This window comes from Salmo salar, chromosome 19, assembly GCF_965601325.2.
Source record: "Salmo salar chromosome 19, fSalSal1, whole genome shotgun sequence".
Lineage (NCBI taxonomy): Eukaryota > Metazoa > Chordata > Actinopteri > Salmoniformes > Salmonidae > Salmo > Salmo salar.
In genome coordinates, this window is record NC_138309.1 from 3,843,056 (window position 1) to 3,987,234 (window position 144,179).

Sequence of the window (144,179 nt, forward strand, 5' to 3'; positions counted from 1 at the left end):
GCCAAAGACACCCACTCGGTGTGCTCCGCTTGCCTTGGGCTGCAACATGCCCAGGAAGCCTCCCCTGGCTCCTGTCAACACTATGCTCTCTTCACTGTGAAGAGCCTCCGTCGCAGGCTAGCACGCCAAGCTAGCCTGAGTCAACAGGACGCTAACATGGGGGCCGATGTCACAGATGGCTCACCAGAGGCGATGGATATCCCCACAGGGAATCGTGGAGTGATGGCTAGCACTAGCTGGGGCAACCAGCTTGATGCCATTTCCCTGCCGTTGGAGGACTCCAGCAACGACCTCGTAGCCTCCCTGCCGGGTTTCCTGATTGGAGACGATAACGACTCCACAGGGTTTTCCGACAGCTTCCTTTCGGAATCATCGGATAGAAGCAAAGACTCCTTCATCCCCTCAGGCCATGTCACCAAGCCTCCTGCCAGGGGAATCCGACACCAGACACGAAGGCGGGGTGGCCATCCCCACCAGTTCTCGTGTGGACCTGCAGTACGTGTGCAAACGCACTGCGAATAAACTGGTGATTCCCTGGCCCAATGCAGTAGCAGAGACCACCACGTCCTGCTACAAGGGTAAGAGGCTACCCAAAACCAAACGGGCAGCCAGGCAATTACTACCAGTCTTCCCAGAATGCATGTACACCTTTGTACAGCCAAAAGAGAAGAGACAATGTTCAGGTGGATGCTCCTACAAGGGCAACAGAGAACCTTGGACCCTAAACGCCCCTGGTCTAAGAAGCCATTCACACCCATGGCACCAAGGAGCCAGCCTGCCCTTACCCCATCCAGGGGATAAGGAGGAAGAAGAGGATGGCCTTGTAGGGGGGGGGGGGGGGCTCGGGATTGGTGGAGGAGATATAACTGTACTTGGGGAAGGCCGTTCTCGCCTGTCTGGCGATGGGGACATCGCTAGGCCATCCGCTTCTTCCTCCTTATCCCCTGGATGGGGTAAGGGCAGGCTGGCTCCTTGGTGCCATGGGGGGGAATGGCTTCTTAGACCAGGGGCGTTTAGGGTCCAAGGTTCTCTGTTGCTCTTGTAGGAGCATCCACCTGAACATTGTCTCTTCTCTTTGGGCTGTACTCTGTGACCACTGACTTGGGCCCGGTACGCCGGAAAGAACACTGAGGTGGTGATAGGCCACATAAGTGCTCTCCCGCTACGAGCCAGCCGGACATGCGCAGTGCGTCGCGGCCTGTCGTACACCCTTCCACCAACAGAGGGTGCTGCTGCACTGTCTATGGTGGGAAGCCCGGTCAGCCCTCTCTCAGAGTCGGAGAGAGAACTGGCGAACATGCGCAGTGTCAAACTGGGTACAGGGCACGATAGACAGGGGATACAGACTACAATTCCCTGTCACCCCACCTCAATTCAAGGGAATCATATACACTCAGGCTCAGGAGGAATCGGCGTGTGTCCTCCGGGAGGAAATCACATCACTAATAGGGAAAAGGGCAATAAGAATTGTTCCTCCTGACTGCCCGTTTTGTTTTGGGTAGCCTCTTACCCTTGTAGCAGGACGTGGTGGTCTCTGCTACTGCATTGGGCCAGGGAATCACCAGTTTATTCGCAGTGCGTTTGCACACGTACTGCAGGTCCACACGAGAACTGGTGGGGATGGCCACCCCGCCTTCGTGTCTGGTGTCGCTGTGGTTTTTACTGTGGTTTTTACTCAAGATATTTCCTGGTACCAAAAAAGGGGGGCGGCATACGCCCAATTCTAGGCATATGCGCCCAGGCGATTGGTTCATATCTGTCGACCTGAAGGATGCTTACTTTCACATCTTAATATACCCCCTTCACAGGAAATTTCTCAGATTCGCTTTTCAAGGAGTAATCTACGAATGTCTGGTACTCCCTTTCGGCCTCTCACTGTCACCTTGTGTTTTTACGAAATGTACCGAGGCAGCCATAGCCCCACGCAGAGAGAGGGGCATTCGGCTGATGATGTACATAGACAATTGGCTGCTGTGCACGCAATCAAGACAAGAGGTCTTCGAACACAGTCAGCTTTTATTGGAAAACCTGACATTTCTAGGTTTCAGAATAAACACAGTAAAGAGTGTTCTGATTCACACGCAGACAATCTCTTTCCTAGGTTTAATCCTAGATTCGGTTTCATTCAAACTCACCTTTCAGTGGAACGTATAAGAACATTCCAAGATTGCCAAGCATTGTTTCGCAAATGGAACCTGGTCTCTTTCAAAACATGCCTGATGCTGCTAGGTTTGATGGCATCGGCTTTAGTAGTCTTCCCATTAGGACATTTGAATATGAGAGGGTTTCAATGCTAGGTCTCTTCCCTAGGTCTGAGCCAAATACGTCACAAAAATCACTGTGTATAGATCTCCATAGACTACATGGTAGCACTGCACTCCTGGAGACACCGGAAATTTCTGTCACAGGGTGCCCAGATGTTTTATCCAGAAAAGTAGTCACGACAGACGCAGCTCTCTCACGTTGGGGTGCGACCTACGAAGGCAGAACAGTCAACGGGGTGTGGGGATCCCATCTCCGTTCTACTCACTTAGAATGCCTGGAACTCCTTGCAGTGTCCCTAGAATTAAAGTCGTTCCTCACATTTCTGGAGGGTCGTCAGACAATACCACTGTTGTGGCTTACAAACAGACAAGGGGGACTGCGATACCCTCACTTACACACTGGCACACAGACTGATTATGTGGCGCAGTGTGCATCTCCTGACACTGAGATCTGCTCATGTACCGGGAGTACTGAATCTGGGGGCAGATTTACTTTCCAGAGGGAACCCTCTATACGGAGAGTGAAAGCTCCACCCAGCGGTAGCTAATCATGTTTAGATGCACTTCGGCATGCCAGCGGTGGATCTTTACGCATCAATGGAGAATACTCAGTGTCCACTGTTCTTTTCCCTGAGGGATCGGGATGCACAAATGGGAGTTGACGTGTTGGTGCACGAGTGGCCACGCGTGTTCCTGTATGCATTCTCCCCACTGACCCTGATTTTCCCCCACCCAAGCCAGGGTATATATCTCTTACTAGTGGCACCACATTGGCCAGAGAAACACTGGCTAGCAGAGATCACTCACATACTATGCGGTGATCCGTGACCCCTCCCCCTACGTCAGGACCTACTGTGCCAGGTGGGAGGGGAGATTTTCCATCCTCACCCGGAACAGTTGTCATTCTGGGCCTGGCCCGTGAATGGTTCAACTTCAACACTGCCTGGTTTACCCAAAATGTAATTTAGACTAATCAGAGTGCTAGAGCCTCATCCACCAGGTCCCTTTATAATTGTAAATGGCGGGTGATTGAGGAATGGAGCTCTAAATCACAGACAGTGCCATTCCAGTAGTCTGTCCTGCTAATCCTGTCCTGGTAATCCTGTCATTTCTACAGGAATTATTAGAACAAAGAAAGGCTTTTTCTACTGTTAAGGTATATCTAGCAGCTATTTCGGCTTGTCATGTGGGTTTTGGGAGCACGACAGTGGGGCAACACTCCCTTATCGCCTGTTTTATGAAGGGAGCACGTCGTTTCCGTCCGGCGTCTAAACAGCTTGCCTCGTCATGTTTTGTATGCTCTATGCCAGGTATTCCCCAAACTGGGGTACGCCAAATAAAAATGTGATTCACATTCAAAAAATATATATATATTTACAAAAATAAATATATACATATATTTCTTCACATTTTCAAACAGTCCATTTAGTATGGCCCGCTTCCATAGAGACACATACCAGATCTACTGGTAGTACTGCTACTACCAGCAGTACTACACCTACACCTGTCGACGACACAAGTTGTTCTGCTCCACGAGCACATCCAATGCTAGCATCAGTAATTTTTCGTTTGTTGTTAGCCCAGCTAGCATGGACACTAACAGTTGTGAATCTGATTCAGCCGAAGAGCTACTGCCCCCTTACCCGGGAAAGCTCCGAACAGGCAGGGACGTTGGACCATCGAAAAGGCACAAATATGATGAGAACTACATTGATTTGGGGTTCACTTAAATTGGGAGTAGGGCCTTCCTCATCCACAGTGTTATATGTGCAAAAGTACTATCTCACAACTCGATGAAACCTTCACTCCAGTGGAGACATTTAGAAACAAAACATGCCAATTTGAAAAATAAGAGTTTTTTGGAGCGAGAATTAAGACAACTTTTGAGTAGTAAGACGTATTAAAGCAACAGATAACCATTAATAAGACGGGGCTAGAAGCGTCTTATATGGTGAACTACCGAGTGGCTAGGACAGGCAAGCCCCATACTATTGTGGAGGACTTAATTCTTCCTGCTGCCGCGGATATGGCTGGGACAATGCTGGGGGAAAAGGCAAAAAAACTACAGACAACTCCTTCATCAAACAACACTGTTTCACGATGCATTAGTGACATGGCAGGATATGTTTTGAAACAATTACTGCTTCGACTTCTATGTGTTACAGCTGGATGAGTCAATAGACGTAGCGGGCCTGGCACAGCTTCTGGTATATGTCCGTTACATTTATGGGGGTCAATTAAGGAAGACATCTTCTGCAAACCACTGGAAATCAGGACAAAAGGAGAGGATAGTTTTAAAGTACTGGACAGATTTGTGACATAAAATTGACTTTGGTGGTCAAGATATGTTGGTATCTGTACTGATGGCGCAAAAGCCATGACAGGAGACGTAGTGGAGTGGTAACGCGTGCAAGGAGTTAATCCCGATGCCACTTGGGTACACTGCAGCATCCACAGAGTGGCTCTTGGTGCCAAGGGAATGCCTGACAGCTTGAAAGACGTTTTGGACACCACAGTGAAAATGGTTCACTTTGTTAAAGCAAGGCCCCTGAACTCTCGTGTATTTTCTGCACTATGCAATGGTATGGGCAGTGACCATGTAACACTTTTACAACATACAGAAGTGCGCTGGTAATCAAGGGGCAATGTATTGACAAGTTTTATTTAAATTGAGAGACGTGCTTAAAGTTATCTTTACAGACCATCGTTTTCACTTGTCTGACCGCTTGCATGATGATGAGTTGCTCACATGACTGGCCTATTACATTTACATTTAAGTCATTTAGCAGACGCTCTTATCCAGAGCGACTTCCAAATTGGTGCATTCACCTTATGATATCCAGTGGAACAACCACTTTACAATAGTGCATCTAAATCTTTTAGGGGGGGGGGGGGTTAGAATGATTACTTTATCCTATCCTAGGTATTCCTTAAAGAGGTGGGGTTTCAGGTGTCTCCGGAAGGTGGTGATTGACTCCGCTGTCCTGGCGTCGTGAGGGAGCTTGTTCCACCATAGGAGTGCCAGAGCAGCAAACAGTTTTGACTGGGCTGAGCGGGAACTGTGCTTCCTCAGAGGTAGGGGGGCCAGCAGGCCAGAGGTGGATGAGCGCAGTGCCCTCGTTTGGGTGTAGGGACTGATCAGAGCCTGAAGGTACGGAGGTGCCGTTCCCCTCACGGCTCCGTAGGCAAGCACCATGGTCTTGTAGCGGATGCGAGCTTCAACTGGAAGCCAGTGGAGAGAGCGGAGGAGCGGGGTGACGTGAGAGAACTTGGGAAGGTTGAACACCAGACGGGCTGCAGCGTTCTGGATGAGTTGTAGGGGTTTAATGGCACAGGCAGGGAGCCCAGCCAACAGCGAGTTGCAGTAATCCAGACGGGAGATGACAAGTGCCTGGATTAGGACCTGCGCCGCTTCCTGTGTGAGGCAGGGTCGTACTCTGGGAATGTTGTAGAGCATGAACCTACAGGATCGGGTCACCGCCTTGATGTTAGTGGAGAACGACAGGGTGTTATCCAGGGTCACGCCAAGGTTCTTAGCACTCTGGGAGGAGGACACAATGGAGTTGTCAACCGTGTTGGCGAGATCATGGAACGGGCAGTCCTTCCCTGGGAGGAAAAGCAGCTCCGTCTTGCCGAGGTTCAGCTTGAGGTGGTGATCCGTCATTCACACTGATATGTCTGCCAGGCATGCAGAGATGCGATTCGCCACCTGGTTATCAGAAGGGGGTAAGGAGAAGATTAATTGTGTGTCGTCTGCGTAGCAATGATAGGAGAGACCATGTGAGGATATGACAGAGCCAAGTGACTTGGTGTATAGCGAGAATAGGAGAGGGCCTAGAACAGAGCCCTGGGGGACACCAGTGGTGAGAGCACGTGGTGCGGAGACAGATTGTCGCCACGCCACCTGGTAGGAGCGACCTGTCAGGTAGGACGCAATCCAAGCGTGGGCCGCGCCGGAGATGCCCAACTTGGAGAGGGTGGAGAGGAGGATCTGGTGGTTCACAGTATCAAAGGCAGCAGATAGGTCTAGAAGGATGAGAGCAGAGGAGAGAGAGTTAGCTTTAGCAGTGCGGAGAGCCTCCGTGACACAGAGAAGAGCAGTCTCAGTTGAATGACCAGTCTTGAAACCTGACTGATTTGGATCAAGAAGGTCATTCTGAGAGAGATAGCAAGAGAGCTGGCCAAGGACGGCACGTTCAAGAGTTTTGGAGAGAAAAGAAAGAAGGGATACTGGTCTGTAGTTGTTGACATCGGAGGGATCGAGTGTAGGTTTTTTCAGAAGGGGTGCAACTCTCGCACTCTTGAAGACGGAAGGGACGTAGCCACCGGTCAATGATGAGTTGATGAGCGAGGTGAGGTAAGGGAGAAGGTCTCCGGAAATGGTCTGGAGAAGAGAGGAGGGGATAGGGTCAAGCGGGCAGGTTGCTGGGCGGCCGGCCGTCACAAGACGTGAGATTTCATCTGGAGAGAGAGGGGAGAAAGAGGTCAAAGCACAGGGTAGGGCAGTGTGAGCAGGACCAGCGGTGTAGTTTGACTTAACAAACGAGGATCGAATGTCGTCGACCTTCTTTTCAAAATGGTTGACGAAGTCATCCACAGAGAGGGAGGAGGGGGGGGAGGGGGAGGAGGATTCAGGAGGGAGGAGAAGGTGGCAAAGAGCTTCCTAGGGTTAGAGGCAGATGCTTGGAATTTAGAGTGGTAGAAAGTGGCTTTAGCAGCAGAAACAGAAGAGGAAAATTTAGAGAGGAGGGAGTGAAAGGATGCCAGGTCCGCAGGGAGGCGAGTTTTCCTCCATTTCCGCTCGGCTGCCCGGAGCCTTGTTCTGTGAGCTCGCAATGAGTCGTTGAGCCACGGAGCAGGAGGGGAGGACCGAGCCGGCCTGGAGGATAGGGGACATAGAGAGTCAAAGGATGCAGAAAGGGAGGAGAGGAGGGTTGAGGAGGCAGAATCTGGAGATAGGTTGGAGAAGGTTTGAGCAGAGGGAAGAGATGATAGGATGGAAGAGGAGAGAGTAGCGGGAGAGAGAGAGCGAAGGTTGCGACGGCGCAAAACCATCCGAGTAGGGGCAGAGTGAGAAGTGTTGGAGGAGAGCGAGAGGGAAAAGGATAGCGGTAGGTAGTGGTCGGAGACTTGGAGGGGAGTTGCAATGAGATTAGTGGAAGAACAGCATCTAGTAAAGATGAGGTCAAGCGTAATGCCTGCCTTGTGAGTAGGGGGGAAGGTGAGAGGGTGAGGTCAAAAGAGGAGAGGAGTGGAAAGAAGGAGGCAGAGAGGAATGAGTCAAAGGTAGACGTGGGGAGGTTAACCTCTTACATCTAGACGTTCCGCTAGCGGAACACCTGCTCCATTATCCAATGATGGGCGTGGCGCGAAATACAAACTCCTCTAACATACAAAAACTTCCATTTTTCAAACATATGACTATTTCACAGCATTTTAAAGATAAGACTCTCCTTTATCTAACCACACTGTCCGATTTCAAAAAGGCTTTACAACGAAAGCAAAACATTAGATTATGTCAGCAGAGTACCAAGCCAGAAATAATCAGACACCCATTTTTCAAGCTAGCATATAATGTCACAAAAACCTAGAAGACAGCTAAATGCAACACTAACCTTTGATGATCTTCATCAGATGACAACCCTAGGACATTATGTTATACAATACATGCATGTTTTGTTCAATCAAGTTCATATTTATATCAAAAACCAGCTTTTTACATTAGCATGTGACGTTCAGAACTAGCATACTTCCGGGGAATTCGCTAACATTTTACTAAATTACTCACGATAAACGTTCACAAAAAGCATAACAATTATTTTAAGAATTATAGATACAGACCTCCTCTATGCACTCGATATGTCCGATTTTAAAATAGCTTTTTGGTGAAAGCACATTTTGCAATATTCTAAGTACATAGCCCAGGCATCACGGGCTAGTTATTTAGACACCCGGCAAGTTTAGCACTCACCAATATCAGCTTTACTATTATAAAAGTTTCATTACCTTTTGTTGTCTTCGTCAGAATGCACTCCCAGGACTGCTACTTCAATAACAAATGTTGGTTTGGTCCAAAATAATCCATCGTTATATCCGAATAGCGGCGTTTTGTTCGTGCGTCCCAGACACTATCTGAAATGGTAAATCAGGGTCGTGCGCATGGCGCAATTCGTGACAAAAAAAATCTAAATATTCCATTACCGTACTTCGAAGCATGTCAACCGCTGTTTAAAATCCATTTTTATGCCATTTTTCTCGTAAAAAAGCGATAATATTCCGACCAGGAATCTCCTTTTAGCTAAACTGAGGAAAGTAAACAAAGCTTTCGGTCGATGCGGGCACGAGCCTGAGTCTCACAGTACTGTAACCAGCCACTACCCAAACGCGCTACTTTGTTTCAGCCAGAGCCTGCAAAGCCACGATTCAGCTTTTTACCGCCTTCTGAGACCCTATGGCAGCCGTAGGAAGTGTCACGGGACAGCTAAGATCCTCACTCTTCAATAAACAGAGACAAGAAGAACGACACCTTGTCAGACAGGCCACTTCCTGCCTGAAACCTTGTCAGGTTTTTGCCTGCCAAATGAGTTCTGTTATACTCACAGACACCATTCAAACAGTTTTAGAAACTTTGGAGTGTTTTCTATCCATATGTAATAAGTATATGCATATTCTAGTTACTGGGTAGGAGTGGTAACCAGATTAAATCGGGTATGTTTTTTATCCAGCCGTGAAAATACTGCCCCCTAGCCATAACAGGTTAAAGTCACCCAGAACTGTGAGAGGTGAGCCATCCTCAGGAAAGGAACTTATCAAGGCGTCAAGCTCATTGATGAACTCTCCAAGGGAACCTGGAGGGCGATAAATGATAAGGATGTTAAGCTTGAAAGGGCTGGTAACTGTGACAGCATGGAATTCAAAGGAGGCAATAAACAGATGGGTCAGGGGAGAAAGAGAGAATGTCCACTTGGGAGAGATGAGGATTCCAGTGCCACCACCCCGCTGGCCAGATGCTCTCGGGGTATGCGAGAACACGTGGGCAGACGAGGAGAGAGCAGTAGGAGTAGCAGTGTTATCTGTGGTAATCCATGTTTCCGTCAGTGCCAAGAAGTCGAGGGACTGGAGGGTAGCATAGGCTGAGATGAACTCTGCCTTGTTGGCCGCAGACCGGCAGTTCCAGAGGCTGCCGGAGACCTGGAACTCCACGTGGGTCGTGCGCGCTGGGACCACCAGGTTAGAGTGGCAGCGGCCACGCGGTGTGAAGCGTTTGTATGGCCTGTGCAGAAGGGAGAGAACAGGGATAGACAGACACATAGTTGACAGGCTACAGAAGAGGCTCCGCTAATGCAAAGGAGATTGGAATGACAAGTGGACTACACGTCTCGAATGTTCAGAAAGTTAAGCTTACGTTGCAAAAATCTTATTGACTAAAATTACTAAAATGATATAGTACTACTGGCTGGAGAAGTAGGCTAGCTAGCAGTGGCTGCGTTGTTGACTTTGTTTGAAAGTGTAGCTGGCTAGGTAACCTCGATAGTTTCAGTACTACACCTTTATCATGGTACAAAGGCAACTATGTAGCTAGCTAACATAACGCTAATCAAGACGTTCCTTTGTAATGTATTTAGTTTCTACAATGCTGCTCGTCGGTAATAGTTGGCTAGGTTTGGAAAATGCCGTCGCGGGGGACGAAAATAGCTGGCTAGCTAACCTCGATAATTACTCTAAACTACACAATTATCAAACTATGACAAAGACAACTATGTAGCTAGCTAACACTACACAATCAAATCGTTCTGTTGTAATGTATTAGTTTCTACAGTGCTGCTAGTCGGTAAAGGTTGGCTAGCTAGCAGTGGGTTTGATGTTGACTAGGTGTGTTGACTAATTCTGGAGAATGGCGTTGCGTCGCGGCGGACGAAAATAGCTGGCTAGCTAACCTCGATAATTACTCTAAACTACACAATTATCTTAGATACAAAGACAGCAAAGACAACTATGTAGCTAGCTAACACTACACTAATCAAATCGTTCCATTGTAATGTATTAGTTTCTAGAGTGCTGCTAGTCGGTAGAAGTTGGCTAGCTAGCAGTGTTGACTAAGTTTTGGAGAACGGCGTCGCGGAGGACGAAAATAGCTGGCTAGCTAACCTCGATAATTACTCTAAACTACACAATTATCTTTGAAACAAAGACACCTATGTAGCTAGCTAAAAAATTGCTCAGATCAAACAAATCAAACCGTTGTAATGTAATGAAATGTAATATTACCTGCGGAGCGAAGTGCAGCACAACTACTCGCTCCAAACCCAGAAGCTGGCCTATTTGGGTGATGTTTTTTCTCACCTGAATGATCTGAATCTAGGATTACAGGGACTCTCCGCAATTATGTTCAATGTGCAGGACAAAATTGAGGCTATGATTAAGAAGCTGGAGCTCTTCTCTGTCTGCATTAACAAGGACAACACACAGGTCTTTCCATCATTGTATGATTTTTTGTGTGCAAATAACTCAAGCTTACGGGCAATGTCAAATGTGATATAGCGAAGCACCTGTGTAAATTGGGTGCACAATTACGCAAGTACTTTCCCGAAATGGATGACACGGATGAAACTCTACAGGAATGACGGAGCCCATCCAAATCATCTTGGCTCCTGGACTCTGTCCACGCATTTCAAGGCTGCGTTAAAACAATGACTGGTAAATGATCCAAAACCAGCTCAGTTAATCCCTACCATTGTGACAATGAGTCGTCATAATGCTGCATCAAATGTACATGATCTTAGGGGCATTGGCAAACACAATGTAAGTAATATAATTTATGTACCCCTAATTGCACCGAATATACCTGTTTGTCCTACAGCTATTGTAGGCAGTAATCATGAGCCTATAAACCAGAGTTACACTGTTAGCACTGAGGCGGTGTGCAATAGTAGGAATACCACTTTATGCAGCTCATCCTTGCACTATCTGCTCCAATGTAAATAACATGAGTAATTCTACCTCTGTAAAGCTTCCCAGTAAAGCATTAAAAACAATCAAGCAACCCAGAAAAGTGCTAAAAATAGCCCATATTAACATATGTAGCCTAAGAAACAAGGTCCATGAAGTCATTTGCTTGTAACAGATGACATTCATATTCTGACTATCTCTGAAACTCACCTAGATAATACCTTTGATGATATGGTGGTAGCAATACATGGTTATAACATCTACCGAAAAGACAGAAATGCCAATGGAGATGGTGTTGCGGTCTATATTCAGAACCACATTCCTGTAAAGCTTATAGACAATCTAATGTTAAATACTGTTGAAGTAATATGGCTACAGGTTCATCTGCCTCACCTAAAGCCCATTCTTGTGGGAAGCTGCTATAGACCACCAAGTGCTAACAGTCAATATCTGGATAATATGTGTGAAATGCTTGATAATGTATGTGATATCAACAGAGAAGTATATTTTCTGGGTGATTTAAATATTGACTGGCTATCATCAAGCTGCCCACTCAGGAAAAAACTTCAAACTGTAACCAGTGTCTGCAACCTGGATCAGGTTGTCAGTCAACCTGCCAGGGTAGTTACAAACAGCACAGGAATTAAATCATCAACATGTATTGATCACATTTTTACTAACGCTGCAGATATTTGCTTTAAGCAGTATCCAAATCCATAGGATGTAGTTATCACAATATAATAGCCATATCTAGGAAAACCAAAGTCCAAAGGCTGGACCTAATAGTGTATAAGAGGTCATACAAGAAGTTTTGTAGTGATTCATATGTGGATGATGGTAAGAATATTTGCTGGTCTGTGGTGTGTAATGAGGAGCAACCTGACGCTGCACATGACGCATTTATGAAACTACTTATTCCAGTTACTAATAACACACACCCATTAAGAAAATGACTGTAAAAACTGTTAAATCCCCTTGGATTGATGAGGAATTTAAAAATTGTACGGTTGAGAGGAATGAGGCAAAAGGTATGGCAATTGTCACAGGGGTCGTGGAATGGAGACCAAGACACAGCGCGGATAGTGCTCATTCTTAATTCTTTAATGAAAACACTTCAACAGCAAAACAAGAAAAAACTACCAACAACAGTCCCGTCAGGTACTTACGACTAAAACGGAAAACAACTACCCACAAACCCCCAAAGGAAAACAGGCTGCCTAAGTATGGCTTCCAATCAGAGACAACGAAAGACACCTGCCTCTGATTGGAAACCATACCCGGCCAAACATGGAAAAACAACACATAGAAATAGAAAACTAGAACACTCCCACATAGAAACAGAAAACCCAAAATACATACAAAACAAACCCCCCTGCCACGCCCTGATCATTCTACTATGGCAAATGACCTCTTTCACTGGTCAGGACGTGACAGTAATTAAGTCTGTCAGCCCAACTGATTGGCAAACGTACTGCAAATTAAGAAATCATGTGACTAAACTAAATAAAATGAAAAAGAAACTACACTATGAAACAAAGATAAATTATATAAAGAACGATAGTAAAAAGCTTTGGGGCACCTTAAATGAAATATTGGGGAAAAAAGCCAACTCGGCTCCTTCATTTATTGAATCAGATGGCTCATTCATCACAAAGCCCACTGATATTGCAAACGTCTTTAATGACTTTTTCATTGGCAAGATAAGCAAACTTAGGGATGACATGCCAGCAACAAACGCTGACGCTACACATCCAAGTATATCGGACCAAATTATGTAAGACAAGTATTGTACTTTTGAATTCCGTAAAGTCGGTGTGGAAGAGGTGAAAGAATTATTGTTGTCTATCAACAATGACAAGCCAACAGGGTCTGACAATCTAGATGGAAAATTACTGAGGATAATAGCAGACAATATTGCCACTCCTATTTGCCACATCTTCAATTTAAGCCTAGTAGATAGCGTGTGCCCTCAGGCCTCGAGGGAAGCTAAAGTCATTCCGCTACCCAAGAATAGTAAAGCCCCCTTCACTGGCTCAAACAGCCGACCATTCAGCCTGTTACCAACCCTTAGTAAACTTCTGGAAAAATGGTGTTTGACCAGATACAATGCTATTTTACAGTAAACAAACTGACAACACAATTTCAGCATGCTTATAGTGAAAAATACTCAACAAGCACAGCACTTACACAAATGACTGATTGGCTTGATTGATGATAAAATGATTGTGGGGCCTGTCTTGTTAGACTTCAGTGGAGCTTTTGACATTATTGATCATAGTCTGCTGCTGGAAAAACATATGTGTTATGTCTTTACACCCTCTGCTATAATGCGGATAAAAAGTTACTTGTCTAACAGAACACAGAGGGTGTTCTTTAATGGAAGCCTATCAAATATAATCCAGTTAGGTCAGGAATTCCCCAGGGTAGCTGTTTAGGCCCCTTGCTTTTTTCAATTGTTACTAACGACATGCCACTGACTTTGAGTAAAGCCAGAGTTTCTATGTATGTGGATGACTCAACACTATAAACGTCAGCTACTACAGCGATTGAAATGACTGCAACACTCAACAAAGAGCTGCAGTTAGTTTCAGAGTGGGTGGCAAGGAATAAGTTAGCCCTAAAGTTTTCTAAAACTAAAAGCATTGTATTTGGAACAAAACACTCACTAAACCCTAAACCTCAACTAAATCTTGTAATAAATAATGTGGAAATTGAGCAAGTTGAGATGACTAAACTGCTTGGAGTAACACTAGATTGTAACCTGTCATGGTCAAAACATTGATGCAGTAGTAGCTAAGATGGGGAGAAGTCTGTCTATAATAATGCGATAAATGCTCTGCCTTCTTAACAACACTATCAACAAGGCAGGTCCTAGTTTTGTCGCACCTTGACTACTGTTCAGTCGTGTGGTCAGTTACCACAAAAAAGGACTTAGGAAAACTGCAATTGGCTCAGAACAGGGCAGCACGGCGGGCCCTTGGATGTACCCAGAGAGCTAATATTAATAATATGCATGTCAATTTCTCCTGGCTGAAAGTGGAGGAGAGAATTTTGGTGCTTTGGCATCACTACTTTTATTTATGAGGGGTATTGACATATTGAATCCGCCGAGCTGTCTCTCTAAACTACTGGCACACAGCTCGGACACCGATGCATACCCCACAAGACATGCCACAAGAGGTCTCTTCACAGTCCCCAAGTCCAGAACAGACTATGGGAGGCACACAGTACTACATAGAGCCATGACTACATGGAACTCTATTCCACATCAAGTAACTGAACGAAAGCAGTAAAATTAGATTTTAAAAAACAGATTAAAAAAACACCTTATGGAACAGCGGGGACTGTGAAGCAACACAAACACACACACACACACACACCACACTATACATACACATGGATTTAGTACTGTAGATATGTGATAGTGGTGGAGTAGGTGCCTGAGGGCACACAGTGTGTTGTGAAATCTGTGAATGTATTGTAATGTTTTAAAACTGTATAAACTGCCTTAATGTTGCTGGAAGAGTAGCTGCTGCTTTGGCAGCAGCTAATGGGGATCCATAATAAATACAAATACAAATGCCTCCAGTCCACTTATGGATATCTGAACAAGAGAGCCTCATCGAAATTGCAACAAGCGGATCTGTGAAATTTGAATTTAATCAGAAGCCACTGCCAGATTTCTGGTTTGGGCTGCGCTCAGAGTATCCTGCCTTGGCAAATCACGCTGTTAAGACACTGATGCCCTTTGCAACCACTTACCTATGTGAGAGTGGATTCTCGGGCCCTCACTAGCATGAAAATGAAATACAGGCACAGACTGTGCATGGAAAATGATTTAAGACTGAGTCTCTCTCCAATACAACCCAACATTGCAGAGTTATGTGCATCCCTTGAAGCACACCGTTCTCATTAACCTGTGGGGAGTTATTCACCATTTTTGATGAACAAATAAGGATGTATAAAGAGCAAAATTATTGATTATTATTATTATTTGTTCCCTGGTCCTATAAGAGCTCTTTGTCACTTCCAACGAGCCGGGTTGTGTAACGTCTGCTCCCAAATCACACTCTCAAACATGTAGATTCCCTGAACGCAGCTCACTTTCCAGCTCACTCTCAAACACCTAGATCCCCTGAACGCAGCTCACTCTCCAGATCCCAATCACCTGAATTCTAATCACCTGTTCACACACTATTTAGTTCAGTTCTTTGCACCTCATCACTGTGAGGTATTGTTTGTTTTTTGACACGTCTTTCAGAGCTCTGTTTTTCCCGTGATTTACTCCTCCCGTGTATGATAGTTTTTGCCTGCCTCACTAACAACGCCTTTTGCCTATTCCCTGCCTGTACATTAGCCTATCGGATTTCCTGTTATCTACTTATTGCCTGATCTCCCGGACTATGTTACTAGCCTTTTCCCTGCCTGTACTGTTGCCCTTTTGGACCCCCTGTGTATGACCTTCTGCCTGCCCCTGGACACAACCACCCTTCTCCTCCTGTGGTCCTTTGCAATAAACACCTGCTGCGCCCCGCGCTTGAAACCAGCTCTCTGTCTCCCCTCGTGTTCATTACAGGTTGTGACAAAAACTCACACTCATTCTTATGTTTAATAAATGTATCGTATAGTGTGTGTGGCAGGCTTACAATGATGGCAAAAAACACAATTTGAGAGTGCGCTGACCCATGTGCTAGAGGGGGTACGCAGCTGGAGGTTGAATGTTTGAAGGGGTACGGGACTATAAAAAGTTTGGGAACCACTGCTCTATGCCAACAGCCTTTTGAGCCCCTGGATCAGGTAGAACTGAAGATGCTTTCATTTTAGACTGCGCTATTACTAGCATTGGCCTCCGCCAAGCGTGTAAGTGACATTCACGCACTCTGTGTATTCGTCATGTGCACAATTTGCACCCGGTAACAATAGGGTATCATTGCAACCTAACCCCGCCTTTACCCCTAATATTATTAACCCATCTTTGATGCGTCTTCCCCTTGAGCTGGTAGCTTTTTATCCCTCACCGTTTTCATCTCCGGAACATCAATGTTTGCGTATGTTGTGCCCAGTACATGCTCTGCACATCTACATGGACAGGACTAAGGGATTTAGAAAATGTGATAAGTTGTTTGTTTCCTGGGCGAAACCATCACATAGGTAAAGTGCTCACTAAACAACGCCTCTCCCACTGGACAGTGGGGGCTATCACTTTGGTCTACTCAAGTAAGGGTCTTCAGTCTTCTGCTGGCCTACGGGCTCATTCCACTAGAGAAATGGCTACATCCTGGGTTTTATTTAAGGGTATATCCATCCAAGATATTTGCTCAGCAGCGAGTTGGGCTTCACCTCATACATTTGCAAAGTTTTATAGGCTCAATGTCGCAAAGCCCATTTGTGTGATATATCGCTCAGGGCATTCGGTCGTCAGGATAAGCTTTTCTGGCAATACGGGAGTCAGCATATCCCATAAGTGAAATACCAAAACGAATACCAGACCACCCTCACCAGACCACCCTCCTTGCATGAGTGAGGACGAGGTGTTGCTTATTTTTGAATGACTCAGAGACGCTGCATTGGACCTTTAAGCGGGTTAGAGGGACACCCTTCCCCAACGCACACATCTCAAAGTCCAGCCTATCATGGCTGGTGTAGTGTAATAAAGGCTTCTGACGAATACGCTGGGGGCATATCCATAAGTGAAATACCTCACTCATACTATAAGAGAACCGGGTTAAGGTCATAACCTAAAGATATATGGAGGCTTAAATATCCTGACCTAGTGAGACATATATGGTGGAGGCTCAATCAAGCTGGTCGTCTTCTTTCTTGTGTCATTCTCGTTGGCACCAACAAATTAAAAAGTGTTGATAGGGGATAGAATGCGGTCGGACCATCAGATAATTGGCATCTACGTTACTCTTACTGAATTGCCGACTTGGGCGAGGATATTGGAAATGTAATCAAAGACTATTGGATGATAAGTTGTTTTTAACTAGGACAGAGGAATTTATAACTGAATTTTTTCAACATAACATAGGTACATCAAATCCCCTTATTGTATGGGAGACTTTTAAATGTGCCTTGCAATTCAGTATTCATCTCTAAAACAAAAGCGATTTAGGTCAATAAGTCCTTTCTAACAAAGGAAATAGAAGGTCTAACAGAACAGATAGATGGCAATAAAAACTGCACCATAGAGTCTCAGAATAAGTTAGAGAAAAAACAAAAATAAATGGAGGAACATATTCAAGAAAGATAAAAGATAAAAGTAAAATATTATACAAATAAAGTAAACTGGATGGAATATGGGGAAAAATGAACCAAATATTTTTTTTTATCTTCAACATAGAAATGCTACCAATTTTTTTTTTTACTGAAACTTACAAATGACAGAGTCAACCATTATTCACCAAATTATATTTTGAAAGATGTTTTCATTTCAGTCTCCTCCATCTCCTCTAACCGAAGCTAATTGTATGGATTTTGTTTTTCTATTAATTATGTAAAATTAACAGCCGTACAGAAAGACTCATGTGAAGGCGAAATTACAGAGGAGGAACATCTTTATGTAATTAAAGCCTTTTAAGACCTGTAAAACTCCAGGGCTGGATAGCTTACCAGTTGAGGTATACCAAACCTTTTTTGATATACTCAGAGGACCATTATTAGCACGTTTTAACCACTCCTATGTAAATGGTAGATTATCCGACACTCATCAAGAAGGTCTGATTTCATTATTACTGAAACAGGACATATGGGAAATGTAAAGATCCAGTCCATTTAAAAAATTGGAGGCCCCTTATACTTCACGTGCTTGCCTGCATGCAAGCACACATTTTTGCTAAATGTATAGTGCATAGAATTAAAAAGCTATTGTCGGACATTATTCATTCTAATCAGACAGTTTTCTTTTACATGGACAATACATTGGAGATAATATAAGGCAAATACTGGAAACAATAGAACACTATTATCATGTTTCAGGTAAGACCCAGGTGCAGACAGTGTTGAAGTAACAAACAGTTTATTAATCGAACAGGGGCAGGCAAAAAGCAGGTCAAGGGCAGGCAGGGGTCAGTAATCCAGAAAGGTGGGGCAAAGGTACAGGAGGGCAGGCAGGCTCAGGGCAGGCAGAATGGTAAACACCGGGAAAACTGGGAAACAGGAACAATCGAGAGACAGGAGCAGAGGGAAAAACGCTGGTAGGCTTGACAAAACAAAGCAAAATAGCCCCAGACAAACAGAGAACACAGGTATAAATACACAGGGGATGGTGGAGAAGATGGGCGACACCTGGAGGGGGGCGGGGACAAGCACAAAGACAGGTGAAACAGATCCGGGCATGACAACTAGGAAACATCTGGGAAACCAGGCCTGCTATTCAAAGCTGACTTTGAAAAGACTTTTGATAAAGTACAACTTCAGTTTATATAAATGCCTGGAACATTTAAATGTGGAATATCTCTTATAAAATGTGTTAAAATCATGTATAGTAACCCTAGGTGTAAGATAGTAAATAATGTCTACTTCTCAGAAAGTCTTGAACTGTCAAGAGGAGTAAAAGAAGGTTGTCCACTATCGGCATATCTGTTTATGGCCATTGAAATGTTAGCTATAAAAATTTGATCCAACAATAATATCAAGGGATTAGAAATCCAGGGCTTAAAAACAAAGGTGTTACTGTAAGCTGATGATTCATGTTTTCTTTTAAATCGACAACTTGGATCATCCACAGCATCATAGAGGATCTAGATAATTTTTCTAACCTCTCTGGATTACAACCAAATTATGATAGGTGTACTACAGTATATTACATATTGGATCACAAAAAAATACAACTTTTACATTACCGTGTAGTTTACGAATAAAATGGTCTGGTGGTGATGTGGATATACACGGTATACATATCCCGAAAGAAATAAAGGATCTCACTCCAATACATTTTTATAGAAAGTTAGCAAAAATAGACAAGATCTTGCTACCATAGAAAGGTAAATACCTGTCTATTTGTGGAAAAATCACCCTGATTAACTCTTTAGTCATATCGCAGTTTACCTATTTTCTTATGGTCTTGCCTACACCTAGCGAACAGTTTTTTTGAATTATATGACAAAAAATATTCAATTTTATTTGGAAAGGCAAGCCAGACAAAATTAAACGGGCCTATTTATATATTGAATATGAATTCAGTGTCACAACCTAATCTGTTTCACCTGTCTTTGAGCTTGCCTCCTCCTTCCTCCAGGTGTCGCCCGTCTTCCCAATTATCCCCAGTATATTTATACCTGTGTTCTCTGTTTGTCTGTTGCCAGTTCGTTTTGTTCGTCAAGCCTACCAGCGGTTTTTCCCCTTGATCCTGTCTTTTTCTAGTTCCTGTTTTCTAGTTTTCATGGTTTTGACCATTCTGCCTGCCCTGAGCCTGCCTGCCGTTCTGTACCTTGTCACACCACCCTGGATGATTGACCTCTGCCTGCCCTGACCCCGAGACTACCTGCCATCCTGTACCTTATGGACTCTGATCTGGATTACTGACCTCTGAATGTCCTTGACCTGTCATTTGCCTAAATATTAAAGCATTAGACCTCTCACTAAAGGCTTCAGTCATACAAAAGTTATACTTAAATCTGAACTGGTTCTCTAGCAAATTAATAAGAATGTCTCACCCTATGTTCAAGAATGGTCTTTTCCCCTTTATTCAGATTACAACCTCTTGCTTTCAGTTATTTGAAAAGGAAATCATCTCCCACATATCGCTATTTTTAAAACAAGCCATAGCAAGTTGGTTGCAATTTCACTTTATTCCACCAGAAAAGACAGGACAAATAATACAACAAATATTGTGGTTAAACTCAAATATATTAACTGATAAAAAAACATATTTTTAATAATAAAAATATATATATATAATCTTTGTAAATTATATCATAAATTGGACTGGTGGAGTTATGGAAATGTCTGCTCTACCCAAAATTACAACTAACTCATTGTAGCATTAACGCAAAAATGGAAGAGGAAGGTGGAAGTGGGAAAAGGTAAGGACCTTGTTTGTCGGCCATGCATTAAAGACCATAATTGGTTAAATAAACTTGTGATGAATAAAAAGGTATACCAGTTTCATTTAAGGACCAAAAATGTAACAGCCATGCAGTGGTGAAAAAAGTACCCAATTGTCATACTTGAGTAAAAGTAAAGATACCTGAATAGAAAATTGAAAAAAGTGAAAGTCACAAAGTAAAATACAATTATTTGGTTTTAAATATACTTATGTATCAAAGGTAAATGTAATTGCAAACATATACTTAGGTATCAAAAGTAAAAGTATGAATCATATAAAATTGCTTATATTAAGCAAACCAGACGGCACAATTGTATTGTAGTAAATTGCTTACGAATAGCCAGGGGCACATTCCAATACTCAGACATCATTTACAAACGAAGCGTTTGGGTTTAGTGAGTCCGCCAGATCAGAGGCAGTGGGGATGACCAGTGAGGTGCCCTTGATAAGTGCGTGAATTGGATGTATGGGAAAATTGTCAGAATGCTCAAGGAAGCAGGAGGGTTGAAGTCAGGTGCAGGAGACACAAGTCCGTGAACACTCGTTTTTAATAAACAATCCACACTTGCCAAAAACAGGTAGGGCAGGGCAAGGTAAAACAAATACCCATAAACAGCCCGAACACAGCGTAGGGACGCAGCCCAAAACACACTGCCACAAACCCCACAGGCAGAAGGGAAAAAACACCTGTTCCCCAGACGTACAACCTGACGAAAATAATCACGCACAAACACAGACATACCTTGCTAGACTAAATAACCCCCCTACTAATAACTAAACCAAAACAGGTGCATGCCTACCTAGACCTAACCAACAGAAAGTGAAACAAAAAGGATCGATGGCAGCTAGTAGGCCGGCGACGACGACCGCCGAGCGCCGCCCGGTCGAGGAGGGGCGCCACCATCCGTCGTTGTCGTGACAAAAATGTATGGAGTAAAAGGTACATTATTTTCTTTAGGAATGTAGTAAAGTAAAGTAAAAGTTGTCAAAAATATTAATGGTAAAATACAGATACACCAAAAAACTACTTATGTAGTACTTTAAAGTATTTTTACTTAAGTACTTTGCACCACTGCAGCCGTGCCATATAGATTGCAAAATAGTTGGGAAGAGATTGTTGACGTACCGATTCCATGGCACATTGTTTATGAACTGATATGCAAAACGACGCCGGATTCAGAACTTCAAATTTTTCAATTCAAATTATTATACAAAATTCTTAATTCCAATAGAATGTTATTTATATGGGGGATACAACCTTCCCAGCACTGCAGATTTTGCTGCGAAGAGGCAGAATCGTTAGATAATTTGTTTTGGTACTGTCCATGTAACGGATTCCCCAGTACTGCTGCTCATTCTGTGCACCAGTTCCGGAGGTCTACGTCACCGGGCTCTAGGCATCACTGAACTGTCTCATTACGCACCTGATTCCAATTCCCCTGATTAGTAATTGTATATATGTGCCCTCTGTTCAGCATTGTCTTGTCGGTTATTGTTCCCATGTCTGTCGGTCTGTGAGTACCTGTGCTTTGTTATTTCGGCTTCGTGCTGTGTGTATTGTGCACTTGTTATTACAGGTCTCGTCCCGTGTAGTGTATTGCGGGTCTCGTCCCGTATATTTATTAGAGGTTTGCCTTGCTTTTTTGTTTGGGTTACATTCCTATGTTATTGTATACATGTTTGTTTTGGGCTTCGTCCCCGTGCCTTTCATGGCATGTTGTATATATTTTACGAATTCCTGCGGCTGTCTCCAATCATTTATACAACAAGACAGTCCATATGTAGCTTGTTTTTGGTCACAGGTCCAGGAATGGCTGAAGAATTACATTTACCTGGAGCTAACTCTACAGATAGCACTAATGGGTTATCTGAAAAATCATAGTCAATCGATCAATAATATAATAATACTTTTAGCAACAACAAAAAAATTATATTTACAATCTGTAGAAACAATGAGAATAGAAAGGCTCAGAATGTTTGTGAAACATCATAGCACAGTTGAAAAATATATGGCAAATAGAAATCCAAAATGGATGGTGTTAAAAGATAGATGGGAGGGGTTGAATGGAGCTGAAGGTTGGGACTAACAACAAGTAATAACAACAAGATAACTAATGTAAAACAAACTGTGTCCATAAAACTAATATAGATTAAGAACTTTTGTGAAAGAGCACCGTTTGAAAGATATGGCAAATAGAAATCAAACCGGATGGACATCAGAAATAGATGGAAGAGGTTGAGGGTAGAGGAAGGACAGAAGTAAAAACAAACAAAATAGAAGTATTGTCAAATAGACTGTGTCCATAAAATGTTTATAGTATGTATAAGCTGGAAGTGGAGGCCTAAGCGTTGTTTTTCACTAGATTACTTCAATTAGGTGAGGGGTGGTAGAGTTAGAAAGTAATAAAGGAAAATATATATATATTGCTCAAAAAAAATAAAGGGAACACTTAAACAACACATCCTAGATCTGAATGAAAGAAATAATCTTATTAAATACTTTTTTCTTTACATAGTTGAATGTACTGACAACAAAATCACACAAAAATAATCAATGGAAATCCAATTTATCAACCCATGGAGGTCTGGATTTGGAGTCACACTCAAAATTAAAGTGGAAAACCATACTACAGGCTGATCCAACTTTGATGTAATGTCCTTAAAACAAGTCAAAATGAGGCTCAGTAGTGTGTGTGGCCTCCACGTGCCTGTATGACCTCCCTACAACGCCTGGGCATGCTCCTGATGAGGTGGCGGATGGTCTCCTGAGGGATCTCCTCCCAGACCTGGACTAAAGCATCCGCCAACTCTTGGACAGTCTGTGGTGCAACGTGGCGTTGGTGGATGGAGGGAGACATGATGTTCCAGATGTGCTCAATTGGATTCAGGTCTGGGGAACGGGCGGGCCAGTCTATAGCATCAATGCCTTCCTCTTGCAGGAACTGCTGACACTCCAGCCACATGAGGTCTAGCATTGTCTTGCATTAGGAGGAACCCAGGGCCAACCGCACCAGCATATGGTCTCACAAGGGGTCTGAGGATCTCATCTCGGTACCTAATGGCAGTCAGGCTACCTCTGGCGAGCACATGGAGGGCTGTGCGGCCCCCCAAAGAAATGCCACCCTACACCATGACTGACCCACCGCCAAACCGGTCATGCTGGAGGATGTTGCAGGCAGCAAAACGTTCTCCACGGCGTCTCCAGACTCTGTCACGTCTGTCACGTGCTCAGCGTGAACCTGCTTTCATCTGTGAAGAGCACAGGGCCCCAGTGGCGAATTTGCCAATCTTTGTGTTCTCTGGCAAATGCCAAACGTCCTGCACGGTGTTGGGCTGTAAGCACAACCCCCACCTGTGGACGTCGGGCCCTCATACCACCCTCATGGAGTCTGTTTCTGACCGTTTGAGCAGACACATGCACATTTGTGGCCTGCTGGAGGTCATTTTGCAGGGCTCTGGCAGTGCTTCTCCTGCTCCTCCTTGCACAAAGGCGGAGGTAGCGGTCCTGCTGCTGGGTTGTTGCCCTCCTACGGCCTCCTCCACGTCTCCTGATGTACTGGCCTGTCTCCTGGTAGCGCCTCCATGCTCTGGACACTACGCTGACAGACACAGCAAACCTTCTTGCCACAGCTCGCATTGATGTGCCATCCTGGATGAGCTGCACTACCTGAGCCACTTGTGTGGGTTGTAGACTCCGTCTCATGCTACCACTAGAGTGAAAGCACCGCCAGCATTCAAAAGTGACCAAAATATCAGCCAGGAAGCATAGGAACTGAGAAGTGGTCTGTGGTCCCCACCTGCAGAACCACTCCTTTATTGGGGGTGTCTTGCTAATTGCCTATAATTTCCACCTGTTGTCTATTCCATTTGCACAACAGCATGTGAAATTTATTGTCAATCAGTGTTGCTTCCTAGGTGGACAGTGTGATTTCACAGAAGTGTGATTGACTTGGAGTTACATTGTGTTGTTTAAGTGTTCCCTTTATTTTTTTGAGCAGTGTATATATATATCAAAAAATGCATTTATATGTACAGTACCAGTCAAAAGTTTGGACACAAGTCATTCAAGGGTTTTTCTTTATTTTTACAATTTTCTACAATGTAGAATAATAGTGAAGACATCAAAAATATGACATAACACATAGAATCATGTAGTAACCAAAAAGTGTTAAACAAATCAAAATATATTTTAAATTTGATATTCTTCAAAGTAGCCACCCTTTGCCTTGACAGCATTGCACACTCTTGGCATTCTCTCAACCAGCTTCACCTGGAATGCTTTTTCAACAGTCTTGAAGGAGTCCCACATATGCTGAGCACTTGTTGGCTGCTTTTCCTTCACTCTGCGGTCCAACTCATCCCAAACCATCTCAATTGGGTTGAGGTCGGGTGATTGTGGAGGCCAGGTCATCTGCTGCAGCACTCCATCACTCTCCGTATTGGTCAAATAGCCCTTACACAGCCTAGAGGTGTGTTAGGTCATTGTCCTGTTGAAAAACAAATGATAGTCCCACTAAGCGCAAACCAGATGGGATGGCATATCACTGCAGAATGCTGTGGTAGCCATGCTGGTTAAGTGTGCCTTGAATTCTAAATAAATCACTGACAGTGTCACCAGCAAAGCACCCCCACACGTCCTCCTCCCTGCTTCATGGTGGGAACCACATGTAACAGTGTAGGTTCCGTCCCTCTCTTCGCCCCAACCCGGGCTCGAACCAGGGACCCTTGCACACATCAACAACTGACACCCCACGAAGCATCGTTACCCATCGCGCCACAAAAGCCGCGGCCCTTGCAACGCAAGGGGCAACCCTACTTCAAGTCTCAGAGCGGGTGACGTCACCGATTGAAACGCTATTAGCGCGCACCACCGCTCACTAACTAGCCATTTCACATCGGTTACACACACATGCCGAGATCATCCGTTCAGCTACTCTGCGTCTCATCAAGACATGGCGGTTGGAGGCGAAAATCTGAAATTTGGACTCATCAGTCCAAAGCACCGATTTCCACCGGTCTAATGTCCATTGCTTGTGTTTCCTGGCCCAAGCAAGTCTCTTCTTATTATTGGTGTCCTTTAGTAGTGCTTTCTTTGCAGCAATTCAACCATGAAGGTCTGATTCACGCAGTCTCCTCTGAACAGTTGATGTTGAGATGTGTCTTTTACTTAACCTTTTCATACGTGAGTTCCAAATATCTCTAACAGTCGCACGCGATGTCAGAATGCTCTCACTGTTCCATAATGTGATTGTTACGCAACAGGACAGTTAATCTGCGCTGCCTTCAAATCAAGGCACGCTGCCTGTTTTTATTTATAGGCTGTTTCAATTTGTCAATTTCTAATTATTTTCTGACAAGTTTATATTTTCTAACAATAGTTTGAATTGAGATGTGTTCCGCCTCCTCATTAATTCACATAAAAGTAGGCCATTTCACTTTTGCGGACAATTCATTTTTTAGGCATTACTGACCCTGACAAACTTCCCCAAGCACTTCCCAATTGTTTCTGCAAATCAAGTCTACAGAAATTTGCGCATCTCCAGTCAAAACAGGACCTGCACACACGTGTTCACATTTTCCGTCTGGTGCCCGCATCAGATTCATTGTTGTTTTCACTGATGATAATAACTTTGGACATGTGTGCGTTTCTATCAAAGGAAGTGCCTTATTACGTTATAATAGTTTCTGTATGTTGTGTTATGTCGTTTCTACTGCTCACTATGTATGGAGCGTAATATAATTGTGTGTATTCCTTATATCCGCGGACACGTGAGGTAACGTTACTAATTTCATTTAACCTTCATGATGTTATATTCAATCGTGTTTATGTAGCTAGCTACATTCTTCTATTAGCTCTGTAAAACAATGCTAATTGTGTCAGAGAAGTATTAGCTTGTGTTGTCTTTTGAAGCTGGCATGACCATGGTTTGTTTTCATTTGGCCTATTTAGCATAGCTCTGTTCTGCCCTGCCCTGGAGCTCAACAGTTACTGTTTCTTACTGTTATAACTCATTTGTGATTTTGTCAATGCAATATATTATTTTTATAGCAGTGTTATTATGTTAGTTCTTTGTAATATTGTTTTATTGCTATATCCTGACACTGTATTCTTATTACTAATAATTCATCTTATTCTGTACTTTCAGAAACCAAACACACAAACAGTATTTGACAATATCATAACTGGAACTGGACATCTTTGTAGCTGCAGATTGAGGCAAGCTTTTGTATGCTAGCATACACTCCTTAACAGGTTTACTGGATGAAAACACAGCCTATATGTAATAGTTTTATTTATTTTATTCTATTTTATTGAAGTATTGGTGATGGTTTAACAACAACAGAAACTTGTTTTACTAGAGGGAGAAATATGCATAACCCATATTTCACATTCATGCAGTGATTGAACAACAACTGTATTTCCACCCCCCACCTCTAAAGGCACAGCATCATGGCAGATCACCTGTCAAGTTACCTGTCAGGGCAGTCAGTCAGTAATTTCTGCAGATGTGCTCAGTAGTGCTTGAGCATATGATACTCCTCAAAGCATGGTGAAACACAGAGGTGTGTCACAAGCTAAACACATGTACTTTGTCAACCTCCTCTGCTTCCTTCTCCTGGTGCCAGACAGGCCGACTTTGTAGTGCCTCCATGTGCGACTACCTTGAGTAGCAGTTTGAGGGACTTTGCAGGGAAAATGCCGTGCAGTGAGGCACAGGGGATTGTGAAGGACTGTCACCAGGAAGGTATACATTTCACTAATTGTGGTTGTACCTCCAAGGCATAGCGATTGGTCTCCTCTACTATGTCTCCCACCAGCTCCTCTGTCAGAAACAGTTTGAAGCACTCTGCCTCAGACGGAAATGGCAAGGGGCTTTGCACACCAGACTGGGACTCATCAAAGCAAACAGCAGGGCCAAGAGGGGTGAAATGGCTGGTGGACTTCCAGCTACCACAGAACTCCTCTACTGCATCCACTGTCGGTCTGCCTCCATCACTACCAGCATCTTCAAAGGGACCTGGGACTTTGACAGTGGACAAGGGGTCCTCAGATTTAGGGTTCTCGATGGCTACAAGGTTGGGGGGCAGCTCTACACTTTCACTGTCAGAATCTGATTCCTGACTTTCAGACTCATTGTCAGAATTGAGAAAATATCCAGAATTTCCGCATTTGTGAGTTGTCTGCTTTTGAAAGGCATTGCTAATGCTACAACTTAGCTCACTAGCTACATACATAAATAACAACACTGCATGGCTCAGAGTGGGAGTGAGGGGTAATGTGATTGACTGCCTTGACGCGCCACTTTGTATAAATAAATCTGAATGTTTTTTGCGGTAATTATTTATTTACTGTTTTATTCACGTTTTTAAGTACTGACAAACCATGCATTCCGATTCTTGCATAGATTGTAATGGACACGTTATGTGTGTAAAATACTTTTTTGAAGGTTGTACTGATTATAATGAATTAAGCTAATTCCAGCTATGTGTTGAGCCATGTTTGTTGACATACAATGCTTTCTAGACCAAAGATTTTATAACAAAATGAGATGAGGGAGGATTCACAATTTTTTTTTTGTAAACTTCCGGAAGTGAATGATGTGATGTGAACGATGGTAGATGACACACCCTCTTCAACATTCTTGTCTCCTCTTATTATCTTTGGTTGATGCAACAACAACAACAAAAACATGGCGGTGCGCACAGTCAACCCATCGTTGGTTAATTTTCGATTTCTAGAAAGTGTTTTACTCAATTATTTTGATAAATGGTGAGCTCACCCGTGATGTGATTAATTATAAATAGTAATGGCTATTAGCTAATTCATATTGTAGTTTCTGAGAGTTATAAAAATATGACCGCTTGTGTTACGTCAATCTTTCCTCAATTAGCGCTAGAACAAATGTAGCCTACATTATCCGGTGTGGATGATTGTGTTATCCTGTAGCTACTTCTGTGAATGTCTGAACATTGCATCCAAAAATAAACTGGTCACATTCTGGACATAACTTTGTAAGGACAGTGTTTGCGCAAAATGTTTCTGTGAAAAAACAGTGTGGCCAGCTCAAATGCTGATTGTTGTGTCAATCGAAACTGGACGTTCTAAATAAGCGTTCCAATCAAGCGTTCTAATCACACCAGTTTGATCGTATGTTACCATGGACCACTGTAGAATGATCACACACGTTCGTTGGTACGTGTGAAAAGGTTCAACTCTGTGAAGCATTTATTTGGGCTGCAATCTGAGGTGCAGTTAACTCTAATGAACTTATCCTTTGCAGCAGAGGTAACTCTGGGTCTTCCTGTCCTGTGGCAGTCCTCATGACAGCCAGTTTCATCATAGCGCTTGACGGTTTTTGCGCTTGCACTTGAAGAAACGTTCAAAGTTCTTGAAATTTTCCATTTTTGACTGACCTTCATGTCTTAAAGTAATGATGGACTGTCATTTCTCTTTTCTTATTTGAGCTGTTCTTGCCATGATATGGACTTGGTCTTTTACCAAATAGGGCTATCTTCTGTGTACCACCCCTACCTTGTCACTACACAACTGATTGGCTCAAACGCATTAAGAAGGAAAGAAATTCCACCAATTAACTTTTAACAAGGTACACCTGTTTATTGAAATGCATTCAAGGTTACTACCTCATGAAGCTGGTTGAGAGAATGCAAAGAGTGTGCAAAACTGTCATCAAGGCAAAGGGTGGCTACTTTGAAGAATCTCAAATATAATATATATTTTGATCATGCAGTAACTTTTTTGGTTACTGTATGATTCCATATGTGTTATTTAATAGTTCTGATGGCTTCACTATTATTCTATAATGTAGAAAATAGTAAAAATAAAGAAAAACCCTTGAATATTTTTATTTTTATTTAACTAGGCAAGTCAGTTAAGAACAAATTCTTATTTACAATGACAGCCTACCCAGGCCAAACCCTAACGACGCTGGGCCAATTGTGTGCTGCCCTATGGGACTCCCAATCACAGCTGCTTGTGATACAGCCTGGTATCAAACCAGGGTCTGTAGTGACGCCTCTAGCTCTGAGATGTAGTGGCTTAGACCGCTGCGCCACTCGGGAGTAGGTGTGTCCAAAATGTTGACTGGTAGTGTATATTTCACAGGTTTACTGACCACAATCTATTTAATTAATATGAAGAAGTGTTGATGATTTGGAGTCAGAGCACAGCGCATGGAAGAAAGCAGTGAGTTATGCATCATAGCGTTATATTTCTGCAAAATGTTCACTGCTAGCGTGTAATGCCAAGAGTGTGGGCCGCTTCATTTCGGTCGCACAGTGATCGTATCTCCATTCCCCTACGTTTAGCTAACATTAGATAGTTAATCCAGAGATTCTTACTTTTGCATTGATTTTGGCAGTCTCATCCAGATCATCATGGCATTTGTAGTTCTTTATGATAGCCACATTAGCAACTAATTAGCGTTTCATTTTTGTGGGGGTAAATAAAGGTGAATGTATTGATAAAAGTCACCTTGTTCTAGAGAGATTTACACGGTTACCAAAACGTCATGCAAGTGTAAGCCTACATGAAACAGCCCTTATTTGAAGTGTTTCTAAAATCCACTATGGGAAGAATTTATGCTGGAAAAACAATTGGAACCATTTCCCTGATGACCGCTTCTCTATTGGAACTCTATTGGAAAAACTCCCTTGTCTTTGAGGTTGAATCTGTGTTTGAAATTCACTGCTCAAATGAGGGACCTTACAATTAATTATCTGTATGTGTGGGTTACAGAGATGAGGTAGTTATTCCAAAATCATGTTAAACACGATTATTGCACACAGAGTAATTCCATACAACTTATGTGACTTGTTAAGCACATTTTTACTCCTGAACGTATTTAGGTTTGCCAATACAAAGGGGTTCAATACTTATTGACTCAAAAGATTTCAGCTTTTCATTTTTAATGACATTTTTTTTATATAATTCCCCTTTGACATTATGGGGTATAATTGTGCATATACCAGTGACAAAACAATCTCAATTTAATCAGTGTTAAATTCAGGCTGTCAAACAACAAAATGTGGAAAATTCAAGGTCTGTGAATACTTTCTGAAGGCACTGTATGTCACAACAGGTGTACATATATGGGCCATGTGTCATGATGGTTGAAGGTAAGTCAGGTGTAGGAGAGCAGAGATGGGTGATAACAGGCGCACTTTATTCATGCCCAAGGAAAACAGCGATAATGGCCAAAGTACACAAATGGTACAATAAACAAAACACATGGGTCAAACACATACCCGGCGCAAACCAGCCTGATGCGAACCACACGTAATAAACAAACAATTCCACACACAGACATGGGGGGAACAGAGGGTAATATACATTTAGTCAGATGAGGGAATGTGAACCAGGTGTGCGGAAAACCAAGACAAAACAAATGGAAAATGAAAGGTGGAGAGGCGATGGCTAGAAGACCGGTGACGTCGACCGCCGACCGAACAAGGAGAGGGACCGACTTCGGCGGAAGTCGTGACACCATGACAGTGTTATGACAATATTATGACAGGTTATGACAAGTTACATCAACTGTTATGACATATTTTGACATGGTTATGACCATGTAATAACGTGTTATGACACTGGGTACTAATCGAAGAAAGGGAGTAAAATATTTTTTATTTATTAACAAATAATTGAAAAGTATTTATAAATTCAAAATGTATGCACTCATCACTGTAAGTCGCTTTGGAAAAAAGCATCTGCTAAATGGCATATACAGTTGAAGTCGGAAGTTTACATACACTTAGGTTGGAGTCATTAAAACGCGTTTTTCAACCACTCCACAAATTTCTTGTTAACAAACTATAGTTTTGGCAAGTCGATTAAGACATCTACTTTGTGCATGACACAAGTCATTTTTCCAACAATTGTTTACAGACAGATTATTTCACTGTATCACAATTCCAGTGGGTCAGAAGTTGACATACACTAAGTTGACTGTGCCTTTAAACAGCTTGGAAAATTCCAGAAAATGTCATGGCTTTAGAAGCTTCTGATAGGCTAATTGACATAATTTGAGTCAATTGGAGGTGTATCTGCGGATGTATTTCAAGGCCTACCTTCAAACTCTGTGCATACTTGCTTGACATCAAGGGAAAATCAAAAGAAATCAGCAAGGACCTCAAAAACAAAATGTGTAGACCTCCACAAGTCTGGTTCATCCTTGGGAGCAATTTCCAAACGCCTGAAGATACCGCATTCATCTGTACAAACAATAGTATGCAAGTATAAACACCATGGGACCACGCAGCCGCTATACCGCTCTGGAAGGAGACGCGTTCTGTCTCCTAGAGATGAACGTACTTTGGTGCGAAAAGTGCAAATCAATCCCAGAACAACAGCAAAGGACCTTCTGAAGATGCTGGAGGAAACAGGTACAAAAGTATCTATATCCACAGTAAAACGAGTCCCATATCAACATAACCTGAAAGGCCGCTCAGCAAGAAAGAAGCCACTGCTCCAAAACCGCCATAAAAATACTAGACTACGGTTTGCAACTGCACATGTGGACAAAGATTGTACTTTTTGGAGGAATGTCCTCTGGTCTGATGAAACAAAAATAGAACTGTTTGGCCATAATGACCATCATTATGTTTGGAGGAAAAAGGGGGAGGCTTGCAAGCCGAAGAACACCATCCTAACTGTGAAGCACGGGGGTGGCAGCATCATGTTGTGGGGGTGCTTTGCTGCAGGACGGACTGGTGCACTTCACAAAATAGATGGCATCATGAGGAAGGAAAATTGTGTGGATACATCAGTAAGGAAGTTAAAGCTTGGTCGCAAATGGGTCTTCCAAATGGACAATGACCCCAAGCATACTTCCAAAGTTGTGGCAAAATGGCTTAAGGACAACAAAGTCAAGGTATTGGAGTGGCCATCACAAAGCCCTGACCTCAATCCCATAGAGAATTTGTGGGCAGATCTGAAAAAGCGTGTGCGAGCAAGAAGGCCTAAAAACCTGACTCAGTTACACCAGCTCTGTCAGGAGGAATGGGCCAAAATTCACCCAATTTATTGTGGGAAGCTTGTGGAAGGCTACCCGAAACGTTTGACCCAAGTTAAACAATTTAAAGGCAATGCTACCAAATACTAATTGAGTGTATGTAAACTTCTGACCCACTGGGAATGTGGTGAAAGAAATAAAACCTGAAATTTACATTTTAGCAGACGCTCTTATCCAGAGCGAATGCATACATTTCATACTTTTTTCCCCATACTGGTCCCCCGTGGGAATCGAACCCACAACCCTGGTGTTGCAAACACCATGCTCTACCAACTGAGCCAAACGGGAAATAAATCATTCGCTCTACTATTATTCTGACATTTCACATTCTTAAAATAAAGTGGTGATACTAACTGACCTAAGACAGGGAATTTTTACTAGGATTAAATGTCAGGAATTGTGAAAAACTGAGTTTTTAAATGTATTTGGCTAAGGTGTATGTAAACATTCGACATCAACTGTATCTTTGTGATAGACACAATTATTTTACAGTATATCACTGGTGAGAAGTTGTACATTGTAACATCTCAAATTGTTCATCAACAACTTGTTTATCAACATCTAACAGTTCAGTAAGCAATGACCCTTGATACCATATGTCACTCATGTGGATAATAATTGTTTTTACATTTACATTTAAGTCATTTAGCAGACGCTCTTATCCAGAGCGACTTACAAAATGGTGCATTCACCTTATGATATCCAGTGGAACAACCACTTTACAATAGTGCATCTAAATCTTTTAAGGGGGGGGGGTTAGAAGGATTACTTTATCCTATCCTAGGTATTCCTTAAAGAGGTGGGGTTTCAGGTGTCTCCGGAAGGTGGTGATTGACTCCGCTGTCCTGGCGTCGTGAGGGAGCTTGTTCCACCATTGGGGTGCCAGAGCAGCGAACAGTTTTGACTGGGCTGAGCGGGAACTGTGCTTCCTCAGAGGTAGGGGGGCCAGCAGGCCAGTGGTGGATGAACGCAGTGCCCTTGTTTGGGTGTAGGGCCTGATCAGAGCCTGAAGGTATGGAGGTGCCGTTCCCTTCACAGCTCCGTAGGCAATCACCATGGTCTTGTAGCGGATGCGAGCTTCAACTGGAAGCCAGTGGAGAGAGCGGAGGAGCGGGGTGACGTGAGAGAACTTGGGAAGGCTGAACACCAGACGGGCTGCGGCGTTCTGGATGAGTTGTAGGGGTTTAATGGCACAGGCAGGGAGCCCAGCCAACAGCGAGTTGCAGTAATCCAGACGGGAGATGACAAGTGTCTGGATTAGGACCTGCGCCGCTTCCTGTGTGAGGCAGGGTCGTACTCTGCGAATGTTGTAGAGCATGAACCTACAGGATCGGGTCACCGCCTTGATGTTAGTGGAGAACGACAGGGTGTTTTCTAGGATCACGCCAAGGTTCTTAGCACTCTCGGAGGAGGACACAAGGGAGTTGTCAACCGTGATGGCGAGATCATGGAACGGGCAGTCCTTCCCCGGGTCGAAGAGCAGCTCCGTCTTGCCGAGGTTCAGCTTGAGCTGGTGATCCGTCATCCACACTGATATGTCTGACAGACATGCAGAGATGCGATTCGCCGCCTGGTTATCAGAAGGGGGAAAGGAGAAGATTAATTGTGTGTCGTCTGCATAGCAATGATAGGAGAGACCATGTGAGGATATGACAGAGCCAAGTGACTTGGTGTATAGCGAGAATAGGAGAGGGCCTAGAACAGAGCCCTGGGGGACACCAGTGGTGAGAGCGCATGGTGCGGAGACAGATTCTCGCCACGCCACCTGGTAGGAGCGACCTGTCAGGTAGGACGCAATCCAAGCGTGGGCCGCGCCGGAGATGCCCAACTCGGAGAGGGTGGAGAGGAGGATCTGATGGTTCACAGTATCAAAGGCAGCAGATAGGTCTAGAAGGATGAGAGCAGAGGAGAGAGAGTTAGCTTTAGCAGTGAGGAGAGCCTCCGTGACACAGAGAAGAGCAGTCTCAGTTGAATGCCCAGTCTTGAAACCTGACTGATTAGGATCGAGAAGGTCATTCTGAGAGAGATAGCAGGAGAGCTGGCCAAGGATGGCACGTTCAAGAGTTTTGGAGAGAAAAGAAAGAAGGGATACTGGTCTGTAGTTGTTGACATCGGAGGGATCGAGTGTAGGTTTTTTCAGAAGGGGTGCAACTCTCGCTCTCTTGAAGACGGAAGGGACGTAGCCAGCGGTCAAGGATGAGTTGATGAGCGAGGTGAGGAAGGGGAGAAGGTCTCCGGAAATGGTCTGGAGAAGAGAGGAGGGGATAGGGTCAAGTGGGCAGGTTGTTGGGCGGCCGGCCGTCACAAGACGCGAGATTTCATCTGGAGAGAGATGGGAGAAAGAGGTCAAAGCACAGGGTAGGGCAGTGTGAGCAGGACCAGCGGTGTCGTTTGACTTAGCAAACGAGGATCGGATATCGTCAACCTTCTTTTCAAAATGGTTGACGAAGTCATCCGCAGAGAGGGAGGAGGGGGGGGAGGGGGAGGGGTTTTATTGTGTTTCTGTTACTTCTGTGATTGATAGAATATCTGCATCATGAAATTAACAAACATGCTTATATTGAGGACATATGGAGGCAAAAACAGTTGGAGCAAAATATTTGTGCCTAAGTGTGAACAACAGGAGAGTCTTTCCTCTTGACTCATCAAGATAAGTGTGGTTATTTTTCCAATTGAAGTAGATATTGTAATCACACATCTTCCGCTGCAGGAAACAGTCTAGAACAAACCCTTGTTGTAGCCTTTAGAGGGCTAACGGAAGTACTTATAGTTGTGATCCACAGTAGATTGTTCATTAACATTGTTCCACATTGTGGATGTTAATTTAATATCTGGTCTGCTGCTTTGTTATATACTGCAGGAACCTGATGCAGCATTTAAGTGGTAAAGGAGGATGGTGATGTGTGTATATTTAATGTGTCTTCAGCTTTTGTATCAACCAGTGCTGTGTTTTCTGATTTAGATGGAGGATAGTCATACATGGTGGCATTGATGGGTACAGCCATCTCGTTGTTTCTCTTTGCTTCCAGCAACAATCGCAGCAGTACTGTAATGGATTGTAATGGATTGCTGTCTCCAGATATGGCGTTCCCTCCAGAGTTAGGACGGACCATGGAGGAGAAAACAACACTGTCTGCTTGTTGAATGTAATACATATAGAACATATTATTTAAAAAAATAGAGCTACATGCATCCTTAAAATGTCTTCTTGACCTACACATTGATTACATTCTATAGTCTTCTTTACCTACACATTGATTACATTCTATAGTGAGTGATGCATGCGACTACATTTTATTTCTGTAAATCATTTTCAGAACCCAATCACATTATGCTTGACAGCTTTATTTCTTTCTCCATGCTTTTCAAATGTATAAGGCTTTAAATGACCTTTTACAGACTACTTCTACAAACGAGGCTACACTTGTGGCAGCACCTTTTTCCTGTGGCCCGCCCATGTTCTGCACCACTTCTTGTGGCCCCCCTCCACCTATACCACTTCCTGTGGCCTCCTCTCCACCATTCCCTGAGGCTTATTGCCCACCTTCACCACACTCTTCTGTTGATGTTGGTGATGACAATGAGTAAGTCATCCCTGTAAATAAGTCAATGTCTTATTACAGATGAATTGTGGGAATTATCTGAGCTTTGTTATTCTGAGGGACCTGATTGGCAAAAATGCCCTTCTTGCAACTCTCAAGGTGAGTTACACGTTAACACCAACAAACACATGTTTTTTTATGGCAATATGTATGACTTGAGTAAGACATTTGATGTTTGTATGTTATGTAATGTGTCCTCTATTTATTGTTTGTCTTCTGTGTGACAGCGCTCTATGATGGCGTATACAAGCAGGTGGGCCGCATGATTGCTGTCTGTCTGGTACATGGGGGTGTAGAGCCACAATTGTTTTCAGAGAGTCTATACAGGGAAGTGTGTGGCCGCCTGCAGCTGTTTATTTAGCACATGTTGGACCGCCTGCAAGCACATTTGCACGCGCTTATTTGACGCATATAGGCGTTAACTTAGTGCGTGAAGACGTTAACTCAACCCGTGAACGCGTTAATTTAGCACCTGCACCTGCTTACTTTACACGCGTAGCATTAGAAAGATCGCGTTTTGACCACGTGCTTTAAGACCCAATCGGCATTCCATAACTGCATTCCAATTTAGGCGTTTATCAAAACTGCAATTTTCAACCCGTATACAGGTACAAGTGTAAAGGGGTAATGTCCTTTGGACTGTTACTGGTGTCTTTTCTTCTTAACCACCAAGGGGTGCTAAAACATCCTCTCTCATAGAACACTACAGTATTTTTACTCCATAGTCTACACACGTCCTATGGGATGCTAAAGGGATCTCAATGCCACCCACAAAGCTTTGCCGGTATTTATTTGATTAAACCTTTATTTATGCATTGAGACCAATGTCTCTTTTGAAAGTAAGCCCTGCTTCACAAAGAGCAGTCAACAATACAATCTACACAATGAAGAACTAGTGAACATTTTGTTTTTGATTATATTTCTATGGGCTAGACATAGTAGATTTGACCCCTAGCTTTGGGCAGCACTATATATGAAGGGTATTTGGTAAGCACCCCTTAGATGCAGACTTTGGACTTCTGAATTTGGATTCCGTCGCTGTCAGTTTGAATAGTGCTGAACACACACATGACTAAGTCACCACACCTTTTCTTGATGACATTTGGCTCAGCATCCAAAGGGCTTTGCTCAGCTCCCTATCTAAAAGACCAAACCTCTACTTCAGCTTCTCAGTCCTTCATCCCTGGGTCTATTCCTGAATCCAGCTCATATATTAATCATTCATTTCCAGCCTGCTAAAAAGGAGAGAACCCGAAACCACCACTGTTCAGTGTGTCTTTCATACTAAAACAAACCTGAAGGGTTATAGAGCAGTTATCTTTTGGAGGGGGTTTTAGTTTACCAATATAAACTACAACCACTGCCCCCGGTGCTCGGGGTCCTCTGATGCTGTGGTTCTACATGGGGATTGGTTATGACAGGCACACCCCCGAGGTGGATACACTGGTGTCACTTTGTAGATAAGCTGGGGCCTCTGGGAGATTTCCCAAAATTAATTTCCCTCATGCACCATTATAGTATATTTGTATTTTACGCACGGTATTATTCCTTACAACACCTCTTGTCTTTGTGTAGCTTGACTTTGTGTTTCTCTGCTGACCCAATGGCCCATTGTATACTCTTTCAAAAAGGTTCTACGTAAAACGATAAAGGGTTCTTCGGCTTATCTTTTTACCCAAAAAATAATATTTTTCTAACACTTTCTTTCACCCATAGCCCTTGTCCCTGTCGAACACTCCTTTTAGACACTTTTTTTCTGACAGTGTATATTATTCTCTCTCCTCTCTCTCTCTCTATCTTTCTACCCACCTCCCTCTTTCTCCCCCACTGCTTTCTTGTCCATCCTCATCCATTCATACTATCTCCCGCTCTCTTGTTTCCCTCAAACACTACCCACACACGTCTCTCTTGCTTCTCTGATAGGAAAATACAGAATGTAGACCATTAAACACAATGACAGTCGGAGGCAGAGTGGACACTGTACTGTGACACTACACTAAAAGGGGAGGTGACTACAGTACTTTCCTCTTTCTGCAGTGCCTCCATTTCTCCTGAGGTGTCTCACCAGTACTGAGGATTATGAGGGAGAGGGAGAGGAAGAGAGAGAGAGGGTGGAGAGAGGCAGATAAATAATGAGGGAGGGTAAAGATGTAGAGAGAGAACAGCGAGAAACCTTGTGATGAGGAGACGGGTGGCCGTAAAAAAAATTCTGAACACACACATTTTTTTGAAAATGTATTAAATGAAATACAGAAATATCAAATTTACATAAGTATTCACACCCCTGAGTCAATACTTGTAGGAGGACCTTTGGAAGCGATTACAGCTGTGAGTATTTCCGGTTAACCCTCTAATAGCTTTCCACACCTGGATTGTGCAACATTTGCCCGTTATTCTTTTCAAATTTCTTCAAGGTCTGTCAGATTGGTTGTTGATCATTGCTAGACAACCATTTTCAAGACTCAAGTATTCACACCTTTTGACTTTTTCCACATTTTGTTGTGTTCCAGCCTAAATGGATTAAATTGAGATGTATTGTCACTGGCCTACACACAATACCCCATCATGTCCAAGTGGAATTATATTTTTAGACATGTTTACAAATTCATAAAAAATGATTATCTGAAATGTTTTGAGTCAATAAGTATACAACCCCTTTGTTATGGCAATGCTAAATACGTTCAGGAGTAACAATTTGCTTAACAAGTCACATAATAAGTTGCATGGACTCATTCTGTGTGCAATAATAGTGTTTCACATGATTTTTGAATGACTACCTCATCTCTGTATCACACACATACAATTAACTGCAAGGTCCCTCAGTCGAGCAGTGAATTTCAAACTCAACCACAAAGACCAGGGAGGTTTTCCAATACCTTGCAAAGAAGGGCACCTATTGGTAGATGGGTAAAAATAACAAAAGCAGATATTCAAGATCCCTTTGAGCATGGTGAAGTTATTAATTACACTTTGGATGGTGTATCAATACACCCAGTCACTACAAAGATACAGGCATCCTTCCTAACACAGTTGCCGGAGAGGAAGGAAACCACTCAGGGATTTTACCATGTTTCCAATGGTGACTTTAAAACAGTTACAGAGTTTAATGCTGTGATACGAGAAAACTGAGGATGGATCAACAACATTGTAGTTACTCCACAATACTAACGTAATTGACAGAAAAGCCTGTACAGAATGAAAATATTCCAAAACATGCATCCTGTATGCAACAAGGCACTAAAGCAATACTGAAAATAAACTGGAAAACCTTTTGTCCTGAATACAAAGTGTTATGTTTTGGGCAAATCCAATACAACTCATTATAGAGTACAACTCTCCATATTTTCAAACAAAGGGGTGTTTGCATCATGTTATGGGTATGCTATTAATATTTAAGGAATTGGGAGGTTTTCAGGATAAAAAGAAACAGAATAGAGCTAACCATAGCCAAAATCCTAGAGGAAAACCTGGTTCAGTCTGCTTTCCAACAGACACTGGGAGATTAATTCCCCTTTCAGCAGGACAATGACCTAAAACACAAAGCCACATCTATACTGGAGTTGCTTACCAAGAAGACAGTGAATGTTCCTGAGTGGCCGAGTAACAGTTTTGACCTAAATCTGCTTGAAAATATATGGCAAGACTTGAAAATATCTGTCTAGCAATGATCAACAACCATTGAATTTTATTTTTAATAATAAATGTGCAATTATTGTACAGTGTGCAAAGCTCTTAGATCTAGAAAGACTCACAGCTGTAATCACTGCCAAGGGGATTCTAACATGTATTGACTCAGGGGTGTGAATAGTTATGTAAATTAGTTATTTCTGTATTTCATTTTCAATACATTTGCTCAAAACATTTTCACTTTGTCATTATGGGGTACTGTGGGTAGATACGGGTATTGTGTGTAGATGGGTAATCAATTTAATCAGTGTTAAATTCATGCTGTAACACAACAAAATGTGGAATAAGTAAATACTAAGTGAATACTTTCTGAAGGCACTGTACATGTTCCTATGAAAATGAGCTTTAAGCTATCTCAAGTAACAATTAACTTATAATGTTTAAAGGTAGTTAATCACTTCCATAGGAAAGGTATATTGATTTGATAGTAAAGGTCTATAGGTCTTCTCTGCTTTCTATTCTGTCATTAAGTATCTATAATGGTTAGATGTCTTTAATTACAATGATAAAATCAAAATGTTCTCACCATGTGGTTGTATTGTGGAGAACCATCTTGGCTAGATAGTGTTTAGCATTTATCTGCAGTCTTAATGTTGAAGATTTGTTACTGTTCATGTAGGCTATTAATAATGACCAAATAGTGACCAGATAAACCAAAACTCTACATAAAGTAGTCGAGTACTGGGACGTTAAATAACAAAGTGGGCCCCATAAAGTAAGATAACTAATAAAAGTTCCTCATTTTGAGAAATAGGGATTGAAAGAAAAACATTGGTCTATGAAGATAGTTCAAGATTCTTTGGGTGCAAGAACTAGAACCCCTATCTCGTCCTATGCATAAACAGTGCCGCTGTCCATGGGACTGAAATATGATCCTCAACACTACTGTACATTGATCTACGCATATAGTTCAAGATTCATACTCCCTCTTGGGGTTTGGGTGCAGTAGAGCCTCTATCCCGTCCCATGCAAACGTCAGCAGTGCTACTGTCCATGGTACTGAAATCCTATCCCTCAACAAATCATTGGTCGATCTATGCAGATAGTTTAAAAATCTTTGACTTTGACTTTGAGTGCACTAGAGTTGACTGGAGCCCCTATCCAGTCCCATGCATAGGAAAACAGCAGTGTCTGCTTTCCATGGTGCTGAAATGTGATCCCTTAACAATACATTGGACTACTCACATACACTGTAGTTCAAGATTCTTTGTTTCCCATTTTGAAGTTTGGGTGCACAAGACTCGACTAAAACCTCTATCCTGTCCCGTGTATTGAAAAAAAACAGCAGTGTCTGCTGTCCATGGTTCTGAAATGTGATCCCTCAACAATACATTAATTGATCTATCTATTCCATGCGGATAGTTTAAGATTCTCTATTTTGCACCCTAGGAGTTTGGGTGCAGTAGAGACACTATCCCATATCATGCATAAGCAGTGCTGCTGTCCATGGTGCTGAAATCTGATCTCTCAACAGTACAAGCACAGATAGAACAATGAGAGATATTTCACTGGATGTATAATGTGAAGCATCCGGTTGGCGTTTCCACTCACTACCAAATATGGTAGTGAGAGGAAGTCCACTGGCGGGCAGTGGGAGTTGATGGAACAAGATGGATTTTGGCCGACATTCTGCAAATGTTCTCTTCAATTAAACATTTAATCTCAATACAGTTTTCTGTTCCGAACAGAACGGACTAAGTTTTGTAGACTTCACAATTTGCAAAAGTTTTAAAAATTGCGCTGTTTAGGAGTGCAAAGGCGAATTGAGTTATTGCACGTGTGCATCTAACAGAGTAGGTGTTCCCTAACAGAAATATGCAGATGTATAGTAGAATGCGCCAACAGGATATCGCTAGTGCGTGCTTGGCTCTGCCCACCTCTTTGCTTGTTCTGCCCACTATGACTCATTTGTGCCGATTAGACCACAACTTGACATTTCCATCTTGGTTTACTTATAAAAATGGTACAAGTGCTACTCTGCTGGAATCTCCCTCAGTTCTAAGCTGACCTTTGATTAGATCTTGTTTATGTTATAATTTTATTTTGAGGGGGACGCTTATTTATCAAAATATTTCATTTTAACTTATTTCCTTTCTCTTACTTGCTTCAAATGTCATATTTACATCATCATTTGAAATAGTTAATTTCCAACTGCAAGAAACGCAGTAAACACAGAAAAACACTTTGATATGATATTCCTAAATTCAAAGAGCTATTGGTATTTTTTTGGTGAGCAAGCAAAAGAAGTACCGCAGTGAAGACTATTGCCAAGTTTTACTTTGGCAGTCAAGACTAAGGAACCGGAATCCTGCCTTACGTACTCTATTAATCTATTACTGTACGACTATTACTTCTACCTATTAGGGGCTCCTGAGTGGCGCAGCGGTCTAAGGCACTGCTTCTCAGTGCTAGAGGCATCACTACAGACCCTGGTTCGATTGCAGGCTGTATCACAACTGGCCGTGATTGGGAGTCCCATATGGCGGCGCACAATTGGCCCAGCGTTGGCCGGGGTAGGCCGTCATTGTGAATAGCAGTTGGTCTCTAATCCTTCTAAGTAATGTTCTCAGATCTGTGTGACTGAAAAGCCTGTGTGTGAATTTGAGAAAGTAACCATAAAGGTAAAGTCAAGAAATTGACAATGTTGTTGAAGAGGGAAAAAATGCATTAAGCTAAATGTAAATGGGTGAGAAAAAGTCAAAAAAATGAACAGGGGATAAAAAAGTAAAGAGAAAAGTGAGAAAAGCTTACTTTGCAAAATAAATAAAAAATTTGGGGAAATTAGTAAAAATTGGAAAAAGGATATGAAAATAAGAGTGAGGAAAAAAGAGAACACACAAGTAAAATGCAGTAAAAAAGGAGGAAAAAATAAGAGATGGAGATGTGCTGATCTAACGAGGAGGAGAGAAAGCACATAACTCTAGCTTTTTACTGCAGTGGAATTCATTAACTTTTATAGCACACTCTCTCTCCCTCTGCCTGGCTTTCATCCTCTCTCTCCCTCTCCCCCTGCCTCAATCTCTCTCTCTCCTCTCATCCTCTCTCTGTCTCTCCCTCCATCTCAATGTCTCTGACTGCCTCTCATTCTCTCTCTTCCCCCCGCCCCCTCCATTATCGGTGCACAGCCTGTGTTGCTATCGTTCATTGCAATGTCTATAGTGGTGAGGTCGTAAACATGCTGGATTCACTCTCTCCTCCCCTCCACAGAGGAGGATTCTGTTTTCTCTCTCTCACTGTCTTTCTCTGTCTTTTCCTTTCACTCTATCTGTCCTGTCCCCAGGTCTTTGTTGAGCATCACTTGTTTTCCCCGATCTAGATTATTTCTATTCTTTCTGATTACCAACAAGCTGATTTATGATCTCTCTTACTCCCCTCCTCTCTCTCTTTCTCTCTCTCCCTCTCTCTCTTACACATTCCCCCCCCCCCCCCCCCCCACACACACACACAATACAGAAGAAGCTATAGAACAGCATGACATAACCGTGCTTTAGTTGAATGTAACTGGAGTAGAGGGATACAGGGATAGAGGGAAGCATGGTGCCTGAAGCAGACTGATTGAGGTGATCTAACATTAGTACGGGCACTGCACTCCTGTGAAGCAATAAACACACACACATGCAGACACACGAATACACACACATCGAATGCCACCTTACATCAGAAAAGCATTAGGGACGAGCGAAAGGAGATGTGAAGGAGCGAGTTGTATCCCCAATTTGTTATGCTATTCCTTTTTCCCTTTCTCTCTTGCTTTCACTCTCTCTCTCATTCTCATTCCTCAGATGCTGTCCCTCTCCCCAGTGACACACACACTCCCCTGCTCTCTCTCTCATTCTCATTCCTCAGATGCTGTCCCTCTCCCCAGTGACACACACACTCCCCTGCTCTCTCTCTCATTCTCATTCCTCAGATGCTGTCCCTCTCCCTAGTGACACACACACTCCCCTGCTCTCTCTCTCATTCTCATTCCTCAGATGCTGTCCCTCTCCCCAGTGACACACACACTCCCCTGCTCTCTCTCTCATTCTCATTCCTCAGATGCTGTCCCTCTCCCCAGTGACACACACACTCCCCCGCTCTCTCTCTCATTCTCATTCCTCAGATGCTGTCCCTCTCCCCAGTGACACACACACTCCCCCGCTCTCTCTCTCATTCTCATTCCTCAGATGCTGTCCCTCTCCCCAGTGACACACACACTCCCCCGCTCTCTCTCTCATTCTCATTCCTCAGATGCTGTCCCTCTCCCCAGTGACACACACACTCCCCTGCTCTCTCTCTCATTCTCATTCCTCAGATGCTGTCCCTCTCCCCAGTGACACACACACTCCCCTGCTCTCTCTCTCATTCTCATTCCTCAGATGCTGTCCCTCTCCCCAGTGACACACACACTCCCCCGCTCTCTCTCTCATTCTCATTCCTCAGATGCTGTCCCTCTCCCCAGTGACACACACACTCCCCTGCTCTCTCTCTCATTCTCATTCCTCAGATGCTGTCCCTCTCCCCAGTGACACACACACTCCCCCGCTCTCTCTCTCATTCTCATTCCTCAGATGCTGTCCCTCTCCCCAGTGACACACACACTCCCCTGCTCTCTCTCTCATTCTCATTCCTCAGATGCTGTCCCTCTCCCCAGTGACACACACACTCCCCCGCTCTCTCTCTCATTCTCATTCCTCAGATGCTGTCCCTCTCCCCAGTGACACACACACTCCCCCGCTCTCTCTCCTACTGGGTACCAAGGCAAGCAGATAGCAGCGGAGGGGGCGGGGGTTGGCTCTGTTGATGTCCCACTGTAGCTTACGCCAGGGTTGTGGGTTCGATTCCCACGGGGGGCCAGTATGTAAAAATGTCATAAAAATGTAAGCACTCTACTGTAAGTCGCTCTGGATAAGAGCATCTGCTAAATGACTAAAATGTAAATGTCTTATAGTGGCCTAATTAGAGATACTATTTCAATGAATTGGGAGAAATTTGAATCATTTTGGTATCATGTACACATCATCTTACAGTGACAGCAGCAGGAGGCACAACATGTAACTAGTCAAATGAGAATGACACCCGGGTGCTGAAATATTAAATGGAAGATATTTTGCTTATAGCACATTCATTACATAACATGTATTTTTAACTAAACCATTATCATCCTTGTTAAATCAAACGTGACATCCCCCACATGTCACTAATTTATTACTGTATGTTAGTAAATGAATATGAACTAGGCCTACACCTCTACAGTCTTCTGGTGAATATTGCTTTTCTGAACCGCCTTGTTAAACGAACTTTACAACCAACCTGTTTTATCTACTGAAATCATATAGTTTATGCAACTGCTGCAATGACATTTACTACACTCTATGCACCTTACATTAGGAATCATAGCATAGCTGTAGTGTAGACTATTACAATAACTTCATTGGAATTTGAATGTTCATATTTTATCCATAGATAAAATTACATTCCTTTCTCTCCCCGCAGACTCCTCCTCCCTCCTACTCCCCCGTTTTCTCTCCTCCTCTCGCTCCCTCTGTTCCTCTATGCTCAGTTCGGTCTGTGTCTCCTCTTTCAAAGGGTGCAAGAGTGGGAACAAATCGTCCAACAAAGGATGTTACACTGCAGACATGACTTGTCCGTCGGAAAGCGAGAAAATCGTGATAAACTGCGGGGGGGTGCGGCATGAAACCTATCGAAGCACACTAAAAACGTTGCCCGGTACCCGCTTATCTTGGCTTACCGAGCCAGACGCCTTTGGCAACTTCGATTACGACCACAGAAACGACGAGTTCTTCTTCGATCGCCACCCATCCGTCTTTTCATTTATCCTCAACTATTACCGCACGGGGAAGTTGCACTGTCCGAACGATGTGTGCGGTCCGCTGTTCGAAGAGGAGCTGGCATTCTGGGGCATCGATGAGACGGACGTGGAGGCGTGTTGCTGGATGAATTACCGCCAGCACAGGGACGCAGAGGAGGCGCTGGACAGTTTTGAGAATCCCGAACCGGAGTTGGCAGAGGACGACCCAGCGCTACCAGGACATGAAGGGGACATGAAAAGACTGTGGCTGCATGAGGACGGAAGGAAAAAGACTTGGTGGGAAATCTGGCGGCCCAGAATGTGGGCCCTTTTTGAAGACCCCTATTCCTCAAAATATGCCCGGGTGAGTGACTCTTTTTTCTTAATTGATTGCTTTAAATGTCATATTTGTCATTTCAACTGTGACCACTAACATCTGAGTTACAATAGGTTGTTGAAAGTTTATAACATTAGCTTTCCATGATCAACCTATATGCCTAGTTGTTATGAATAATGAATGCTATATTTTCATTCAAGCTATCATAATCGAGCAGGTAGGCCATGACTTCCATGACAGTTTGCTTGTGTTAATAAGTAGCAAGATATAGACTCACGGATACTGAATAATTCATTGTGATAGCGTAGGAAAAATGATATGGCTGCTATTTTACTTTCAGATTGTAGACTACAGGCTAGCCTACGTGTTGATACTATTTCGTTATGAGGGTGCTGCCAAATCAAATAGTTGCCATCGATATTAATCACATATTTTTTTAATTCATGATTTCATATTACTATTAGCTACATAATTTAGCCTGCTACAAGAGGTCCCATACCTGCATTCAAGGGAGATATTTTCTCAGTTTCACTCCCGTAGCCTACCTAACCTAGCCAACATTCTTCATTAGCCTATTTTAATGATGCGCCTAGGTACGCTTTATTTCATGTTGTTTATTAAGCGCTCATTTAATCCTAGCCTTTATACGTCGAAGCTTGTGACAACAATTTTGGACCCCCTTTTACATAACAACTTTTTGCTATCGTTCTTTTTTTACATCCGTTATTAGACAGTGGCAACGATGATGATTATGAACATGGTCTTTTGCCTGCTAATGCCTGCAATGCAGTGAAGAAAAGTGAAGACAACAATAACGTCTAATGTAACTGGCCCCTCTAACAGTACAACTGGCCCCAGCTTGGCACCCCCAGTTGAAATGGTCTAGAACTGCCACTGCATAAAACAAGTCCCCTTTTCGTTTTTCTCCATTTGTCCTTGGGGATTCTCATTTGTAGTTAGCTTAGGCTATGATAAATCCCCTTTATGCACTCTTTTCAGACCTATTCCCTAGAAGCTGCCTACGATTCGAATCAGTTGGATTTCAAGTTAATAATAATGAGAGCCGATGATTGGAATGTACACAGGCTTTCACTGTTTGATGAATGATTATACTTGAAAGTGCAAAAGTCACATATAGTATAATATACTGTAAGGGTAACAAGATGAATGATTTCCTATTTTCCCCATGATGCAGGGTTTTGATAAAGATTATGGATTGAATAATTGAATTGAATAGGCTATGGTTCTTTATCCACACATGCCCTTAGGAATTAACATGCATGCTATGCCTAATTAGCTGGCCATATGGTTTGCTTTGTGTATAGAGATGTTACATTCATGCATATGGTAACATACACTCCTATTTATTTTGAGTACAGTACGTTTCCTGGTTTATGACAATGCAAAACACTACTCTTTAGGCACATACACACTCTGTATGAATGTATGCAACCAGGTAGCTCATACAAACACAGGCACACAACAGACACAAAGACACCTGCAGCAAAAACATTAGAGATCAAAGTATCTGTACTGTACATGCAAACATACAGTATCAGTCAAAAGTTTGGACACACCTACTCATTCAAGGGTTCAATAGTGAAGACATCATAACTATAAAATAACATTGATTTGTTTGAAAGTGTTAAACAAATGAAAATATATTTTATATTTGAGATTCTTCAAAGTAGCAACCCTTTGCCTTGATGACAGCTTTGCACACTCTTGGCATTCTCTCAACCAGCTTCACCTGGAATGCTTTTCCAACAGTCTTGAAGGAGTTCCCACATATGCTGAGCACTTGATGCCTGCTTTTCCTTCACTCTGCGGTCCAACTCATCCCAAACCATCTGAATTGGGTATCAGGTTCCAGGTAAGACCCAGGTGCAGACTGTGTAGAAGTAACAATGTTTATTGTAACAGGGGCAGGCAAACAACAGGTCAAGGCAGGCAGGGGTCGATAATCCACAGTAGTGGGGCCAAGGTACAGGACAGCAAAAAGGCTCAGGGTCAGTGGCAGGCAGAGTGGTCAGGCAGGTGGGCTCGGAGTCAGGACAGGCAGGGGTCAAAACCAGGAGGGTGAGAAAAGAGAGACTGGAAAAAGCAGGAGAAGAGACACAAAACGCTGGTGGGCTTGAACAAACAAGACGAACTGGCACAGACAGACAGAAAACACAGGTATAAATACCCAGGGGATAAGTGGGGAAGATGGGCGACACCTGGAGGGGGGTGGAGACAAGCACAAGGACAGGTGAAACAGATCAGGGCGTGACATTAGGTTGAGGTTGGGTGATTGTGGAGGCAGGGCCATCAGATGCAGCACTCCATCACTCTCCTTCTTGGTCAAATAGCCCTTACACAGCCTGGGTCATTGGGTTGTTGAAAAACAAATGATAGTCCTACTAAGCGCAAACCAGATGGGATGGCGTATCGCTGCAGAATGCTGTGGTAGCCATGCTGGTTAAATGTGCTTTGAATTCTAAATAAATCGCTGACAGTGTCACCAGCAAAGCACCCCCACATCATCACACCTCCTCCTCCATGCTTCACGGTGGGAACCACACATGAGAAGATAATCCGCTCACCTACTCTGCGTCTCACAAAGACACGGCGGTTGGAACAAACATCTAAAATGTTGACTTATCAGACCAAAGGACAGATTTCCACCATTGCTCGTGTTTCTTGGCCCAAGCAAGTCTCTTCTTGTTGTAAGTGTCCTTTAGTAGTTGTTTCTTTGCAGCAATTTGACCATGAAGGCGTGATTCACTCATTCTCCTCTGTCTCCTCTGAACCGTTGATGTTGAGATGTGTCATTTATTTGGGCTGCAATCTGAGTTGCAGTTAATTGTTCTTGCCATAATAATATGGACTTGGTCTTTTACCAAATAGGGCTATCTTCTGTATAGCACCCCTACCTTGTCACAACACAACTGATTGGCTCAAACGCATTAAGAAGGAAAGAGATACCACAAATTAACTTTTAACAAGGCACATCTGTTCATTAAAATGCATTCCAGGTGATTACCTCATGAGGCTGGTTGAGCGAATGCCAAAAGTGTGCAAAGCTGTCATCAAGGCAAAGGGTGGCTATTTTGAAGAATCTCAAATATAAAATATATTTTAATTTGTTTAAAACTTTTTTGGTTACTACATGATTCCTTATGTGTTATTTCATAGTTTTGCTGTCTTCACTATTGTTCGACAATGTAGAAAATAGTAAAAATAAAGAAAAACCCTGGAATGAGTAGGTGTGTCCAAACTTTTGACTGGTACTATAAGTATGCAAATACACATCATTACATGCATGCTCAACAAAACATGCCAACATACAGAACCGAGTAGCACATACGCACACACACACATCCACCCCTGCACACACACACCACACACACCCCATCCTACACACACTGCATCTCTCTCTCTAGTACAGTCCAACCTGGCTATAGAAACTTTGTAGCTGTCCAGGTCCAGTATCTGGTCTCTCCACAGGAAGAGCTCCGTGTCAGGGTTAGATAGATACATAGTCTGGATTGAGTCACCTGATCTTTTCCTGTGGCCGCATTGGCTTTAATGTAGTGTAACAGGAAGTGCCTTTCTATTGGGTGCTATGGCTGATGGCAGAGACTACACGAATGGGATCTATTCCCGACCGTCACCCCTAAGTCCAGGGTTGCTTGAACCGGGATATGGGTGACATGCTTGAACTTATGGACCTACATATGTCTCATTGTATGTGTATGCGAGTGCGCGTGTGTGTGTTTGTTGGCCATGCACTGGTAGACTCAGTGGGTAGTGGATATGTGGATAGAGCTACACTGATGCACCTAGCATTTCTGACACATGGATATACAGTAACCTTAACCTTGTCTTGCAGTTGACTGTTATTATATCTATATTATATCTATGTGCCTCACATGTACATACTACCTCAATCAGCCTGACTAACCGGTGTCTGTATGTAGTCTTGCTACTTTTATAGCCTCGCTACTGTATATAGCCTGTCTTTTTACTGTTGTTTTATTTATTTACTTACCTATTGTTCACCTAACACCTTTTTTGCACTGTTGGTAGAGCCTGTAAATAAGCATTTCACTGTAAGGTCTACACCTGTTGTATTCGCCGCACGTGACAAATACACTTTGATTTGATATCCAGTTATTATACTGTAATAAGTATATTTCAGTAACTAAAACATATACATTGTATGGTACACTATTCTGTACAACACCATACATCTTTGTTTCATATGTGCATGTGTGCAACCTAACCTGCCTGCATCTCATCATTACACCCATATCCATCTCCATGGTTGTCTATATTTTACTGATGATGGTCTGTGTGTTAAAGCATGTTAATCTGTGTTATATAATTCAGAGGGTAGCTTGTTGACTGTATTCATCATACCAGCCAAGATCTATTGGTGGGCGTGAACACAGCCCCACCCAGGGCCGGCGTTAGGGCGGGCCTTAGGGGGCCTGGCCCGCCCTACCATACATCCTTGCCAGTCAAAATAAAATATTTAAATATTGATAATATATTAGACCAAGAGGCGCGCCGACAGAAAGATCCATCAATCTCAGATTAAGCATCCGAGTGAGCGAAATAGCCCCCTTTGTCTCAGTATGTGTATCCCATGTTACTGATGCTGTCTGGACAAAAAGAGTACGGCATACTCTATTTGTCCAGACAGCATCAGATACATGTGCTACGTGCAGTATAGTAAGACAGCTCACTCAGATGCTTTATCCCGTGAGACAGTTTCAGCCAGGATATAGGGATGCCGTAGCGCGGGGGAGCGGTGCAGAATACACAGAGCTGATAAAAATATTTCTGGAAAATGTATTCTGATAAATTCAAAATAAATGATTGAATTGCTACTAAAATTCCATGAAAACGATAGAGTGACAAACTAAATAAATATGTAGGCCATAGCAGCCTATAGGTATGTAAATTGTGGTTTCTTCCATGTCTTCTCTCTCTCTGGCGGGGTGCAAATGATGAATAACTGTAGGCGTGTGTACAGAGGCCCGTTAGTCAGAGGCGTGACCACTTTGAGTGGGCCAAATCCGATGTTACAAGAACAGCCACAGACAGAAAACTCTACCAAGGAGTTGCTAAAACGGCTGTCCTCAAAACAGTTTGTTATGGACTTGGGGCTCATGTACGATGCACTTGAACTCGCCCTACTGCTTAGCTTACAGAAACGTACCATCTGTATTACATATGCAGACAAACTGATCCACCGCATTAACCTTCTCATCACACCAACGAGATCTAGGATCCAAATTCACCACGTCTGCCATGATGTTGATAAAACTCCACGGACCCCCTCTTGCGCAGTTTAACCGAGAATGATATGTGACCACTTGGTTACGGTGTTGTCCTTTCAGGACCACGATTGAAAGGGTGCTCAAATCGCTTAAAATAATCCTCATCAAGTTCTGTCCTATTCATCGCTTATTATTATTATCACAAATAGAAGATGATCACTTCTCACAATGGTGCTCGTTTAGTAAAGGTAAATCAAAGCTGAATCAATGTCTCACAAGATCACAATGATTAATTAGGATTTGAGATAACAAAACCGAAGATAATAGCAAATACTGCAGAATAGTAGGTCTATAATACTGTATGTTACACCAAAACACATCCTCAGTCATTTCTTACCTGAAGCTGAATAGTTAATTGTTTTCCCTTATGCGGCCAGCACGCCACTAGGCAGGATACAGTTGAAGTCGGAAATGTACATACTCTTAGGTTGGAGTCATTAAAACTTGTTTTTCAACCACTCCACAAATTTCTTGTTAACAAACTATAGTTTTGGCAAGTCGGTTAGGACATCTACTTTGTGCATGACACAAGTCATTTTTCCAACAATTGTTTACAGACATATTATTTCACTTATTTCATTCATTGTATCACAATTCCAGTGGGTCAGAAGTTAACATACACTAAGTTGACTGTGCCTTTAAAACTCTTGGAAAATTCCAGAAATGATGTCATGGCTTTAGAAGTGTCTGATAGGCTAATTGACATCATTTGAGTCAATTGGAGGTGTACCTGTGGATGTATTTCAAGGCCTACCTTCAAACTCAGTGCCTCTTCACTTGACATCATGGGAAAATCTAAAGAAATCAGCCAAGACCTCAGAAAAAAAATTGTAGACCTCCACAAGTCTGGTTCATGCTTGGGAGCAATTTCCAAAAGCCTGAAGTTACCATGTTCATCTGTACAAACAATAGTATGCAAGTATAAACACCATGGGACCACGCAGCCGTCATACCGCTCAGGAAGGAGATTCGTTCTGTCTCCTAGAGATTAACATACTTTGGTGTGAAAACTGCAAATCAATCCCAGAACAACAGCAAAGGACCTTGTGAAGATTTTGGAGGAAACAGGTACAAAAGTATCTCTATTACCACAGTAAAATGAGTCCTATATCGACATAAGCTGAAAGGTCGCTCAGCAAGGAAGAAGCCACTGCTCCAAAACCGCCATAAAAACGCCAGAATACGGTTTGCAACTGCACATGGGGATAAAGATCGTACTTTTTGGAGAAATATACTCTGGTCTGATGAAACAAAAATAGAACTGTTTGGCCATAATGACCACCGTTATGTTGGGAGGAAAAACACCATCCCAACCGTGAAGCATGGGGGTGGCAGCATCATGTTGTGGGAGTGCTTTGCTGCAGGAGGGACTGGTGCACTTCACAAATAGATGGCATCATGAGGTAGGAAAATGATGTGGATATATTGAAGCAACATCTCAAGACATCAGTCAGGAAGTTAAAGCTTGGTCGCAAATGGGTCTTCCAAATGGACAATGACCCCAAGCATACTTCCAAAGTTGTGGCAAAATGGCTTAAGGACAACAAAGTCAAGGTATTGGAGTGGCCATCACAAAGCCCTGACCTCAATCCTGTAGAAAATTTGTGGGCAGAACTGAGAAAGCGGGTGCGAGCAAGTAGGCCTACAAACCTGACCCAGTTACACAAGCTGTGTCAGGAGGAATGGGCCAAAATTCACCCAACTTATTGTGGGAAGCTTGTGGAAGGCTACCCGAAACGTTTGACCCAAGTTAAACAATTTAAAGGCAATGCTACCAAATACTAATTGAGTGTATGTAAACTTCTGACCCACTGGGAATGTGATGAAAGAAATGAAAGCTGAAATAAATCATTCTCTCTACTATTATTCTGACATTTCACATTCTTAAAATAATGTGGTTATCCTAATTGACCTAAGACAAGGAATTTTTACTAGGATTAAATGTCAGGAATTGTGAAAAACAGAGTTTAAATGTATTTGGCTATGGTGTATGTCATCTTCCGACTTCAGCTGTACTGCATGTAATCACATCCGGACTGGTGTGATGCTTTTATCTTTTGATCTGGTGTACAGATCTACATTTTTATCATTGAGGAAATAATGCTTACTATTAATACTGTATGAGTGTTATAGTTTATACAGCTACTACTGTGGCAGGGTAAGTTTTACACCACTTTTCTAAACACGACTGATAAAAGCATAGCTTTTAGAATGTTTAAATCTCACCTTAGTTTATATGACATGTACAGTAGGGTATTACTATAAACATATACAGGTTGTTGCATTCTATGCTAACCATTGTTTGACCTTTTTTTTATGATTCAAAATGTATTAAAGGCATACATTACTACTATAGGATTTACGTATTGTAATAGACCCCATTACCTTTCAAACTATTTTAGGAATTTTATCAAACGCTGTTGGTAAAATATAGGTATTTTTTAATCTACCTCCATCTTTTCCTGTCTTCCTTGGTGTTGCATGTTGTTGTTTTTTACCACTAGCGTAATAACTAGCCTAACCTAGCCCTGGACAAATGCCTAGCATAACCTATGCTAGCTCTGGACAAATGCCTAGCCTAGCCTTCCACTAACACGTCCTGCCCGACTTAAGTAATACAGGCACGAGAGGATGTTCAGATTGTCCGGTCTTGTCCTCTGGTAACACATCCATTTATCTTTTGGTCATGTTTTTGTCCTTTGTTTTCCTCTATTCCATTTATATCCTCCTAACCCCCCTCTCATGTTCTCCTGTCATTCCCTGCATGCGGTTGTTACATCAACTGGTCCCCCCACTCACTCCCTCTTGTCTGCCCCCCTGTACAGCCTACATACATGATCAGATTTTCTACCCATTTTACTGTATTAGGCTTTTTTTGTTGGTATGTGTACCCAAGTCTACTGTGTGCATGTGTGTGTTAGAGAGAGTAGTAGAGAGAGACTGAAAGAGACAAACAAACAGAGAAGGTAAATGCCTCTCAGGTAAGGCTAGCATACCTTGATGGTCAAACCATCTACTGTTTAATGTTTTCCATACACATGAATATGATGGTGCCCCTAAAGTTCTATGACTAGCCGTACTTTGAGTAGTATTACTAACTATCATCACCATCACTACCACCACCATCATCATCTCCCAATCAGAAAAACGTTTATTGTCCTACGAGAAGAAAATCTTGCCTCCACCATCATCACTACCACCAACACCATCAAATTAACAACCACAGCTGAAACTCTCTGCTGTGCTGTGTGTATGGTCCTCAGCCAATGCATGAACGTTGTGTGCAGGTCCTGCACTGGTTCCTCCTGGTTTAATGGGATGGGGGACGGCAAGTGGAGATGATTGAGAACAAAAGCTCTCTCTCTGTGTGTGTGTGTGTGTGTGTGTGTGTGTGTGTGTGTGTGTGTGTGTGTGTGTGTGTGTGTGTGTGTGTGTGTGTGTGTGTGTGTGTGTGTGTGTGTGTGTGTGTGTGTGTGTTTATGCATGTTATAGAGGGGGAGAACACTGCAGCAATCTGAAAAAGTAGGTCAGACACAGAGTGGAGAGGAACATGGCAGAGGAGAAGAGGGAGAGAAAAGGAAGATAAGAACAGACATAAATGGGGGATGAGAAGAGAGGGGGAGAACAGAAGGTATAGAGGCCAGGACAGGGAGCATGAGAGAGAGAGAGAGAGAGAGAGAGAGAGATTTGATAGGAAAAATAGCAAAAATACAATTGTTGCTTGGGTCGTGTCGTGATTTAATTGGTGTGTTCAGTGTTACTTATACCAGACTGCTCTTACACAGGTTTTGTGAGGTTCAAGAACACCAGGAAGCCTGCATTTCAGATCCTCATTTGGACATAGAGACAATATGCTATTGTCTATCCATCCATATGGTCTGCCAATATGGTGGGCCAGCTGGGCCAATCAAAAGTCTCGATGCAGGCATATCCTTTAAGAGTATTTATGTCTTTATGTTTATTGCCACTCTGTACTGTGAGAGACTACTGCCTTTCAGCAAATCTTGACTATACAGTACATCAATCAAATTATTTTCTAAAACAGAAAGAGAAGGAGAGAGGGCTGTCGTAATAGGCGTTGGGTAGAGTGATAATGAAAAATGTACCCAACGATAAAGAAAACACATGGCCCATCCCCTCCATTTTGGTATGTTTCATGAACTGCTATCCATATACTTTATGATGTTCTAAATATACAGTTGAAGTCGGAAGTTTACATACACTTAGGTTGGAGTCATTAAAACGCGTTTTTCAACCACTCCACAAATTTCTTGTTAACAAACTATAGTTTTGGCAAGTCGGTTAGGACATCTACTTTGTGCGTGACACAAGTAATTTTACCAACAATTGTTTACAGACAGATTATTTCACTTATAATTCACTGCATCACAATTCCAGTGGGTCAGAAGTTAACATACACTAAGTTGACTGTGCCTTTAAACAGCTTGGAAAATTCCAGAAATGATGTCATGGCTTTAGAAGCTTCTGATAGGCTAATTGACATCATTTGAGTCAATTGGATGTGTACCTGTGGATGTATTTCAATGCCTTCCTTCAAACTCAGTGCCTCTTTGCTTGTCATCATGGGAAAATCAAAAGAAATCAGCCAAAACCTCAGAAAAAAAATTGTAGACCTCCACAAGTCTGGTTCATCCTTGGGAGCAATTTCCAAATGCCTGAAGGTACCATGTTCATCTGTACAAACAATAAAACGGAAGTATAAACACCATGGGACCACGCAGCCATCATACCACTCAGGGAGGAGACGTGTTCTGTCTCCTAGAGATGAACGTACTTTGGTGTGAAAAGTGCAAATCAATCCCAGAACAACAGCAAAGGACCTTGTGAAGATTTTGGAGGAAACAGGTACAAAAGTATCTATATCCACAGTAAAACGAGTCCTATATCGACATAACCTGAAAGGCCGCTCAGCAAGGAAGAAGCCACTGCTCCAAAACCGCCATAAAAAACCCAGACTATGGTTTGCAACTGCACATGGTGACAAAGATTGTACTTTTTGGAGAAATATCCTCTGGTCTGATGAAACAAAAATAGAACTGTTTGGCCATAATGACCATCGTTATGTTTGGAGGAAAAAGGGTGAGGCTTGCAAGCCGAAGAACACCATCTCAACCGCGAAGCACGGGGGTGGCCGCATCATGTTGTGGGGGTGCTTTGCTGCAGGAGGGACTGGTGCACTTCACAAAATAGATGGCTTCATGAGGTAGGAAAATTATGTGGATATATTGAAGCAACAATACAAGACATCAGTCAGGAAGTTAAAGCTTGGTTGCAAATTAGTCTTGCAAATGAACAATGACCCCAAGCATACTTCCAAAGTTGTGGCAAAATGGCTTAAGGACAACAAAGTCAAGGTATTGGAGCGGCCATCACAAAGCCCTAACCTCAATCCTATAGAAAATTTGTTGGCAGAACTGAAAAAGCATGTGCGAGCAAGGAAGCCTACAAACCTGACTCAGTTACACAAGCTGTGTCAGGAGGAATGGGCCAAAATTTACCCAACTTATTGTGGGAAGCTTATGGAAGGCTACCCGACACATTTGATCCAAGTTAAACAATTTAAAGGCAATGCTACCAAATACTAATTGAGTGTATGTAAACGTCTGACCCACTGGGAATGTGATAAAAGAAATAAAAGCTGAAATAAATCATTCTCTCTACTATTATTCTGACATTCCACATTCTTAAAATAAAGTGGTTATCCTAACTGACCTAAAACAGGGAATTTTTACTAGGATTAAATGTCAGGATTTGTGAAAAACTGAGTTTAAATGTATTTGGCTAAGGTGTATGTAAACTTCCGACTTCAACTGTTTATTATATACACTGAAAAAAATAAAAGTTCTAAAATGCTTCTTCCTCAGCTCTTACGGTTCCTTGGAGAACTCTTGCCAGATTAAGAACCTTTGAGTTAGCTGTGGGGTCCTTGACGTGGCATCTACGGATCTTCAGAATTCTTAAAGGTTCTTGAAATGTATGGAAGCCTGCAAATGTGGCCCTTTCATAGCATATAGCACATGTAAAGAGCTAAATTAACAACCAGAGTTGAACCAAAACCACACATATCTTTATCATATTTCCCAGCATGCTTTATTGCAGTTGATTTTTAGAATTGTTTGCTTCATCATCTATGTTTTTGCATGCACATTGATTGATTCATTAACCTTATGCTACTCAAATTTTTCTAAACTATTCTAATCTGTTACTTCAACTTATTGGACTCATTGCTGAAATGTTTGTTCCAGTTTAGATGAACCTGTTGGGGATACCCCTTCCCGTTCGGATCCCGTTAACAGGATTGGTTGACAAGATACAACGCGCGAAATTCAAAACAGAATAAATCGAATAATTTAAATTTTTCAAACATACAACTATCTTACACCCTTTGAAAGATAAACATCTCCTTAATCTAACCACGTTGTCCGATTTCAAAAAGGCTTTACGGCGAAAGCATAAAGTTAGATTATGTTAGGACAGTACATTGACAAAACATTACACAGAGCTATTTTCACCAAAAGCAGAAAACCAGCTAAAATGATGCACTAACCTTTGACAATCTTCATCAGATGACACTCCTAGGACATTATGTTAGACAATACATGCATTTTATGTTCTATCAAGTTCATATTTATATCCAAAAACAGCATTTTACAGTGGGGGTGAAATTCAGAAAATATTTTCCCTCAAATGCTGCCGGTGAATCAGTGCTACAGTTTACAAAATTACTATTCGAAAACATTGGTAAATTATAATATTGTCATTCAAAGAATTATAGATTAACATCTCGTGAATGCAACCGCATTGCCAGATTTCAAAATAACTTTACTGGGAAATCACACTTTGCAATAAATGAGGTACTATGCTCAGAAAAATAGGCTAGGCGATACAGGTTAGCGCCATCTTGGAACCATCTAAAATCAAATATACTATTGTAAATATTCACTTACCTTTGATTATCTTCATCAGAAGGCACTTCCAGGAATCCCAGGTCCACAACAAATGTAATTTGTTCGAAAAAGTTAATAATTTATGTCCCAATAGCTCCTTCTTATTAGCGTGTTCTGTAGGCTACTCAAAATGTACCGAAGCGCCATGAAAGAGCAAAAAAAATAATATTTACGTTCGTTCAAACATGTCAAACGTTGTATAGCATAAGTCTTTAGGGCCTTTTTCAATCAGAACTTCAATAATATTCAAGGCGGACAATTGCATTGTCTTATAAAACGTTTCGGAAAGAAAGGGTCCCCACACGCATGCGCATCATAGTAGACATGGCCATCCGCCTGTGACCTAGTTTACAGCCTTCTCGTTCGGTCAGTTTTTACAGGAGAACACTCAAACCACTTTGTAAAGACTGTTGACATCTAGTGGAAGCCTTGGGAAGTGAAAAAGGAATCCTAACTCACTGTGTGTTTCAATGGCAAAGGCTTGAAATGATTCCACACATCAGATTTCCACTTCCTGTTAGGATTTGTCTCAGGGTTTTGACTGCCATATGAGTTCTGTTATACTCACAGACATCATTCAAAGAGTTTTAGAAACTTTAGAGTGTTTTCTATCCAAATCTACTAATTATATGCATATTCTCGTTTCTGGGCAAGAGTAGTGAACAGTTTAAATCGGGTACATTTTTTATCCGGCCGTGCAAATACTGCCCCCTATCCCCATATCTTAGTCTTCCCAACGCTGGCAGTCATTCTGAATGCAATTTGCGGGTGAATAAAAATGCCAAATGTTAGATATCCCCACTCTGGCTGGATTCCAATAGGAATTACACATCACTTTGCAAACCAGCATAATGTGTCTTGCAGGTGTAATATGGAGTTTCAGGCCACTGTATTAGTTGCCCTAAAAAAAATCCTTATGAAATATTTTTGTGTTAAGAATGACATTTTAATGACAACATATTCACTTAGGATCTCACTTGGTGAAGGCCACAAGAATGAAACTGAATGAATGCATCAACTTTTTCTCCGTCACTAGCAAACACAGTCATGGGTGGTATTGGTAACTCTAAAATTCACTCGAAAGGCACTCTGGGAAATATGCAAATAAGGCATAAAACCATACAGCAGGGCTATTCAATTCCGGCCCTGGAGGGACAAAACATTTCTGGTTTGTATGGTTCTTCAAAGATCAATCACATTTATGGTTCTTCAGAGGCCCTAAAATGGTTCCCCTATGGCAGAGGTTCCCAAACGTTTTATAGTCCCGTACCCCTTCAAACATTAAACCTCCAGCTGCATACCCCCTCTAGCACCAGTGTCAGCGCACTCGCAAATGTTTTTTTTTGTCATTTGTCATCGTAAGCCTGCCCCACACACACACTATATACGATGCATTTATTAAACATAAGAAAGAGTTTGAGTTTTTGTCACAACCCGGCTCGTTGGAAGTGACAAAGACAAATAATAAATACTAAATAATAAAATAATAATCAATCATTTTGCTCTTTATTTAACCATCTTACATATAAAACCTTATTTGTTCATCGTAAATTGTGAATAACTCACCACAGGTTAATGAGAAGGGTGTGCTTGAAAGGATTAATGTTGGGTTGTATTGGAGAGTCTCAGTCTTAAATCATTTTCCACACACAGTCTGTGCCTGTATTTAGTTTTCATGCTAGTGAGGGCTGAGAATCCACTCTCACATAGGTACGTGGTTGCAAAGGGCATCAGTGTCATAGCAGCGCGATTTGCCAAGGCATGTTACTCTGAGCGCAGCCCAATCCAGAAATCTGGCAGTGGCTTCTGATTAAATTCAATTTTCACAGAACCGCTTGTTGCAATTTCGATGAGGCTCTCTTGTTCAGATATTGGTAAGTGGACTGGAGGCAGGGCATGAAAGGGATAGTGAATCCAGTTGTTTGTGTCGTCCGTTTCGGGAAAGTACCTGCGTAATTGCGCACCCAACTCACTCAGGTGCTTCACTATATCATATTTGACATTGCCCGTAAGCTTGAGTTATTTGCACACAAAAAAATCATACAATGATGGAAAGACCTGTGTGTTGTCCTTGTTAATGCAGACAGAGAAGAGCTCCAGCTTCTTAATCATAGCCTCAGTTTTGTCCTGCACATTGAACATAATTGCGGAGAGTCCCTGTAATCCTAGATTCAGATCATTCAGGTGAGAAAAAACATCACTCAGATAGGCCAGTCGTGTGAGCAACTCATCATCATGCAAGCGGTCAGACAAGTGAAAATGATGGTATGTAAAGATAACTTTAAGCTCGTCTCTCAATTTAAAAAAAACTTGTCAATACTTTGCCCCTTGATAACCAGCGCACTTCTGTATGTTGTAAAAGCGTTACATGGTCGCTGCCCATATCATTGCAGAAAATGTAGGCGAGTTCAGGGGCCTTGCTTTAACAAAGTTAACTATTTTCACTGTAGTGTTCAAAACGTCTTTCAAGCTGTCAGGCATTCCCTTGGCAGCAAGAGCCCCTCGGTGGATGCTGCAGTGTACCCAAGTGGCATCGGGAGCAACTGCTTGCACGCGCGTTACCACTCCACTACTTCACGGGTTTTGCGCATGAGTACAGATACCAACATGAGCAACAGCTACGTTTGGCTCCATACGAACCGTTAGTGGAATTCCCGCGAGAGAGTAACGGTTAATGTAATTTGATGTTAATTATTTGACTAGAGTACCTGTTTTGACATTGTGTTGTAATTTCTCTGAACACTAGATGGTTTCATTTTATTTTTGGCAGTGAAACGATGCTACTCAGGCAAGAAAAAAACCTCACCCAAATGTATAGCCCCGTTGGAAAATATAAATGGACTGTTTGAAAATGTGAAGGAAAAAAAGTAAAAAAATAAATATATATCTGTATATATATATATATATATATATATATATATATGTGTTTTAATTGTCAATCACATTTTTATTTGGCGTACCCCCGACGGCATTGCCCTATGGCATAGCTCTTAAGAAACTTACTTGGTTCCAACTTTATTTTTAAGAGTGTATGTGAACAACAGAGAATGTACACATAGGAGATACACAATACAGTGAGGGCACTCAGGCATTTGACATACAGTATATGGTGTTTACTCAAGTATGAATTTATCCCACATTTTTTTATTCCTGTCATATGTGTTTTATTATTTATATGATAATGCACAAAGTATCTATACTGGATCTATAAGTAAACTGCAGGTCGGGTAACTATAAGAATGGCATGGGAAAAGATGAGGCTAGTAGCCATGCACAAATATTATCACTCCAGTGTAATGAGCTCTTCTACACACGGTACAGTCAGACAGACAGTCAGGTAATTTACAGACTGCAATGACAGCAAATGCCAGCAAAACAAATCGCCTCGATGAGTGAGTGAGAAAAAAGGGAGCGCTGCGAAGGATGAACATCAAAGCGGAAATAAAGCAACTCCCTTTTCGAAACTGAGTCACCATCTTTTTACGAGAAACGGTCTGGGCAGGTTGCATATCTCAGCGCTGGAATGCTGTTATAACTTTGCTTGTTTTTTTTTGCTCTCTGTCCATGAAATTCGCCCGGAGAGAGAGAGTAAGTTTTGGAAAGGATTTAGTTAGGCTCAGATGCAAGACATTGTAGTATATTGACATGATGCTGTTTGTAGATGGTGCTATTCTACAGAGGCAGAGAGAAAGGGAAGCAGTGTCCAAACAGCAACTGAAGAGTACCAATGACACTCACTGTCATTTCGTCAAAATGGTCCAGAGATTGCAGCTTATTTAGGTGGTCGGCTAATGTTTAACTTCCATCCCCAAGTTGATAGACAGTATCTGCACACCACATCACCTCAGATACTGTGTATTTTAGTTGATGAATTGCATCACACACTTTCTTTTTTTAAATTTATTTCACCTTTATTTAACCTGGTAGGCCAGTTGAGAACAAGATCTCATTTACAACTGTGACCTGGCCAAGATAAAGCAAAGCAGTGCGACACAAACAACAACACAGAGTTACACATGGAATAAACAAACATACAGTCAATAACACAATAGAAAAAATCTAAATACAGTGTTTGCAAATGAGGTAAGATTAGGGAGGTAAGGCAATAATTAGGCCGTAGTGGTGAAATAATGACAATTTAGCAATTAAACACTGGAGTGATAGATGTGCAGAAGATGAATGTGCAAGTAAAGATACTTAGTGAAAAGGAAAAAAAATAACAATATGGGGATGAGATAGTTGGATGGGCTATTTACAGATGGGCTATGTACAGGTGCAATGATCTGTGAGCTGCTCTGACAGCTGATGCTTAAAGTTAGTGAGGGAGCTATGAGTCTCCAGCTTCAGTGATTTTTGCAATTCATTCCAGTCATTGGCAGCAGAGAACTGGAAGGAAAGGCGGCCAAAGGAGGAATAGGCTTTGGGGGTGACCAGTGAAATATACCTGCTGGAGCGCGTGCTACGGGTGGGCGCTGCTATGGTGACCAGTGAGCTGAGATAAGGCGGGCTTTACCTAGTAAAGACTTATAGATGACCTGGAGCCAGTGTGTTTGGCGACGAATATGAAGCGAGGGCTAGCCAATGAGAGCATACAGGTCGTAGTGGTAGGTAGTATATGGGGCTTTGGTGACAAAACAGATGGCACTGTGATAGACTGCATCCAATTTGCTGAGTAGAGTGTTGGAGGCTATTTTGTAAATGACATCACCAAAGTCAAGGATCGGTAGGAGAGTCAGTTATATGAGGGTATGTTTGGCAGCATGAGTGAAGGATGCTTTGTTGCGAAATAGGAAGCTGGTTCTAGATTTAATTTTGGATTGTAGATGCTTAATGTGAGTCTGGAAGGAGAGTTTACAGTCTAACCAGACACCTAGGTATTTGTAATTGTCCACATATTCTAAGTCAGAACCGTCCAAAGTAGTGATGCTGGACGGACGGGCAGGTGCAGGCAGCGATCGGTTGAAGAGCATGCATTTAGTTTTACTTGCGTTTAAGAGCAGTTGCAGGCCACGGAAGGAGAGTTGTATGGCATTGAAGCTCGTCTGGAGGTTAGTTAACACAGTGTCTAAAGAAGGGCCAGAAGTATACAGAATGGTGTCGTCTGCGTAGAGGTGGATCAGAGAATCACCAGCAGCGACATATATACAGAGACAAGAGTCGGCCCGAGAATTGAACCCTGTGGCACCCCCATAGAGACTGCCAGAGGTCCGGACAACAGGCCCTCCGATTTGACACACTGAACTCTGTCTGATAAGTAGTTGGTGAACCAGGCGAGGCAGTCATTTGAGAAACCAAGGCTGTTGAGTCTGCCGATATGAATGTGGTGATTGACAGAGTCGAAAGCCTTGGCCAGGTCGATGAATACGGCTGCACAGTATTGTCTTTTATCGATGGCGGTTATGATATCGTTTAGTACCTTGAGCATGGCTGAGGTGCACCCATGACCAGCTCGGAAACCAGATTGCATAGCTGAAGGCGCTGTATGTTTTAATTATCTAATGATAATATGTGCCATCTACCAGATGCTTTTATCCAACGCGAGTAACATTACAGTGGAGTGCATACATTTTTAGTTGGTGTCTGTGATCCCTGTGGGAATTGAACAAATGACCCTGGCATTGCTTACTACACAGTCTTACCAACTGAGCCACACAGGACCACTGTAACCATATATGGTTAAATTACTATTGTTATAGACTGGATGTTGTCGTTTAGTTTTAGTACATATAGGGCAACCTATAATACAGTTTGAAATGAAGTCTGCCTGTTTGGTTATCTCAAATGAACCCTTCGAGAGGGTTCATTCAGGTTGAGGTCTTGTTGGATGTCTCTGACTTATTGTACTCTTGTTGTAGTGTCTGATTTTATCAATGGTTAATAAATAAGTACCAGATTTTAGCACCCATGTCGTGCATTGTAATGCATTATGCATTGCTCAAAAGGTATAATAAATGTACTTATAAGGTATTATGAAGAGGATCTCACAGGAAGTATTGATATTTACTCAGTAACCAATCATACAATGCTTTATACAGTAGCACCATAATAGCGGTAGTGGTAGTATAAGGTGTATAAGGAGTACCTATATGGCTAATTGGAGGGTGATTGTAGGGTGTTTTAGACATTTTTGCATTTGCTCTTTAAAAGTAGGGGGTTAATTACATGACTGAATGGGGAGTATTGGCTCCCCATTACTGTTACCTTGAAATGAAGTGTTAAAATAGAGTGCTATCTCAAGCACTTTGGGCTTTAGGGATTTCCACTCTATGATTAATATAGTAGATGTGAGGGTCCAAATGATGGTCAATACATAATGTACAATAGGGCTGTCAGTCCTTTTACTTTGTGTATAATACTTTGTGTGAATTGTTATTTCAACATTACATATTTTCAAATAATCTGGCTAGTTATTGGAACATAAATTGGGACCAGAATTAATCATGCTGGGCCACAAACAGACTCAATGACACATGTTTCAGGCCTTTTATGTTGAACATTCAGTATGAAGGGGTGAGCACGTGCCCCATCCTGATTTTGAAACCCATTCAGTGCACTCTGAGATACATGGATATTTATAATTCATCAGTTTAATCCTTTTACGACTATATTTTCTGTTTCCCCGTCACTTTCTTTTGTGTCCTCTCCATCTTTCTTTTACTCCCCTTTTCTCTGTGTCCATGCTGCGCCAATTAAACAGTAGTAGTCTGTATTCTCATTCCAGCCAGGTCTCCTCCCGCTTTCCTCCATTCTGCAGGTTTATTATGTGTGGCTCCCGGTTTTCAATTTTTTCCACCGCTTTTCCTTGTGCTGTCATGCCGATGACCGTTGCAGCATTTTTTATAATTGTCAGATTGAGTATCCCTCAGTGCTCGGCCCAGTTTGACTCTGCAGTCACCCTCAAGGTCAACATTATCCCATTTAGGAGTCTAGTCCGGTTTAATAATCTGGCCTCATCTCATCTGATCGAGTAATGCCCTGCAGTGTCCTGTAGGGGCTGACAAACTGTTGACCAATACACCATCTGTTTTTCTAGCTCTGTTGTTTGTATATGACTGTAAACCTTCTCTCCTTCTTCTTTCTTTTGTCCTTTACTCTCCCTCTATCTTCAACTTTCTGTTTGCTTTATGTCTTTTTGCCTTTCCCCTGCTCTCTCTGTCCCTCCGCTCTCTGTTTTTTTTCTGTTCCTCTCCTCTAGTACTGCGCATTCCTCTCCCTTTTGTTCATCCTCATCTCCATCTCCACCTTCTGCATGGAGACGCATGAGGCCTTCAACACCATCTACAACAAGACGGAGAACGTGACGGAGGGAAACGTGACGCGCGAGGTGATCGTCTACGAGGTGGTGACCGACAGCTGGCTTACGTACGTGGAGGGCATGTGTGTCATCTGGTTCACCATTGAGGTGATGGCACGCGTGGTCTTCTGCCCGGACAAGGTCGAGTTCTTCAGGAGCACCCTCAACATCATCGATTTCATTGCCATCATGCCCTTCTACCTGGAGGTGGGGCTGAGCGGCCTGTCCTCCAAAGCCGCCAAGGACGTATTGGGGTTCCTGCGTGTAGTCCGCTTCGTCCGTATCCTGCGTATCTTCAAGCTGACCCGCCACTTCGTGGGGCTTCGCGTCCTGGGCCATACGCTCCGCGCTAGCACCAATGAGTTCCTCCTGCTCATCATCTTCCTTGCTCTCGGAGTGCTCATCTTCGCCACCATGATCTACTATGCCGAGCGCATCGGCGCAGACCCCAACGACCCTACAGCTGCCAAACACACAAACTTCAAGAACATCCCCATTGGCTTCTGGTGGGCTGTGGTCACCATGACCACTCTGGGCTATGGGGACATGTACCCCGAGACGTGGTCGGGGATGCTGGTGGGTGCGCTGTGCGCCCTGGCGGGGGTGTTGACCATCGCCATGCCTGTGCCCGTCATCGTCAACAATTTTGGCATGTACTACTCACTGGCCATGGCTAAGCAGAAGCTGCCCAAGAAAAAGGGCAAGCACATCCCCCGGCCCACCATGCCAGGCTCGCCCAACTACTGCAAGCCCGACGCCCTCGCCCTGGCCACTGCCTCGCCACATAGGATCCTGGGTAATGTACTCGGCGAGGTGATCTGGTCCAGAGGCCTCGACTGCCCCCTCGCTCAAGAGGAGATCATAGAAATCAACCGAGGTGAGACATTTCTATTTTTAATCCTCAGACCCCTATTTTAAGACACAGACTGCAAGTTAACAAACTTGCTTCGACCTTGACTCGTAAGATTGGTATGAGTTTGTAAACACAACATGGAGCTTCGCTGAGCATCTGGGCACACCACTACTGGCCTCCAACAAGGGCGTAGGACTCAAATTACCCCGGCAAAATATAATATTTTTGGCAAAGATGTTGTGAAATTGTACAGTTTAGTGTCAACAGATATCCATTCAATCAAACGTGGGACAGGGATTTTCACAGTGTGTGGGTGACTCTGGGCTGTATAAGACTTAGGAATCAGAATGTTATCTGACAGCTAGTTACAGGCACTCAGTAGTCTCAGGAATATTACAGTCCTGCAGATCCTTGGGTTGTGGTGTGTGGATTTAGAGTGCCTCTTTCCCTGATAGGGATGGGGGGGGGGGGGGTCTGATTCTGAATCTGGCCTTGAGAGAGGGGGGCTGATTCTGAATCTGCCCTTGAGAGAGGGGGGCTGATTCTGAATCTGCCCTTGAGAGGTAGCTAATCCATCAGAACTCATAGGTAATTTATGATCAACTGGTGAGTCCACATTTGCCGACAGGCCTCCATCTGTCTGCATAAAACAAACAGTACTTTAAAATCTAATTTGGATCTCTTCACAACAGCCTAATATACATACATTTGGTTCAATGGTTTGGTTTAAATGTTAGACTAAATATTTTAGAAAAACTGAATTGCAATATTTAGCACGTAATATGTGCAGTACTTCCTATTTGATTTGGCATGATTGTGTATGACCTATGAACCCAATATCCACACACGACAATATGGCACATGTTGTGTATTTTGTAGCCCTTGAGAAATCATCAGTGAGTCTGCAGTTATAGTATTTTATTGCATCAGCACCTATAGTATCCCACCACTTTCTTGCTATCTTTCACACTTTCTTTTATAAGAGTTTTGTTGAAGGTTGTCAGTAAGTTTATGAGCAGGAACTCATGTGAGATAAGATTTGACAGCTGTGTCTGAGCGTATAAGCACCAGCCACCCTGCAGCATCAACTCGCACCCCGAACCACCACTTCTATCACTACGTCCAGTGTTTAGTTTACCATGCTGTCTTGCTAAGCCAGGATAGACATGAACTTTGACACATTGGCAATTATCAATTACATATCATAGTAGAATGTATATGTCGGTGTTTTAGAAAACACAGTAGCTTAAGATGGTACTCGGCCCTGAGTTCTAGACTACATATAGCCACAGGAGGTTGGCGGCACCTTAATTGTGGAGGATGGGCTCGTGGTAATGGCTGGAGCGGAAGGTGGAATGGTATCAAATACATCAAAAACAGGGTTTCCATGTTTGATGTCATTCCATTTGCTCCATTCCAGCCATTATTATGAGCCGTTCTCCCCTCAGCAACATCATGTGCATTTAGCCTACATTTGAAACGACTGCTCTTCACTAATGCCATTTACTTTATCACACACAGTGAAAAAGATCATTTATGTTTAAGTCCTAATAAAATTGTCTATTGCATTGTGTTTTTCTTTAGTAGGACACCATAGTTTGGGATTAGATTTGGCCCAGTTGGAGGCTATTTTACTGAATCTGTCTCTGATTATGTATCTCATCTGCAGTGTTCAATTGTGATCAGTAGCTTGTAATAACACCTCCCCTCCTTATTCCTTTGACTATTTTCTTACACACTTTTTTTCCAGTGATGGGAGACTGGGGATTCATGATTTCTGTATCGGTGGGCCAAGGTGCCATGCCAAAACCTCAGATATAGCAGCCAATCAAAGCCCCTAAGCTCACAACAGCAAGCTCTCAGATTGGGTCAATTTAATCATCAAGTAAGCAACTACTCCCCTCGGGCTATGTTCCAATACCCATACTAACATACTATGTAGAATGAAGCAATGTAATGGGCATGCATCCTAAGTGGTATGCTAGTGTGGATATGGAAAGACAGCCCAGTTTGGCCTCAGTCTCCCATCACAACCTTCTTCCTCTACTATCCAGGTACCTCACTTCACTCCTACTCTCCTATTCCTTCCTTCTCCTTTACTCTCTCCTTCTCCCTTGCTCTTCCCTCCCCTCTTTCCCCATCTCCCCTTCTTTTCCAAAAGAGTCCAAGCAGAACGGCGATGCGGCCACTGCGGTCCTGGCGAACGAGGACTGCCCCACCATTGACCAGGTGCTGAGTCCGGAGCGAGAGGGTGCCCGAATAACACGAGAACGCTACCAGCAGGATCGTGCTTGCTTCCTGCTCAACACCATGGAATTCCGTGCCACAGATGGGAATGTGCGGAAAGGTATGTCGGTCCCGCAGCGGACGGAACTGTAAACACACACTACGTAGTCAACAGAGCTACACATAAGATGCCATAAGGCAGAGGCACTGATACAGACACTCCCTATATAGAAGATGCCAACAAGACACAAATACATACACACGAATTATGTATACATGATCAAATACAGCATATATGGGAACTGATTTGTGGTTAGTTAGAGAGAACACACAGGCAGACACAAGCAACGGCCAACAGCATCATGGGAAGAGACATGACTGTGTTTGTGTGACAGGGAGGTTCCAAACTCTATGTTCAGACTGGACACAAAAACGCCTACCTACACCAACACCTTTACTCTTCTGCTCTGCTCTGGTCTATGTTTCCACTTATTCACCTCCATACTGTCCTTGTTTTCATCCATCACACTTGGTGCCACCTTTTCTTTCTTCCTGTCTGTATTTTCTGTCCCTCTTTCACTGCCTCAAATTGTCATCCTCCATTTTGTCCTTGTATTTATTTCGGTCTCCTCGCCATCTCTCACTCTCATTGTTTCTCTCTTTCTCTGTTTCTTGGACTCAGACAGTTGACCATGCATTCATTTACCTTTCGTCACTTCTGTTTCATTCTCTCCCTCTCCCTCTCGTCTCCCCTCCGCCTTCTTGTTTGGCTTTGACTCCCACTTCATGCTCCTCCCCCACCCTCTCTCTTTGGCCCCCATTCTTTTCCCCCTTCCTTTCCTTTCCTCTCCAAAACACACCTTATTTACACCTGTTTACCCCATGTATACTCTTGTGCTGATTCTGAAATCCAATACCGCATTCCATTTCTTTATCGCTGCAACAAACTTTTTTTTACCACATACAACCACCACCACCAAACCTGCATCAAACACTTCCCCTTTACACTCCTCCCAAACTCTCCACATCCCTATTATTCATAATAACCTGATCTTTTTTGTTGTTAACTAAACCTCTGCCTGATGCGCCACAATTACATCATATGAAGTATAAACTCGATAACATTCTTATATTAACTGGTCATATACTGTATATACACCAACCATTTGTCCATACATGTACAAAGAGTAACAAAAGTCATGTTATGAAACGAAGATCTATATTGTGTTTTCCATATTTAATGGATAGTGTAAGATACAGCGAGTGCGTGTGTGTGTGTGAACCAGGCAGTGTATTTGAGAGACTGTGGTCAGTGTGTGTACGTGTTTGTGTGTGTGTGCGCGTATAAATGTATGTGTGTGGCAACGTGTGCCACGTGGGGCAGCTGCATTGAAGTAGCCCCATAACACTTAAAGGGTATCAGGAACATCGGGTCACATGTTGTCTAATGTGCTCTGTGTTGTTGTCTCTCTCTTCAGGTTGTATCATTTCATGCATTTGTATGTTGGCTTATTCATTCTTACACTTTACACTGTCTCTGTCCTACTCCGAATCAAATCAAATGTTTTACTGCCATCTGAGTGTTTGTGTTTGTGTTGCTGTTGTCTGTGGCTTTTTCTGTGGCTTTTACTATGTTATTTCTTTGTGTCACTGGTGCCCTCTCTACCCAGCTGACATTCACCCTGACAGACAACAAAAGACACATCGCTCTTTGGAGAAATCTCCCTTTGCATTGGCCGAAATGTTCAGTCTCAAATATTTCTATCATGGTATGACATGTACATATTCTAGCTATGCATGCATAATGGATGCTTTTGAATACGATGGTGTACAGTGGCCATCTTTCAACGGTCAAAGGTCAGTGGGGTCAGCAGAGCCTCCGAGGTCACAGGACTAGAACAACATTTTCAGTCATATTATCATATGTCTGTAGTGTAGTGACCTGAGTAGTTCAAAAGCAATACAGTAAGCTGCACCTAGTGACTGAAACACTGATTGACTCTGACATCACATTGCCAGACAGACAATATTTGTATTTATTTTATTTATTTAACCTGTATTTAACTAGGCAAGTCAGATAAGAACAAATTCTTATTTACAATGATGGCCTACCACGGCCAAACACGAACGACGCTGGGCCAATTGTGCGCTGCCCTATGGGAGTCCCAATCACGGCCGGATGTGATACAGCCTGGATTCAAATCAGGGACTGTCGTGACACCTCTTGCACTGAGATGCAGTGCCTTAGACCGCTGTGCGACTCGGGACTATGACAGTCCGATTGACAGACAACTTGCTATCTAAGGCAGTGTTTCCCAATCATGTTCCTCCAGTACCCCCAACAGTACACATTTTTGTTGAAGCTCTGGAAAAACACATCTCATTGAGGGCTTGATGATTAGTTGACAAGTTGAATCAGGTGTGCTTGTCCAGGGTTACAATACAAATGTGTACTGTTGGTGGGTACTGGAGGACCAGGGTTGGGATACACTGATCTAAGTTAAGCAAGCTTTGAGTTGTTGAACTCCTCTCTTGGAAGCCCCTGACTGCTTTGGTGTTGTATTTTTTTTATTTGTATAAAACCTACATTTAAAACCAAAAGGAGTCCATTTTAAGCAGGAAGCCGTAGAGGGTGTTCGGATGCTATTCAATGTTTACTGAATTAATCTTCTTATCACAGTACAAGGGTTTGGTTTGAGAGAAGGCTATAACACCTAGAACATTTTAGGAGTTAGTTTTTCCCCGTTACGATATTTGTGCCAATTCTATATGCCATCCTTCAGCTCTCAAAATTGCTTAAAATATTGATATCTGTAGGGTGATTCAAGGACCACAGAACTTTGACCTCCCTCTGGGTCCTCGAGTACTACTCATTCATTACTGCTGCACTGCTTGTTGTAGCGCTGAGTGGAAATAGGAAAATCGCGCATTTTATGGGTTATGAAAGCGTTGACAGTGCTGAGTAAGAACTTAAACATGAACTCACTCATAAAAACAGCAGCTATTTGCTGTATTCGTTGATAGTCACGGTTCTGAAATCTCACAGTATCAATTTTGCCGTAGCTTTCTTTGATGCCTGCTACGTTACTGCAGACTCGGTCATCTGAGCCAGCTGATTGGCCAGCGGTGGCATATTGCGCTTGAGTTTCTGCTGAAATGCATGGATTACGACAAGTCGACCGCGATCGACCGGTTGGTGACCACTGGTGGGTGTTGTTATTTTAGTACCCCTAACAACAATACTATAGCCTAACTGTACCCTTTCTTCTGAGAGTGTCGGTCCATTTAAATCACCATCACCTGACATTAGATATGTCTTTCCATGCCAGTTTACCCAACTTCTAACTAGGGTCAAACTGACAAGGAAATATGTTTCTTGTGTTATCCATACTAGTTACATTTTTAACACTACAAGTGTTACCAAAATCTTAGATTCAGTGTAAAGAAAGCTATAGTGGAAGTTCAGTTATCATTTAAAATATATATTCCTAGGTTCAGATCATCTTTTAGCAAACCCCATTAAGCAGATATTTTTGAAAGACTTCAAATTATCCTTTGAAGTCTTTCAAAAATATCTGCTTAATGGGGTTTGCTAAAAGATATTGTAACTTATGTCTGAAAAGACATGGCATAATATAGTGTTTCCATGTACAAAATGTTTTATCAGTTTATTTTAGGATCATGACAAGTTTCTCTCCTTGTCTTTCCCATGTTTATTTTTTTATTTTTTTTAACTAGGCAGGTCCGTTAAGAACAAATTCTTATTTACAATGACGGCCTGGCAAAAGACCTCCTGCGGTGACGTGGGCTGGGATTAAAAAACAACAACATATAAATATAGGACAAAACACACATCACGACAAGGGAGACAACACTACATAGAGACCTACGATAGCAACACAACTTGGTAGCAGCACAAAACACTGTACTAACATTATTGGGCACAGACAACAGCACAAAGGGCAAGAAGGCAGAGACAACAATACATCACGCAAAGCAGCCACAACTGTCAGTAAGAGTGTCCATGATTGAGTCTTTGAATGAAGAGATTGAGATAAAACTGTCCAGTTCGAGTGTTTGTTGCAGCTCGTTCTAGTCGCTAGCTGCAGCGAACTGAAAAGACGAGCAACCCAGGGATGTGTGTGCTTTGGGGACCTTTAACAGAATGTGACTTACAGAACTGGTGTTGTATGTGGAGGATGAGGGCTGCAGTAGATATCTCAGATAGGGGGGCGTGAGGCCTAAGAGAGTTTTATAAATAAGCATCAATCAGTGGGTCTTGCGACGGGTATACAGAGATGACCAGTTTACAGAGGAGTATAGAGTGCAGTGATGTGTCCTATAAGGAGCATTGGTGGCAAATCTGATGGCCGAAATGGTAAAGAACATCTAGCCACTCGAGAGCACCCTTACCTGCTGATCTATAAATTATGTCTCTGTAATCTAACATGGGTAGGATGGTCATCTGAATCAGGGTTAGTTTGGCAGCTGGGGTGAAAGAGGAGCGATTATGATAGAGGAAACCAAGTCTAGATTTAACTTTAGCCTGCAGCTTTGATATGTGCTGGGAGAAGGACAGTGCACTGTCTAGCCATACTCCTAAGTACTTGTATGAGGTGACTACCTCAAGCTCTAAACCCTCAGAGGTAGTAATCACACCTGTGCGGGAGAGGGGCTTTCTTCTTACCAAACTACATTACCTTTGTTTTGGAGGTGTTCAGAACAAGGTTAAGGGTAGAGAAAGCTTGTTGGACACTAAGAAAGCTTTATTGTAGAGCATTTAACACAAAATCCAGGGAGGGGCCAGCTGAGTATATGACTGTATCATCTGCATATAAATGGATGAGAGAGCTTCCTACTGCCTGAGCAATGTTGTTGATGTACATTGAGAAGAGCGTGGGGCTTAGGATCGAGTTTTAGGGTACCCTCTTGGTGACAGGCAGTGGCTGAGACAGCAGATGTTCTGACTTTATACACTGCACTCTTTGATAGGGGTAGTTAGCAAACCAGGCCAAAGACCCCTCAGACACCAATACTGCTTAGCCAGCCCACAAGAATGGAATGGTCTACCATATCAAAAGCTTTGGCCATGTCAATAAAAATAGCAGCACAACAATGCTTAGAATCAAGGGCATAGGTGACATCATTGAGGACCTTTAAGGTTGCAGTGACACATCCATAACCTGAGAGGAAACCAGATTGCATACCAGAGAGAATACTTTAGACATCAAGGAAGTATGTACTGCATGCTAGATGTTTTCCGCCTAGCAGTAGGAGACAATCCCAAGTATACAGTGCATTCGGAAAGTATTTAGACCTCTTGACTTTTTCAACATTTTGTTATGTTACAGCCTTATTCTAAAATTGATTAAATCATTTTTCTTTTCTCTCACAAAATGGCAAAGCAAAAACAGTTTTTTATTTTTAGAATCTAATTTGCATAAGTATTGAGACCATTTACTCAGAACTTTGTTGAAGCACCTTGGGCAGGGATTACTGCTCGAGTCTTCTTGGGAATGACGCTCTGACATGCACTGTCAACTGTGGGACCTTATATAGACAGGTGTGCCTTTCCAGATCATGTCCAATCAATTGAATTTACCACTGGTGTACTCCAATGAAGTTGTAGAAACAGCTCAAGGATGATCAATGGAAACCGGATGCACCTGAGCTCAATTTTGAATCTCATAGCAAAGCGTCTGAATACTGTAAATAAGGTATTTAAGTTGTTTTTATTTTAGCAATTTGTAAAAAAAAACATAACTCTGCCATGGGGTATTGTGTCTAGATTGGTGAGGGAAAATAATTAATTTTAGAATAAGTCTAAAAAGGAATGGGTCTGAACACTTTCAAATCAAATCAAAGTTTATATGTCACGTGCGCTGAATACAACAGGTGTAGACCTTAGAGTTAAATGCTTACTTACAGGCTCTAATCAATAGTGCAAAAAAAAAGGTGTGTGTGTGTGTAGGTAAGTAAAGAAATAGAACAACAGTAAAAAGACATTTGAAAATAAGAGTAGCAAGGCTATATATAGACACCGGTAAGTCAGGCTTATTGAGGTGGTATGTACATGTAGGTATGGTTAAAGTGACTATGCATGTATGATGAACAGAGAGTAGCAGTAGCGTAAAAAGAGGGGTTGGCAAGTGGTGGGACACAATGCAGATAGCCTGGTTAGCCAATGTGCGGGAGCACTGGTTGGTCGGGCCAATTGAGGTAGTATGTACATGAATGTATAGTTAAAGTGACTATGCATATAAGATAAACAGAGAGTAGCAGCAGCGTAAAAGAGGGGTTGGGGGGGCACACGATGCAAATAGTCCGGGTAACAGTTTTGTTACCTGTTCAGGAGTCTTATGGCTTGGGGGTAAAAACTGTTGAGAAGCCTTTTTGTCCTAGACTTGGCACTCCAGTACCGCTTTCCATGCGGTAGTAGAGAGAACAGTCTATGACTGGGGTGGCTGGGGTCTTTGACAATTTTTAGGGCCTTCCTCTGACACCGCCTGGTGTAGAGGTCCTGGATGGCAGGCAGTTTTGCCCCAGTGATGTACTTGGCCGTACGCACTACCCTCTGAAGTGCCTTGCGGTCGGAGGCCGAGCAATTGCCGTACCAGGCAGTGATGCAACCAGTCAGGATGCTTTCGATGTTGCAGCTGTAGAACCTTTTGAGGATCTCAGGACCCATGCCAAATCCTTTTAGTTTCCTGTGGGGGAATAGGCTTAGTCGTGCCCTCTTCACGACTGTCTTGGTGTGTTTGGACCATTCTAGTTTGTTGTTGATGTGGTCACCAAGGAACTTGAAGCTCTCAACCTGCTCCACTACAGGCCCGTCGATGAGAATGGGGACGTGCTCTGTGCTCTTTTTCCTGTAGTCCACAATCATCTCCTTAGTCTTGATTACGTTGAGGGATAGGTTGTTATTCTGGCACCACCCGGCCAGGCCTCTGACCTCCTCCATATAAGCTGTCTCGTCGTTTTCGGTGATCAGGCCTACCACTGTTGTGTCGTTTGCAAACTTAATGATGGTGTTGGAGTCATGCCTGGCCATGCAGTCGTGGGTGAACAGGGAGTACAGGAGGGGACTGAGCACGCACCCCTGGGGAGCTCCAGTGTTGAGGATCAGCGTGGCAGATGTGTTGCTACCTACCCTCACCACCTGGGGGAGGCCCGTCAGGAAGTCCAGGATCCAGTTGCAGAGGGAGGTGTTTAGTCCCAGGTTCCTTAGCTTCCTGATGAGCTATGAGGGTACTATGGTGTTGAACGCTGAGCTGTAGTCAATGAATAGCATTCTCACATAGATGTTCCTTTTGTCCAGGTGGGAAAGGGCAGTGTGGTGCAATAGAGATTGCATCATCTGTGGATCTGTTTGGGCAGTATGCAAATTGGAGTGCATCAAGGGTTTCTGGGATAATGGTGTTGATGTGAGCCATTACCAGCCTTTCAAAGCACTTCATGGCTACGGACGTGAGTGCTACGGGTATGTAGTCATTTAGGCAGGTTGACTTTGTGTTCTTGGGCACAGGGACTATGGTGGTCTGCTTGAAGCATGTTGGTATTACAGACTCAATCAGGGACATGTTGAAAATGTCAGTGAAGACACCTGCCAGTTGGTCAGCACATGCCCAGAGCACATGTCCTGGTAATCCGTCTGACCCCTCAGCCTTGTGTATGTTGACCTGTTTAAGCATATAATTATTGGCTTTGGATAGAAAACACCCTAAAGTTTCTAAAACTGTTTGAATGGTGTCTGTGAGTATAACAGAACTCATATGGCAGGCAAAAACCTGAGAAGATTCTGAACAGGAAGTGGCCTGTCTTACAAGTTGTTGTTCATCTTGGCTCTTTTTATTGAAGACTGAGGATCTTTGCTGTAACGTGACACTTCCTACGGCTCCCATAGGCTCTCAGAGCCCGGGAAAAAGCTGAATGATATCGAGGCAGCCCCAGGCTGAAACACATTATCGCATTTGGATAGTGGCTGGCCAGAGTACTCTGAGACTCAGGCTCGTGCACGAGGGCACGAGATGTTTTTATTTTCTCTCTCTTTGTACGTATACACGCTTTCCCGGTCGGAATATTATCGCTTTTTTACGAGAAAAATGGCATAAAAATTTATTTTAACCTCTCTGGGCTAGGCGGGACGAATTCGTCCCACCTACGTAACAGCCACTTGAAGCCTGTGGCGCGATTTTCAAAACCTTAAAAATCCTATTACTTCAATTTCTCAAACATATGACTATTTTACAGCTATTTAAAGACAAGACTCTCGTTAATCTAACCACACTGTCCGATTTCAAAAAGGCTTTACAACGAAAGCAAAACATTAGATTATGTCAGCAGAGTACCAAGCCAGAAATAATCAGACACCCATTTTTCAAGCTAGCATATAATGTCACAAAAACCAAAACCACAGCTAAATGCAGCAATAACCTTTGATGATCTTCATCAGATGACAACCCTAGGACATTATGTTATAGAATGCATGCATGTTTTGTTCAATCAAGTTCATATTTATATCAAAACCCAGCTTTTTTACATTAGCATGTGACGTTCAGAACTAGCATACCCCCCGCAAACATCCGGTGAATTTATTAAATTACTCACGATAAACGTTCACAAAAAACATAACAATTATTTTAAGAATTATAGATAGAGAACTCCTCTATGCACTCGATATGTCCGATTTTAAAATAGCTTTTCGGTGAAAGCACATTTTGCAATATTCTCAGTAGATAGCCCAGCCATCACGGCTAGCCATTTAGACACCGACCAAGTTTAGCCCTGACCAAACTCCGATTTACTATTACAAAAGTTTGATTACCTTTGATGTTCTTCGTCAGAATGCACTCCCAGGACTGCTACTTCAATAACAAATGTTGGTTTGGTTCAAAATAATCCATCGTTATATCCAAATAGCGGCGTTTTGTTCGTGCGTTCAAGACACTATCCGAAGTGTAAATAAGGGTCACGAGCATGGCGCAATTCGTGACAAAAGATTTCTAAATATTCCATTACCGTACTTCGAAGCATGTCATCCGCTGTTTAAAATCAATTTTTATGCCATTTTTCTCGTAAAAAAAGCGATAATATTCCGACCGGGAATCTGCGTTTAGGTAAACAGACGAAAGAAAACAAGGCATGGGGTCGACGCGGGCACGCGCCTGAGTCTCACAGTACTGTAACCAGCCACTACCCAAACGCGCTACTTTTTTTCAGCCAGAGCCTGCAAAGCCACGATTCAGCTTTTTGACGCCTTCTGAGAGTCCATGGGAGCCGTAGGAAGTGTCACGTAACAGCAGAGATCCTCTGTAATGGATAGAGATAATCAAGAAGGGCAAGAAATTGTCAGACAGGCCACTTCCTGCATGGAATCTTCTCAGGTTTTGGCCTGCCAAATGAGTTCTGTTATACTCACAGACACCATTCAAACAGTTTTAGAAACTTTGGAGTGTTTTCTATCCAAAGCTAATAATTATATGCATATTCTAGTTTCTGGGCAGGAGTAATAATCAGATTAAATCGGGTAATTGGCGAGTAATATTGATGGTAACGGCAGCTTTCCTACTCGCCTTCTGCGGGTCCAGACGAGGCATCCGGCTCTTCGTCCTCTGCGTCGCTTCCTTTTGTGAATAATTGGGATGTCTGCCCTGTGGGGTGTTTGGAGAATATCGTGTGAGTCCTGCTTGTTGTTGTTGAAAAAATCTTTGTCTAATCCGAGGTGAGTGATCGCTGTCCTGATTTCCAGAAGCTCTTTTCTGCCGTAAGATACGGTTGCAGAAACATTATGTACAAAATAATTTACAAATATCGCGAAAAAAAACACAATAGCACAATTGGTTAGGAGACCGCAAAACGGAGGCCATCTCCTCCGGCGCCATCTCTGAATGCACTGTACGTGCTATTGGTGTACCTCTCTATAATAGGTCTCTATACGTCCACAGTAGCAAACAGACTGTCAATGACTGATGCAGGAACCTACAGTATATTTGTCATCGTTAGTAAAAAGTAGTACACACTGGTAAAAACAAATTACCAGTAAAGCACCATCACACCACCTCCTCCATGCTTGAGGGTGGGAACCACACATACGGAGATCATCCGTTCACCCACACTGCGTCTCTCAAAGACATGGCGGTTGGAACCAAAAATCTCACATTTGTACTCATCAGACCAAAGGACAGATTTCCACCAGTCTAATGTCCATTGCTCGTGTTTCTTGGCCCAAGCAAGTCTCTTCTTCTTATTGGTGTCCTTTAGTAGTGGTTTCTTTGCAGCAATTCAACCATGAAGGCCTGCTTCACGCATTCTCCTCTGAACAGTTGATGCGTGTGTGTGTGTTACTTGAACTCTGAAGCATTTGTTTGGGCTGTAATTTCTGAGGCTGGTAACTCTAATGAATTTATCCTCTGCAGCAGAGGTAACTCTGGGTCTTCCTTTCCTGTGGCGGTCCTCATGAGAGCTAGTTTCATCATAGTGCTTGATGGTTTTTGCTACTGCACTTGAAGAAACTTTCAAAGTTCTTAAAATTTTCCGGATTGACTGACCTTCAAAGTAATGATGTAATGTCTTATCTTTGCTTATTTGAGCTTTTCTTGCCATAATATGGACTTGGTCTTTTACCAAATAGGGCTAACTTCTGTGTACTCCCCTACCTTGTCACAACACAACTGATTGTCTCAAATGCATTAAGAAGGAAATAAATTCAACAAATTAACTTTTAACAAGGCACACCTGTTAATTGAAATGCATTCCAGGTGACTACCTCATGAAGCTGGTTGAGAGAATGCCAAGACTGTGCAAAGCTGTCATCAAGGCAAAGGATGGCCACCTCGAAATATTTAAAATATATTTTCATTTGTTTCTCACTTTTTTTGTCTTTTTTTTACTACATGATTCCATACGTGTTATTTCAGTTTTGATATCTTCTGTTCTACAATGTAGAAAATAGTAAAAATAAAGAAACCCTTGAATGAGTAGGTGGTGTTCCTTTTGACTGGTACTGTAGTAAAACCAGTAATGTAACTACATTTTGTAGTAACTTGGTGTCAATTAAACTAAATAACAATCTTGGAAGTGTTTTCAGTAACTTGTTTTTGCCATGTAGCTAACTACTAGCAATACACACTACTTTTTTTGCAAAAATAAAATATGGGTTAATTAGTCAATTTCTCTGCGTCAGACCTGCCTAATTCTCTCGTGAAACCGCTTTTGTTTTAATAGGCCAAATTACAAATTCTGTTAAGGCCGAATGCAGCCTTTTATATCAAATCATTTCTGGCTAACATCGAAGTACCTTACTATAATAGATTTCCATAAAAATTGTGACTTTCCTTTAAAAAATAAATAAACTCAAGCAAGAGTTTTTCTAGGACTGTCTGAGGTGGTAGGGGAAATCTGAAAACTACCTGTTATTGTCAGAGGTTTGGGACTTTTTTATTTAACTGATGCCAGAGAAGCCAGTTGTTTGGAGGATATATTGGCATAGGGTTTTTTAGGCCCAAGTCGAGGGCCGGCAAAACGTGTCAATATCCTCAACACAGGCTTCTCTGGCAATATCACTTTTATACAACGTATTACCAACAAATTCAAATAATGATTGATGTAGTTTCATTAAAACATTTTATGAATTTATTCATACCATTTCATCCTTCCATGAGAGAGTCTCAATGTTTAGGGTTGCTACCCAAGCTGGCTGGTCTTTTGTTCTGTTGCGAGAGATGCAACCCAGTCGTTAAGTATTTTTGTTCTGTTTCTATGGAAGCGACTCAGTCGTTCATTTTAAGTGTTCTATTGCCATACTGTTCATATTCCTTGCTTGCTAGATAGCCAACTTCGGTTAACTTAGTCATGTCAAACAATGCAGCCAAAATAGATCATATCTAGATGCTTTTTACAGTGGAGTTCAAGTTTATAAATTGTTTGGCTGGGCTGATGAGACTGTGGATTGCACAGTGAGCTGGTACAGAGTAACTAGGCATTTCAACTTCATAGCTTTAGCTGGTGGTAACTTGTGGAATAGACACCGGCTGGAATGCGGTTTCAACCAATAAGATGTGTGTGGCATGTCTCAAGAAACATTATGATATAAAGAAAGTGTAGCCTATTTCAGAAGATGTATCCTTATATTCGGCCATGATCTAGCTATACCATACGACATTAACACAAGTTAATAGTTTGGGAAAAATATCCTCTTGTCACGTCCTGACCAGTAGAGGGTGTAGTTGGGTCAGGACGTGGCAGAAGAGAAGTGTGTGTTTTGATTGTTTCGTTTATTTTGGCCGTGTGACCTTCCAATCAGGCACAGCTGTAGAGGGTTGTGGCATATTGGGAGTCACACATAAGTAGCCTACTTTTCCTTTGGGGGTTGTGGGTAATTGTTCTTGTTACAGTGTTTTTGCACCTGACAGGACTGTGTTGGCTGTCAGTTTATTGTTTTTGTAATTGTATAGTGTTCCGTTTCATTAAATATATCATGAACACTAACTCCGCTGCATTTTGGTCCAGTCTCTCTAAAGGCAGTCGTTACAGAATTACCCAACAACAACTGACCAAGCAGCGGAGGAAGGAGAAGCGACAGGAGTACAGCTTGATGGACTCGTGAACATGGGAACAAATCCTGGACGGAGAGGGACCATGGACTCAGGCTGGGGATTATCGCCTCCCGCAGCGGGAGATTGAAGCGGCGAGAGCGGAGAGGCGATACTATGAGGAGAGAGAGCGCAACGAGCACGAGAAGCAGCCCCAATAACTTTTTTTGGGGGGCACACGGGACAGTCGGCGGAGCTGAGGTCGGAACCAGAGCCAGTCGGGATGACATTGGAGGTGAGCGAGGGGTACGAGGCAGAGACTGTGACGGAGTTAATGGGGAAATTAAAGGAGAGAGAGATGAGAGAGCTGCTAGTGTGGTGCATAAGGCACGGCATTCGCCCTACGGAGCGTGTCGTGGAAATGATGTCACCTGAGGCAGCTCTCCATACTCGTCCTGGTGCATGCTGGTTGTCTGGTGAAGACTGTGCCTGCGCCCAGAAACAGGCCTCCTGCATGTCTTCCCAGCCCTGCACGTCCTGTGCCTACGCCCAGAACCAGGCCTCCTGCATGTCTTCCCATCCTGGTCAAGCCCGTGCCTCCTCCACGGACCAGTCCTCCAGTGGATCTCCCTATCCTGGTCAAGCCCGTGCCTCCTCCACGGACCAGTCCTCCAGTGGGTCTCCTCATCCTGGTCAAGCCAGTGCCTCCTCCTCTGACCAGTCCTCCAGTGGGTCTTCCCATCCTGGTTCGTCCTGTGCCTCCTCCAAGGACCAGTCCTCCGGTGGATCCCTCCACCCTGGTCTCTCCTGTGCCGCCTCCTCAGACCAGGCCTCCAGCGGGTCTCCCCAGCCTGGTGAGTCCAGGGCCTGCGCCCAGAGCCAGGCCTCCCTCATGTCTCCCCAGCCTGGTGAATCCTGAGCCGGATCTGCCAGAGTGGCCCGCCTGTCCGGATCTGCCAGTGTGCCCCGCCTGTCCGGATCAGCCAGAGTTGCCCGTCTACCCGGAGCTGCCAGAGTGGCCCGTCTGCCTGGAGCTGCCAGAGTGGCCCGTCTGCCCGGAGCTGCCAGAGTGGCCCGTCTGTCCTGCGGCCCAGCCCGAGTGGCCCGTCTGTCCTGCGGCCCAGCCCGAGTGGCCCGCCTGTCCTCCGGCCCAGCCCGAGTGGCCCGCCTGTCCTCCGGCCCAGCCCGAGTGGCCCGCCTGTCCTCCGGCCCAGCCCGAGTGGCCCGCCTGTCCTCCGGCCCAGCCCGAGTGGCCCGCCTGTCCTCCGGCCCAGCCCGAGTGGCCAGCCTGTCCTCCGGCCCAGCCCGAGTGGCCCGCCTGTCCTCCGGCCCAGCAAGAGTCGCCCGCCTGTCCTCCGGCGCAGCCAGAGTCGCCCGCCAGCCGGGTGCAGCCAGAGTCGCCCGCCAGCCGGGTGCAGCCAGAGTCGCCCGCCAGCCGGGCGCAACCAGGGTCGCCCTCCAGTCCTCCGGCGCGGCCAGGGGCGCAACCTAAGTGGGCGACGCCAAGGGTACAGCGGAGGCCACGTCCCGCACCTGATCCACCTCCAGGTTAGGTGGGTTGGGGAGGGGGGGTGTAGCACAGTGCCGTTGTTGACGGCAGCCACCCTCCCTTCCCTCCCTTATTGTTTAGGGGGGGAGAATTTTTTTTGGGGGGGGGATTTTTGTTGTTGTTTCAGTGTAGGTGCATTCAGAGTGGGCATGTTTGAGGGGGGGGTACTGTCACGTCCTGACCAGTAGAGGGTGTAGTTGGGTCAGGACGTGGCAGAAGAGAAGTGTGTGTTTCGATTGTTTCGTTTATTTTGGCCGTGTGACTTCCAATCAGGCATAGCTGTAGAGGGTTGTGGCTGATTGGGAGTCACACATAAGTAGCCTACTTTTCCTTTGGGGGTTGTGGGTAATTGTTATTGTTACCGTGTTTGCACCTGACAGGACTGTGTTGGCTGTCAGTTTATTGTTTTTGTAATTGTATAGTGTTCCGTTTCATTAAATATATCATGAACACTAACTCCGCTGCATTTTGGTCCAGTCTCTCTAAAGGCAGCCGTTACACCTCTTTTGTTAATTTATGTTCAATTGTATTCTAACTATAACATAATGCCATGGGTATTATAAGCAGATCTTGTTTACAAGTTTAGTGATAATTTAAAACAGGTCCTCCTATATGCTTAATTATTTATGCAACTTTAGTTGTGATGCTAAATGTTTTGATTTCTATTACATTCTAAGGTTGCATGATGCTAATGATGATGATTTGAAAAAAGTTGCATGAAAGGCATGCGCTCTGTTCTGTTTCTTGCGCAGGCAGGACACACTTCATCAGTCGCTCAATCACAATTTGACAAGCACTTGATACTATTCTCACCCATCAGACTATTCTAAATTTTATCTGGTCTTTACATATAGCCTAGTAATATGTGTGGAATTATTTTTTATTTAAAATGGCCCACACTAAAAAACATGCCATCTGTAGCCTGCACTCCAATAGTGAATGTAGGAGGCGCTTCCTGCGGTTACTTTTTTTAATATGCCAGGTAGGCTACAGCGGTTGTAAAGCGAATTTAATGTTTCATTTTAAGAATTGAGCAATAAATATAGCTGCACGCATGAGAAAGCTGTGATCCTCTTTTAAATAGTGGCTGTTCACATGCAATTGTGCAACGACTGGGCTTTTAAGAACACGTTTCACTATGCTCTGTAGGCTATGGGCGCTCCAACCCTGTTCCAGGGGTCCTAGGCCTATACGCTATGCTTAGTTATTTGGCCACTTAAGTTGTGATACAAACCTTATCAAAACATATAGGCCTATGTGCTAGGCTACATAATGCATGCGACAATGTGCTTTTTCTTGCCTTAGACTGCACACGCTGGGCATCATTCACAAGTGATAATATTGTCACCCATCAGACTATTCTGAATCAAATGTTGTCTTTACATACACTCAATGTGTGAAATTAGTTTTTATTTAGAATGGGCCATTATTATGCACCTGTCGGAACAGAGGCAGGTGAAAAAATACATCGTATGCACTTGAATAGCGAATGGAGGACACTTTTCCTGTGGTTAATTTTCATGCCAGCCAGTATTAGGAAAGTTGAGAAATAAATATAGTAGGACTAGTCTATAGAAAGCTGATGGGATCCTACTTTAAAAAAAATTAAAAATATTAGAGGCCAACAAAACTGTCTCTCGCAATTTGCGTAGCCTATAGAAATTTAGGAACACTTATTTCAGGGCTCCTCAACTAGATTCCACTGTGAATAGATTTGTTTTCTTGAGCGGATGGTCGGGGGGCCGGGAACATAAAAAATAATTTGTAGACTGCAAATTGACCGCAAGAAGCCCAAACGGATTTAATATTTTGATTAAAATCTTATTTCAAACCTTGCTTACATTTGTATATGATCACGTATCTCTCTCTGTGGGAATAATTTAACAGATTCCCCAAATGAAAATCACGGAGCTGATGTCCTGGTGTTTTTACAGTCTTAATGCTCAACTTAGGGTGCCAAGTAAAACAACCCGCAGGCCGAATTTGGGCCGCCTGTTGGGGAACCAGGTATGAGGAGCTGGCTCTCGCTGGTGATCCTATTCCACTCAAACTCTGAATGCCAGGGCACTCATGAAGTGCATGATTTGCATTGATGTCAGAGTGATTAGAGGGACAATGGAGTGCTGAGTACCAGACCATTAGCGACTGGCCGTTAGCAAGTTTGGTAGACTATGACCATTAGCGCAGTTTTGGAAAAGCCTAGTTACATTGACTCAATGGTCACATGGAATTTGACTGCGGTCATGACTCGTGACTGCTGCTGTGGAGGTAATATGGTCACCATAACAGGCCTACTTACAACTAATGTGCCTCAGCCAGCTAGAATAATAAAATGTGGAATTGTATTTATGGACTAGTGATGTTAAATATAGAGTGGTCTTGTTGCCGAAGTGAAGTTGTTTTCCCAATGCAGCAAGGAGACACAAAGGGCATGCCAAGGAGTGTTCTTTATTCTCTATCTGTCCGTGAGGACCTATGGTTTTTGGAGTTCTGCTGCCTCCTTATAAATGAAATGGCGAGGATGTTTGCTAGCAAGCTACAGTATCAATGTATATAATATCTAACCGGTGGAGTAAGGGTGGGGGGGGGGGAATATGAAACACTGATGCGCATTCTGATGGAGACAAGTGACAGCAAACGTGTCTGCCAGCTGCAAAGTTTTGAACACACACACACTTTAGCTGCTCCTGCACTGCAGCTTTCTTTGTCTATAAACTTGCTGGGAGACGATTTAGCTATATTGTAGCCTCTATTTAGGCATCTTAACCTGTTTAGGATAGGGGGCAGTATTGACACGGCTGGATAAAAAACGTACCCGATTTAATCTGGTTACCACTCCTACCCAGTAACTAGAATATGCATATACTTATTACACATGGATAGAAAACACCCTAAAGTTTCTAAAACTGTTTGAATGGTGTCTGTGAGTATAACAGAACTCATTTGGCAGGCAAAAACCTGACAAGGTTTCAGGCAGGAAGTGGCCTGTCTGACAAGGTGTCGTTCTTCTTGTCTCTGTTTATTGAAGAGTGAGGATCTTAGCTGTCCCGTGGCACTTCCTACGGCTGCCATAGGGTCTCAGAAGGCGGCAAAAAGCTGAATCGTGGCTTTGCAGGCTCTGGCTGAAAAAAAGTCGCGCGTTTGGGTAGTGGCTGGTTACAGTACTGTGAGACTCAGGCTCGTGCCCGCGTCGACCGAAAGCTTTGTTTACCTTCCTCAGTTTAGCTAAATGGACATTCCCGGTCGGAATATTATCGCTTTTCTACGAGAAAAATGGCATAAAAATGGATTTTAAACAGCGGTTGACATGCTTCGAAGTACGGTAATGGAATATTTAGATTTTTTTTGTCACGAATTGCGCCATGCACGCGACCCTGATTTACCATTTCAGATAGTGTCTGGGACGCACGAACAAAACGCCGCTATTCGGATATAACGATGGATTATTTTGGACCAAACCAACATTTGTTATTGAAGTAGCAGTCCTGGGAGTGCATTCTGACGAAGACAACAAAAGGTAATCAAACTTTTATAATAGTAAAGCTGATATTGGTGAGTGCTAAACTTGCCGGGTGTCTAAATAGCTAGCCCGTGATGCCTGGGCTATGTACTTAGAATATTGCAAAATGTGCTTTCACCAAAAAGCTATTTTAAAATCGGACATATCGAGTGCATAGAGGAGTTCTGTATCTATAATTCTTAAAATAATTGTTATGCTTTTTGTGAACGTTTATCGTGAGTAATTTAGTAAAATGTTAGCGAATTCCCCGGAAGTTTGCGGGGGGTATGCTAGTTCTGAACGTCACATGCTAATGTAAAAAGCTGGTTTTTGATATAAATATGAACTTGATTGAACAAAACATGCATGTATTGTATAACATAATGTCCTAGGGTTGTCATCTGATGAAGATCATCAAAGGTGAGTGCTGCATTTAGCTGTCTTCTGGGTTTTTGTGACATTATATGCTAGCTTGAAAAATGGGTGTCTGATTATTTCTGGCTTGGTACTCTGCTGACATAATCTAATGTTTTGCTTTCGTTGTAAAGCCTTTTTGAAATCGGACAGTGTGGTTAGATTAACGAGAGTCTTGTCTTTAAATAGCTGTAAAATAGTCATATGTTTGAGAAATTGAAGTAATAAGATTTTTAACGTTTTGAAAATCGCGCCACAGGCTTCAAGTGGCTGTTACGTAGGTGGGACGAATTCGTCCCGCCTAGCCCATAGAGGTTAAAACCAATGTTGGGATTAGTTATATATTACTTGTTACATTTAACAAAAGTTAGTTACAATATTACTTTGCGACACTTTCATGATAAAAATCTGTCGGACGAGCAAGGCAAGCCACCATCTTTTAATTCTAAATATTTTACTAGCTGCCAGTTCTGGTTATAGACCGCACGCACATAGGCTACACAGATCCATAGAGATGTATAGAGGGCCCACTTGCCACTAGACGGGAGAGCCCTCAATGGGCTTTGCGATCACAGAAGTGATCAATGGGAAAGATCAGAGGTGCGCCCTCTACACATTTCTGTTCAAATATTTTTTATTGAACACATACACAAGAATGGTGTATAGGTATAAAAGACAAGTTTACAGTTCTTATCTAAACATAAGAGAACAGACATTAACCAAAAGACCCAGAGTTCTGGGCACAAAACAAATATTACAAAACAAGACATACAAAACAAGGACAGGTAGAGAAAAAAAAAGGGAAAAAAAGGGTCGATGTACCCCCCCCACTTATACCCCACTTTATCCCCCGTTATTCCACCCTATTCCCCTCCCAACTGCTCAGGTGGCGGGGCCAGCACACGCTGCCCAAAGGTAGATTACCGTATGACAATTAAGAGTGCGTTAAGTGCAAATTCACAGCGCCGCCTGGTCCAAGTAAGAGAGGAAAGGCTGCCAGATTTGATCAAATGTTGATAATTTATTGTTCAAAATATATCTAATTCTTTCTAAGTGTACAGTGTTTGCCAATTCGCTGAGCCATAATTTGGTAGAGGGCGCTTCCCTCTTTTTCCAAAACAACAAGATTTTTTTTTTTGCCGAAATGAGACCGTAAGAGATGAGTTGTTTTTGGGAGTTGGTTAATCCGTTTAGGGAATCGGACACTCCCAGGATTATCAGAAGCGGGTCTGGGTCTATTGAAGTCTCCAGAACTTCAGAGAGGACCCCAAAAATTCCACACCAATACCCTACAAGTTAGAGCATAGGGCAAAGCAGTGGAGTAGTGTACCCTGCTCAGCCTGACATTTATCACACATAGGGGATGTAACAGGAAATATCCTATGCAGTTTGGTTTTGGAATAGTGTAATCTGTGTAATACCTTGAATTGTATGAGACGATGTCTGGAGTTAATGGAGCAGGTGTGGATATACACCAAGCTATCTTCCCAGTCTGCCACCGAAATGTCAGTCCCTAGTTCTTCCTCCCATTTTGCCTTAATGGCATCAGTAGAGGGTGCGCTAACAGATTGAAAAGCATCATATATACGAGATATCAGTTTGTCTGAGGTGGGGCATATTTTTATGCATCCGTCAAATGTGGAAGGTTTAGCATTCCCAAATGTTGGGAGGTATTTTCTAACATAGTCTCTAATCTGTAGGTATCTGAAAAAGTTACTTCTGGGAAGATTATAAGTTTCCCTCAGCGATTCAAAGGAAGCAAAGGTTCCCCCTATATATAAATCCCCTATGGTACTTATCCCCAACTCTCCCCACCACTCAAAGGTGTTATCAAGCTTAGAGGGGGCAAAGGAGGGATTCCTGGCAACAGGAAGCATGAACGATATTGATCTAAGATCAAAGTGGACTTTAATTTGCTTCCAGATTCGGACTGTGCTATGTATAATAGGATTGTTACGGTAAAGTGACATCTCCAGATTGACAGGTGACAAAATCACAGCACCAATAGAGAAGGGGTGGCACTCCTCTCGCTCCATACTAAGCCAGCTGGATGGCGGGAGTGCGTCATCCAGCAGAAACGTAACAGCGCGGAGGTTGGCGGCCCAGTAGTAAAATATAAAGTTTGGGAGAGACAATCCTCCTTCCATCTTGGATTTACAGAGGTGTTTTTTACCTATCCTGTGTGTTTTATAATCCCAGATGAAAGGATTGATAATAGAGTCCAGTTGTTTATGAAAGGATTTAGGTATGAATATTGGGATGTTCTGGTATAGGTAGAGCAGTTGTGGGAGGAAGACCATTTTAATGGCATTAATTCTTCCGAGCAGAGAAATTGGGAGAGTTCTCCAAAATTGTATGTTTGCCTTAAGTTTTTGCATCAGAGAGGGGAAATTCTCTTTAAATAGTAAGGAGTATTGTTTGGTAACTACAATTCCAAGGTAGGTAAATGTATCTGAAGATAGCTTAACTGGAAGATGTTCTAGCCAGGAGGTGTTTTGCAACCGAATGGGCATTAATTCACACTTGTTCCAATTTATTCTGTATCCCGAGAAGGTACCAAACAAATTAATCACCTCTAGAATAGCTGGAATACTATCTTGGGGTTCTGTTACATAGAGGAGAATGTCATCTGCGTATAGGGAAATCTTATTTAGAGTATGTTTAGTATTATAGCCGTGTATTGCTGCATGAGATCTGATCGCTTGAGCGAGAGGTTCAATAATTAGGGCGAAGAGCATAGGCGACAGCGCACAACCCTGCCTTGTCCCTTTGTGAAGGTTAAATCGGGGCGACAATGATTGGTTAGTGAGTATTCTCGCACAGGGGTTCCTATATAAAAGCTGGATCCACTTTATGAACCCATCTCCAATATTACATTTCTGTAGGACCTTGAATAGATAGGGACACTCAACTTGGTCAAAGGCCTTTTCAGCATCAAGAGATATAACGGCTAGGTCCACATTAGGTAACCTCTGAGAATACATAATGTTGAATAGGCGCCTGAGATTGAAGAATGAGTTTCTGTTAGGGATAAAGCCGGTCTGGTCTGAATGGACCAATTTGCCAATTAAAGTGCTCAGCCTGTTAGCCAAAGTTTTTGCTAAAATCTTTTGGTCTGTATTAAGGAGATCCTCCATATTACAAATAAGTTCGCATTTTTTATGTAGGTATTCAAGAATTCGCTTGAATAGGAGGTAGGGGTTCGCCGGGTAGAGGATCTATCCAAATATTGGTCTAGTACACAGTTGAGGTCTCCTTCAATGACCAGGTTAGTATGGGAGATATCTGGAATCAGGGCAAGGACTCTTTTGAAAAAAGAGGGGTTATCAATGTTTGGCCCATAGATATTAAGTAGAGTTACAGAAGTAGAGTGGATCTCTCCTATTACGATCACATAACGACCCTCTTTGTCCACAATAGTGGTTTTATGTTGAAAGGAAATTCCTTTCCGTACCAGAATCGCTGCGCCTCTCGTTTTGGCAGAGAAGTTAGAGTGATACACTTGCCCCACCCACTTACATTTAAGTCTGTTATGAGAATTGTTTTTGAGATGGGTTTCTTGCAAAAATATAATATCAGACGAGAGTGCTTTCAAGTGGGCTAGGACCTTGCCTCTCTTAATTGGTTCATTTAAACCCTTGACATTCCAGGAAGTGAATGTAAGCCCCGCCCTCCTCTCATTTGTAGTTCCTATGGTGGCCTGCATAGCATGTAAGTTACTAAAAAGGTAAGAAAGTGCACCAAACTATCACGATCAGCATATGTAGCACCTACACCCGAGCAGTATTCAACCCACCCCTCCACCCCCTGCAAGCACCTTTACTCTCCACCCTATTCCCCTACTTACCCCAACATTTACCCCTCCCATCAACCCACATTTAAGAGGCATACACAAAAAGGAGAGAAAAAAACATGAAAATAAAAATAATAAACACATTGTCTGGCCGATGCCAAAAAAGCACGGCGCGACCTCGAACAAAACATCCGATCCCATTGCAACCTTCAATAGCTTGGCGAAGAAGTCGGTGGGGCGAGAGCCAGCCTCTATCCCCTCTGCCATCCCAACAACGCGAAGGTTGTGACGTCTGGATCGGCCCTCCAGGTCGACCACTTTCACAGAAAGCCTCTGCACACTATCCTGCAATGACGTGCATAGCTTCTCCAACTCGTCGATCCTACCAGCGTTGAATTCAGAGGCTTTCTCAAGGTCCACAATACTCTGGCCCTGCGAGGCGACCGTTCGAATGGTGCTCTCAATTTTAGTGTCCAGTTCAGCAATAGTAGCCTTAAGATCCTCAGCTATAGCAACACGTAGTTCTCCCAAAGCCCGGGTAAGTTCTGTAAGTGTCACGTTGTTACCTGTGCCTTCCGCCATGTCTGTCTCGTTGTTTGGCGGGGAGTAGGCCTCCGAAGTGGATTTATTGTCCTTTGGTCGCTTATTACTCGGCATTTTCACATAGAAAGTTACAATATTGTATTAGAAAGAAACGTTTGTTGTAAAAAGTGCTATAAAGTAGGTTAAGTTAGATTATTTCGCAAAAAAGTTGCAGGAGCCTCTCACACACAGCCGTTCACTCCAACATGCTAGCTCCCCCCCCCCCTCCCCCACACAGTTTTATGGACAGCAGCTGTCATGGCATTTTTCCAAACAGCTTTTCTCCGCTCGCTGGAACTAAATGATGTAACAAGTCGAGATTGGATCATGGAAACACGCACCCGGTAGAGATATGACTCTGAAAGTAATGCATGTGTTTGACAAAGTAACTAATAATATTACAGGTTACCCCCAAAACTGTTCAAAACATTTCCGTATTTTCCAATATGAGTATGGCCAGATCAGGAAACCCCTAGCTAGCACTGAACTGCCACATACTGTAAAATAATAGTATGATAACCCAGTAATGTGCTATTAGTTCAAATCGCATTGACACCTGCATACCACACAACTTTATCCACTATGGTCAGTTAGACTACAGCTGCCACCTCCTCTCTACAGGGGGAGCTCAATGTCTGCCTGCCTTACCCTGTGATATCCACTCAAAGTACGGAGCGAAAGCTACATGGTTTATGGTGCTTTACAGACACATTCATGCACAGATTGATATTAAAGCAGAAATGATGTGATAATGATGAAAATGGCGGCGGAAGAAATGGCAGCAGTTTTACGGGCACCCAACCAATTGTGCTATGTGTTTTCTTTTCGCGTTATTTGTAACTTATTTTGTACATAATGTTTCTGCAACTGTATCTTACGGCAAAAAAGAGCTTCTGGATATCAGGACAGCGATCACTCACCTCGGATTAGACAAAGATGTTTTTGTACAACAAGGAGGACATTCTCCAAACACCCAACAGGGCCGACATCCCCGTTATTTGCAAGGGGAAGCGACGCAGGTACAGAGGGCAAAGAGCCGGATGCCTCGTTAGGACCTGGAGAAGGCGAGTGGGAAAGCTGCCATTACCGTCAAAACTACTCGCCAACGTGCAATCATTGGACAATAAATTAGACGAGGTACGATCACGAATATCCTACCAACGGGACATCAAACTGTAATATCCTATGTTTCACGGAATCGTGGCTGAATGACGACATGGATATGCAGCTAGCGGGATATACGCTGCACCGGCAAGATGGAACAGCACACTCCGGTAAGATGAGGGGGGGGGGGGGCGGTCTATGCATATTTGAAAAATAACAGCTGGTGCACGAAATCTAAGGAGGTCTCTAGATTTTGCTTGCCTGAAGGGGAGTATATTGTGATAAATTGCGGACCACACTACTTGCCTAGAGTTTTCAGTTATACTTTTCGTGGCTGTTTATTTACCACCACAGACAGATGCTGGCACTAAGACCGCACTCAGTCAGCTGTATAAGGAAATAAGCAAACAGGAAACCACTCACCCAGAGGCGGCGCTCCTAGTGGCCGGAGACTTTAATGCAGGGAAATTTAAATCAGTTCTACCAAATTTCTATCAACATGTTAAATGTGCAACCAGAGGGAAAAAAATTCTAGATCACCTGCACTCCACACACAGAAACGGGTACAAAGCTCTCCCTTGGTAAATCCAACCACAACCCTATCCTCCTGATTCCTGCTTAGAAGCAAAAATTAAAGCAGGAAGCACCAGTGGCTCGGTCTATAAAAAAAGTGGTCAGATGAAGCAGATGCTAAACTACAGGACTGTTTTGCTATCACAGACTGGAACATGTTCCGGGATTCTTCCGATGGCACTGACGAGTACACCACATCAGTCACTGGCTTTATCAATAAGTGCATCGAGGACGTCGTCCCCACAGTGACTGTACGTACATACCCCAACCAGAAGCCATGGATTACAGACAACATTCGCCCTGAGCTAAAGGGTAGAGCTGCCGCTTTCAAGGTGCGGGACTCTAACCCGGAAGCTTACAAGAAATCCCGCTATGCCCTGTGACGAACCATCAAACAGGCAAAGCGCCAATACAGGGCTAAGATTGAATCATACTACACCGGCTCCGATGCTCATCTTATGTGGCGCGGCTTGCAAACTATTACAGACTACAAAGGGAAGCACAGCCGCAAGCTGCCCAGTGACACAAGCCTACCAGATGAGCTAAATCACTTCTATGCTCGCTTCGAGGCAAGCAACACTGAGGCATGCACGAGAGCATCAGCTGTTCCGGACAACTGTGTGATCATGCTCTCCATAGCCGACGTGAGTAAGAACTTTAAACAGGTCAACATACCCAAGGCTGCGGGGTCAGACGGATTACCAGGACGTGAGCTCCGGGCATGTGCTGACCAACTGGCAGGTGTCTTCACTGACATTTTCAACATGTCCCTGATTGAGTCTGTAATACCAACATGTTTCAAGCAGACCACCATAAGTCCCTGTGCCCAAGAACACAAAGGCAACTTGCCTAAATGACTACAGACCGGTAGCACTCACGTCCGTAGCCATGAAGTGCTTTGAAAGGTTGGTAATGGCTCACATCAACACCATTATCCCAGAAACCCTAGACCCACTCTAATTTGCATACCGCCCAAACAGATCCACAGATGATGCAATCTCTATTGCACTCCACACTGCCCTTTCCCACCTGGACAAAAGGAACACTTATGTGAGAATGCTATTCATTGACTACAGCTCAGCGTTCAACACCATAGTACCCTCAAAGCTCATCCCTAAACACCTCCCTCTGCAACTGGATCCAGGACTTGGTGGTGAGCGTAGGTAGCAACACATCTGCCACGCTGATCCTCAACACTGGAGCTCCCCAGGGGTGCGTGCTCAGTCCCCTCCTGTACTCCCTGTTCATCCACGACTGCATGGCCAGGTACGACACCAACACCATCATTAAGTTTGCAAACGACACAACAGTAGGCCTGATCACCGACAACAACGAGACAGCCTTTAGGGAGGAGGTCAGAAACCTGGCCGAGTGGTGCCAGAATAACCACCTATCCCTCAACCAAGACTAAGGAGATGATTGTGGACTACAGGAAAAGGAGGACCGAGCACGCCCCCATTCTCATCGACGGGGCTGTAGTGGAGCAGGTTGAGAGCTTCAAGTTCCTTGGTGTCCACATCAACAACAAACTAGAATGGTCCAAACACACCAAGACAGTCATGAAGAGTGCACAACAAAGCCTATTTCCCCCCTCAGGAAACTAAAAAGATTTGGCATGGGTCCTGAGATCCTCAAAAGGTTCTATAGCTGCAACATCGAGAGCATCTTGACTGGTTGCATCACTGCCTGGTACGGCAATTGCTCGGCCTCTGACCGCAAGGCACTACAGAGGGTAGTGCGTACGGCCCAGTACATCACTGGGGCTAAGCTGCCTGCTATCCAGGACCTCTACACCAGGCGGTGTCAGAGGAAGGCCCTAAAAATTGTCAAAGACCCCAGCCACCCCAGTCATAGACTGTTCTCTCTACTACCGCATGGCAAGCGGTACCGGAGTGCCAAGTCTAGGACAAAAAGGCTTCTCAACAGTTTTTACCCCCAAGCCATAAGACTCCTGAACAGGTAATCAAATGGCTACCTGAACTATTTGCATTGTGTGCCCCCCCAACCCCTTTTTTTACACTGCTGCTACTCTCTGTTTATCATATATGCATAGTCACTTTAACCATATCTACATGTACATGCTACCTCAAAAAGCCTGACTAACCAGTGTCTATGTAGCCTCGCTACTGTTATAGCCTTGCTACTGTATATAGCCTGTCTTTTTATTTCTTTACTTAATTATTGTTTACCTAATACCTTTTTTGCACTATTGGTGTAAGTAAACATTTCACTGTAAGGTCTACACCTGTTATATTCAGCACACATGACAAACTTTGATAATACCAGCACCCATTGTAGTACCATAGATTTGGATTGGTTTCAATTTAGGTACTGTTAGTGGAGCAGCACTCTGTGCTCTAACATACATTTACATTTTAGTCATTTAGCAGACACTCTTATCCAGAGCAACTTACAGTAGTGAATACATTCATTTCATGCATTTTTTTTTTTGTACTGGCCCCCCATGGGAATTGAACCCACAGCCCTGGCATTGCACACACCATGCTGGTGCTGCAAACACCATGCTCTACCAACTGAGCCACAGGGAAGACAGTATGCATTAGTAGAACACTGGTTTACGAAAATGTTTTTTTTCACACTGTAAATAAATCCTCTGTTGCAGGATGTGGTTACCAGGAAAGAGGAAGTGAGGTTGAATATCGGGGAAATCTGTTGGAATGTTGGCCATGTGAAGTTGTCAGGAATCTAAAGGAAGTCTTGAGAAATGGCCTGTTTAAAACTGCAGATTCTGTGTCAATTAGACTGCTCTTGTCACTCTCGCACCACTCAGAAAATGGGCACATGTATGACTTATGAAACAATGTTAAAAAGGCTCCTTTAGCTACTTCCCTGACAACATTTGGTCCAATGTTTGATCAATGAAACCTGAGCTTTGTGTATTTGCCGCTGTGTCTTGGTCTAAAAGAGAACTGCTATGCCTATGACCAAATGGTTGTCTGAAACACCTGAACATAACATAATTGGTCAGTGCTTTTGCATTATTAGGCCATGTTGGGTGCTTTTTTTTCAACTGGTCTGAAGGTTTTAATGTTTTATTCAGGGTCAATGACATCCTCTTCTTCCAACTCACTGTCAGACTCCGAATTGATAGACATTATTCTGAAAATGTTGAATTTGTACTTGTTTTCACCTACACACACACACGTACACATATTTATGACCCAAACACCACATATGTAATATAGATGTGTAGGCGGGTGCACTCAATGAAAATGTGTTCTTGTACATGTTCTTCACTGAAAATGAACCAAGGCCAATGAGTCTCAGGTTGAAAGAATTATTAATTGTATTATTTTTATTTTAGTAAATATTGTAAATCCAGCCTGTCACATCCGGCCGTGATTGGGAAGTCCCATAGGGCGGTGCACAATTGGCCCAACGTCATCCAGGGTAGGCCGTCATTGTAAAAAATGATTTGTTCTTAACCGACTTGCCTGGTTAAATAAAAAAATGCAATAAAAAAAATGGGTTCCACGAACACCACAAGGGTTAAGCTTGCCCAATTGAAGGGGCTGAATACTTCTGCAACAAATATTGTAGTTATACATTTTTTTTATTCATCTTAAAGGGGAAATTTCCAAATGTTTCTACTTCATATTCATCTCCAGCGCCACCTCAACATATGTGAAAATGAAGCATTTCTATGTTTTGTAGTGAGGAAGATGAGGGTTTCCAGTGATGTCATAAGAGTGCATCATGTGATTTTAACCAATTATGAGTAGGCATTGCCTACTAATTGTTTGATGTCATTGGAAACACTTAGATGAAGATATTTTTTTACTACAAAATATAGAACCACACCATTTTCACGTGTTGGTCCTGGGATGGTGCTGGATATTAATATGAAGTAGAATTATTTTTAAAATGTTCCTTTAAAATAAATGGCTTTATTCTTCCATTTTTGACAGTATTTTGTGTAAATTGCCATTTTATTTTATTAAATCCGTTTTAATCCCATTTGTGGAGAAATCTAAGGACTCTGAATACTTTTGCAAGGCACTGTAATACTATGTTGATGATGCAACAGTTGAATGCCTTATTTAACCTTTAATATTCAGAAATACAAACTGTAGCATTGATAGCATGCTAATTTCTAATACTACGACTGCCCAAATGCATTACTTTTCTTAATTGTAATCTTATTTGATCTTAGTGTACAACATTAACAGCTGTTTATTCTTGTCTTTGCAGTGTTAAGTTTCTAGCATTGGCCTTTTCTCTGAAGAAGACTGAGACTGAATACTGAGTCAGTTAATCAGAAATTGTTGGAGGGAGCCACTTTACCAAGACGTGTGACACAGATGGACAGTTAAAAGGCGGATCTTTGGTGTGACGAGCAATACCGGAGGGTAATCAAGATGAACATTAGGTTGGATCTTTATGCTGTTACCAAAGCAGCCTCTTGGCAACTCCGACCACCCTTTTGAAGACTGTCCGACAGATCACAATAACTGACTGAGCATTGCAGAGAAAAGGACTCCTACTGCAACATTCCAGAAGACGTTATATTGTGACGCTCAACCATCTCATACAGTAACAAATAACCGACTGCAGTGCTGATCTACTGAGTAACTTAGTGAATTCATGAATTATTACTCACCTATACACGAGAGACCAGGTCTAACTGACTATGTAGCATCTCTGCTAACACTGTAGCATTTGTTGGCAGGGAAAATATTGTCATGACCTTATCCATCAACAGTTTGAAGAGAGTGATGTGAAAATACACACTAAATCAAAACTTGACATGCCTTCTTCCTCTTGTGTTACTTACCTTTACAAGAAACTATTGTACATAAGAGACAAAGACAGGTTGCACCTCAAAAGTTTATTTGGGAAACGTGTAACAACAACTAAACCAGTTAAAGGCTAAATTAACAGAGAACTGAATTTAGACATGTTATGTCTGTTCTCCCACCTCATGAGTTCATGACTTGTGGAAGTTAGAGATTGGTTATCATTCAAGACTTTACGTATTCCATTCATTTCCATTCAATATGGAACAATGATCCCAGGACACCAACATATGTACTTATTACACTATGATACAGTACATACTGTATGTCGATGACCATACCAAATGGATGTAGCATCAACCGAGAACCTATTAGTACTACATCCACTACATATACAAAAGTATGTGGACACCCCTTCCAATTAGTGGATTCGGCTATTTCAGCCACACCTGTTGCTGACAGGTGTATAAAATAAAGCACACAGCCATGCAATCTCCATATACTTTGGCAGTAGAATGGCCTTACTGAAAAACTGTGACTTTCAACGTGGCACCTAATAGGATGTGACCTTTCCAACATGTCAGTTTGTCAAATTTTTGCCCTGCTAGAGCTGCCCCGGTCCACTATAAGTGCTGTTATTGTGAAGTGGAAACGTCTAGTAGCAACAACGGCTCGGTGGTAGGCCACACAAGTCCAAACTGCATCTGGGAAAGGGGACACCTAGTCAGTTGTACAACTGAATGCATTCAACTGAAATGTCTTCTGCATTTAACCCAACCACTCTGAATCAGAGAGGTGTGGGGGGCTGCCATAATCGACATCCACAGCACCCGGGGAACAGCAGGTTAACTGCCTTGCTCAGGGGTAGAATAACAGATTTTTATCTTGTCAGCTCGAGGATTCAATCCAGCAACCTTTCAGTTACTGGCCCAACGCTCTAACCACTAGGCTACCTGCTGCCCATCTGGAAGCAATGTCTGCACAAGAACTGTTCATCGAGAGCTTCATGAATTGGGTTTCCTTGGCCGAGTGGCCGCACACAAGCCCAAGATCACCATTTGCAGCTGGAGTGGTGTAAAGCTTGCCGCCATTGGACTCTGGAGCAGTGGAAACACATTTTCTGGAGTGAAGAATCATGCTTCACCATCTGGCAGTCCGACAGACTGGGTTTGGCGGATACCAGGAAATTCTACCTGTGCCAAAGCATAGTGCCAACTGTAAATTTTGGTGAAGGAGGAATAATGGCCTGGGGCTGTTTTTCATGGTTTGGGCTAGGCCTCTTAGTTCCAGTGAAGGGGAAACCTTAACGCTACAGCATACAATGACATTCTAGACGATTCTGTGCTTCCAACTTGTGGCAACAGTTTGGGGAAGGTCCTTTCCTGTTTCACCAAGACAATGGCCCCGTCCACAAAGCAAGGTCCATACAGAAAGTGTTTGTCGAGATCGTTGTGGAAGAACTTGACTGGTCTGCACAGAGCCTTGACCTCAACCCCATCTAACACTTTTGGGATGAATTGGAAAGCCGACTGTGAGCCAGGCCTAATCGCCCAACATCAGTGCCCGACCTCACTAATGCTCTTGTGGCTGAACGGAAGCAAGACCTCATAGCAATGTTCCAACATCTAGTGGAAAGCCTTCCCAGAAGAGTGGAGGCTGTTATAGCAGCGACGGGGGGGGGCAATTCCATGATTTTGGAATGAGATGTTCCACATACTTTTGGTCATGTAGTGTATTTCCCCCTAGAAAAAGAATCATAAACAAGACTGTCTCTCACATACTTACTATAAAATCCATGTGGCATACTGTAGGTCCTGTGCATTCACTTGCTGTATGACCAGCCTATAAAGTAACAGCAGCCCATACTGTTATGGGATGAACATTCCATATATCTAGAGCAAAGCTTTGAACTGCCTTTGGTACCTTGGCTATCACCTTGGCTATCACCTACAAGTAAGAAATGCCATTAATATATATAACAGCGGTAATTGCTGAGTATTTTTAAGAACTGATTGAATTGACTTATTTATTACGATTACATTCTTCTTGAACAAAAACCCTTAATGCACATACATGTATGACAGACACTGCTATTGGTCACTAGAAATTGACTAGCTACAGCTCAAGTCAATCACGAGTAGAGCACAGACTGACTGAGTTCAAGTCCCATGGAGAGACCTGCCAACAGCAGGAATACGGTTATAACTTAACTACAGCACAGAGGACGCCTTCACAATAAGGACAGCTTGAAGTCCCATCAAAATGTGTCCGGTGGTGGAATAAGTTCTCTGCTGTGGTTTTTGCAAGAAACCGAACATGTGTAACAGTCTTGCTTCCGTCCCTCTCCTCGCCCCTACCTGGGCTCGAACCAGGGACTCTCTGCACACATCGCCAACAGCCACCCTCGAAGCATCATTACCCATCGCGCCACAAAAGCCACGGCCCTTGCAGAGCAAGGGGAACAACCACTTCAAGGTCTCAGAGCGAGTTACGTCACCGATTGAAACGCTATTAGCGCACACCACCGCTAACTAGCTAGCCATTTTACATCGGTTACACATGCACTTATTACTATTATTCCAGATGCAAATATACTGCCAATGAGGAAAATATGACCCCTATTGCTTATACTGCCCCCATCTCTCTTGTTTCCCTTGCTGCCATGATTGCAATGATTGCATCAGGGGTCAAGCTTCTAACAAGATAGGGATGGCCCTCCAAATGAGACCATTTAATAAAGGAAAACCGAGGACAAATTGACCAAGGAAAGCACAAAGCTGGGGATGTGTACAAAGAGAACAAATCTATATTTTGATAAACTATCCATGACTTCAGATGGAGAAGGAACATCCTTCTCCATTTGGAGAAAACAAGGCAAAAAAATGCTATTTGGGAAATCTGTTGCAAATGTCTGTTAATATTATAAAGATCTATATCGGAACTGGTTTTGCAAGAAATAAAGAGGGAAAAGTAAAGGAATAATATACGAAAATGACTTTTTTGGAAAGGTGATGTGGTGGATGGACATTAGCAGCTGTGTTCCAACAGGAAAGAGACTAATGGACTCATGAGTGAGAAAAGATGTGGGGATGGCCAGAGTGGGTGGACACTGCGATTTATACAAATGAAGATTGAAAATGCATTTTTTAAACTTTGTTTACCAGCATGACTACTCTGCATGACTTTCTTTTCTGCAAGCCTTTAGTTGAAGACAAGGGTGCTAGAGATAAATTTTTTCTTTTTTATAAATTAGAAGAAAATGTTATATGCAATTGATATTTAAAAAAATATATAATGAAAGAGCTCTATTTTGTTTTGAAATAATAAAAAATGTGAATATTAAAACTTGTAGGTTTGCAAAATACACACTGAACTGTTTTGTTAGATTAAATCTCTGTTACTACTGCCCCACATTCTGCACTCATTCATTCCACTTTATTGATCTCTGCAGTACTGTCTGCTTTAATTAAGCTATACTTTTAAGCATTTGTTGGTTATTGTTTATAATTTTTTATCATTCTATCGAAATGGGTTAATTTGAATCTTCATATTTGTAAAGTGACCTTACCCCTCTTCATTGATTCAAAAACCACGTTTCCCTGCCTTGAATAATTTTCACCACAACTGTAGCAGCAATTTTTAAATGATAGCTTTCCATACTATATGTTTGAAGGGTGTATACATTGCAACGATTTCTGTTTTGTTTGGCAATAATACACAAGTTGTCATATGATTGTCCATCAAATTGATACTACCTTCTATGCCTATTTGTTTGGAGATGTTTGTAACAGGTTGTTATTGGATGTGGCTGGGTTGGTATGTTCTGAGGAAGGCGGTCTTCTTCCATTACTCAGGGGAGAGAAGGTGAAACAGGAGTTAGGCCGGAATTCAATCCGATCAGCTGTAGATCAACGTTATAGCCCGCTTGACATTTAAAGGTAAATTATGATTGAGCCGACATATGCAGAGTTTACCGTGAATGCAGTCTCTGCGAATGCGGGAACAATGACTATAAAAGGTGTATAGCTGACAAAGTGTGATCAGATTGAATTCGAATGGATTGAACACAGATATATGTCCTGTGCACTGGGATTGACCTTTTAAAGGTGATTTAAACTGCTTGAGTCGACATCTGCGGCATTTACAGCGAACGTGATCTATGCCTTAAAGTCAATTGCTGTGTGCAGGTTGTTAATTTGTGTTGATTTAATCCAGGACCTTGGTTAGTTAACCAGTAAAGTGCTATATCTGTTCATTAGAGTTAGGTTGGTCAAAAAGAGATGTCAAGAGTTTTCAGGTTTGCATGGAACAAACTGCCATTCCAAATTTGTGTGTTTTCAAAAGAGACTCAGGTGTATGCGGGGGGGGGGGGGAATGTGGATGTAGGTGGTTTGCTATTTTTTTGTACATAATGAATTCTAGTATATAGATACAATAATGTGAATACCTCACAGTGACGGGAAACGCATGCATTATGACTTGATTGTCGATTTGAGGGTATGCAGTCTCGACATATCTTAAGCTCCTTTATTTGTCATGAAACCAGTCCTGATTATTATGAACACTGTGCCGTGTTGTAGAGCAGCAACATCTAGAGGTAGCTTGTCCTTGTTGTTAGGTGGTCAGGTCATCCATTCGTCCATCATCCATCGAGAACCATCCAGCCGCTAGTCGTCGCGGCGACAGCTCATGGTAGCACACGACATGTTATAACACGCTTCATAGATGTTATAACACGCTTCATAAAAAGACCCAGAGCTTCCAAACTGATCTCATTGAATTACTTTAAAATGGAGGGGTGAGAGGGAATGAAGCAGTTGCCACTACTGTGCAGGTTGGGTAGATGTAGAAATGTGTATTTCACCACAGTTCCCCACTGTTGAACAGGTTGGATGAATGTTGGTTTTCCAGACAATATCTTTAATAGCAGTGGCTTACTCTGAGGGTGTAGGCTCTGGCAGGTTCAGGATCAGCCCAGGCAGCTGTAAAAATTTTCTCTGGCCATGCCTAGTCATGCATTCTAATTGGACGATAACTACTAGACTAGACTCAATGGAATGAACTACAGAGGCTACTCACTTATTTAGTTGGGTCTATGTTGGTTTGTAGAGGGTTTACAGCATTGTCCACTTTCTGCAAAAATGGGTCTATTATATTTTTTTACTTTTTCCTTTCAAACTATGGTTTCCCCCCAAAAAATGCAGAAGACATTAAGCCACTTATGTTTTGGGGGTTGTGAAGTGTTGATAACCTCTGAAATATTTAACTTCCAGCGACCGTGATTCATTAACACACTTGCAAAAGCTCTGTGCTTCACCCAAGAATTCCCCCAAGATTTTGTTGTTATGTTATAATATAGCCTGGTATTGTTAATACTTTCTCTGTTACTAACTGATGAGTTTGCCATTCCTTTTTATGATTATTATACGTTTTCTTTCACATGTGACTGCTCACGTCAGGCTAAAAACAAGATGTCTTTCCTTTTTTATTGCACACTACTGCCATTTGATTTAGCCATGTTGAACGGAAGGGGTTACAATGTTAAGAGTGGTAAGTCTGTTTTATGTTCTGATTTTGCAACATACATTTTTATAACCAAGGTTACACTAAATATGGACTATATAACACTTTCTTAACCAATGCTCAACAACAGCTACTGTAGATGACCTATAGTGTCACCCACACCTGTATTGAGTTAAGTGACTGGGATAGCTTAATGATAGCAACCAGAGGCAACTATGTGGTTTAACTACTTTATGGGTATAGGGCACCACAGTATAAGTCATAATACCCATAAAACCTAGTGGTCAAACAAGGAAATGGTTCCAATAGTTTTTCCACCATTCATTTTTCCCGTAGGAGATTTTAGTAACACTTAAAATAAGGGCTGTATTTCTTGTAGGCTTACCCTGGTATGGCATTTTGATAACCATGTAAATGTCTCTAGGACAACATGACTTTTATCAATATATTCGCCTGTATTTTCCCCCCCAAAATGAAACGCTAATTAGCTGCTAATGTGGCTATCAAAAAGAACTACAAATGCCATGATGTTCTGGACGAGACTGCCGAATCGAGGCAAAGGTAAGAATCTCTGGATTAACTATAATGTTAAATGTAATGAATAAATTGGCAACATTTCTTTAAATTGAACATTTTGTGAACTGTCTTGTGCAAGTTTTAAATTGTCACAATACCTGTTAGCAAAGGTGTCAGCTAGAGATGACCTGCAGGAATTTGTAGTTTTGTAAGAGGGCTACTTTAATGCTAATTAGCATTTTCCTTCGAATATATTAAGTTACTTTGTCCAAGAGAGATTTACATAGTTATCAAAACGTCACGCCAGGGTAAGCCTAGACGAAACACAGCCCTTATTTTAAGTGTTTCTAAAATCCCCTATGGGGAAAAATAAATGGTGGAAAAACAATTGGAACCATTTCTCTGTTTGATCTCTAGGTTTTATGGGTATTATTAGACCTCCACTGTGGGGATCTATACTATGGGTAAGGAGAAAGGTTAGCCTTTTAAAATGATAAACTTGGATTAGCTAACACAACGTGCCATTGGAACACAGGAGTGATGGTTGCTGATAATGGGCCTCTGTACACCTATATGTAGATATTCCATACAAAATCAGCTGTTTACAGCTACAATAGTAATTTACAACATTAACAATGTCTACACTGTATTTCTGATCAATATGATGTTATTTTAATGGACAAAAATGTGCTTTTCTTTCAACAACAAGGACATTTCTAAATGACCCCAAACTTTTGAACGGTAGTGTATGTTAACCTAGTCGACAGCATTTCAAAGACAAACAAATTGTATACATACTCCTCTCACTTTTCACAACAATTTGTAAAACAGACTTAGGAATTATTGTTTGCTACCATGGTAGGAGAATCAAAAGGAGAAAAAGAGGTAGTCTCAACCATGTATTCCAGTGACCAAAGCTGGATTGTATTTTTTAAATGTTGTAAACTCAAAGAATAATTATTTAAGAAACTGTATAAAGTATATTTATTTCAATGGAATGTTGATCTATCTTTTTATATTTTGAAGAAAAAAATAAACATATCAAAAGTGTCATAATTTTGACTATTGAGACTTAAAATGTATGCATGTCAATGTGCTCTAATGTGATTAGAAATGTCGATAACAGCTTGAATTAATAAATTATTAAAGTCATGAAATGCTTTTCAAAGACATTAAAATGGTTCAAATCATTTGAAATGCACTTCAAATAAATTAAAACTATTTCAAATCAATAAAGTACAAAACCTTGATGACCACGTGTGTTTGTTTTGTGTCAGCATTATTTTAATATTGTATCGAGCATCATAACTATGATCAGTCGGTTTCATTTAAACTTGTGTTTCCCTTTTCAGAAGAAACGGAGAGGTTTCAAAACAAAGGCGTTTCATGTTGATGCTGAAGTAGTGCCTAGTGATTAGTGCTTTTTGAGGTCACTTCGGGTTCGGTTCAATTATTAAAGAATAATAATGTTTTTCGGTTTCCATAATTAAAAAAACAAACAAATGCACTTTGAATTATGTGGGTTGAATACTGTAACAGAGAATAAAACTATTAAGTCCCATGATGGTAGTGACTGCCCATTGCTGCTTATCACTAATTATAAACTGGGTTGTTCAAGCCCTAAATGCTGATTTGGCTGACAGCCATGACATATCAGACCATATACTACAGGTATAACAAAACATTATTTTTTTACTGCTCTAATCATGTTGGTAACCAGTTTATTTTAATAAAAGGCACTTTGGGGTTTGTGGTATATGGCCAATATACCACAGCTGTAAGGGATGCGGAACTGGTGGCAGTGAAGTCAGACGCAGGAGAGCAGAAATAGGTAATAGCCGGAGCAGTTTAATTACAAAACCCACGGCAATACAAAATGTACCTACATGGGTACAAAACCCGACGCGCACCAGTAACATAGAGTACAAGCACTTACAAACAATTCCACACAAGGGCATGGGGGGAACAGAGGGTTAAATACACGACAATTAATGAGGGAAATGGAAACCAGGTGTGTAAGAAAACAAGACAAAACAAATGGAAAATGAAAAGTAGATCGACGATGGGTAGAAGACCGGTGATGCCGACTGCCGAACACCGCCCGAACAAGGAGAGGAAACGACTTCGGTGGAAGTCGTGACAACGGCTAAGGGCTGTATCCAGGCACTCCGTGTTGTGTCGTGCTTAATAATAGCTTAATTAAACAATTTATTCACATAACTTTACTTTAATAAAATATTTCAGTTGTGTATATTACACTTTGTTTTATTTGATGACTTTATTTCATTCCAAGTCATCGCATCTCTATAGAGCTGCTGCCCTTGCTGTCTGACAATCACTATTTTAGTAGTTCTTTAAAGTAAATAAGGCATCATTTTATGACCAACTATCAATTGCTTAGGTCATGTATTTTCAGGTAGAGATACCTCGCGAAGCAACTGCTCCCTATCCATCTCGATCACGTATTCTCTTCTCTCCCTCTCCGTGTCTGCCCTAAACTAAACTAATGTAGCATGTGTAAAAGAAACACACAGACAGGACAAGTAGGCGCACAATGGATTATGGTCATTTTATCTAATTACCTGGTTTTCAGCAATGGTTTAAACAATGTGGAAACCCCAACTCCCTACTACAACGCACAATTAGGGCTTGATCTGATTAATTTCTAGAGAAACTGGGCAGTGACCCAGAAAATAAAACATGTCAGTCAATTAGTTTAAAAGCCAAATAACAGACATTTCGGTGAATCGCTCAGTACTATGTTGAAGACATATACATGCTTTTGTATATACAGTACCAGTCAAAAGTTTGGACACACCTATGCATTCAAGGGTTTTTCTTTATTTTTTACTATTTTCTACAGTGTAGAATAATAGTGAAGACGTCAAAACTATTAAATAACACATATTGGAATCATGTAACCAAACAAGTGTGGTTACAAAATATAATCAAAATATATTTTAGATTCTTCAAAGTAGCCACCCTTTGACTTGATGACAGCTTCACCTGGAATGCTCCAACAGTCTTGAAGGAGTTCCCACATATGCTGAGCACTTGTTGGCTGCTTTTCCTTCACTATGCTGTCCAACTCATCCCAAACCATCTCAATTGGGTTGAGGTCGGGTGATTGTGTAGGCCAGGTCATCTGATGCAGCACTCCATCACTCTTCTTCTTGGTCAAATAGCCCTTACACAGCCTGGAGGTGTGTTTTGGGTTATTGTCCTGTTGAAAAAAGAAATGATAGTCCCACTAAGTGCAAACCAGATGGGATGGCGTGTCACTGCAGATTGCAGTGGTAGACATGCTAGTTACGTGTGCCTTGAATTATAAATAAATCACTGACAGTATCACCAGCAAAGCACCCCCACACCATCACACCACCTCATCCATGCTTCATGGTGGGAACCACACATGCAGAGATCATCCGTTCACCTACTCTGCGTCTCACAAAGACATGGCGGTTAGAACCAAAAATCTCAAATGTGGACACATCAGACCAAAGGATGTGTCCAATGTCTAATGTTCATTACTCGTGTTTCTTGGCCCAATAAAGTATTTTCTTCTTATTGGTGTCTTTTAGTAGTGGTTTCTTTGCAGAAATTCAACCATAAAGGCCTTTTTTTCTTGAATCCAAGATGGCGTAGCAGTCAGACGTCTTTGTCTTTGTGCTGTCGAGTCACTTGTATATATCTTTTTACATCTTTTTCTTCGCATATCTTTTTAAAATATTTTCCTAAACCTCAACTTCTAAATACTCTCCTGCAACCCGCCTCACCCAATGTGGCGTGGATCTGTTTTTTTTCTAATGTATTTCTATTTACTTCAGATCTGGAATCCCTCAACTGAAGCTAGCCAGCTAACTACCTACCAGCTATCAGTCAGCAAACCATTGCTAGCGGTCATCAGCTAACCTTTAGCTCGGAAAGCTCTCGCCAGTTCGAACAACGTGCCTCAAACCAGAGCATAACGGACCTATTATTATTTTATTTTATGTTTTTTCCCCATATCCCCGGATTCCTACCGCAAACTCTGAACATTTTCATCTGGACCTTCGCAACTAGCTAACCGCAATCCCAGGTGACTACTCCTGGCTAGCGTTTCCATCCCGGAGCAAGCACCAATTAGCCTGAAGCTAGTCCGGCCAGGGCTCCTGTGCTACCACCGAAGCCCACTCCTGGGCTACAATATCCGGACCCCTTCTACTGCCGGTACGGGGCACGGAACCCCGCCGATCCTCTATGACTGGAATATCGACATAGTCTGCCCGAGGAGGCCCCTCAGGCCCCTCAGGCGCGACCTCTGCTGAAGGCCCATTCTGCTAACCGCGGCATACTAGCTACCTAGAGCTACTTGGAACCCTACTAATTCCACGACTGGTCTATCGACGTCACCGCACGAAGAGGCAAAAACAGACTTACCCCCAAAGGCTAACTTGCTAGCCCCGGTCTGTTAACTGCTAGCTTGCTTGCCCTGGTCTGCTAACTGCTAGCCCCGGTCTGCCAACTGCTTGCTTGCTAACCCGGTCTGCTAACTGCTAGCTTGCCAGCCCCGGTCTGCTAACTGCTAGCTTGATAGCCCCGGTCTGCTAACTGCTAGCTTGTTTAGCCCCGGCCTACTAACTGTTAGCTTGTTAGCATTGGCCTGCTAAGTGTCTGAATCGCTGTGTCCCCAGTCAGCCCAACCACTCATTGGACTCACATGTTCACTTGGCTACGCATGCCTCTCTCTAATATCAATATGCATCGTCCATTACTGTCCTGGTTAGTGATTACTGTCTTATTTCACTGTAGAGCCTCTAGCCCTGCTCAATATGCCTTAACCAACCATGTTGTTCCACCTCCTACATATGCGATGACATCACCTGGTTTAAATGTCTCTAGAGACTATATCTCTCTCATCATTACTCAATGCCTAGGTTTACCTCTAATGTACTCACATCCTACCTTACCTTTGTCTGTACACTATGCCTTGAATCTATGCTATCGTGCCCAGAAACCTGCTCCTTTTACTCTCTGTTCCGAACGTGCTAGACAGCCAGTTCGTATAGCCTTTTGCCGTACCCTTATCCTACTTCTCCTCTGGTGATGTGGAGGTTAATCCAGGTCCTGCGGTGCCTAGCTCCACTCCCACTCCCCAGGTGCTCTCATTTGTTGACTTCTGTAACCATAAAAGCCTTGGTTTCATGCATGTTAACATTAAAAGCCTACTCCCTAAGTTTGTTTTACTCACTGCTTTAGCACACTCTGCCAACCCAGATGTATTAGCCGTGTCTGAATCCTGGCTTAGGAAAACCACCAAAAACCCTGAAATCTCCATCGCTAACTATAACATTTTCCGCCAAGATAAAACTGCCAAAGGGGGCGGTGTTGCAATCTACTGCAAAGATAGCCTGCAGAGTTCTGTATTACTATCCAAGTCTGTACCCAAACAATTCAAGCTTCTACTTCTAAAAATTCACCTTTCTAGAAACAAGTCTCTCACCGCTTGCTATAGACCTCCCTCTGCCCCCAGCTGTGCCCTCAATACCATATGTGAATTGATTGCCCCAATCTATCTTCTGAGCTCGTGCTACTAGGTGACCTAAACTGGGACATGCTTAACACCTCGGCCATCCTACATCCTAAGCTTGATGCCCTCAATCTCACACAAATGATCAATGAACCTACCAGGTACAACCCCAAAGCCGTAAACACGGGCACCCTCATAGATGTCATCCTTACTAACTCGCCTTCCAAATACACATCTGCTGTTTTTAATCAAGATCTCAGCAATCACTACCTCATTGCCTGCATCCATAATGGGTCTGCGACCAAACGACCACCCCTCATCACTGTCAAACGCTCCCTAAAACACTTCTGCGAGCAGGCCTTTCTAATCGACCTGGCCGGGGTATCCTGGAATGACATTGACCTCATCCCGTCAGTAGATGATGCCTGGCGATTCTTTAAAAGTGCCTTCCTCGCCATCTTAAATAAGCATGCCCCACAAATGTTGAACTAGGAATAGATATAGTCCTTGGTTCACTCCAGACCTGTCTGCCCTTGACCAGCACAAAAACATCCTGTGGCATTCTGCATTAGCATTGAATAGCCCCCGTGATATGAAACTTTTCAGGGAAGTTAGGAACAAATATACACAGGTAGTTAGAAAAGCTAAGGCTAGCTTTTTCAAACAGAAATTTGCATCCTGTAGTACTAACTGAAAAAAGTTCTGGGACACTGTAAAGCCCATGGAGAATAAGAGCACCTCCTCCCAGCTGCCCACTGCTCTGAGGCTAGGAAACACTGTTACCACAGATAAATCCACTATAATTGAGAATTTCAATAAGCATTTCTCAACGGCTGGCCATGCTTTCTACGTGGCTACCCCTAGCCCGGTCAACTGCCCGGCACTCTCCACAGCAATCCGCCAAAGCCCCCACCATTTCTCCTTCACCCAAATCCAGATAGCTGATGTTCTGAAAGAGCTGCAAAATCTGGACCCATTCAAATCAGCCTGGCTAGACAATCTGGACCCTCTCTTTCTAAAATTATCTGCCAAAATTGTTGCAACCCCTATTACTAGCCTGTTCAAACTCTCTTTCGTATCGTCTGAGATTCCCAAATATTGGAAAGCTGCCGCGATCATCCCCCTCTTCAAAGGGGGTGACACTCTAGACCCAAACTGCTACAGACCTATATCTATCCTACCCTGTCTTTCTAAGGTATTCAAAAGCCAACATAACAAACAGATTACTGACCATTTCAAATCCCACCGTACCTTCTCCGCTATGCAATCTGGTTTCAGAGCTGGTCATGGGTGCACCTCAGCCACGCTCAAGGTCCTAAACGTCATCATAACCGCCATCGATAAGAGACATTACTGTGCAGCCGTATTCATCGACCTGGCCAAGGCTTTCAACTCTGTCAATCACCACATTCTTATTGGCAGACTCGACAGCTGTGGTTTCTCAAATGATTGCCTCACCTGGTTCACCAACTACTTCTCTGATATTGTTCAGTGTGTCAAATCGGAGGGCCTGTTGTCCGGACCTCTGGCAGTCTCTATGGGTGTGCCACAGGGTTCAATTCGCGGGCCGACTCTCTTCTCTGTATACATCAATGATGTTGCTCTTGCTGCTGGTGATTCTCTGATCCACCTCTACGCAGACGACACCATTCTGTATACTTCTGGCCCCTCTTCGGACACTGTGTTAACTAACCTCCAGACGAGCTTCAATGCCATACACCTCTCCTTCCGTGGCCTCCAACTGCTCTTAAACGCAAGTAAAACTAAATACATGCTATTCAATCGATCACTGCTCGCACCTGCTCGCCCGTCCAGCATCAATACTCTGGACGGCTCTGACTTAGAATACGTGGACAACTACAAATACCTGGGTGTCTGGTTAGACTGTAAACTCTCCTTCCAGACTCACATTAAGCATCTCCAATCCAAAATTAAATCTAGAATCAGCTTCCTATATCGCAACAAAGCATCCTTCACTCATGCTGCCAAACATACCCTCGTAAAACTGACCATCCTACCGATCCTCAACTTCAGTGATGTCATCTATAAAATAGCCTCCAACACTTTACTCAACAAACTGGATGCAGTCTATCACAGTGCCATCCGTTTTGTCACCAAAGCCCCATACACTACCCACCATTGCGACCTGTACACTCGTTGGTTGGGCCTCGCTTCATACTCGTCGCCAAACCCACTGGCTCCAGGTTATCTACAAGTCTCTGCTAGGTAAAGCCCCGCCTTATCTCAGCTCACTGGTCACCATAGCAGCACCTACTCATAACTGGAACAAACTGCAAAAATCTCTGAAGCTGGAGACTCATATCTCCCTCACTAGCTTTAAGCACCAGCTGTCAGAGCAGCTCACAGATCACTGCACCTGTACATAGCCCATCTGTAAACAGCCCATCTATCTACCTACCTCATCCCCATAATGTATTTATTTATTTATCTTGCTCCTTTGCATCCCAGTATCTCTACTTGCACATTCATCTTCTGCAAATCTACCATTCCAGTGTTTAATTGCTATACTGTAATTACTTCGCCACCATGGCCTATTTATTGCCTTAACTTACCTCATTTGCACTCACTGTATATAGACTTTTTGTTTTATTTTGTTCTACTGTATTATTGACTGTATCTTTTGTTTATTCCATGTGTAACTCTGTGTTGTTGTATGTGTCGAATTGCTATGCTTTATCTTGGCCAGGTCGCAGTTGCAAATGACAACTTGTTCTCAACTAGCCTACCTGGTTAAATAAAGGTGGAAAAAATAAATAATTCATGCAGTCTCTTCTGAATAGTTGATGTTGAGATGTGTCTGTTACTTGAACTCTGTGAAGCATTTATTTGGGCTGCAATCTGAGGTGCAGTTAACTCTAATGTGTGTGGAGGCCTAGGGAAACCCTTCACGTCTTCAGATTTTGACTTTTAGATTTTTTTTATAGTCCTTGAAAACGACACTATTTTTAAATAACTGAAATATTTGATCAGAACCCGAGTTATGAGCTTTTTAAAGTTGACTTCAGCTAAAAAGTAAAAACAGTAGAAAACAGCAATCAGAGATTCCATCATGTTTTTTTCTAATTCCATTTAGATGCATGAGAGATAAACACCAACACTGAGCTTGAGTGTTTCAAACGTGTCACTATTGTATTACTTTTAAAACAGCAACTGCTGGTATTGTTTTTATTCATTTATATAATCATTGCTAGAACAAATAATTATACTGTGGAATAATAGATACATATATTTGAATTTGAGCCAAAATAATTTAACACATTTCAGTGTGATTATGATCTGTCAACAACAAATCCTTAAGTCAAACATTAAAGAAAAATCAGTTTGATTTTACTATATACAACACTTGAATGCATGAAAGATGGCAAAAATAATTATAATTTAAATTCAGTTTACCAACATCTGGCCACCAGATCCATGAGCCTGCCCATTTCCGTCAGCATCTTACCCTGAGGAAAAACAAAAACATGTTTCAGTTCTTTATCACTCTTACTTATTTGGGTACACAATAAAGTAAATTGTCATGGAGACCCAAATGAAAAATACAAAAATGAAAAATTTGTAAGTCGCTCTGGATAAGAGCGTCTGCAAAATGACGTAAATGTAAATGTAAAAAACCCACAAAGGGGCTCTCTTCCTCTTCAAACTGCTGTGTCTCTTAACTCTCTCCCTCGCTGAATGAATTAACATGAACTTGTTATTTAGCTAACTTGTTTTGTGGAATACAGGGTTGAAAAATACCATGGCTGGTGAAATATTCAGGTGAAACATTTAGGCTAATGTTATCTATACCAGCTTGTCATCAAACTTGTCTCCCATAGTAATGTCCCTCCAACAACACTGGCTTTAGCCTACGTTGAACAAACACAAAGAAGATGCAGCCAGGTAGTGAAGGCCTGAGTTTATAAAGTCTATCTAGCTAATGCATTTTGTACTTAATTAGTGGAACATAAATTATTTATGAAGGGTCCTTTTAATAACCTCATATGATCACCAAGCATGTCCCAACCCCTAAAATTGCAAAAACGTTCATATGTAAATAAAACCTCTGTAAACTTTCTCACTGACTGTCGGTGATGACATCTGAATGGTCACTTCTCACTGACAGCTAGCAGTGGCAGTGTGTGGCACTGATAGCTTCTCTAGATGGCAGCTATCTGAAAATAGCTTCAACAGAACCATCTCAAAAGAGGCGTAAAGATGTTCTTACTCTATAGCCCCAGGCTGTAATAATGAATTTTACAGAACAGAAGGAGTCCACTACCATGCCCTACCACTCAAGCAACAATCAGTGTTGCAACAATGGCTTGTGGCTATGAAGCGCCAAAGCCCACCTGTTACTCACAAATTCATAGTTTGCCTTGCCCACTTCAAAGATTCAGATTGTGAATAAAAAAGTGAAATGCCTCTGGGATGCTAATTGAGGTGAAGACCCATAACCTGAAACCAGATGCAGTATGCTCCATATTCAACTTTTCAGGATACAGTATTGGAAACACAGACCGGCAGTCAACACAGCAACGAGCAACTCTGTTCGACACGGGGAGTGAGCGGGAAATGCGGTAGCAAGCTAGTGGAAAGAGAGGTAAGGTCCACAGCCCAACTGTAGCTAGATGTAAGAAAGAGTATAGCTAAATAAGTGATGTTGAATGATGATGTCTTTACGCTCACATTAGATCCAAATCAGGTTATCAAACAGACGGAGCTAGATTTGCTTTGCTTTCCTATATTAGCTAGCTATCGGCAGTATTATTAGCTAGGTCGACGCTAGTTACTGCAATTCTATAGCCCAGCTGTCCATATAGCACACATTATTACAAAAAAAAGACTGCCACAGTGGAGGATGAATTTCACTACCAACATAAAATGTCATGTTTACACTGAAAACACCTGCTGCAATGTAGTAAGATGGCACCGACAGACATGATCGCTCTGCCTCTAGCTCCCAAAGATCTTTGCAGTATATATATATATACATTTTTGTTATTTCTTACATTATTAGACCAGAAAGTTTTCTGTGTTATTACATACAGCCAGAAATAACTTTTGGATATCAGAGCGGTGGTAACTCACCAGCATTCTGACCAGGAATATGACTTTCCCAAATTGGATCCTTTGTTCGTACCCCCAAAGGCAATTGAACTGACCCCAGACGCTGCCCCAAGACGCCGTTGGCGGAGACGAAGTATTCGGAGTGGACTTCTAGTTGAACTCATGTGTGCACACCATCCACCACTTCTGAGTACATTACTTGCTAATGTTCAGTCCCTGGACAAAAAAGTAGACAAGCTCAGGGTGAGGATCTCCTTCCAGAGAGACATCAGGGACTGTGGCATACTCTGTTTTACGGAATCATGGCTCTCTCTGGATATACTGTCCCCATCCATACAGCCAGCTAGGTTCTCAGTACATTGCGAAGACAGGAATAAAGAACTCTCCGGGAAGAAGAAAGGCGGTGGTGTATGTTTCATGATTAACTACTCATGGTGCGATTGTGATAATGTACAGGAACTCAAGTCCTTTCGTTCACCCGACCTAGAATATGTCACAATCAAATGCCGACCGTATTACCTACCAAGAGAATTCTCTTCGGTTATAGTCACAGCCGTGTATATTCCCCCTCAAGTCAATACCACGACGGCCCTCAAAGAACTTCACTGGACGTTGTGCAAACTAGAAACCACATATCCTGAGGCCGCATTTATTGTAGCTGGAGACTTTAACAAAGCAAATGTGAGAAACGCTACCAACATTTTCTCAACACTTTGCCTGTAGTACTCGCACTTTAAAAACTCTCATGCATTGTTACACGCACTTCCGTTTTAGAAGTCCCTCCCTTTGGAAAATCCGATCACATCTTCATTCTGCTCCTCCCTTCCTATTGGCAGAAACTCAAACAGAAAGTACCTGTGCTAAGGTCCATTCAACGCTGGTCTGACCAATCGGAATCCATGCGTCAAGATTGTTTTAAACACTCTGTCTGGGATATGTTCCGGGTTGCCTCTGAGAATAACATTGATGTATACACTGACATGGTGACTGAGTTCCTCAAGAAGTGTAGAGGAGATGTTGCTCCCACCATGACTATTAAAACTTACCCAAACCCAAAAGACATGGATAGATGGCAGCATTCCTGCAAAACTGAAAGTGCGAACCACTGCATTTAACCATGGCAAGGTGACTCAGAATATGGTTGAATACAAACAGTGCAGTTATGCCCTCTAAGGCAATTAAACAGGCAAAATGTCAGTATAGAGACAAAGTGGAGTCACAATTCAACAGCTCAGACACGAGACAAATGTGGCAGGGACTCCAGAGAATTACTGATTACAAAGAGAAAACCCGCCACGTCTCGGACACGGACGTCTTACTCCAGGACAAGCTAAACACCTTCTTCGCACACTTTGAGGATAACACAGTGACACCGACGCGGGCCGCTCCCGAGGACTGTGGGCTCTCATTCTCCGTGGCCCACGTGAGTAAGGAATTTAAGAGTGTTAACCCTCGCAAGGCTGCCAGCCCAGACAACATCCCTAGCCGCATCCTCAGAGCATGTGCAGACCAGCTGGCTGGAGAGTTTACAGACATATTCCATCTCCCTATCTCAGTCTGATGTCCCCACTTGCTTCAAGACGTCCACCATTGTTCCTGTACCCAATACAGAAAAGGTAACTAAACTAAATGACTATCGCCCCATAGCACTCACTTCTGTCATCATGAAGTGCTTTGAGAGGCCAGTTAAGGATCATATCACCTCCACCTTACCTGACACCCTAGACCCACTTCAATTTGCCTACCGCCACAATAGATCAACAGACGATGCAAATCGCCATCACACTGCACACTGCCCTATCCCAAGAGGAATACCTATGTAAGAATGCTGTTCATTGACTACAGCTCAGCCTTCAACACCATAGTACCCTCCAAGCTCATCATTAAGCTCTGGGGTCCTGGGTCTGAACCCAGCCCTGTGCAACTGGCCACTGGAATTCCTGATGCGCCGCCCCCAGGTAGGAAACAATACCTCCACTACACTGATTCTACACACAGGTGCCCCACAAGGGTACGTGCTCAGCACCCTCCTGTACTCCCTGTTTACCCATGACTATGTGGCCACACATTTCAATCGTCAACTTTGCAAATGATACACAACAATAGGCCTGATTACCAACAATGATGAGGGAGAAGGTGAGAGCCCTGGTGGAGTGGTGCCAGGAAGATAACCTCTCCCTCAATGTCAACAAAACGAAGGATCTGATCATGGACTTCAGGAGAAAGCAAAGGGAGCACACCCACATTCACATTGACGTGGCCACAGTGGAGAAGGTGAAAAGCTTCAAGTTCCTTGGCGTGCACATCACTGACAATCTGAAAGGGTCGAGCCATAAAGACAGTGTGGTGAAGAAAGAAAAACAGCGCCTCTTCAACCTCAGGAGGCTGAAAAATGTTTGGCTTGGCCCCTAAGACCCTCACAAACTTTTACAGATGTACGATTGTGAGCAAACTGTCAGGCTCTATCACCACCTGGTATGGCAACTGCACCACCCACAACTGCAGGGCTCTCCAGAGGGTGTTGCGTTCTGCCCAACACGTTACACTGGGGACACAATGCCTGCCCTCCAGGACACGTACAGCACCCGAAGTCACAGGATGGCCAAAAAGAACATCAAGGACATCAACCACTCGAGCCATGGCCTGTTCCCCCCAATATCATCCAGAAGGCGAGGTCAGTGCAGGCGCATCAAATCCGGGCCAATGAAAATGGAAAACACCTATCTCAAGGCCATCAGACTGTTAATAGCCATCACAAGCCAGATTCCACCCAGAACCCTGCCCTGAACTTAGTCAATATCTCTAGCCAGCGACCACCCGGTTACTCAACCCTGCACCTTAGAGGCTAATGTCCTATGTACAGTTGAAGTCGGAAGGTTACATACACTTAGGTTGGTGTCATTACAACTCGTTTTTCAACCACTCCACAAGTTTCTTGTTAATTCAGCATTGCAAGGCATTGGTTGTTCAGTGGTAGAATTCTCGCCTGCCACGCGGGAGGCCTGGGTTTGATTCCCGGCCAGTGCAGGAATTTTTGAACAAGCCATTTTGACAAGTATGCAAACCCCTGAGGAAGAAATCTGTGTTCGATTGCCAGGCTAACAGCAATCTCTGTTCATGGTAGAATTCTCAACTGAGTCTTGAAAAGTCTGAGTTTGTGTTCATTTACCATTTGGACATTTACGCATTCTAAGCAGACTTTTGTGAATCCATTGTAGATTTCCAGTGTGTGAGGTGATTTACTTTGTGCAAGGCTTTAGTTGTTAAATGGGAAACGAATATCCAACAAGTCAGTGACAACTGTATTGAGTTTGGCCTTTGTGACAATATCCTGTGATTTTCCACACATTTACGCATTCTCAGTAGACTTTTGTGAATCCATTGTAGATTTCCAGTGTGTGAGGTGATTTACTTTGTGCAAGGCTTTAGTTGTTAACAAACTATAGTTTTGGCAAGTCAGTTAAGACATCTACTTTGTGCATGACACAAGTAATTTTTCCAACAATTGTTTACAGACAGATTATTTCTCTTATCATTCACTGTATCACAATTCTAATGGGTCAGAAGTTACATACACTAAGTTGACTGTGCCTTTAAACAGCTTGGAAAATTCCAGAAAAGGATGTCATGGATTTAGAAGCTTCTGATAGGCTAATTGAAATCATTTGAGTCAATCGGAGGTGTACCTGTGGATGAATTTCAAGGCCTACCTTCAAACTCAGTGCCTCTTTGCTTAACATCATGGGGAAATCCAAAGAAATCAGCCAACACCTCAGAAAAAAATGGTAGACCTCCACAAGTCTGGTTCATCCTTGGGAGCAATTGCCTGAAGGTACCATGTTCATCTGTACAAAAAATAGTATGCAAGTATAAACACCATGGGACAGGCAGCCGTCATACCGCTCAGGAAGGAGACGAGTTCTGTCTCCTAGAGATGAACGTACTTTGGTGCGAAAAGTGCAAATCAATCCCAGAACAACAGCAAAGGACCCTGTGAAGATGCTGGAGGAAACAGGTACAAAAGTATCTGTATCCACAGTAAAACGAGTCCTATATTGATATAACCTGAAAGGCCGCTCAGCAAGGAAGAGCCACTGCTCCACAACCACCATAAAAAAAAGCCAGAATACGGTTTGCAACTGCACATGGGGACAACGATTGTACTTTTTGAAGAAATGTCCTCTGGTCTGAAGAAACAAAAAGAGAACTGTTTGGCCATAATGACCACCGTTATGTTTGGAGGAAAAAGGGGGAGGCTTGCAAGCCGAGGAACACCATCCCAACCGTGAAGAACGAGATTGGCAGCATCATGTTGTGGGGGTGCTTTGCTGCAGGAGGGACTGGTGCACTTCACAAAATAAATTGCGTCATGAGGAAGGAAAATTATGTGGATATATTGAAGCAACATCTCAAGACATCAGTCAGGAAGTTAAAGCTTGGTCGCAAATGGGTCTTCCAAATGGACAATGACCCCAAGCATACTTCAAAATTAAGGACAACCAAGTCAAGGTATTGGAGTGGCCATCACAAAGCCCTGACCTCAATCCTGTAGAAAATTTGTGGGCAGAACTGAAAAAGCGTGTTCGAACAAGGATCCTACATACCTGACTCAGTTACACCAGCTCTGTCAGGAGGAATGGGCCAAAATTCACCGAACTTATTGTGGGAAGCTTGTGGAAGGCTACCCGAAACATTTGACTCAAGTTAAACAATTTAAAGGCAATGCTACCAAATACTAATTGACTGTATGTGAACTTCTGACCCACTGGGAATGTGATGAAAGAAACAAAAGCTGAAATGAATCATTCTCTACTATTATTCTGACATTTCACAGGTTGGATGGTGAGCATTGCTGCACAGCTATTTTCAGGTCTCTCCTGAGATGTTCGATTGGGCTCGGCCAATCAAGCACATTCAGAGACTTGTCCCGAATCCACTCCTGCGTTGTCGTGACTGTGTACTTACGGTAATTTTCCAATTGGAAGGTGTACGTTCGCCCCAGTCTGAGGTCCTGATAGCTTTGGAGCAGGTTTTCATCAATCTCTCTGTACTTTGCTCCGTTCACCTTTCCCTTGATCCTGACTAGTCTCCCAGTCCCTGCTGGAGGGACTGCTCCCAGACCCTCCAGCTCTAGGAAGAGTCTTGGTTGTTCCTGACATCTTCCATTTATGGATAATGGAGGCCACTTTGTTTTTGGGGACCTTCAATGCTGCAGAAATGTTTTGTTACCCTTCCCCAGATCTGTGCCTTGACACAATCATGTCTCAGAGCTATACGGACAATTCATTCGACTTCATGGTTTGGTTTTTGATCTGACATCCACTATCAACTGTGGAACCTTATATAGACAGGTGTGTGCCTTTCCAAATCATGTCCAATGAACTGAATTTACCACAGATGGACTCCAATCAACTTGTAGAAACATCTCAAGGATGATCAATGGAAACAGGATGGCCCTGAGCTCAATTTCGAGTCTCATTGCAAAAGGTCTGAATACATTTTAAAATATTTGCTAAAATGTCTAAAACTCTGTTTCGATTTGTCATGATAGGGTATTGTGTGTGTGTATTTTCAGGAAAGAAATTGAATTTAATCAATTGTAGAAGGCGGGAACATAATAAAATGTGAAAAAAGTCAAGGGGTCTGAATAATTTCTGAAAGGAACTCTATATACATTACCAGTCAAAAGTTTGGACACAACTACTCATTCAAGGGTTTTTCTTTATTTTTACTATTTTCTACATGGTAGAATAATAGTGAAGATGGCAAAACTATGAAGTAACCAAAAAAGTCTTTCACAAATCAAAATATTTGAGATTTGAGATTCTTCAAAGTAGCCAACCTTTGCCTTGATGACAGCTTGCACACTCCTGGCATTCTCTCAACCAGCTTCATGAGGTAGTCACCTGAAATGCATTTCAATTAACAGGTGTGCCTTGTTATAAGTGGATTTGTGGAATTTCTTTCCTTCTTAATGAGTTTGAGACAATCAGTTGTGTTGTGACAAGGTAGGGGTGGTATCCAGAAGATAGCCCTTTTTGGTGAAAGACCAAGTCCATTAAGAAGGAAAGAAATTCCACAAATGTGACCTGTTTGAGGAAACTAGACGTATGTCGCGGTTCACTACGTCACAGGAGAGACTTTTGTACTCAAAATACGTTTTTTGGCAGAAATGCCTTCACAAACATGTGAACTTTAATGTGCCTTAATAACAAACTTGTAAGCCATTTGTAAATACAAATCAAATGGTTAAATTACGAGCCTAGTTGGTTTAGCCACAGAAAAAGTGAACAATCTTCCCGGTAGCCTAGATTGGCTGAGATAATGAGTGGGTTGGAAATGCCAAGGGATGAGTTTGGATTGGTCTGCCATATAGCACGCTTCGGTCTGTATGAGCTGTTCAGTATGTCTAGGTTATACTGTCTAATGCAGATTTTTTTGAATGTATCATGTAGTAAAACTGAATAAGTGTTGCTCTCCACTTTCTGGAGGACCGAGTTTTCGAGTATGATAGCTAAGGATATGGAGAAAACACCTGTCTCCGGATTACATCTTCAAACTAAGGTCAACCATGGCATCCGACAGGAGACACGTCTATCCACGAATAATGTATACAGGTAAGATAGTCTAGCTAGCTACATTTTCATATATTACATGTTTCTAATTTTGACAGAAAGTGATTTCATTTCAAGTTAGTGTACTGTTAGCTAGCTAGCTAGCTAACATTATCTGGCTGGATCGCTAGCTAACAATATGTGTATGATCTTATTATTCATATCTCAGAGCCATTTGCTTGGTTAGCTATAGCCTAATGTTAGCTAGCTAACATTGAACCTTGTTGGTTAGCTACCTGCAGATTCATGCAGGGTAGTAACATCATGAGTTGGGATTATGGTTCATTGTTTACCTAGCTAGCTAGGTACCATTAGCAAGATGGCTCGCTAGCTAATGTTATGTGTAAGATTTTATTATTCGTATCTCAGAGCCATTTGCTTGGCTAGCTATAGCCTAATGTTAGCTAGCTAACATTGAACCTGGTTGGTTAGCTACCTGCAGATTCATGCAGGGTAGTAACGTCATGAGTTGGGATCATGGTTCATTGTTTACCTAGCTAGCTATCTACATGTCTTAACAAAAGACTCCACTATGCAAGTAACTATTTTGGGTCCGTTCGTAACTTCAGTCTGGCCATCTACTCCAATTTCAGAAAACTCTCGTCTGAGTGTACCAGAATGCAAAATAACTGATCCATGAGAAAGCTAGCAAATGTTAGCCAGTTAGCTTGGGTGCTTGACTGCCATTGTGAGAGTGTCCAGTGTGCGCTTTGAACGCGAAACACTCTGAATTTACGAACGGAGAATCTGACAGCACAGTTGCAGTCACTAACGCTCTGGATAAAATAACGGCCTGTTATTTTCAGGGAGCTGTTCAGTGAGCTGTTCTCTCATTTGTGTCTGGAAGTAACTAGCAAGTTAGCTTGGGGGCTGGGCTGCTGTTAGTACAGAATGCTCGGATCAACGATTAAAGAGATAGGTGGGGCTAAAGATGAAGAAGGTGTGAATGATGCTGAATGGGTCTAGACAAAGAAGGGCTATCCAGTAGTAGTACCAAAATATTCAAAGGCCATTTTCTCTAAAGTGAGTTTAGAAGTTTATCAACTTTCAAAGCAGAATTACTTTCCCATTGTTCCTCAACTGTAGTGTATGATATACCATTTTGTAGCTCCGAGTCTCTACTTTTATTCAATGTAAAAAACACAACTTCAAATTTTTCTACATAAGACCATTTTGAGCCGGTCGGTCACAAATTAACTTTGAACAAGGCAGACCTTTTAATTGAAATGCATTCCACTACCTCATGAAGCTGGTTGAGAGAATGCCAAGAGTGTGTAAAGTTGTCATCAAGGCAAAGGTTGGCTACTTTGAAGAATCTCAAATATAAAATATGGTTACTGCATGATTCCATTTGTGTTATTTTATAGTTTTGATGTCTTCACTATTATTCTACAATGTAGAAAATATTAAAAAGAAAGAAAAACCCTTGAATGTTTCCAAACCTTTTACTGGTACTGTATATACATTTATACACCGGACTCCGACATTGCTCGTCCTAATACTTATTATTTTACTTTTAGATCTGTGTGTATTTGTAACGATCGTCTGGAAGAGAGGACCAAGATGCAGCGTGGTGAGTGTTCATATTGAATTTTAATAATACAAAACACTTGAACATAAGACACAAACGAACGCCAACAGTTCTGTCGGTGCAAACCACACAACAGAAAAAAACTACCCACAAAACCCCAAAGGAAACAGGCTGCCTAAGTATGATTCCTAATCAGAGACAACGATAGACAGCTGCCTCTGATTAGGAACCATACTCGGCCCAAAACAAAGAAATACAAAAACATAGAAAAAGGAACATAGAATGCCCACCCAATGTAACACCCTGGCCTAACCAAAATAAAGAACAAAAAACCCCTCTCTATGGCCAGGGCGTTACAGTATTGTTGTGAATTGTTAGATATTACTTCACTGCTGGAGCTAGGAACACAAGCATTTCACTACACCCGTAACAACATCTGCCAAATATGTGTATGTGGCCAATAAAATTTGATTGGATTTGTATGATTTCAAATAGTTAGTCTAGATCAGTGGTTCCCAAACTTTTTATAGCCCCGTACCCTTTCAAACATTCAACCTCCAGCTGCGTATCCCCTCTAGCACCAGGGTCAGCTCACTCTCAAATGTTATTTTTGCCATCATTGTAAGCCTGCCACACACACGCTATACAATACATTTATTAAACATAAGAATACATTTTTGTCACAACCCGGCTCGTGGGAAGTGACAAAGAGCACTTATAGGACCAGGGCACAAATAATAATACAATAATAATCAATAATTTTGCTCTTTATTTAACCATCTTACATATAAAACATTATTTGTTAATTGAAAATTGTGAATAACTCACCACAGGTTAATGAGAAGGTTGTGCTTAAAAAGATGCACATAACTCTGCAATGTTGGGTTGTATTGGAGAGAGTCTCAGTCTTAAATAATTTCCCACACAGTCTGTGCCTGTATTTAGTTTTCATGCTAGTGAGTGCCGAGAATCCACTCTCACATAGGTACGTGATTGCAAAGGGCATCAGTGTCATAACAGCGTGATTTACCAAGGCAGGATACTCTGAGAGCAGCCCAATCCAGAAATCTGGCAGTGGCTTCTGATTAAATTCCATTTTCAAAGAACCGCTTGTTGCAATTTCGATGAGGCTCTCTTGTTCAGATATTGGTAAGCGGACTGGAGGCAGGGCATGAAAGGGACAACAAATCCAGGTCTTTGTGTCATCCATTTCAGGAAAGTACCTGCGTAATTGCGCACCCAACTCACTCAGGTGCCTCGCCATATCACATTTGACATTGTCCGTAATCTGGAGTTCATTTGCACACAAAAAAACAAACAATGATGGAAAGACCTGTGTGTTGTCCTTGTTCATAATGCAGACAGAGAAGAACTCCAACTTCTTAATCATAGCCTCAGTTTTGTCCCGCACATTGAATATAGTTGCGGAGAGTCCCTGTAATCCTAGATTCAGATCATTCAGGTGAGAAGAAATATCACCCAGATATGTCAGTCATGTAAAAAACTCGTCATCATGCAAGCGGTCAGACAAGTGAAAATTATGGTCAGTAAAGAAAACTTTAAGCTTGTCTCTCAATTTAAAAAAATGTCAATACTTTGCCCCTTGATAACCAGCGCACTTCTGTATGTTGTAAAAGCGTTTCGTGGTCTCTTCCAATATCATTGCATAGTGCAGATAATACACAAGAGTTCAGGGGCCTTGCTTAACAAAGTTAACCATTTTCACTGTAGTGTCCAAAACGTCTTTCAAGCTGTCTGGCATTCTCTCGGCAGCAAGAGCCTCTCGTCGGATGCTGCAGTGTACACAAGTGGCGTCAGGAGCAACTGCTTGCACACGCGTTACCACTCTACTATGTCTCCCTGTCATGGATTTTGCCCCATCAGTACAGATACCAACATGAGCAGCAGCTACGTTTGGCTACATATGGACCGTTAGTGGAATTCCTGCGACGGAGTAATGGTTAATGTGATTGGATGTTAATTATTTGACTAGGCTACCTGTATTTGAGATTGTGTTGTTATTTCTCTGAACACCAGATGGTTTAATTTAATTTTTGGCAGTGAAACGAGGCTACTCAGGCGAGAAAAAAACTCCCCCAAATGTATAGCCCTGTTGGAAAATATGAATGGACTGTTTGAAAATGTGAATTTAATTTTTTCTTAAGTACTATTATCATTTTTCCTTTTTTAAAATATGAATCACATTTTTATTTCACATACCCCAGTTTGGGAATACCCGGTCTAGATCAATCAGTGCAGAATTGATTACATCACAGAGTTTTCCAAATGTGCCATTTAATTTCACAGAAATGCTTTGACCTCAAGATGCATAGTTATCTCACCATGCAATTGTTTTTTGGTTTACATTAGAAGCTTCTAAGCCCCAGCTAGGCGATTGCCTAAAGTATAGCAGTTTACCCCACTAACCCCATGTTTTATCTTTTCTATATCTCAACCACCAACTGCACTGGAGTGTGAACCAGAGACAGTGAAGTTTGAAATCCTACCTAATATTCTTCTCTCCCTAAGGAAATGAAATACATAATTAAGTACTTTATCCCCTGAAGATTTCCCCAGCAGTTCACTTAATCCTGGCTCTTCAACCCCATTACTCCTGAAATCTAATAACAATCACTCCCTTTCCCTCCCATTTCTGGCACTGAAATAGAACATGTTTCACTGTCTCCATCTCCTCCTGACAATGATCACATCTCCCAGTCGGATGTGTCCCCACCAACTTCAGTGTACTTTTTCCTGGATCTTATACAGGTGTCTTCCCTTTCTCTCACTGTTCCACAACTCTTGCCATTTGTTTTTATTAACCCCTTGGCTTCTGCTTTACTAATTGACAATTCCATCTCAACATTAGCATGTTCAAGAGCTTGCTTGGTGATAAAGTCCACCTCCCCTTTCCCCTCTACTTCCAAATGAGCTGGTATCCAGAGGAACATCACAAATACCCCTACCAGTTTCACCCTATACAAGCACTGCTCTGAGACACACATGAATTTAAGCTCATCAGTGCTACACAGGAGTCAGAGCAGATGACTGCTCTGTCTGGCCTCACCTCCTCCACCCACTCTGCAGCCAATAGTATGGCCAACAACTCCATTGTGTAAACAGATAAATTATCTGTTGCTCTTTTTGTCACTGCCACCTTACACTCAGGAACAATAAAAGCTGCACCTGTCCTCCCTGTTTTAGGGTCCTTAGATCCGTCTGTGAATATATTCAAGAAAGAATAGTATTGTATTCTTAAAATGTTCACTTACAACTAAATCTACTCCTTCCTCAACATCTCTTACCCTCTCAAGCAACCTTAGATCTATCACTGCAGACCTTTCTAATCAATCTGGCCCGGGTATCCTGGAAGGATATTGACCTCATCCCGTCATTAGAGGATGCCTGGTCGTTCTTTAAAAGTAATTTCCTCACCATCTTAAATAAGCATGCCCCATTCAAAAAATGTAGAACTAAGAACAGATATAGCCCTTGGTTCACTCCAGACCTAATTGCCCTTGACCAGCACAAAAACATCCTGTGGCGGACTGCACTAGCATCAAATAGTCCCCGCGATATCCAACTTTTCAGGGAAGTCAGGAACCAATACATGCAGTCAGTCAGGAAAGCAAAGGCTAGCTTTTTCAAACAGAAATTTGCTCTTAACTCCAAAAAGTTTTGGGACACTGTAAAGTCCATAGAGAACAAGAGCACCTCCTCCCAGCTACCCACTGCACTGAGGCTAGGTAACACTGTCACAACCGATAAATCCATGATAATCGAGAATTTTAATAAGCATTTCTCTACGGCTGGCCATGCTTTCCTCCTGGCTACTCCAACCCTGGCCAACAGCTCCGTACCCCCCGCAGCTACTTGTTCAAGCCTCCCCAGCTTCTCCTTCACCCAAATCCAGATAGCAGATGTTCTGAAAGAGCTGCAAATCCTGTACCCTTACTAATCAGCTGGGCTAGACAATCTGGACCCTCTCTTTCTAAAATTATCCGCCGGCATTTTTGCAACCCCTATTAACAGTCTGTTCAACCTCTCTTTCGTATCGTCCGAGATCCCTAGATTGGAAAGCTGCTGCAGTCCTCCCCCTCTTCAAAGGGGGTGACACTCTAGACCCAAACTGTTATAGACCTATATCCATCCTGCCCTACCTTTCTAAAGTCTTCGAAAGCCAAGTTAATAAACAGATCACTGACCATCTCGAATCCCACCGTACCTTCTCCGCTGTGCAATCCGTTTTTTGAGCTGGTCACGGGTGCACCTCAGCCACGCTCAAGGTACTAAACGATATCATAACCGCCATCGATAAAAGACAGTACTGTGCAGCCGTCTTCATCGACTTGGCCAAGGCTTTCGACTCTGTCAATCACCGTATTCTTATCGGCAGACTCAACAGCCATGGTTTCTCAAATGACTGCCTCGCCTGGTTCACCAACTACTTCTCAGACAGAGTTCAGTGTGTCAAATGTTGTCCAGACAGCTAGGAGTCTCTATGGGGTTACCACAGGGTTCAATTCTCGGGCCGACTCTTTTCTCTGTATATATCAATGATGTCGCTCTTGCTGCGGGTGATTCCCTGATCCACCTCTACGCATTCTGTATAAGTCTGGCCCTTCTTTGGACAATGTGTTAACTAATCTCCAAATGAGATTCAATGCCATACAACACTCATTCCGAGGCCTCCAACTGCTCTTAACCTCTTGACGGTCGCCTAGGATAGGGGGCGCCACAGCGCATTTTGAAAAAAATTCGTGCCCATTTTAAACGGCCTACTACTCAAACTCAGAAGCTAGGATATGCATATAATTAATACTTGTGGATAGAAAACACCCTAAAGTTTCTAAAACTGTTTGAATGGTGTCTGTGAGTATAACAGAACTCATATGGCAGTCAAAACCCCGAGACAGATCGAAACAGGAAGTGGAATTCTGAATTGCGAACTCAACTTCATCACGTTGCCTATTAATCACACCGTGAGCTATGGTTCATTGAGCACTTCCTATTGCTTCCACTAGATGTCCCCAGTCTTTACAAAGTGATTTGAGTCTCCTACTCTGAAAACTGACAGAATGACACGCTGTGGAACGTGGTCACATGGAGAGGGCCATCACCATTATGACGCCGGCGCCCCTGGTTACCCTCCCCTTTCGAAACATTTTGAAACACAATGCAATCGTCCTCCTCGAATCTTATTGGAGCTCTGGTTGAAAAACGCCCTGAAGATTTATGTTATACAACGTTTGACATGTTTGAACGAACCTAAATAAGAAAAAAATGCATTTTGTTGAAAGAGTAGCCCCGCGCACATCGGAACTTTTGGTGCAGCCTTCAGAACGCGCTAACAACAACAAGCTAATGGAACATAAAGGATGAACTTTTTCGACCGAAAATACATTTGTTGTGGACCTGGGATTCCTGGAAGTGCCTAAGGATGAAGATAATCAAAGGTAAGGGATTATTGACAATAGTATACAAGACTAGATTTGATATGCGAATGTTCCAAGATGGCTAGCCTATTGCTATTGCTAGCCTATTGTTCTGAGTATCGCATCCCCTTTTATCGCAAAGTGTGATTACCCAGTAAAGTTATTTTTAAATCTGGCATTACAGGTGCTTTCAAGAGATATTCATCTATAAATATTAGAATGACAATATTACATTTTAAAAATGTTTTCGAATAGTAATTTAGTCAATTGTAGTGCTGTTTCATCGGATGCATTTGAGGGAAAATAGTTAGTCAACGTTACGCACCGATGTAAAATGCTGTTTTTATATATAAATATGAACTTTATCGAACAAAAGAATGCATGTATTGTGTAACATGATGTCCTAGGTGTGTCATCTGATGAAGATTGTCAAAGGTTAGTGCTGCATTTAGCTGTTTTTTGGTTATTTGTGATGCATGTGGTTGGTCGGAAAATGGCTATGTGGCTACTTTTACAATATACTCCTCTAACATAATCTAATGTTTTGCTTTTGCTGTAAAGCCTTTTTGAAATCGGACAACGTGGTTCGATTCAGGAGAGGTGTATCTATAAAACGATATAATTTGGAGAAAAAAAATTGAAAAAAAGAAATTATTACATTTTGTTATGCTAATGAAAATAGGATTTTTCGCTGGATGCGGGACGGAGGCCGCACAGGGGTTAAATGCTAGTAAACTAAATGCATGCTCTTCAAATGTTCACTGCCTGCACCCGCCCGCCCGACTAGCATCACTACTCTGGACTTAGAATATGTGGACAACTACAAATACCTAGGTGTCTGGCTGGACTGTCCCCTTCCAGACTCATATTAAACATCTCCAATCCAAAACTAAATCTAGAATTGGCTTCCTATTTCGCAACAAAGCCTCCTTCACTCACGCCGCCAAACATACCCTCGTAAAACTGACTATCCTAACGATCCTCCACTTCGGTGATGTCATTTACAAAATAACTTCCAATACTCTACTTAGCAAACTGGATGCAGTCTATCACAGTACCATCCGTTTTGTCACCAAAGCCCCTTATACCACCCTCCACTGCGACCTGTATGCTCTAGTCGGCTGGCCCTCGCTACATATTTGTCGCCATACCCGCTGGCTCCAGGTCATCTACAAGTCTTTGCTAGGTAAAGCCCCACCTTATCTCAGCTCACTGGTCACGATAACAACACCCACCCGTAGCACACGCTCCAGCAGGTATATCTCACTGGTCATCCCCAAAGCCAATACCTCCTTTGACCGCCTTTCCTTCCAGTTCTCTGCTGCCAATGACTGGAATGAATTGCAAAAATCTTTGAAGCCGGAGACTTATATTTCCCTCACTAACTTTAAACATTAGCTATCTGAGCAGCTAACCGATCGCTGCAGCTGTACACAGCCCATCTGTAAATAGCCCACCCAATCTACCTACCTCATCCCCATATTGTTTTTATTTACTTTTCTGCTCTTTTGTACACCAGTATTTCTACTTGCACATCACCATCTGCTCATCTATCACTCCAGTGTTAATTTGCTAAATTGTAATTACTTCGCTACTATGGCCTATTTATTGCCTTACCTCCTCATGCCATTTGCACACACTGTATATAGACTTTCTTTTTTTCTATTGTGTTATTGACTGTACGCTTGTTTATTCCTGTCACGACTTCCGCCGAAGTTGGTGCCTCTCCTTGTTCGGGCGGCGTTCGGCGGTCATCGTCACCGGCTTTCTAGCTGCCACCAATCCACGTTTCTTTTTCCATTTGTTATGTCTTGATTGTTTACACCTGGTTCCCATTATGTTATGATTATTTCCCTATTTAACCCTCTGGTTCTCATTATGTCATGTGCGTGATTGTTTCTTGTTTTTTGTTAGTCGGTTGTGTTAGTGTTATTATCCCTGCGTGGATTTTTGGTATATTCTTGTTTCAGAGTAAATTACATTATTTTTATTCAGTTCTGTGTCCTGCGCCTGACTCCATCCTCACCTCCACACAACTGACTTGTGACAATTCCATGTGTAACTCTGTGTTGTTGTTTGTGTCGCAGTGCTTTGCTTCATCTTGGCCAGGTCGCAGTTGTAAATGAGAACTCGCTCTCAACTAGCTTACCTGGTTAAATAAAGGTTAAAAAAAAAACTGTCTGAGGGACAAACCAATGTGGGAAAGCAGGAAAAACCACAGAGGGGCTTAACTCCCTCCCAAACAACCCCATCTCTCTCGCCATGCCATTGCTTATCCACCCAAAGCTTGTTTTCAGATTTTGTTCAAGTTCCCAGCACGCTAGGAGCACCTTTTTTGTAGGATGTGTAACCTTATGTCCTTGTAGATTTACCCAAAATGTCATGGCTAGCTGTTGTCTTAACTTTAATGTCATCTCTTTCAATTCTACCTGCGTTGCTGCCACCGGGGATGTCCTGAGTGCTCCATAACATATTCTTAGGGCTTTAGCCTGGATTGCATCTAGCTTTTTTAAAGACGTCTGAGTTTATGATCCATATGCTACACTTCCATATCCACCTTAACAGCGCTATATATAGCATTTTCAATGCCATTCTATCTGCCCCCCTCACTCCATTCCTGACAAGCAACGCATCACATTCAATATTTTCTTTCCTTTGACAACTACTCTGGTAATATGCTCCACCCATGTCATTCGAGTGTCAAACCAGACCCCCAGGAACCTAAACGCTCCAACCCTCTCCAGATTCCTTCCATACAACTTCAAGTGTATTTCATTCCCAACCTTACTTCTAGAAAAAAAACAATGTGTTTACTCAACTGAAAACTTGAAGCCCCACCTGAGGGATGACTGCTTAACTTCACTAATTGCTTCTTGAACTCTTCTGGCTGTATGTGTAATATTTCTCACTCTCTTCCACAGTGCCCCATCATCCATAAACAATGACCTCCCAATATCAAGTCTCACCTGGGAGAATACACCGTTAATAATAATGGATAACAACGAAGGACTAATGACTTTTCCCTGGGGGGTACCATTATCTACCTCATAGCTTTCTGACATAGAGCTCCCCACCCTCACTTGTACTGATTGCCCAAAAAGAAAATGAAAAACCCTTCTTCCAACCCCCATGTTATCCAGCTTGATAAGTAGGCCTTCCTTCCACATATCATAAGCTTTCTCTACATCAAAGAAAATGGCTACCACCACCTCCTCATTTGCCTGTGCCTTCTGTATGACTAACTCAAGACAAAGTACAGGATCCATCATTCCCCTGCCATTCCTTTGATCTGGTGACATGAGTCTTCTACTCTCCAGAGAGTGTCCGCCTTTCCGTTATCATCCTTTCCATTAGTTTACATAAATGAGATGTCAACACTATCGGCCTATAGCTTGAAGGACTAGTAGGGTCTTTCCCTGGTTTCCATATTGGCACCACTACAGCCTGCTTCCAACTTAAAGGCAGTTCCCCATCCTGCCACACTTTATTGTAAAAGCCCAATACCTTCCCCATTGCAGTGTCACTGAGATGAGTCATCATGATGTAACACATGTCATCCTTTCCAGGAGAAGTTACCCCAGCTTTAGCTAATGCTGTCTTCATCTCAGCCAACGTAAAAGTGGCATTCAATGCATCCCCTACCATTGCTCTCTGATCCAGGACCCCTGGATGTATTCGTCTGACCCTCTCTCTCCCATGCTGGCTTGCTAGCTGTCTGAATCGCCGTGTCTCCAGCCAGCATAACTACTCACTGGACCCCAACAATCACTCGGCTACGCATGTCTCTCCCTAATGTCAATATGCCTTGTCCATTGCTGTTCCGGTTAGTGATTATTGTCTTATTTCACTGTAGAGCTTCTAGCCCTGCTCAATATGCCTTAGCCAACCCTTTAGTTCAACCTCGCACACATGCGGTGACATCACCTGGTTTAAATGTTTCTAGAGACAATATCTCTCTCATCATCACTCAATGCCTAGGTTTACCTCCAATGTATTCACATTGTACCACACCATTGTCTGTACATTATGCCTTGAATCTATTCTATCGCGCCCAGAAACCTACTCCTTTTACTCTCTGTTCAGAACGTACTAGACGACCAGTTCTTATAGCCTTTAGCCGTACCCTTATCCTACTTCTCCTCTGTTCCTCTGGTGATGGAAAGGTTAATCCAGGCCCTGCAGTGCCTAGCTCCACTCCAATTCCTCAGGTGCTCTCATTTGTTGACTTCTGTAACCGTAAAAGCCTTGGTTTCATGCATGTTAACATTAGAAGCCTACTCCCTAGGTTTGTTTAATACACTGCTTTAGCACACTCTGCCAACCCGGATGTCCTAGCCGTGTGTAATGGTTGTCCAAAGGAGTAGACCAAGGTGCAGCGTGGTAAGTGCTCATCTTGATATTTATTTTTACTCAGAACACTTAAACAAAATAATAAACAATGGTAAACGACCGTTACGTCTTGCAGGCTTACCGAGCAGTACAAAAATAAGATCACACAACTCAAGGAGGGAAAAAAGGCTGCCTAAGTATGGTTCCCAATCAGAGACAACGATAGGCAGCTGCCTCTGATTGGAAACCATACCTGGCCAAAACATAGAAATATAAAACATAGAATGCCCACCCCACACCCTGACCTAACAAAATAGAGAAATAAACCGTCTCTCTCAGGTCAGGGCGTGACACCGTGTCTGAATCCTGGCTTAGGAAGACCACCAAAAACTCTGAAATTTCCATCCCTAAATATAACATTTTCCGACAAGATAGAACTGCCAAAGGGGGCGGAGTTGCAATCTACTGCAGGGATAGCCTGCATAGTTCTGTCTTACTATCCAGGTCTGTACCCAAACAGTTTGATCTTCGACTTTTAAAAATCCACCTTTCCAGAAACAAGTCTCTCACCGTTGCCGCTTGCTATAGACCACCCTCTGCCCCCAGCTGTGTCCTGGACACCATATGTGAATTGATTGCCCCCCATCCATCTTCAGAGCTCGTGCTGCTAGGTGACCTAAACTGGGACATGCTTAACACCCCGGCCATCCTACAATCTAAGCTGGATGCCCTCAATCTCACACAAATGATCAATGAACCTACCAGGTACAAACCCAAATCCGTAAACACGGGCACCCTCATAGATATCATTCTAACCAACGTGCCCTCCAAATACACCTCTGCTGTTTTCAACCAAGATCTCAGCAATCACTGCATCATTGCCTGCATCCGTAATGGGTCTGCGGACAAACGACCACCCCTCATCACTGTCAAACGCTCCCTAAAACACTTCAGCAAGCAGGCCTTTCTAATCGACCTGGCCCGGGTATCCTGGAAGGATACTGAACTCATCCTGTCAGTAGAGGATGCCTGGTCATTCTTTAAAAGTGCCTTCCTCACCATCTTAAATAAGCATGCCCCATTCAAAAAATGTAGAACCAGGAACAGATATAGCCTTTGGTTCTCTCCAGACCTGACTGCCCTTGACCAGCACAAAAACATCCTGTGGCATCCTGCATTAGCATCGAATAGCCCCCGTGATATGCAACTTTTCAGGGAAGTTAGGAACCAATATAAACAGGTAGTTAGGAAAGCTAAGGCTAGCATTTACAAACATAAATTTGCATTATGTAGCAAAAACTCAAAGTTATCGGGCACTGTAAAGTCCATGGAGAATAAGAGCACCACCTCCCAGCTGCCCACTGCACTGAGGCTAGGAAACACTTTCACCACCAATAAATCCACGATAATCGAGAATTTCAATAAGCATTTTTCTACGGCTGGCCATGCTTTCCACCTGGCTACCCGAACCCCGGTCAATTGCCCTGCACCCCCCACAGCAACTCGCCCAAGCCTCCCCCATTTCTCCTTCACCCAAATCCAGATAGCAGATGTTCTGAAAGAGCTGCAAAATCTGTACCCCTACAAATCAGACAGGCAAGACAATCTGGACCCTCTCTTTCTAAAATTATCTGCTAAATATTGTTTCAACCCATATTACGAGCCTGTTCAAACTCTCTTTCGTATCGTCTGAGATTCCCAAAGAGTGGAAAGCTGCCGCGATCATCCCCCGCTTCAAAGGGGGAGACACTTTATACCCAAACTGCTACAGACCTTTTTTCTATCCTACCCTGCCTTTCTAAGGTCTTCGAAAGCCAAGTTAACAAACAGATCACCGACCATTTCGAATCCCACCGTACCTTCTCTGCTATGCAATCTGGTTTCAGAGCTGGTCATGGGTGCACCTCAGCCACGCTCAAGGTCCTAAACGAAATCATAACCGCCATTGATAAGAGACATTACTGTGCAGCCGTATTCATCGACCTGGCCAAGGCATTTGACTCTGTCAATCACCACATTCTTATCGGCAGACTCAACAGCCTTGGTTTCTCAAATGACTGCCTCGCCTGGTTCACCAACTACTTCACTGATAGAGTTCAGTGTGTCAAATCGGAGGGCCTGTTGTCCGGACCTCTGGCAGTCTCTTTGGGGTTGCCACAGGGTTCAAATCTTGGGCCGACTCTCTTCTCTGTATACATCAATAATGTCGCTCTTGCTGCTGGTGATTCTCTGATCCACCTCTACGCAGACAACACCATTCTGTATACTTCTGGCCCTTCTTTGGACACTGTGTTAACTAACCTCCAGATGAGCTTCAATGCCATACAACTCTCCTTCCGTGGCCTCCAACTGCTCTTAAATGCAAGTAAAAGTAAATACATGCTCTTCAACCGATCGCTGCCCGCACCTGCCCGCCCGTCCAGCATCACTACTCTGGACGGTTCTGACTTAGAATATGAGGACAACTACAAATACCTAGGTGTCTGGCTAGACTGTAAACTGTCCTTCCAGACACACATTAAGCATCTTCAATCCAAAATGAAATCTAGAATCGACTTCCTATTTCGCAAACAAAGCATCCTTCACTCATGCTGCCAAACATACCCTCGTAAAACTGACCATCCTACCGATCCTCGACTTCGGCGATGTCATCTACAAAATAGCCTCCAACACGGTACTCAACAAATTGGATACAATCTATCACAGTGCCATCCGTTTTGTCACCAAGGCCCCATATACTACCCACCACTGCGACCTGTATGGTCTAGTCGGCTGGCCCTCGCTACATATTTGTCGCCATACCCACTGACTCCAGGTCATCTACAAGTCTTTGCTAGGTAAAGCCCCGCCTTATCTCAGCTCACTGGTCACCATAGCAGCACCCACCCGTAGCACGCGCTCCAGCATCTCACTGGTCACCCCCAAAGCCAATTCTTGCTTTGGCCACCTTTCCTTCCAGTTCTCTGCTGCCAATGACTGGAACGAACTGCAAAAATCACTGAAGCTGGAGACTCATATCTCCCTCACTAGATTTAAGCACCAGCTGTCAGAGCAGCTAACCGATCACTGCACCTGTACATAGCCCATCTGTAAATAGCCCATCCCACTACCTCATCCCCATACTGTATTTATATATTTATTTATCTTGCTCCTTTGCACCCCAGTATCTCTACTTGCACATTCATCTTCTGCACATCTATCACTCCAGTGTTTAATTGGTATATTGTAATTACAGTGGGGGAAAAAAGTATTTGATCCCTGCTGATTTTGTATGTTTGCCCACTAACAAAGAAAGGATCAGTCTATAATTTTAATGGTAGGTTTATTTGAACAGTAAGAGACAGAATAACAACAAAAATATCCAGAAACACGCATGTCGGAAATGTTATAAATTGATTTGCATTTTAATGAGGGAAATAAGTATTTGACCCCCTCTCAATCAGAAAGATTTATGGCTCCCAGGTGTCTTTATACAGGTAACGAGCTGAGATTAGGAGCACACTCTTAATGGAAGTGCTCCTAACCGCAGCTTGTTACCTGTAAAAAAAGACACCTGTCCACAGAAGCAATCAATCAATCAGATTCCAAACTCTCCACCATGGCCAAGACCAAAGAGCTCTCCAAGGATGTCAGGGACAAGATTGTAGACCTACACAAGGCTGGAATGGGCTACAAGACCATCGCCAAGCAGCTTGTTGAGAAGGTGACAACATTTGGTGCGATTATTCGCAAATGGAAGAAACACAAAAGAACTGTCAATATCCCTCGGCCTGGGGCTCCATGCAAGATCTCACCTCGTGGAGTTGCAATGATCATGAGAACGGTGAGGAATCAGCCCAGAACTACACGGGAGGATCTTGTCAATGATCTCAAGGCAGCTGGGACCATAGTAACCAAGAAAACAATTGGTAACACACTACGCCGTGAAGGACTGAAATCTTGCAGCGCCCGCATGGTCCCCCTGCTCAAGAATACATATACATGCCCGTCTGAAGTTTGCCAATGAACATCTGAATGACTCAGAAGACAACTGGGTGAAAGTGTTGTGGTCAGATGAGACCAAAATGGAGCTCTTTGACATCAACTCAACTCGCGTGTTTGGAGGAGGAGGAATGCCGCCTATGACCCCAAGAACACCATCTCCACCGTCAAACATGGAGGTGGAAACATTATGCTTTGGGGGTGTTTTTCTGCTAAGGGGACAGGACAACTTCACCGCATCAAAGGACGGGGCCATGTACCGTCAAATCTTGGGTGAGAACCTCCTTCCCTCAGCCTGGGCATTGAAAATGGGTCGTGGACGGGTATTCCAGCATGACAATGACCCAAAACACACAGCCAAGGCAACAAAGGAGTGGCTCAAGAAGAAGCACATTAAGGTCCTGGAGTGGCCTAGCCAGTCTCTAGACCTTAATCCCATAGAAAATCTGTGGAGGGAGCTGAAGGTTCGAGTTGCCAAATGTCAGCCTCAAAACCTTAATGACTTGGAGAAGATCTGCAAAGAGGAGTGGGACAGAATCCCTCCTGAGATGTGTGCAAACCTGATGGCCAACTACAAGAAACATCTGACCTCTGTGATTGCCAACAAGGGTTTTGCCACCAAGTACCAAGTCATGTTTTGCAGAGGGGTCAAATACTTATTTCCCTCATTAAAATACAAATCATTTTATAACATTTTTGACATGCGTTTTTCAGGATTTTTTGTTGTTGTTATTCTGTCTCTCACTGTTCAAATAAACCTACTATTAAAAGTATAGACTGATCATTTCTTTGTAAGTGGGCAAACGTACAAAATCAAATACTTTTCCCCCCCACCGTAGTTCACCACCATGGACTATTTATTGCCTCACCTCCCTTATCCTCTATGGGCAAGGTGGGACGCTGGCGACTTGCAGCCTGTGGCGCGATTTTCAAAATCTTAAAAATCCTATTACTTCAATTTCTCAAACATATGACTATTTTACAGCTATTTAAAGACAAGACTCTCGTTAATCTACCCACACTGTCCGATTTCAAAAAGGCTTTACAACGAAAGCAAAACATTAGATTATGTCAGCAGAGTACCAAGCCAGAAATAATCAGACACCCATTTTTCAAGCCAGCATATAATGTCACCAAAACCCAGAAGACAGCTAAATGCAGCACTCACCTTTGATGATCTTCATCAGATGACAACCCTAGGACATTATGTTATACAATACATGCATGTTTTGTTCAATCAAGTTCATATTTATATCAAAAACCAGCTTTTTACATTAGCATGTGACGTTCAGAACTAGCATACCCCCCGCAAACTTCCGGGGAATTCGCTAATATTTTACTAAATTACTCACGATAAACGTTCACAAAAAGCATAACAATTATTTTAAGAATTATAGATACATTACTCCTCTATGCACTCGATATGTCCGATTTTAAAATAGCTTTTTGGTGAAAGCACATTTTGCAATATTCTAAGTACATAGCCCAGGCATCACGGGCTCGCTATTTAGACACCCGGCAAGTTTAGCACTCACCATAATCATATTTACTATTATAAAAGTTTGATTACCTTTTGTTGTCTTCGTCAGAATGCACTCCCAGGACGTCTACTTCAATAACAAATGTTGGTTTGGTCCAAAATAATCCATCGTTATATCCGAATAGCGGCGTTTTGTTCGTGCGTTCCAGACACTATCCGAAATGGTAAAGAAGTGTCGCGCGCATGGCGCAATTCGTGACAATAAAATTCTAAATATTCCATTACCGTACTTCGAAGCATGTCAACCGCTGTTTAAAATCAATTTTTACGCCATTTTTCTCGTAGAAAAGCGATAATATTCCGACAGGGAATCTCCTTTTCGGCAAACAGAGGAAAAAAATCACAAAGGCGGGGGCGGTCGGGGTCACGCGCATAAGCCCAGTGTCCCTTGATCGGCCACTTGAGAAAGGCGATAATGTGTTTCAGCCTGGGGCTGGAATGACGACATTCTGTTTTTTCCTGGGCTCTGAGCGCCTATGGACGACGTGGGAAGTGTCACGTTAGAGCAGAGATCCTTAGTAAATGATAGAGATGGAAAAGAAGTTCAAGAAATGGTCAGACAGGCCACTTCCTGTAAAGGAATCTCTCAGGTTTTGACCTGCCATTTGAGTTCTGTTATACTCACAGACACCATTCAAACAGTTTTAGAAAATTTAGGGTGTTTTCTATCCATATGTAATAAGTATATGCATATTCTAGTTACTGGGTAGGAGTGGTAACCAGATTAAATCGGGTATGTTTTTTATCCAGCCGTGTCAATACTGCCCCCTAGCCCTAACAGGTTTTAACTTACCTCATTTGCACACACTGTATATAGACTTTTTCTACTGTATGTTTGTTTATTCCATGTGTAACTCTTTGTTGTTGAATGTGTCGAACTGCTTTGCTTTATCTTGGCCAGGTCGCAGTTGTAAATGAGAACATGTTCTCAACTAGCTTACCCGGTTCAATAAAGATTAAATATATATATTTATTTTGAATGCTGCCCCTCTTCTGTCAGCTTATTTGAGCTGTGCACCTTCACAAATGCCTGGACTAACATCTATGCCTTCATAACTATTACTGCAACAATCTCCCCACTTTTCAGAACAGGGAGACCCCAATCTCATCTGACCCCACTCACCCTCTTAATCATCCCCATACCTCTCCCTCAGAACCGGCGCCAATACTCAATCTTAGCTGTCCTAATGATCCTCCTCACTATTGCTTGTATATACTGAATCACGTGCTGGTAATTATGGGACCTTTTCAACATTCTGAAAGTCCTGTTCCTACATGTCACTGCTTCTCTATACTCTACAGTCCACCAGAGAACTGCGTTACTCTTTCTCATCCCTGTACCCATAGAAATCACCTACCTTTTGGCCAATACTATTGCTCATCATATATCTATATCTGAATTGCAATCAACCTAAAACAGCTCCTGTTCATGCAACTCCTGAAACGTGATGTATGTATGTATGTATGTATGATGGCGCCGAAGAACATGGCTGATGTTATACATTCTCCCAACCATTTGTGCTATTTTGTTATTTTTTTGCATTTTGTGTAACTTATTTTTTAACTTATTGTGTACATAATGTTGCTTCTACCATCTCTTATGACCGAAAATAACTTCAGACGAGAAGGATATCCTGCTTTCACTGGATCAGACCCAGATCCCTGCCTTTTGCGTGAAGAAAAGACGCAGGAAAAGGGGCCCTCAGGAGACTGAAAAGATTTGGCATAGGTCCTCAGATTCTCAAAAGGTTCTACAGCTGCACCATCGAGAGCATCCTGACTGGTTGCATCACTGCCTGGTATGGCAACTGCTCGGCCTCCAACCGCAAGGCACTACAGAGAGTAGTGCGTACGGCCCAGGACATCACTGGGGCCAAGGTTCTTGCCATCCAGGACGTCTATATCAGGCGGTGTCAGAGGAAGTCGCTATTGTGAAATACTCCAGCCACAATAGTCATAGACTGTTCTCTCTGCTTCAACATGGCAAGCGGTACCGGAGTGCCACGTCTAGGTCCAAGAGGCTTCTAAACAGCTTCTACCCCCAAGCCATAAGACTCCTGAACATCTAATCAAATGTCTACCCAGACGATTTGCATTGACCCCCCCCCCCCTTACACTGCTGCTACTCTCTGTTATTATCTATGCATAGTCCCTTTAATAACTCTACCTACATGTACATATTACCTCAATTACCTCGACTAACTGGTGTGCCCACACATTGACTCTGTACCGGTACCCCCTGTATATCGCTATTGTTATTTTACTGCTGCTTTTTAATTATTTGTCACTTTTATTTCTTATTCTTATTTTTTTAGGTATTTTTTAAACTCCATTGCTGGTTAGGGCTTGTAAGTAACCATTTCAATGTAAAGTCTACACCTGTTGTATTCAGCGAATATGACATAACATTTGATTTGATTTGCATTGATGACAGCTTTGCACACTCTTGGCATTCTCTCAACCATCTTCACCTGGAAAGCTTTTCCACCAGTCTTGAAGGAGTTCCCACGTATGCTGAGCACTTGTTGGCTGCTTTTCCTTCACTCTGTGGTTCAACTCATCCCAAGCCATCTCAATTGGGCTGAGGTTGGGTAATTGTGGAGGCCAGGTCATCGGATGCAGCATTCCATCACTCTCCTTTTTGGTCAAATAGCTCTTACCCAGCCTGGAGGTGAGTTTCAGGTTATTGTCTTGTTGAAAAACAAATGATAGTCCCACTAAGCGCAAACCAGATGTGTCTGTTACTTGAACTCTGTGAAGCATTTATTTGGGCTGCAATCTGAAGTGCAGTTAACGCTAATGAACTTAATTAACCTCTGCAGCAGAGGTAACTCTGGGTTTCCTGTAAAGATCCTAATGAGAGCTAGTTTCATCACAGCGCTTGATGGTCTTTGCTACTGCACTTGAAGAAACGTTAAAAGATCTTGACATTTTTCACATTGACTAACCTTCATGTCTCTTTTAAGGATCCGCCCCTTTTTTTAAATTTTCCCCTATAATGACATACCCAATCTAACTGCCTGTAGCTCAGGACCTGAAGCAAGGATATGCATATTCTTGATACCATTTGAAAGGAAACACTTTGAAGTTTGTGGAAATGTGAAATGAATGTAGGAGAATATAACACATTAGATCTGGTAAATGATAACACAAAGAAAAAAACATGAGTTTCTTGTATTTATTTGTACCATCTTTGAAATGCAAGAGAAAGGCCATAATGTATTATTCCAGCCCAGTTGCAATTTAGATTTTGGCCTCTAGATGACAGCAGTATATGTGCAAAGTTTTAAACTGATCCAGAAAACCATTGCATTTCTGGTCAAATTGTTGTATTAAGATTGCCCATTTATAAATAATTGGGTGTTTGGATCAGCAATTTCATTTTGATCTATCAAATAACTGATGGACACAGTAATATTTCAGTAGTGAAATGAGGTTTATTGGATTAACAGAAAATGTGCAATGTGCATCAAAACAAAATTAGACCGGTGCATAAATTTGGGCACCCCAATACAAAAATCACATCAATATTTAGTAGAGCCTCTTTTTGCTAAAATAACAGCCTCTAGACGCTTCCTATAGCATCTAATGAGTGTCTGGATTCTGGTTGAAGGTATTTTGGACCATTCCTCCTTACAAAACATCTCCAGTTCAGTTAGATTTGATGGTTGCCGAGCATGGACAGCCCGCTTCAAATCATCCCACAGATTCTCAATGATATTCAGGTCTGGGGACTGGGATGGCCATTCCAGAACATTGTACTTGTTCCTCTGCATAAATGCCCGGGTAGATTTTGAGCAGTGTTTTGGGTCGTTGTCTTGTTGAAATATCCAGCCCCGGCGTAACTTCAACTTTGTGACTGATTCTTCAACATTATTCCCAAGAATCTGTTAATATTGAGTGGAATCCATGCGACCCTCAACTTTAACAAGATTCCCAGTACCGGCACTGGCCACACAGCCCCACAGCATGATGGAACCCCCACAGCATGATGAAAACCCCACCAAATTTTACTGTGGGTAGCAAGTGTTTTTCTTGGAACGCTGTGTTCTTTTGCCGCCATGCATAACGTCCCTTGTTATGACCAAATAACTCAATCTTTGTTTCATCAGTCCACAGCACCTTATTCCAAAATGAAGCTGGCTTGTCCAAATGTGCGTTTGCATTACCTCAAGCGACTCTGTTTGTGGCGTTTGTGCAGAAAATACTTTTTTCGCATCACTCTCCCATACAGCTTCTCCTTGTGCAAAGTGAGCTGAATTGTTGAACGATGCACAGATGGACACCATCTGCATCAAGATGATGTTGTAGGTCTTTGGAGGTGGTCTGTGGGCTGTTTTTGACCGTTCTCACCATCCTTCGCCTTTGCCTCTCCGATATTTTACTTGGCCTGCCACTTCTGGCCTTAACAAGAACTGTGCCTGTGGTCTTCCATTTCCTCACTATGTTCCTCACAGTGGACACTGACAGCTTACATCTCTGCGATAGCTTTTTGTAGCCTTCCTCTAAACCATAATGTTGAACAATCTTTGTTTTCAGGTCATTTGAGAGTTGTTTTGAGGCCCCCATGTTGCCACTCTTCAGAGGAGAGTCAAAGAGAACAACAACTTGCAATTGGCCACCTTAAACACCTTTTCTCATGATTGGATGCACTTGTCTATGAAGTTCAAGGCTTAATGAGCTCACCAAACCAATTGTGTGTTCCAATTAATCAGTGCTAAGTAGTTACAGGTATTCAAATCAACAGAATGACAAGGATGCCCAAATTTTTGCATAGCCTATTTTTCACATCTGATTTAATTTCATACAACTTAATATTGCTACACTAAAAGTCTTTGTCTGGACAATACCCCAGTACTCAGCATTTATTAGAAAATGAATGGCATGCCACTGTGATCATTTTCTGTGACGACAGAGTAAATTATTATGCAGCCTCAGAGGGGTGCCCAAACTTTTTCATACGACTGTAAATAGCTATTCATGTTTATTTCCCCCATTTAAAAACTCTTACATATCTGTCTAGGTTGGAACTGTTGCTGTTAAAATTAAATACATAATTTTCATTCTGAACTGGAACAAAGTGAGAGGTTGTTTGTCCATAGTTGGTTAACTGTTTGACTATGGCTAACATTGAGGAATTCTTCAAAGTCCCGAGGGAGGAGCTTCTGGCCTGCTATACTAAAGACCAATTGTTACGAATTGCGACACATTATAACATTGAGATTGATGATAAATGTCTGAAAAGAGATGGTTAAGTCCATACTAAAGGCCAACTTGATCAAATCTGGAATTCTAATGGAGTCTTTTTCTCCTGGTTTGGCTACATTTCAGTCCACTACAAACACCCCTAATCCGATTTTATCTTTTGAACAGCAAAAGGAACTGTTGTTGCTACAACTAGAGCATGATAGGCTGAAACAGCAACGAGCCGGGGAAAAGGAGTTGGAGGTAGAAAGGCTTAAACAAATTCCAAATTAAACAGATTCCAAGTATTGGCCTGACACCGACCGTACGTCGATGTTGCAATGTGTGCTAACTGGGAAAGCAAAAGAGGTCTAATCGGCTCTTAACGTTGCTGACAGACAAAACGATGGGAAAGTTAAAGCTGCCGTGTTGCACGCCTATGAGTGGGTTCCTGTAGCATATCGCCAGCAGTTTAGAACCTGGAAAAGAGCTGACAGACTTATGTTGAACTCGCATGGGATTTGCACACCCAGTTTAACCGATGGTGCACTACGTTGGATGTTACAAACCACGAGCAGTTGTGCAGTTGTGCTGGAGCAGTTCAAAGATTGTGTCTCTGACCGCCTTGCCACATACATAAATGAGCATAAGGTGCAGACCGCCTCGGAGGCTGCCGTGTTGGCTAACGAATATGTGCTGACGCTTAAAGGTCACTTTGGGGAACCCCGTCTTCGCAGTGATCGTCGCAGGGAGAGTTTTGGGACTAAATTCTTTCCTACTGGGCCTGACCTTGTCTCAAGGGTTGACTGTGGTTCCCATGTGAAATCAGATCATGGCAAAATCTGCAATTACTGCCGTGGTAATGGTCATTAGAAAAATGAATGCCCTGTCCTTCTGGGGTTAATGCGCCTGTAAAGCCTACGGCATTAGCGGCACCTGCTTTTAAGTTAAGGGATTCAATTGTTGACAGTGCATCCATCTATTCACTGTTCATTACGGAGGGTTACGTATCCCTGATATGTAACCAAGAGAGGGTTCCGGTTAATATCCTGCAAGACACTAGTGCTTCAGTCTTTCCTTCTGCAGTCAGTGCTACCTTTTTCTCCAGAGACGGATACAGGACACAGGGTCTTGATCCGAGGGATAGGGTTGCATATTGTGTCTGTCCCTTTACACAAACTTGTGCTCTCCACAGATCTGGTACAAGGTGAGGTCATCACAGGAGTGCGTCCCTCGTTACCTGTTGAAGGAGTGGCGGTGATTCTAGGAAATGACCTTGCCGGTGGCGGGTCTGGCGAGATGTATCACCACGTCCCGTGGTTTTCATGCCTTCGGCCCATCTCAGAGTTTTCCCAAAGTGTTTACTGCTTGTGCCATGACTCGTGCAATGAGCCGCACTGAGTCCGTGTCTGAGTCTGGTGTAGGGACTAGTGAGGTTGCAGACTATTCTCTAACTTGTGTGCCTGACCTTCCTTTGTCTGTTACCCGTAGTGACCTGGTAGGAGAACAGCGGGCTGACCCTACTCTGAAAGAGTTGTTTGAGCAGGTCCTCCTGGCTGATGTTCCAAATGTAGTACAGGGATACTACTTACAGGATACATTTTTGGTGAGGAAATGGCTGCCTCATGGTGACCATTGTTTGGGTGACCCTGTCATTCAAATTGTAGTACCATATACCTTCCGTGATTTGGTTTTGCAGTCCTTTCATGAGTATATTGCTGGTCATTTGGGTGTTCGGAAGACCTATGACCATATTGTGAGTCA

At 42.8% G+C, this 144,179-nt stretch overlaps 1 protein-coding gene across 1 annotated transcript; it reads left to right on the forward strand.

The window, feature by feature from the left end:
• Positions 1 to 45,117: 45,117 nt before the first annotated feature.
• LOC106578302 (voltage-gated potassium channel KCNC1-like) lies at positions 45,118 to 102,987 on the forward strand. The gene is made up of 4 exons (XM_014156983.3): positions 45,118 to 45,738; positions 65,205 to 66,180; positions 68,318 to 68,503; positions 96,639 to 102,987. Exons 1-4 carry the CDS (start codon positions 45,118 to 45,120, stop codon positions 96,650 to 96,652), a joined length of 1,797 nt encoding a protein of 598 aa, XP_014012458.1. The 3' UTR covers positions 96,653 to 102,987.
• Positions 102,988 to 144,179: the final 41,192 nt, after the last annotated feature.

Bases quoted from the DNA above. Each gene is read 5' to 3' on its own strand.
- LOC106578302 (XM_014156983.3), top strand. From the start codon at position 45,118: ATGCTCAGTTCGGTCTGTGTCTCCTCTTTCAAAGGGTGCAAGAGTGGG. The intron at 45,739-65,204 runs GTGAGTGACTCT...CCTCTCCTCTAG, and splicing joins ATTCCTCAAAATATGCCCGG to TACTGCGCATTCCTCTCCCT. The intron at 66,181-68,317 runs GTGAGACATTTC...CTTTTCCAAAAG, and splicing joins GATCATAGAAATCAACCGAG to AGTCCAAGCAGAACGGCGAT.